At 45.3% G+C, this 142,170-nt stretch overlaps 9 protein-coding genes and 2 long non-coding RNA genes across 15 annotated transcripts in view; 5 read left to right on the top strand and 6 right to left on the bottom strand.

Moving 5' to 3' along the window:
* Positions 1-31,475, bottom strand: part of prex2 (phosphatidylinositol-3,4,5-trisphosphate-dependent Rac exchange factor 2) — a 117,212-nt gene extending 85,737 nt beyond the window's left edge. The window contains exons 1-6 of the mRNA XM_030348986.1: positions 30,880-31,475; positions 12,712-12,783; positions 11,671-11,793; positions 9,802-9,906; positions 6,991-7,092; positions 5,526-5,687 (exon numbers count right to left, since the gene is read on the bottom strand). Of these exons, the coding sequence (XP_030204846.1) occupies positions 5,526-5,687; positions 6,991-7,092; positions 9,802-9,906; positions 11,671-11,793; positions 12,712-12,783; positions 30,880-31,017 (702 nt within the window). The 5' untranslated portion in view covers positions 31,018-31,475. The remainder of the gene's footprint in view (positions 1-5,525; positions 5,688-6,990; positions 7,093-9,801; positions 9,907-11,670; positions 11,794-12,711; positions 12,784-30,879) is intronic.
* A 7,658-nt stretch (positions 31,476-39,133) lies between these two features.
* On the top strand, positions 39,134-56,280 carry cpa6 (carboxypeptidase A6). Its single transcript, XM_030349501.1, has 11 exons — positions 39,134-39,556; positions 42,863-42,938; positions 48,837-48,961; positions 50,182-50,296; positions 51,385-51,486; positions 51,886-51,990; positions 53,082-53,192; positions 53,830-53,920; positions 54,421-54,623; positions 54,834-54,918; positions 55,032-56,280. Exons 1-11 carry the CDS (start codon positions 39,438-39,440, stop codon positions 55,244-55,246), a joined length of 1,347 nt encoding a protein of 448 aa, XP_030205361.1. The 5' UTR covers positions 39,134-39,437; the 3' UTR covers positions 55,247-56,280.
* chrnd (cholinergic receptor, nicotinic, delta (muscle)) lies at positions 56,263-63,853 on the bottom strand. Its single transcript, XM_030349500.1, has 12 exons — positions 63,633-63,853; positions 63,061-63,206; positions 62,308-62,352; positions 62,077-62,186; positions 61,320-61,475; positions 60,872-60,981; positions 60,293-60,493; positions 59,654-59,765; positions 59,074-59,188; positions 58,641-58,851; positions 58,285-58,400; positions 56,263-57,665 (listed from the first exon to the last, which is right to left on the bottom strand). The coding sequence occupies exons 1-12, from the start codon at positions 63,688-63,690 to the stop codon at positions 57,483-57,485; spliced, it is 1,563 nt and encodes a 520-aa protein (XP_030205360.1). The 5' UTR covers positions 63,691-63,853; the 3' UTR covers positions 56,263-57,482.
* A 214-nt stretch (positions 63,854-64,067) lies between these two features.
* On the bottom strand, positions 64,068-76,059 carry cip2a (cellular inhibitor of PP2A). 2 transcript variants are annotated; one of them, XM_030349285.1, is made up of 22 exons: positions 75,887-76,059; positions 75,244-75,346; positions 74,991-75,138; positions 74,671-74,783; positions 74,439-74,533; positions 74,207-74,303; positions 73,941-74,063; positions 73,132-73,277; positions 72,633-72,708; positions 72,035-72,280; positions 71,374-71,536; positions 70,723-70,870; positions 70,405-70,504; positions 69,599-69,717; positions 68,733-68,910; positions 68,278-68,352; positions 67,867-67,977; positions 67,200-67,396; positions 66,639-66,752; positions 66,033-66,115; positions 65,402-65,541; positions 64,068-64,437 (listed from the first exon to the last, which is right to left on the bottom strand). In XM_030349285.1, exons 2-22 carry the CDS (start codon positions 75,343-75,345, stop codon positions 64,297-64,299), a joined length of 2,715 nt encoding a protein of 904 aa, XP_030205145.1. In that variant the 5' UTR covers position 75,346; positions 75,887-76,059; the 3' UTR covers positions 64,068-64,296. The 2 variants fall into 2 exon arrangements, with proteins under 2 accessions (XP_030205145.1, XP_030205146.1); XM_030349286.1 differs by having other exon boundaries at positions 68,278-68,346; positions 75,887-76,054.
* A 764-nt stretch (positions 76,060-76,823) lies between these two features.
* On the bottom strand, positions 76,824-79,247 carry si:ch73-264p11.1 (SH2 domain-containing protein 1B). Its single transcript, XM_030349287.1, has 4 exons — positions 78,895-79,247; positions 78,527-78,587; positions 78,126-78,306; positions 76,824-77,832 (listed from the first exon to the last, which is right to left on the bottom strand). The coding sequence occupies exons 1-4, from the start codon at positions 79,035-79,037 to the stop codon at positions 77,798-77,800; spliced, it is 420 nt and encodes a 139-aa protein (XP_030205147.1). The 5' UTR covers positions 79,038-79,247; the 3' UTR covers positions 76,824-77,797.
* Positions 79,248-92,538: 13,291 nt separating this feature from the next.
* lipib (lipase, member Ib) lies at positions 92,539-103,724 on the top strand. Its single transcript, XM_030348920.1, has 10 exons — positions 92,539-92,694; positions 94,932-95,326; positions 97,446-97,554; positions 97,890-97,991; positions 98,484-98,573; positions 98,915-99,082; positions 99,410-99,499; positions 100,655-100,763; positions 101,405-101,578; positions 102,585-103,724. Exons 1-10 carry the CDS (start codon positions 92,643-92,645, stop codon positions 102,667-102,669), a joined length of 1,374 nt encoding a protein of 457 aa, XP_030204780.1. The 5' UTR covers positions 92,539-92,642; the 3' UTR covers positions 102,670-103,724.
* Positions 103,725-103,839: 115 nt separating this feature from the next.
* zgc:112982 (BCLAF1 and THRAP3 family member 3) lies at positions 103,840-113,629 on the bottom strand. The gene is made up of 11 exons (XM_030348919.1): positions 113,348-113,629; positions 112,837-112,880; positions 111,962-112,618; positions 109,982-111,232; positions 107,119-107,288; positions 106,889-107,018; positions 106,310-106,367; positions 105,686-105,822; positions 105,225-105,342; positions 104,911-105,029; positions 103,840-104,545 (listed from the first exon to the last, which is right to left on the bottom strand). Exons 2-10 carry the CDS (start codon positions 112,869-112,871, stop codon positions 104,934-104,936), a joined length of 2,652 nt encoding a protein of 883 aa, XP_030204779.1. The 5' UTR covers positions 112,872-112,880; positions 113,348-113,629; the 3' UTR covers positions 103,840-104,545; positions 104,911-104,933.
* A 3,547-nt stretch (positions 113,630-117,176) lies between these two features.
* LOC115537466 (uncharacterized) lies at positions 117,177-117,757 on the top strand. The gene is made up of 2 exons (XR_003974806.1): positions 117,177-117,505; positions 117,639-117,757. It is a non-coding gene; the product is annotated as an uncharacterized LOC115537466 (long non-coding RNA).
* A 2,500-nt stretch (positions 117,758-120,257) lies between these two features.
* LOC115536836 (uncharacterized) lies at positions 120,258-121,414 on the bottom strand. The gene is made up of 5 exons (XR_003974721.1): positions 121,367-121,414; positions 121,061-121,154; positions 120,829-120,967; positions 120,468-120,648; positions 120,258-120,346 (listed from the first exon to the last, which is right to left on the bottom strand). It is a non-coding gene; the product is annotated as an uncharacterized LOC115536836 (long non-coding RNA).
* Positions 121,415-122,309: 895 nt separating this feature from the next.
* On the top strand, positions 122,310-127,334 carry LOC115536835 (uncharacterized). The gene is made up of 4 exons (XM_030348254.1): positions 122,310-123,019; positions 123,171-123,230; positions 124,719-124,793; positions 124,890-127,334. The coding sequence occupies exon 4, from the start codon at positions 125,246-125,248 to the stop codon at positions 126,218-126,220; it is 975 nt and encodes a 324-aa protein (XP_030204114.1). The 5' UTR covers positions 122,310-123,019; positions 123,171-123,230; positions 124,719-124,793; positions 124,890-125,245; the 3' UTR covers positions 126,221-127,334.
* A 3,913-nt stretch (positions 127,335-131,247) lies between these two features.
* Positions 131,248-137,164, top strand: LOC115537299 (sialoadhesin-like). Of its 4 annotated transcripts, none has more exons than XM_030349111.1 (11): positions 131,248-131,758; positions 132,105-132,251; positions 132,392-132,477; positions 132,826-133,206; positions 133,343-133,558; positions 133,694-133,960; positions 134,112-134,366; positions 134,461-134,554; positions 134,630-134,690; positions 135,884-136,119; positions 136,199-137,164. In XM_030349111.1, exons 3-11 carry the CDS (start codon positions 132,423-132,425, stop codon positions 136,302-136,304), a joined length of 1,671 nt encoding a protein of 556 aa, XP_030204971.1. In that variant the 5' UTR covers positions 131,248-131,758; positions 132,105-132,251; positions 132,392-132,422; the 3' UTR covers positions 136,305-137,164. The 4 variants fall into 4 exon arrangements, with proteins under 4 accessions (XP_030204971.1, XP_030204969.1, XP_030204972.1 ...); XM_030349109.1 differs by having other exon boundaries at positions 132,370-132,477; XM_030349112.1 differs by having other exon boundaries at positions 131,530-131,758; positions 132,370-132,477; positions 136,213-137,164.
* The last annotated feature ends 5,006 nt before the right edge of the window (positions 137,165-142,170 follow it).

Here is a 142,170-nt window from a genome sequence, read left to right as displayed (position 1 = left end):
TGCACAATACATTGCATCTATAATGCACATACATTACGAAATAATTCATTCTTAAGTGTCTGCTGAATATCTGATGTAGGGATAGCTTATGAAGAGTGAGGGGAACAACTCGAACTAGCAGTTGTTTCTCACATGAAAACCTAGCTCTGAGCCTTGTACTGATTCAGTGAGAATAAAGTGAAACCAAGCCACATAATTGTGCTTCAGCCACTGACTGACTGATGATGTACGGCCTCTAAGCAGAGGAGGAGGAGGGAGAGCAGAGGGGGGTGGGGGTTAGATTCCCACTCCTTCCTGTTCCCTCTCTTATGGGTCTACAACAACACAACAGACTTCCTCACCGCAGATTACCGAGCGACTTTAAAATAGGCCGCCATAGACTCTCGGCTATAGAAAACATTTCCTGTCCAGCCAAACTCTTGTGCTGCATTGTTGTGGGTCTGGGAGCGCAACAGGCCCTGCTGGAGGCGATAAACCTCACAGATCGGTGTTCTCACTTTGCCCACCATTGGGAATTTCATGTGTGGCCGGGTTTTAAGCATCTGGGCTAAAAAATAAGACGGGCAAAGGCCGCAAAACTAAAACGTCCAGAGTGCTTTCACCTGGTGCACCCGACGCCATGGCGGGCAAAACCCCTCCCTCTCTTCACTCTTTCCATCGCTCTTTCTTTATGCTCCCTCTTCACCCTTTTTGATCGTCACTCACTTTTCTCCCCTCCTGCCTCGCCCTCCCGCTGCTCTCTCCCAGGTTCCTGTTACTAGGCAGTCACCAGCCAGTGGCCAGATGGTAAAGTGCTCCGCGGCGGGTGAGTGTGTGCGCGGGGCCAGACGTGGCGAAGGCCAGCCTGCCCTGCTCACGTCCAGGGAGGGGAAGCCAGGTCCCCCAGGTCCGGACCTGCTGACCTGCGTTTCCTTTTTCTGCAGGAGCAGGCCTGACTCTAGCCCTGGACGTGTTGGGGGAACGCTGAGCAGAAACACACCGGGCCGCTTGAACCCGTTCGGTCACTGGGCTCCCTCGCGTTCATAAAACGTTTACAGTACACATTTTCTCCTTTACCCTTTTTTTCTCTTTCGGTTGCCTCGGCCTGGACTGCCGAAAAACTGCTTAACTGCAGCTTTGGCTTGTTGTCACGTCTGCGCTTTAGCACCTTGCCTCAACACTTTGTTGGCTGTCCAACATAAGAGGCTTCTTTATGCTAGCATGGCAGCCATTTTAAAAGAAGTAAACAGAGAGAGGAAAAGCAGGCCTATTGTCAGTAAGCTTAAGCAAACTGCTGAACCGAAGGAGACAACACAATCCAAAAGAGAGACCCTGCAGAGTGTAAAATAACAATAACTAAAACTCTAAACTATTGCTTAGACTTCTTGGAGGTTTTTCTTGGAGGGAAATTAATATAATCCTGTGGTACCCCTTAACGACTGAACACAGACACGTGGAAAGATAACCCTGTGACGGGCAAACGCAGCCGCCGCAGAAAAGTAGAAAAGAAAACACAAGCTAAACACGCTGGCAGCTGTCACCATGGCGACCGCGACGGGCCGATCGCCCTGTCTCTCTCCCACACACGGACAACCTGCCAGGACGCCTAGGGGCCACACAGCTGTGGACAGGGTCAGTGCTAACGAGCATTCAGCCCATGGCCGTGGAAGACTAATGGGAAAAAACACACAATTATTACCTTCATCCACCCCTCCTCCTCAGACACCCACACAGGAACACCTCCTCCCTGGAGCTCCATCTCCCCCCCCCCCCCCCCCCCCTCTCTCTCCCTCTCACACTTTTTTCTCACCCTCTACTTTCCCTTTCCCATGTCAGAGAGAGGGATAGAGAGGGAGAGAAGGACAGATGGTTCAAGAGAGAGTGACAGAGAGACAGAGAGTGTGCGAGAGAGAGAAAGCAAGAGAGAGACAGTATGATAGAGTGCTATAGACCGAGAGCCAGAGTGAGAGTCTGAGAGAGACTGAGGGAGACAGAATGAGAGAGCGAGTGAGAGCGAGAGAGCGAGAGAGAAAGACAGAGAGTGTGCGAGAGAGAGAGCATTAGAGGAGAGAGAGTGCTACAGTAAGTAAGAGCGAGAGCAATAGTACGAGCGAGAGTCTGAGAGAGACTGAGGGAGACACAGAGAGTGAGAGAGCAGAAGTCTGGCAGAGGGCTGTGGTGGAGAGCTGTCCCGCTCCAGAATGAGCTAATGTTTTATAATCGATGAAAAGTGGCGATGGCAGCCACGGAGCACGTTGAGTGAGGCCCGGCTGCCGAGAAAATGTCAGAGCACCCCACCCATGGCCGGGCCCCAACGACGGCTGACCTCACTATACTTAGCCCGCCGAGCGTTGCTGTGTTTTTGCGTGTAGCGCTGCCAAAACGCACATGTGTAGCTAACTCGGATGTCGCGGGTAAACGCGTGTATCCACTGGATACACACGCGTGTGCTTAACATGTACGAGAACCCCCTTGTGGAACAGAAACTTGGTTCCAAAAACGATATTTCCTCCTTCTCAATTCTACCTTGAGATGTTTCTGGCATGGGGACGCCCCAGGCGAGCCCAGAACACTGTGTGCCGTTCCATGACACCAGTTGTTAAAGCATGTTATGTTCTGGTTTTCCCCCTGACAGGCTTGATTGATGCCGTTGGCCACAAAAAGAAATATTTAGGTTCCCCATCCCACTAAATGGGTGTAACACTGTGAAAGGATTTAGCTTCTAAATTGAATGTGTGTAGGGATAAAGGTTCCCTCGGAAGACTAGCACGCTAAAATTAAGCGGTGCAAATTCAATTTCTGTGGCCGAATCACGATGTATTTATACATGAAAACCAGAGCGTTATACTTGGCCGTGTCTGCGCTTTTGTAAAATCCACAGACATGTTACGTAAAATAAACCTTCACACAAAAAGGAAATGTGTGTGTGTGTATATATCTGGCTAGCCAGATCGAATCGTGTCTACAGCCAATACCACCGCCATCCAGACCTTCTCACCAAAACAACTGCAATCACGTTCCTGGTTTCAGATCCAGAAGCCTTCGGGCCCTCTTGGCATGACGCCAGGTCAATTGCATCGGCATCCCAAGACCTCCTCTGTTTACAATGACTCACTTTGTATTCCCTATCACTGCCGCCACCACCACCACCACAAGTCCCTACTGACCCCCAAGCAGAATAACAATAAGCCAGGACATTTCCAACCCCAAACCCTCCTAGTGAACTAAAATACAGATTAGAGCGGACACCAAAGAGAGCGTGAGACGTCGCCATTAGCCATCTGGGTAGAAGGGATCCCACCAGGGTGCGAAACATCGCTCCCATGGAGGATTCCAGAAAGAGTCAAAAACAAAAGTCTTGCCAGAGATAAAGAAACGGCTGTAGTGTTGTCCGTGTCAGTTAATAAGTAATGCCTGGTGAGATTTAGTGGCCACAGCTCAGCAGTAAGCGACATTGGTTCCATGCATACCTCGCAGACATACTCTGACTTACTATAGCCGCTTTAAAGAGCAGCTAGACAGCAAGGATCCAACTAAGGAATGCAGCAATTATTCGGATTTGGCTTAAGTTGGTGCCAAGAGATGTACCATTCTAACAATGGTAACATTACCTAGCACACATGTTAGCCCACTAAGCAACGATTGCTTGGAAGACCTAACAGACAGTTTAGGTCTCAAAGTAAGACCTTAACTATAAAAGTCCCACAGTAATCCTTAAAGAAAGTCTTCTATCAAAGACCCATTGAAAGTAGTTTCAAAACATTCCGGGGAGAGAGACAGCCACTGTAACAACGCCAATTCAAGTGAGGTCAATTCACTCATTCAAAGGGCTTCACAGGCCACAATTTACCCCCCAAACCCTAAAGGCGCCGCCCCACTAGGAGACAAACCCCCCATAATGAGTCTGGGAGGTGGGGAGGAAGGGGGGGGGGGGGATCAGGGCTGAAGTGGGCCCTGCATGTCGTCTAGTGTGGGGGGTCTCAAGACACGCGATTCAACCACCCCTCGTTGACTCCAGGGGCAAGAGATTTCTCAATTCGGTTGGATATTATGGAGCCCGACCGCATAGCGATGGGGGAACTGAGGCTGAAATCTGGGAGGCGGCCTGTTCCTCGTAGCAGATGACTCAGATATCATGCATCAGACGTAAACCCATTCAGTTTTCTTCCTTGTCATTTGAAATGGGAAACGGCTGCTGGCAACTACTCCTTTTGTCTAAACCAGCAAAAAGAGCTGAAACAATGCTTGAATTGTTTGTTTCAGTAGGAACGACTGCGTCGCTTCTTAGAGAGGTGTCGATAAATCCATATTGCATTTGCATCACTCTAATTCTCTGTTTTTACTGTGACTTTTGAGGAAAAAACCCTAAGGTCTTTGGAACAGCGTGTGTCTACACGCTGTTCAGCGTGTGTCTATAAATCCCTGATGAAAGGAACATACACTAAAATACACAACTGAGATTTAGGATGGACCCAAGGCCAGGCAAGACGCGTCGTCAGGACCAGTACACACTGCACGCCTGCTCCTGGATCAGTGCTTGGTGCCGTCCTACTCACAATGCACCAGCCATGCAGTGTGTACTGCCGAAGTATGCTCTCTCTCTCTCTCTCTCTCTCTCTCTCTCTCTCTCTCTCTCTCTCTCTCTCTCTCTCTCTCTCTCTCTCTCTCTCTCTCTCTCCCCCCCTCTTCCTCTCCCTGTGTGTGTGTGTGTGTGTGTGTGTGTGTGTGTGTGTGTGTGTGTGTGTGTGTGTGTGTGTGTGTGTGCGTGCGTGCGTGCGTGCGTGCGTGCGTGCGTGCGTGCGTGCGTGCGTGCGTGCGTGCGTGCGTGCGTGCGTGCGGGCGGGCGGGCGTGTGTGTGTGCACGTGCGTGCGTGCGTGCGTGTGTGTGTGTGTGTGTGTGTTCTTGCGTGGGTGGTTGTTTTCCTGCACGTTCTGTTGTGGTGTGATTTTGTGTCACACCACAAAAGTTTTGTCTAACTGCGCTGACTTTGTCAACATACTTCCATGCCTAGGTGTGTGTGCCATTCTAACTACTGACTGCCTAGTGGGTAAGAGGTTGCCTTGTGGGTAGGAGACTCTAGCCATCTAAAGGGCAAGAAAGAACTCCCCAAACTTGGAGGAGGATCCCAGAAGAGGGATCCCTCTTCCAGGAACGGCAGTACAATAGGTGACCTTGCGAGGCAGCTGGACTCGCAAGAAAAACGGCCGTGTGACAATCCGTCTCGCCAGGCTTCAAGTTGACACACAGGTGGTCAAACCGTGGTGGTTCGGACCAATCAACGCCCTCTGAGGGACTGCGTGATCTACATAATACGTGATGGACGACTTTAGACAGATGGTTCATCCAATCAACTGCCTAGTATTTTTTTGTGCCCGACCTCCCAAAACAGTTTCCAAGGACGACTTCCCAGCTGGCTCTGTGTATCAAACCCATCTGCTGCGTCGGGTTTTTGAAATCTGTGCCTCCTAGGTCGAAATTGTTAACAGAGACCAGGCTTAGTGAGATGGATGTGTGGACACATGTCTCCTTCCCGGTAGAGACCCACCTCCCAGCCCTCGATGTGGGACTGCCACTCCTCCAACACCTCCAGCTTCTCCATCTGCCTCTTGGCCTCGTTGATGTTGGAGCACACGGCCTTCATCACCTGCAGGGCCTCCAGCACCAGCCCGTGGTCGTTGTGCTTCTTAGGCGTTCTCTTTAGAAGTTCCTGGAGGTCAGCAGCCACAGGTACAAAGGTCACCATCGTACATAGACACTCAGATATTCATATAGAAACACATAGACGATTTTACATACAAACGCATACCAGACAGATTCACATAGACACACACATACACAATCAGTCATAGATATAAACACATTCACATACAGACATAGATGTAAACAGATTCACATAGACACACAAGTACATAATCACATTCATACATAGACACACATAAACAATCACACCTCAATCATTCTCACAAGTGTAAACAGCAAAATAATGTGAACAAATAAAGACTGACACGCACAAAAAAAAAATTTATACAAAAAACTGATAGACTTATATAGATTCACATAGACAACACATAACAACACAAATAACCCATACACAATCATAGTCATGCATACACAAAGTCACAATCAGAAATATCCATAACCAAACCAACAGATTCACACTGACACCAAAAAACGAGTGTGCACGTGCACCCGTGTGCACGTGTGAACCAGCCACGACTTCGGGACAGAGATCAAGCCCCCTGCACACATGCGAGTTATAAAAATCACAGCATTTTAAATAATCAGCTGCATCTGCTGTTCCCTTATTCCGCGAAATAAATCTCCAGTTCAAACGGTCCGTCTCATTCACATCCTCATCACCGTCCACTGCTGTCAGAGCTCCAGGAATCCTTGGCTACCACATGACTGGAGCTCATCTTACAGTCCACACCCTGCCTAGTTTATAAATGTCCGGCTTTGTAGCGGCAGATTAAGTAATATCATAAAATAAGGGTCTCATCTGGGCTTAATAAAGTGGATCTTTATGTTCCATTCACAGAGACGTACATCTGTGGCAGTCCTAGAATTGAGTGGCACAGATGTGCATCCATGTCTCCGGAACCAAGACTAACCAGGCCTAACCAGGCCTAACCAGGACTAACCAGGCTTAACCAGGCCTAACCAGGACTAACCAGGCCTAACCAGGCCTAACCAGGAATAACCAGGACTAACCAGGACTAACCAGGCCTAACCAGGCCTAACCAGGCCTAACCAGGCCTAATCAGGTCTATCCAGGACTAACCAGGACTAACCAGGCCCCACCAGGCATCACCATGCCTAACCATGCCTCACCAGGCATCACCAGGACTCATCGCGCCTCACCATGCTAACCAGGCCTCACCATGCCTCACCAGGCATGCCTTATATCAGTTTCAACCAATCATGTTGCTGGAGGCGGGGTTCTGTAAGTGCGTAAATGGAGAATACTATCTTGGCCTCCAGGGTCAGGGGGGGGGCGAGGCTGTACCCACCCTGAGCAGCAGCGGGTACTTGCAGATCCTCTGGATGGGGGCCACCAGGTAGCCCTCCAGTGGCACCTCTGTGTTCTTCCGGCCTCCCAGCAGCATGCAGTTCTGGAGGGGGGGGGGGGGGGGGGGGGAGAGAGGATAGAGGGTGAGAAGTGGAGGTGAGAGGGCATGTAAAGAGGGCGAGGAGAGAGGAGGGGAGAGGGTAAGGAGAGGGGAGGGGGAGCGGGTGAGGAGAGGGGAGGGGGAGAGGGGGAGGAGAGGGGAAGGGTGAGGAGAGGGGAGGGGGAGCGGGTGAGGAGAGGGGAGGGGGAGCGGGTGAGGAGAGGGGAAGTGGAGAGGAGGAGAGGGGAGGACACGAGCGGCAGTGGGGAGAGGAGAAGTGAGGACAGGAGAGGGAAGGAAACGGCTACACACTAAAACCATCAGCCAGGGATCGTCTGACGGGTGAACCTAGTGACCAGCACCCACGGGTGTGAGGGAGAGCGGGAGGTCAGGAGGACGACCCCAGAGGGTTCCCCTCGCCTCCCCCCCCCCCCCCCCCTCCTCGTCACAACACATCCGAGGTCAGCTGCGTAATTACAGCGTTAAAGAGCGGAGCGGGCCGAGCCCCGACAGGGGTCCGCGGTGGGGGGGGGGCTGGTGTTACCCGAGACGTGTTCCTCAGCGGTCAGAGCGCGGCGGGGGCCGTCGGGGGACCGGGGGGGGCTGACCGAGGCCAGGGTGTGGGTTGCGGTGTAACGCGAGACGCCTGTGCGTCCTGACGGGGGCCGGGTCCCGACCAGGTCAGGCTGTAAACGTCTCATTAGATCACATCCAGCGGACATCTTTTACTCATCTGCTCGCCCGAGTTCAAAGGCACGCGGCGACGCCGCAACGCAACCAGGACAATGTGTGTGTGTGTGTGTGTTTGTGCGTGCGTGCGTGTGTGTATTGTGTAAGTGTGTGTGTGTGTGTGTGTGTGTGTGTGTGTGTGTGTGTGTGTGTGTGTGTGTGATGCGGAAAGTTTCATCGTAAAATAAATATTTTTACAACAGAGTGTGTGTGTAAGCGGTTTTAGTGTGTGTGAGGTTGTAGTGTGTGTGTGTGTGTGTGTGTGTGTGTGTGTGTGTGTGTGTGTGGTTTTAGTGTGTGTGTGTGTGTGTGTGTGTGTGCATGTGTGTGTGTGTGCATGTGTTTTTTTGTGTGTGTGTTGTGTGACTATGTTTGTGTGAGTGTGTGTGGTTGCAGGTTGTGTTTGTGTGTCTGTGTGTGTGTGTGTGTGTGGTGTGGTGTGTGTGGTGTGGTGTGTGTGTGTGTGTATGTGTGTGTGTGTGGTGTGGTGTGTGTGTGTATGTGTGTGTTTGTGTGCGCCCGCACATCCACAAAGCCAATGTGGCCGTACCCATATGTGTGTGCATCCCGTCTCACTTCATCAGCGATGCTGAAAGACTCGCGCAACGCCTTTTTATTCTTTTTTAACAAGTCTAGGAATAAAAGTGCGGTGTTCCTCTGGGGTTATTGAGCGCGTCGTTCCCCGGGGCGAGAGAACCCTGCGGTAGGTCTGGGCTCTCTCTGTTTTTACAGGGCTCCCCAGAGAGTCTGTGCAGCAACGCGGGGCGGGGGGTGAGGTTCCGGAGCCCGGTGGTTTCTGGGTAGCCGCTGGGTGTAGCGCTAAGCGGCGCGGCGGCGGCGGCAGCGGCGGCGGCGGCGGCACTGGGCAAACAGTGCCAACGGGGACGCGTTGAACGGAGAGATTGGCATGAGGGTCAGTGGGGAGGAGGGAGATGGAGAGCACCGGAGGGGAAACATGGAGAGAACCACATGCACACATTGCAGGGGATCACCCACACACACACAAACACATGCACACAGGCATGGACGTTTGTTGACAGAGTCAACTCAGTTAGACAATAGTGCGCACAAAAACACAAATGCAAGAAAACAACCACCCACGCAAGCACACACACACTCACGCACACAAACACACACAAACACATACACAGAGGGTAATTGCGTGAGTGAATGACTGAGTGAGCGAGTGAGTGAGTGAGTGAGTGAGTGAGAGAGGGAGCGAGAGAGAGAGAGCACAGTAAAATAAAGAAGAAAACAAAGTAAGACGCCCCACGCCCACAGCAGTAAGCAGATAGCCAGCTGCGGGGGCTTAGTCCTCGGTGGCGGCAGCGTGATGCTCCCCAGTGGACGTGTGTTGGGACAGGAAGAGGCCGCCTGCCTGAACCCAGCGCCAGGTCAGCCAACGCCTCCAGCTAGCCACAAGACGCACTGCAGCAAACACTGGGGCTCCTCTCACTGTCCAGCTGGGGGGCTGTTTTACGACGCATGCTGGTCCCTTCCCTGCACGTATGTGCCTTGTGTGTGGTTGTCTTGAGTGAGCGAGCGAGTGAGTGAGTGAGTGAGTGAGTGAGTGAGCGAGCGAGTGAGTGAGTGAGTGAGTGAGTGAGTGAGTGAGTGAGTGAGTGAGTGAGAGAGCGTGAGTGAGTGAGTGAGTGAGTGAGTGAGTGAGTGAGTGAGTGAGTGAGTGAGTGAGTGAGTGAGTGAGTGAGTGAGTGAGTGAGTGAGTGAGTGAGGTGAGTGAGTGAGTGTGTGTATGTGTGTGTGTGTGTGTGTGTGGGGGGGGGGTCGTAGTGTGTGTGTGTGTGTGTGTGTGTGTGTGTGTGTGTGTGTGTGTGTGCGTGCGTGCGAGTGTGTGCGTTTGTGTTTGCATTCGATGGATGAGTGGAAAGATGGAGGTGTTAGGCGGTAGGGTCGATGGGTGACTGTGATGAGTGAGTGGATGAGGTGCGTGTGACGGGAGGATGCTCGGCGCTCCAGCCTCACCAGCAGGCAGGTGCGCACGGAGCGGATCTTGTTGAGCTCCAGCAGCAGCCGCTGGGCCTTCTCGTGGTTCCCACAGTACTCGTCGTACACCTGGAAGCCACTCCTCTGCAGCACAGGGAGAGAGAGGGGGGAAGGGGGGGGGGGGGGGGGGGGGAGGTAAGCTGCTGGGGAGGCCGAGAGACACCCACTCAGAGAGAGAGAGAGAGAGAGAGAGAGAGAGAGAGAGAGAGAGAGAGAGAGAGAGAGGTGGGGGAACAGTAAGCTACTGGGGAGACCGAGAGGCACAGACTCAGAGCGATATGGGAAGAAAGAAAGAGAGAGAGAGATTGGAAAAGAAAGAGAGAGAGTGAGCGAAAGAGAGAGTTGGAAAAGAGAGAGCGAGAGAGTGAGCTGTGAAACCGTAGTGTCCGATAAAACGTTGTAAAGGTGATGAGAAAAGAGGGGGTGATCAAAAGTAAACATAAAACATAAAACGCTAGAATGACTGATATGACCTTAAGATAACAGGAACAGAGCCTGAAAAGAAAACACATCATATTTAATACATCATCTGGGACGCAGGAAGATAAAGGGGGGTTAATTACATCCTTCCATCCATGTGCCCCCAGATCACATGACACAGTAATGGATGCAGTGTTAGCAGTTGTTTGTTGACAATGGGTTTTAAGCTGTGCACCTGAAACAAGCAGGAAAAATAAGAACACTGGCGACCGCTATAGACAAAAAATTTCCATTACCAATTACCATTTTTTTTACATAGACTTCGCAATATCGCCCAATTTTGTTTTTAATTCGCTCTGCTCAACTCTCAGCGGGTTGGCATGGTTACGCATCAATGTCCACCTAAAATGCTGTTAAATTCAGGTGGATCGTTGGTCTCTCCTGATTGGTTCATGAATATCCAACCCCTACTGCAAAGAGGAGGAGAAGGATTCAGTCTGTACACTGGAGTCAGCCACCTTCGAAATCCGGTTACCGGTAATAAATGTGATGCCTATAAATGAGTGTACGAGAGAGCGAGAAAGAGAGAGAGTGTATGAGAAAGAGAGAAAGTGTATGAGAAAGAGAGAGAGTGTATGAGTTTACAAAATAGAGAGCGAAAGAGAATGAAAGAGAGAAAGATCCCTTTATTTCCCAAAACAAGGCAAGATCAAGTGCATGCAAAACGTGACGTAAATAGGCAATGCCAGATTATCCTCGGAATTACATAAAATGATCCACCACAGCCTCTTATCCTAAAACATGTTGTATTGTCTGTCAGCACGGTGAGATCACATCTCCACCACTGAGGCCATAAACTCTAATCGGCATGCCTTCAGTGGAATGCCGCTCTGAGATCCTGGACAGAGAGAGAGCTCAGAGCTGAGATTTATTGGACTGTGAAGCCTATAGTTCATGCCAGTTCACTCGCCAAGACCTGCATCAAAGAAATATGAGATATAACGGCAGAAAACACGGCACACATGTGCCGTGCACACCGCGCGAGTGGGTAATCCAGGGAGATAAATTCACAACATGTGGCACAACTCATCTCATTCTGGGTCGTGAGACAGAATGACACAAACACACACACAAACACACATACATTGTACAATTGTACAGACTTTTCGTTTTCTTAGAGGACCTCTCATAACCTAGGTGTATCGTCTCCATTTGTGGGTTTCTGATCTAAGATCCACATGATTGCATCTCAGCGTTAGTGGCGGTTTGTTTGCAGCGAATGCAAGTCGTACAATGATATGGATTTGCCGATTAAACGTTCACTTTCAGGCCACCATCTGATCCCTACGCGAGTCCAAAAAGTATGATGCAAGGCTCCTTTCTAGTGAGACTAGGGAGTTCAGGGAGTGAGCGACAATTTGGACTTACGAATTGCAGGAAGCAGCGTCCGACTTCGTGGTGCGCGTGGGGGTCTGGCTGCAGAAGGCCCTCCACCATGGACAGGAAGTCCCTGTGGACGGCCAGAATCTCCTCCGTGTTGGAGAACAGCACCTAGAGACGGACGGAGACACCCAGGGATGTAAAGATACGAGGCTCTTTATCACAACGCTGTCAGACCACCATTGCATCGCGCAGTATGATTATATTCGTCGGCCAGACTACAGCTGTTATGTTTTGATCGCGGATGACGCAGATTTTTCGGAAGGAGCAAAACCACAGGCTCATTTCTGCCCATTACCAATCTGTCCTGTTGTGACAACAAGATCCAATACACAGTTTGTATTGGCGTGGAACAACGTGAGTGATTAATCAAGCGATATCATCTTCATAATCTTATTCTAAATAATCTGAAGCTCTTTTACTGGATGACATGGCAGCTGTTTGGTGACATCACAGCCGCTCGCCAGACCTTTGGGCGACCTTTGTGCTGGTAGGGCTCAATGGTGCACGGCGTGTTCCCAAACAAACCCGCCGCACGAGGCAACGCATTCCAAAACAAGGGGATGGGCGACCCATAACCAGAGAATATGTGTTTACCTTCGAGAATAACCAAAGAGGCTGTGACCATTCCCTTCCCTGAGAGAAAGCCGCATTTATTGTCCTTCATCCTTCCGTCCGGAATCATTTATAAATAGATTATAGTCACAGCTGCTTCCTGGGACGCCCACCATTTTCTTTGCCTTTTCCAGTGTTCTTCTTCATTCTGAATTTGGCTATTTCGGTTTGAAAGAACGCCTCGCCTCCACTTCAGGGGCCAGATTTGCTCCACTCCCACTGTCGTTTCCGTCCCCGTCTTGCACTGTATTACACTCCCAAAACAGGGTTTTGTGTGCTTGCTTTTGGTGCGACTTATAAAGGGAATCAGTTTCCCTCTAGGAAAAAACTGAGCTCAATTTACGCTGAACGTTTCTCCACGGTCCAGATTACACCGTTGATAGCACAGATCATGTCAAAGAGAGCGAACCTCACCTTCACCGTCTCCTCTGTGATGTTCTTGTCGATTTTGGCGGCCGCATACTGGTGGAGCCGGTGCATAAACACCTGTGGGACAGATCAGGGAAAAGGCGGAGAAACAGTTAATACGTTAAGACATGGCAGAACCCCAAAGATCAAATTACATCCTGGCGTGCAACCGTTTTGTACCTTATTCGTAAAGGTTTAACGGGCCAACAAAACAACACAAAAAAAGGAAAAGCAGGCAGATCTGGGGTCTTTTTGTGCAGCTGCAACACCGGGCTGCCAGAACAAATTGCTAACCATCACAATGGACACCAGATACATGAGAAAGACAAGCCTCACACCAGAGCAGGGAGACGGGGAGAGAAAACATTGTAATTGGTGTGCAAGGTATTTCAAAGGCAATACTCCCGAGCCGGGGACAGGGAATTTGAGTGGATAACAGTGGGTTAACTGAGACGCTTTGGGAAATCTGGTGGCTTTCCCAAGACCCCTAAGAGACTGGGTCCCAGATTAGCCTAAACCTGGGAACATATCCTCCAGCAACGTTTTAGGGAGCTTTTCAAATCGTTTGTTGCGCTGCCATTTTTTTTGTGTGTGTGTGTTTTTTGGGGAGTACATTTGGAATACTTTCCGTCTGTTCTGAGCAAAGCGAAACGGTTGAATTATAGTGATGTACTCAAAGCCCTCCACATTGAGAATACATTTGATGAATGCCAAACAAAGCCCTGACTCTGACAATACAATAAAACTAGATGGATGCATTTCATAGCAGAATGAGCATCACATCACGCACCGCCCTAGCAGGGTGATTTCACTAATCACTCCACGCACATCACCAAAAAAATTGCCAACTAACATCAAATGTGAACTACCAGGTGTACTTCTGGAGATTTGTGGTACAATGCGTAATAGCTATAACAAGACAGTTTAATGTAACCAAAGCACCACAGTTAAAATGAGGTAAGCTCTACTTCTCCACTGTTCGATTGTATGAGTGTAATACAATACTGCAATTACATTCTGCTTGAAGACCTGGCCTGCAGTAGTAAGATAAGCGTGAGCACCTCAGAGGAAGTCGTGTGGGACGACAGGTCACTTCAAGCCCAGCGAGGAACAGACGACAGCGGGAGCCGACCAGGCAGCAACACCAGCCCCGCATAATTAACTGTCTGTCAGCGGGGATGACCTCGACACCACACAGAAATACACAACACACACACACACGCGAGCACACACTCCCTGTGTCAACACTGTGTCGCTAGAAGTACATTAACAGACGCACAAATAAGTACATTAACTAGAAGTACATTAACAGGCACACAAAAAACAAACAGAACACGTGCATGCAAATACGAAAATGTTTCAAACTAAGATACATTTAGAAGTACAGACATTGTAACTAGGGCGTCATACACAGACTCAGGAGTCATACACAACCAAGCACACGACAGACACACACAACACTAACTCCACATACTAGTAAAGCAGCCCAAACGAGCCCCCCCCCACAGCTAGCCGGCTAGTTAACGACTCTCACATCTGTGACCGTGCTCAACAACCCCGAAGCCCGCCCCTGAGGAACACACTTTGGACACACAATGACTGGACACACCGGTTACAGCCCCAGCAAGGGCCGTCTTGCCATCTGTTGCTTAGCGCTACCATACAACCGACCTGGCCAGGGAAGGCACACCACCAGCGGACCAGTGAATTAACACTTCCTCACCAAGACACTCACAACACAAGCTGTTGTTACTACTCTGTCGGTTTCAAGACAGAGGAAACTGATTTTCTTAGCCGATAGAAAAGAAAACGAAGGAACAGATGGAGAATGCGGCCCCAAGCGGGCCTGAAACATGGGGGACATCTCCGTTCTCCAGCTAATGACGATAGCAGGGTTGTGTGGAAGTCCGGGGAAAACGTGTTTACAAGGGAGATTTATTGTTATCACGTTCCAGGTCACATAGGGACTGACTTTGGCGACGGGGGAATTCGACTGTATAGCTAAACGTCCTGAACAGGGACCCCGAGGGGAAAAACAAGACTTAAATAATCAACCCCTTTGTGGGGCTTTCTCAGCCCCTGATTACTATTCTGTAACAGTCTTCACAACTCAACCCCTCACTACCATTTACATCTGATTAGCAAGTATAATGTGTACAAACAGTCAGCAGACCTCCAACACCTCTTCTGGAAAACACATGAACAAAATGTACAATTATCTACGAGCCCATAATGTAATCGTGAAATCCCCCCAAAATAAGTTTCTAGTTCCTGATTGGTGTCTTTTCACTGCAGATCTGCCAGTCAAGCTAATGCCTATAAAGATGTACAACGCCGGCCTGAGACCCATTAGACAGGCTTCCTGAGACCTGGGATTCAAGGTTCGAGGGCTGAGTGATGACAACACATGGAACACATGGTCCTCGCTGCCCAGCCCCCTCGCCCCCACTCCCCATTCCCGTTTAGCGTCTGTTCCCGGTTAGCAGCGGACTTCATTGCGAGCTAATGGTCCCACTGAAAGGCTACGACCTCTACTCATCTCTTACACTGGAGCGTGAAAAGACATCTTTGGGGGGGGAGGATGGAAGTCCCGGGGTGTGTTGGGGGCGGACCAGGGGTTTGATTCCAGGCAGGGCGATACCGGGTTTGATTGAGCTGAAGTCAATGGTAGTTGCGTTAGATAAGGGGTATGAACAATTTGTTTTGTTGGCCATTTATTCTCTTTGTTTGCCATTAAAAATCCAACTCTGTTGCGGTGATAGTAAGCTGGGAAATGTTATTTAACAGCATGCTGTTCTATCATTCTACATGTATTAGTTTCAACTAAATTGACCCATTCAGCACACACACACACATACAAAAACATGCATGCACCCACAAAAGAACACTCACACACACACACACACACACACACACACACACACACACACACACACACACACACACACAAACATACTACACTACACTCTAACACGATTCTCGAGAACAAAATCCTCCTGATTACACCCGATGGAAAAGAGTTTCAGAAAAAACTGTTACGTCTGGCTACTTAAGGCCCAGGTATAATCACTCCACTTGCCTCCGCCGTGCAGTGGGCAGAGGAACAGACATTAAAACCACATTACAGCGCTCATTATTTCACACAGCAGATGGCTGTGAAGAACGACGTGGTCAAACCTCGGCATGAGGCTCTACCTGTCATCCGTCAGCCAACGAGGGGCTCCCAAGCTGTTGGCTCCAATAACTCAGAGGTGAGCTGAAGACACCCAGACTCCACCGCTAATGCTAACTGTTTTTGTAGCTCATTTCAAACGAATGCTAATGGATGAAGCCAGCTGCTTGAAACAAACGACAACTAACCCCAACGTGTTAAGTGTGCTCAAACCGTTGGTAATGGTTGGATGTAACATGTTGAAGCAGCGTGGGACAACTCGGGCCAGTATTTGTTGGGTCAGTGGTGAAGCACCAGAGAGGTAAGCAAAAAAGTCCTGCATACACTCGATAACGATTTTAACTTTACTTGACTACCAGTACTTTGTTACATAAAAAAGGGGTACAGTTGATAGTGCCACCAAAGTGTCTACCCTGCATGTTGGTGTTCCACCTCGTTCAAATAACGGTTGGGCAGTTGGCAAGAGAGAAGCAACCTCTCCGTCAAGCATTCAGGGACACCGCAACAAAACCATCGGCTGTTGGCTCCAGTAGGCGCTTGGCGAACGCGAACTCTGCGTCCCTTTTGCGTTTCGAGTGTTTTCGAGGAACCCTTTGGCTCGTAGGGACGGGGAAGTCACAAACACAGGCTCCAAAGTGCTGCCGTTTCCATGCCGACCGAACCCTCTACTGTAGGAGCGCAAGCTGGGCCAAGTCTAGTTCCTGAGAGGCTGAGTTAGAGGACATCTTGTGAATGGACATTGTGTAACTCTGTTACACCCCCCCTTCCCCACCCTCCCCTCTCACTGCTGCCCAAAGCATCCTTCAACCAAAGCGTTGGAGCGAGCATGGGGGAAAGCGCTGCCTGTGGACAGCATCTTCATCTGTAGCACTGTGCGTGGTTGGAGGAACAACAGAACTCCTTTCAGAAACACGGGGGCCACAAGCTTCCTGAACAAGGGAACTGACGTTATGTAACGGGAGGACAATGAGGAGGAACCCCGGACACTGCCAGACAAAGACAGCAATCAGACAGAATGGCAGATGGATATTTGCCATTAATGAACTCTGCATGTTTTCTGCCTTTTGCTTTGTGTGATTGCTTTGTGTATGTGTGTGTGTGTGTGTGTGTGTGTGTGTGTGTGTGTGTGTGTGTGTGTGTGTGTGTGTGTGTGTGTGTGTGTGTGTGTGTGTGTGTGTGTGTGTGTGTGTTTTTATTTGACTGACGTGGCACGTGTTGCACAGTGTGCATGTGCATTTGTGAGGTTGTGTGTATGCTGTGTGTGTGTATAATCGTGTGTACGTGTGTTTGTGTGTCTGGCGTAGAACATGTGCAATCTAGTGTGAATTTGTGTGCATGTGTGTGTGCCTGTGTGCGCGCGCGCGTGTGTGTGTGTGTGTGTGTGTGTGTGTGTGTGTGTGTGTGTGTGTGTGTGTGTGTGTGTGTGTGTGTGTGTGTGTGTGTGTGTGTGTGTGTGTGTGTGCATGCCTTTGTGTGTGCGTGCGAGCGTGTGTGTAAGCACGTGTGAATTATTTGCTCACTCAAAATTTAAGTTGAAGATCGCACGCATACACACGCTCATGAAAAAGGGGAGAAACTGTAGCAAGTTATTAAAGCATGTTTCTCATCAAGCCCCGCAGCACACACGCAAACACGCATCGAGAAGAGCACATTGCGAAAAAACTGGGAACGTAACCCCCATGCAGAGAGAGAGGAAAATCACAACCAAACGCACCCTATCCAATAAAACGATGCAACAAATTGCTTCAATTAAAAAAACGCCCAAAAAGAAACCCAGCGAGAACAGGCATCGCACGGGAGTAGTTACGGGAGTTGTACTTGTTAGCATTAAGTACAAAGCCGTAGCCCCGCAGACATCTGCTCAACGCGTTGAAGTCCAAACCGCCGGGGGAGCGGTCATGGGCAGGGGGGTGTGTTTGATGTATTACATTGATGTATTCAACATTTGCGATGTGTCTTGGACTGATCGCTCGGGGCAGGGAGATCAATGTCCCCACCGAGCATCTGAAAGCAAGCGGAGCTGCTTTTAAATGTCAAGAACATGAAATAAAGCGAGTATCAGAGCGGTGGTTTTTGCTTGTCGTTGACTGAGGTCTTGCAGGTCGCACCGGTCCAACAGTGAGCTGAAGAGCACGGCCTTTTGGGGAGAAGCACACTGCTTTGTGGAATTAAGAAGACAGCTGCACACCAAAACAAACAATAACACAACAAATCTACTTTGAACAGAGTCCCTAACACGTCATGCTATCCGAGCTTCTCTCAGTGTCATCCACAAACAAAAAAATATAGTCACTTTTTACAGAAAGAGGGCGAGAGGCTGTTGAGGGCCAGAGTTTCAGACAGAAAACAACAGCCGTTGCAGCGATCTGTTTCAATCAGGGCGAACCAGTAGACTGTGAGGGTATAATTAACAGGAGAGCTTGTTAGTGTGTGACAAATATAAAAAAAAACACTGTGCTGCCGGAGACAGGAAGACAAATGTAGTGCATTTAAATGTGTGTGTGTGTGTGTGTGTGTGTGTGTGTGTGTGTGTGTGTGTGTGTGTGTGTGTGTGTGTGTGTGTGTGTGTGTGTGTGTGTGTGTGTGTGTGTCTGTGTGTGTCTGTGTGTGTGTGGGCCTGTGTGTGCGTGTGTGCATGTATGCATGTATGGATGCATGTATGGATGTATGTATGGTTGTGTGTGCGTATGTGTGTGTGTGTGTGTGTGTGTGTGTGTGTGTGTGTGTGTGTGTGTGTGTGTGTGTGTGTGTGTGTGTGTGTGTGTGTGTGTGTGTGTGTGTGGGTGTCTGTCTGTGCGTGTGTGTGTATGTGTGTGTCTGTCTGTGCGTGTGTGTATGTATGTGTTTGTGTGTGTCTGTCTCTCTGTGCTTATGTATGCATATGTTTATGTGTGTGTGTGTTAAAATGTGAGTGGAGAAAGAAAGAAAGAAAGAAAGAAAGAAAGAAAGAAAGAAAGAAAGAAAGAAAGAAAGAAAGAAAGAAAGAACGAACGAACGAACGAACAAACAAAAGAACGAAAGAAAGAATAGCAGTTCTGAGTGAGTGAGTGAGTGAGTGAGTGAGTGAGTGATTGAGTGAGTGAGAGAGCGAGAGCGAGAGCGAGAGTGAGAGAGAGAGAGAGAGAGAGAGAGAGGAACAGGACGTGCCCTGCCCGAGAAAGTTACGAAAAATGGGGGAAGGTTCATCAGGAGCGACAGAGAGAGTCAGGTCTAAAAAAAAAAATCGGGGCCAAGGATATGAGGCTTGAACCGTACTTCCTGTCAGGAGAAACTACAGGAAGTACAACGCAAAGAGGCTGAATATACTGTAAAGAGACAGGCATGCACAAATCTGCACGTCTACAAATCCTCACGTGGAGAAAAACAACAAATCACACAGTCACACACAGTCATGGACATACACACACACACATAAAAACAGAAACACACACATACCCGGTATCACACACACACACACACACACACACACATGCTCAGACACACACGCACATATGCACACACAGTGTCACAAACACACACGCACACACGTACACACAGTGTCACACACACACACACGCACTGACGCACAAAACCACAAATACAGTGTCACACACACACACACACACACACACATATACACACACATTCTCGCTAGCAGCAGTTGCCATTCCCAAAGGTGTGCTGCCCGGAGAGGGAAGCCAACACCGAGCCAGGCGGAGGAACATCCGCAGACCCTAAGAAGAGCCTCTTTGTAGCGTCGCACCCTGCTGTCTTTAACACGTCCTGCCCGGTGACACCCACCAGACCCCGGGACTGATCGCAGAGCTGCACATGGCTGCCAGGGCCTGGGGGTCCGCTGTCTGGGGTCCCAGAGTCACTCCCATCCCCCCTTCCCCTTTTTCCAGAGCTCGGGGGGGAAAAAGATGTGTGCAGGAAGCAGACACTATAAATACGTAGGACGTCATTAGCGTTCATCTCGGGAGCGGGAAGAGGGTGTGTGCTCGTTTTGGGGGACTTTTGGATCGCATTAGAAGACACACAAGAGTTTATTGCACAGAGGGGCTTGCAACTTATACTGTGAAACATATGTAGTGGACATTATTAGTACTGAAGACGTACTATTTTCCCTTCCTCTCCACTTAATATTTTGAGACATTCAAGAAATTATGTTTGCATTATTATTTATTGTTATTATTGCGCCTATTCTCAGACCTGATGTGTGTCAAAATAAGTATTGTAGGAGAAGAAAAACCAAACTCTAAATTGTCCAGAAATCTTGAGGAATCCTTAAAAAACAAACAACAATTAATATAAATTCTGTTTCTCCAAACGACCCGAATACCTCGAATCACTGCGCAAACCGAAACAAATTGTCTAACGGTAATCGAATAGCCTATTAGATTGTACAACTCCAGCCATCATAGCGCCATAAACGGCATGCGTCTCCAACGTATTAGCGCAGCTATTCGGCTTGTGAAATTGGGTATTAAACAGCGTGACTGGCCTGGAGGAAATAGACATTGGCCTATAAAACCGAACATCAGCTCTTTTATTCTCTCCGCACGATGCGAGAGACAGGGAGGGAGAGAGAGCGAGAGCGAGAGCGAGAGAAAAGAGAGATAGAGAGAGCATGCGAGAGAGTGAGAGAGCGAGAGAGGGAGAGAGAGCGAGTGCGAGAGAGCGAAAGTGAGAGAGAAAGCGAGATTGTGAGAGAAAAAGACAGTACACAGCGATAGCGTGCCTTTCCCCCTGGCTGCGCCCTACACCAGCGCACGCCGGTGGAGTGCAACACGACTAATCAGAAGTGTCAGAGTCTTGATTTGGGGCCCTCCTGTGACCATGACTGTCACACGCTCCGGAGGACGGCTCCTTTGATTACCGCGCCCCGTGTCCCCCCCACCAGAACCCCCAGCCTGAGCAGTGGCAGCGCTCTGGGCAGGGCGAGGACGGGCCAGGGGCCACATGCTGGCCCCTGGCCCCCCTCCTCTCTATGGGATGACAGGGCCAGACACCGTCAATGGACGCCCAGGGGCTATGCCGAGTCTTGTCGTTTTGCCTCATCGTTTCTATAGCGACCGTCCTCCGGTTTTTATTGAAGGGGTTTCAATTGGAGCGATGGGACTGTAAACAAACTTCTTTGAGGAAAATGTTTGGCACCATATTTTTTGGAGCTTTCACCAATTGCAAAGGTAGTGCAGTTGTTTTTCAAAGCCCCCCGCGGACAACTCTGCCCCACTAAAATGCTGGTGCTGTAAGGACCGCCAGGAAAGGAGGGAGAAGGACTCCAAAGACCTCAGCGTCTGCAGAAGGCCGCTGATACAGGAGCCTTTGACCACACTTTGGCATACATTTGGAGGAAACGCTTTTTATTATTAAGCTGTACTACACACATACATATTTATATATATTCATGTTTTCTTTCAAAGACCGTACTCTTTTCAAGTTTGAGGCCATTCAATATTAGGAAACTCTGGTCGGAGTCGCTCATGCTCGCTCCGACGGTAAATTGAAAAGCAGAACCCCATAATCCACCAATTGTCAGCGGGTGGCTGTAGCGCGCTCCACGATGACAGAGCGGGACGCTTGCGGTCTCACAGATGGACCTTGTATTGCGGGGAGCGGTTCCAATGTTTACCCGTTCAAATCAAAAGGATCGTTCATGTCATGGTGCCAAGCTACGACTGCTGTGAAATGCTGGTGTGAGTGCTGCTGTTAGTCAGGTCATAACACTGGTCATTACTGTAGATATATTCTGCCTTTCAAATAACTCTCAGGGAAGAGCAAGGAGGGAGGGAAGGAAGGAAGGATGGAAGGATGGAAGGAAGGAAGGAAGGAAGGAAGGAAGGAAGGAAGGAAGGAAGGAAGGAAGGAAGGAAGGAAGGAAAGAAAGAAAGAAAGAAAGAAAGAAAGAAAGAAAGAAAGAAAGAAAGAAAGAAAGAAAGAAAGAAGGAAAAAACGAAAGAAAGAAAGAAAGAAAGAAAGAAAGAAAGAAAGAAAGAAAGAAAGAAAGAAAGAAAGAAAGAAAGAAAGACGGACCGACAGACGGACAGACAGACCGACAGACGGACAGACGGACAGACAGACCGACAGACGGACAGACGGACAGACGGACAGACGGTGAGAAAGACGGTGCATCTGTTGAGGAACAGAGGCAGGCCTGTGTCTGTGAAGCCATCAGGGCCTCTGTCTGCAGCACATCTCCGCCAAGCGTCTGATTCAGTTTGAGTTTGTGGAGTGCGGCAGAGTTTCCCCTTCATGTCTGCCTGTCACAGGGACCGCCGCATGGGACGCGGACGGCATGGAAAGTGTGAATATCAACCGGAGATTGGGACAGTAGTGTGTCTGGATGCTTTCAAAGGACAATTCATAAGCTGAAAGCTTATAACACAAAGGCAGCTGTGATATGGAGACTTTGAGATAATGTCTCTGAACTATGAAGTCTGTCATTTGGCCCTTTAGAGAAAAAAATACACAATCTGCTAAGCAACAGATGGGAGAACTAACTTTATGATTTGTTGGAACTTAGCGATTATTTATCTGGAACTCTACAGTGGCTAATTAAATAATAAATTGATTAATTAAAATAATGATGCTCACTTAAAAAATCTGCTATATCACTGCAGAACCAGACCTAATGATCTGGGCACTGCCTGTCTGCCTGCATGCCTGCCTGTCTGTCTGTCTTTGTGTGTGTGTTAATGCACACATGTATGTTTGTGTGCGTGTCGTGTGTGTGCATGTGTGAGTATGTGCGTGTTATTGCATGCATGCATGTTTGTGTGTGTGTGTGTGTGTGTGTGTGTGTGTGTGTGTGTGTGTGTGTGTGTGTGTGTGTGTGTGTGTGTGTGTGTGTGTGTGTGTGTGTGTGTGTGTGTGTGTGTGTGTGTGTGTGTGTGTCTGTTTGTCGTGTGTGTGTGTGTGTGTGTGTGCGTGTGTGAATCAGTGCTGGCATCGGAGCCTACCAGCCACAACACTGGGACCCTTGTGAGGATGCATTATTCAGACTGCTTCCCAAATTCCCAACAAGTGTGCACCGCTGGCCCACTCGTATGACATGTTACCGGGCAGCTGGCGCTGCCCTACGCCATAAGCCGGCCTTCTCTTCTGGCCAGGGGCTCCACACAGCTTCACCACTGCCTCAATAGATTCAATTAAATGTATGGGCTAACATAAGCTTTGTGTTTAGCCAATTAGTGTCTGTGTTGGGAAGTTGATACACAGGATTTACTCGGGATATATGTGTGTGTGTGTGTGTGTGTGTGTGTGTGTGTGTGTGTGTGTGTGTGTGTGTGTGTGTGTGTGTGTGTGTGTGTGTGTGTGTGTGTGTGTGTCAGTGTGTGTGTGTTTTGAAGCAGGACGTGCAGTACAATGTAAAGTCTGGGAGGTCCAGGAAGGAAGGAAATCCTGCACACAAAATGGCCACGCCGAGACGAAAAGAAAGGAACTCTGTTTGATTGTAAAGGCTACGAAATGGACTTCAGCGAACATTGTACACTGAGCATTGGGTAAACCTGTGGCCACATCTTGAGCACAAAATAAACAGTATTTTAAGTCTGTTGACAAGCTTTTTCGGAAACAATCTCTGAAACACTTGAACTAATCTTCGTACAAATGTCTCTTAATACCATTAAGATATTCCATCATAGTCCAAAAAGGGTATGCAATTCAATCAATTTGAGGTCTGCATGGAATGTGTCTCACTCTAAGAGGGTTCTCCCAATCAATGAAACTACTTTGGCATTCTGCTAAATAGTGAGGGGGCTGAAGGAAATTCTCATTCAGTCTTTGTAATTGAAATGGGACTCACAGAGGCAGATCACGCTGAAAGCTCATTGGAAAGGGATTCTAATGCGACAAACTAATCCAACTCAATCTGGCGCATTACACACGCGCTTAAACAGAATCACACAGCGCACCTTTCCTCGCACACTCATGCATTAAGCACATGCCCTGACATACACATGCACGCACACAACCGCACAGAAGAGCCCACCGAAACAGACACACAATCAGCCACGCGAATACAAACACCACCATCGCATGTGTAGGATGTGGACACACTCAACAGCTAGGCCACTGAATTAGGTGTCACAAAAACGACAACGGCAATTACATCCTCGTGAACAGGGTAGTATAAAAAGAAGTCTGTCTGCCGGTCGGAGTGTGTAATTAAAACACCAGCGAGAAATCCCTTCAGAGTTCACTTACTTAGGAACAGAGAAGACCTCTTTAGTCTTAAACACAGAGAGAGAGAGAGAGAGAGAGAGAGAGAGAGAGAGAGAGAGAGAGAGAGAGAGAGAGAGAGAGAGAGAGAGAGAGAGAGAGAGAGAGGGAGAGAGAGAGAGAGCTTTAATCTTTAGCGAGAGAGGGCTCTCTTCAGCCTTAAACAGAGAGAGAGCTCAGCTTCATTTCAACCAATTAAAAAGCCAATATGAGATTCTCCCGTTCTTCTAATTCTTCCTCATTTAACCTTTTGCACAGTTTCCTTCTGTCAAGTTGACACCATTTGTATCTCTCTCCCACATGTTCACACTCTGAAATCTACACCCACGATATGGATGGAAAGCCAATATATATTAGAGAGTGACCGGGATGAAACTGTGTTGATAAAGACTGCTCTAGAAAACCTCCAATCAGATACTCTCACTGTGTTCAGGTTAACGAGAAACAGGAGAAAAAGAAAAAGGTTAAATGAGCTATGGTCATTATCCTTTCTGCTTCATCAGTGTGGGAGAGTGTTGGTCTTTGAGGGGAGGGTGGAGGGGAGATGGGGGTGGGGGTTGGGGTGGTGTTGCATGGGTTGGGTTTGCTAAACTTGTTGGCAGCAAGGCGTTGAGAGTAATGGACAGAACATATGCAGCTACCTTAGGGAGGCAGGGGAGGAAATAAAAACAAAGAGAGAGGGAGGAGGGTGGGGGAGGGTGAAGGGGAGAAAGGGGGAGAGAGGCAGAGAAGAAATAAGGGGGTGGGGGGATAGACAGTGGTTCAAGCGCAACAACAACAAAAACAACAACATCATCAAAAGTGATTCAGCGGGTGCTTTTGTCCAAAATGTCCGACCAAATAATATGTGAGAGCTGTGCGGATGTGATTGGGTAGAGAGCTGCAGGGGAGAGAGGGAGCGTTAGATACAGTAGGTTGATGTGTTAGGGGCCATCTCAGTTCAGAGACCGAGAGGGTAATAGCAACCATGCCAGCAGAGGGTCGTGGGCTGGGGAGCCTGCAGCGTTCAATGCCGGCCTGTTGGAGGCAGCTGGGAGGGTTTGATTCATGGTCCCATTATCTCCAGCCATGTAGCCTGTGCACTGCAGACGCATGGGTCTGAAACTAAAAGGCATATTGTATAAGTGCATGTGGGAAAGGAGGCAGGCCCCCATGCACTGACTAATACTGTCCTGGGAAGGTTTCAGCAGTTGTAGGTCAGTATATAGGCTTTGTGTGTTGCTTGCTGTTGTTGTTGCTGTTGTTGTGGTGGGAGCCTGTGCAGTGTGTGTGTGTGCGTTCGTGCGTGCGTGCGTACGTGCGTGCGTGCGTGCGTGCGTGCGTGCGTGTGTATGTGTGTGATATTGCATGCGTATATGAATGAATCTGTTCACTCAACTGTCTGGTGTGTGTGTGTGCGCGCATTTGTGTGTGTTTGTGTGTGTGTGTGTGTGTGTGTGTGTGTGTGTGTGTGTGTGTGTGTGTGTGTGTGTGTGTGTGTGTGTGTGTGTGTGTGTGTGCGTGTGTGTGTGGGCATGTGCTTCTGCGCATGCATGTGCGTGTATGCATACATGTGTTTGCTCAGTCGCGTCGATCGTGTCTGTGTGAGTGTGGTGTGTGTGTGCATGCGTGTGTGAGTGAAAGTGTTCGCTCAGCTGTGTGTGTGTGTGTGTGTGTGTGTTTGCGTGCGTGCACCAGGACACGGCCCATGGTGAGCCCCTTACGGTTGTGTGTTTCCATCTGAACTGCGGCGGTCTTGAGATTACTAGACAGGAAAGGGAAGAGGACGGGACCCTTCAGGTCATCAACCCCCCCGCCCCCCCCCCCCACACACACACACACACACACACACACACACACTGAGGATACGGTCTACCCTCCCCTCTCCCCCAAGCCCCCAGCCTATGCAAACTCACCCCCTTCTGAGACCACCACCGGTAATGTATCAGAGGAAAAAGCAACCACACACACACACACACACATTTACACAAGAGACCTTAGCCTCAATGTAAACAATCACAAAACGATGACCAATTAAACACTGATACACACATCACAGAAACACACACACACACACACACACACACACACACACACGCACGCACACAGGGTTCTGACCAACCCCATGGGTTTTAGAGCAACTCTATTTTCGCTGCATTTAGCACAATTCCTCTGCTCTCTTTCCATCACCCTCATTTGACAGCTCCGAGGGATTTACTGCGACCACCAACACGTAAAGTCTCAGACGTGCTTCTGTACCAGCAGGTCTGTGGATATGAGCATGTTAAAGCCTCACAGACACGCACATGGGCTGGGTAGCATGTGACTAACATTTACTCCACACATAAAGTCATTTACTGGCAGGGAATTTTCCCTTTCAGACATTGCAATTCTCCTAGAGGTTCGAAACGGGTAGAACAACTTAGGGATACCCAGGGAGCTACTTCTAAAAGTATTTTTAAGGACCATTTTAAGGAGCATTAGTTTTCAGGAGTTTGTCTCGAAACCGAACATCTCTGGGTTCAAACACTGAATGTCTGTCATCTACTGGTAGGCTGAACCTGCTAAAATGCTGTACCGTGAGCTACTCCTTAATGACACATATCCAACTCACTGAGGATAAAAGAGTCTGCGACATGACTAAATAGTAATAGATTCTGCGTTTACCCAGAATAATACCCACCTCTGTGTCGCTAGGCAATGCAAATTACATGAATACTAGGTTACATTTACATGACTGTATGCTTCGTGAACACTACGGAATCATTACCATGTGATCCATGCAAATGATCCATACACGATATATTCATACATATGAATGTGTCAAAATAATTGATAAGAAACCAAAAACACAAGACAGCATGTGGAGGCAAGAACTAAATCGATATGCTATTTAATCCAGTGGGGTGGTAGACGGGGGATTTCGGACGCGAGGTCGGGTGTGATTTCACCGCGGGTTCAGGAAAGGAAAGTATCTGAGGGAACACTTGAGGCTCAGAGGAACCCTGGATCAAATATTAGCCAGAGCCATTTCTCCCCTCCAGAATCAGGCCATGGAAGGATTTTACCATCCCTCCCCTGGGCGCTTATCTCACACCTCGTTCTCTAAACCCTGCACTCGTTCCATCGGCGGTGTTGATGATGATAATGGCCGAGTCTCAGCGATGCTTTGCAGGTCGACACCGCAGGGAGATGAGATGGAGGAAGAAAAAGCCTCATGTGAAAAGTGTTCAGAGTATCTTGAGATTTGTTCCTCTCCGCGAGACATTTCTAAGAGTGAGTGTCATTTTGTTGGCCCGTGGCGGGCCAAGATAAACACCAGTGTCCGTCGGAGCCTTCTATCTCTGGCTGTAGTGGGCCATTATGTAAGATGGGCCTTGGAAATCTCGGCGACATTATCCCTGCAAGGTTTCCCTCTGCCTGACAAACCCCTGAAGAGGCACCGACTTAAACATCTCAGTGGCACCTGAAGAAAGTTCTGGGTAACTTTTCCCATCACTTTTACACCCAACTTTAAAACCCGGAGGGATATGCAGTGACATTTGCACAAAAAAAAAGGTATTTCCGACAAATCCTGTGCAGAGGTTATGTGAAACACCGGAAAGTACGGGGAGTATTCCAAAGGCCAACGGTGGCACCAATGATTGTGTTCCCTGTTTAGGGCTCTGTTTTGTTATGTTTCCCGCTACCTTAGAGGTGCGGTACGCGCCGTCCAATGAGGAGCGCTCTGAGCTCGGGTCCCGCAGATCAGCGGCAGAGATCTGCACTCCGGAGTTCACCTCCGGGGCCTCATTGTTCCCCAGCATTTCCTAAACCTCAGAGGAATTCCTCCTCCAGGAAATATTGGTTTACAAGAGACAGCACCGGGCCTATTCCCGAGTCCCACGTAGCAGGACCTCCACCCCCGCCGACAGCAGCAGCAGCACCACCTCCTCAACCCCCTTGGCTCCTTATCTGCAACCCCCTCCACCGCTGCAGCCGCCTTGCCCCCCGGTTGATAACCCCCGACCACCACCGCCATTCTGGCCATATCTCGTCTCCACCTCCTGCGGTTGTGCCCCCCCGTCCCGTCGCTATCCACCCGCCCCCCTTAGCAGGGGGCCAGGAGTTGTGGGGAGGCAGTTACAGCCTTCAAAAAATCCTCTAGGCCCATAGACACATACGCAGAGTAGCAGGAACCCACACACACACACACACACACACACACACACACTCACACACACACACACACAGTACGAGACAAGAAGCTCTTTGAGATCCGGAGTGGAACCCAGAAGACCTGCGGGCTTTGAAGGACGACCTCTCCACGACCTCTCGGCTGGAGAGCAGCTGAGGGCCGACTGAAGTGAGAGAGGTGGGATGAACAGGCGGAGGTGATGAGGACTTAAGAGTGTGTGTGTGTGTGTGTGTGTGTGTGTGTGTGTGTGTGTGTGTGTGTGTGTGTGTGTGTGTGTGTGTGTGTGTGTGTGTGTGTGTGTGTGTGTGTCTTTATGAGCAATAGAGAGAGAGCGAGAGAGAGAGCGAGAGAGCGAGAGAGAGAGAGAGAGAGAGAGAGAGAGAGAGAGAGAGAGAAAGCACAGCCCATGAATGGTTATTATATGTGCCTGTTTGATCAGATGAAAGCGATCGCTGTGACCTTTCGCACCGAGTGGGACTTTCTCTGGGGGCCTTTGATCTTACAGCGCGTCCCCCACTACGATGTTGGCCAGGACCTTCCAGATAATGACCGTTAGACGTCTGCCCGTCTGCCTGTCTGTCTCTCTGTCTGCCTCTGTTGTGTCTGTCTACGACCCGCGCTCTCTGCCAGCCTCTCCCTTTGTCCCTGGCTGCGGCTGTCCTACATCGGTGGCACGCAGCTAAATCCACAAACAATCTCTCCTTTGCTGTCCCCCAGATTCTAATCTGATGCTTCATCCAGCCCGGCCCGTGCACACATAGCCAGGCCCAGGGCAGACTAGCCTCTTTAAAGACCAATGCATTCTCACAATGAACCCCCTCTATTCCCCGCACCGCAAGGGTGCTCCTGCTGGGGGCTGGTGGTGTATGTGGGGGGGGGGGGTTTAGGCTATGAAACCCAACCGGGACAGAGGATCTCAGGCCCAGAAGAAGAAGAAGAAGATGAAGAAGAAGAAGATGAAGCCCCCGACCCCTGGTGCTGGACCTGCCGTGCCTCCATTCCATTGGAACCATCTGTGAAGCCATGGTGGTGTGTGTGAGGGAGAGAGAGTGTGTGTGTGTGTGTGTGTGTGTGTGTGTGTGTGTGTGTGTGTGTGTGTGTGTGTGTGTGTGTGTGTGTGTGTGTGTGTGTGTGTGTGTGTGTGTGTGTGTGTGTGTCTGAGAGGGAGAGAAAGAGAGAGTTTTTGTGTGTGTGTATGTGCGAGAGAGAGAGAGAGAGAGAGAGAGATAGAGGGAGAATGTATGTGTGTGTGTGTGTGTGTGTGTGTGTGTGTGTGTGTGTGTGTGTGTGTGTGTGTGTGTGTGTGTGTGTGTGTGTGTGTGTGTGTGTGTGTGTGTGTGTCAGTGTGTGCGTGTGTTTGGGTGTGTGTGTGTGTGTGTGTGCACGTGCGTGGATAAGGGGGTACAAGGGGAGAGGAATGCGGTACACATACATATGTGGTCCAGGAAATAGCTTTCTAAATGACACAAAACACAGCCAGTCCCCCCCCCCCCCCCCCCCCCAAGCCCCCCCTTCTACTGCAGCATTCCCACAACAGAACAGAAGAACCACTATCTTCTTCAAGGGGACATAGAAAAAAAAAAATACACACGCACAGGCTGATAGGTGATTCAAGGACTATATATATATATATATATATATATATATATATATATACATGTGTGTGTGTGACCATCAACTTGTCACTGATAAAATATATATAAAAAACATTTGATAACACATCCTGTGAACTGCTTGCGTCCTAATGTAGGAGTTTCATAACATGTTCAATGTTTCCATGTCGAAATGGAGTTGTTAGTTTGTTATCGCTAAGTGCCCCTCTTCGCTATCACGACATCTGTTGAAGGCCTATTATATTTATAATAACATTTGGGAGAGGGAGAAAACTGCATGATAGTGGCTGCACCGCTGACATGACATGGCTATACTGCAGTGTATAACCAAAGCTGTGGATAACCCAGAGCAGCCCCCCAGCGAATCAGTTATGGATATCTCTCCGCAGCTGTGCGCCAACTCGAATGGTTTTTATTTAAAGTCCACCTGTGCCATCTCTGGCAGCGATCTGCCTTTCGGGCACCTTGATTCACAGCTGGTGAAGGGACCCCATTGGGCGCCCCCCTTATGTGTGTAAGAAACGAGTTATTCTAAGCTGCAGGATTTTGGCGTCTCTGTTCATCGGGGCACTTACATCAATACGATCTGGTTGTATTTGTGTGTAACGTATACACAGACATACGGTTGATGCATGACACGGGTGAAATAGAAGGCAAGACATCCATTCATCAGTCAGCTATCCTATCTCCTCAAGGCCATTTAAATTTCACACTTTTATTTGAAATATCAATTGCACTTTGCTGTAGTAGCCTGTAGTTCAGTGTGGTTTGTGTTTAGTATGTTAAACTCATCGCAGGGACTCGAACCTGCAGCAGCAGCCTCCTGTTAGGTTGGCATTGTTGTGCAGCACAGTGGAGCAGGTCTCGGGAAGCTCTTTATGCTCTGTGCATACTAAGTAGGCGAGTGGATGTTTTTTTTTTGTTTTGATGCTGCTGCCATTCCTGCAGAGGAGCGACGTGATGCTTAAGGTTTTTTTTCCCTCTAGGCAAAAGTATTAAAAATATATAAATAAAATACATGTTGCACTCACCGATAAGAACTCAAGCGTCCCGACATAGTCCCGTTCGGTCTGCAGGAGTTCATTCAAAACACAAACTCGCAATCGGAGCTGTTTCTCCAAGTCTTTCCCGCTTTCAGCCCTGTGTTCACTTTTGTTTTCTTCCGTCATGTTAAAGCGAGGGATGAACAAAAAATGGGGAAATGTGTCCTGCGGCACTTCTAACTTTCTACAAAGCGATCATCAGAGTTAAAATGACAAGTAGTGTCAGGTTATAGCGGCATGGTTGAAAATGAATGAGAGCAGCGGTCACTGCTGTAATCTACTGCAGTTCAAATCCACGAGAAACTCCTGGAACACTGGAGGAAAAGGGAAAAGTTGAATGAAAACTCCAAAAGTAGCTACAGGTTACACGACAAGGGGTGTGATGGTGTTTCACACGACTGAGAGTCCTCCTGTAAAACAACGGTTTTCTGGACACCAGTCAGAAATCTAGATCCACATGACTCCCAAATCCCTCATCCTAATCCTGCCTCCTTCCAGCCTACAATGGGGAGAGGGAGAGGGGCAGGGGGAGCCAAGTGTGGGGAGAGCCGTGCAGTGGTAGGCGACCACCACCTCTGTCCAATCTGAACCAAACGGGGAATGTTTATAGCCTTAGTAAATTCATCCCCTTGCTACAGGCATCCATTAGCTCAACAGATAGTACAGTTGACAAACTAAAAAATGGACAGACAGTAAAAGTCACCAAGATAAGTCAATTAAAGTCAATTTATCCAAGCCTGTTATTTGACACGTTGAGAAAACTATTCAGACACGCTGGTGCTACTACAACTCCCAACATGCTGGCACAGGGAGGGCTGGTCCTGTTTGGCTGATCGCAAAGGTTAATCATCAAGAAAAAAAAAGAGGTTTATATTCATTAGTGGGTCGTAGCCTACTCATGCTCACCCTAATGGCCCAGGCTACATAATTGAACACGTCGTTATTGCTTAAACGTATCCGAATGCAACATCAGCCGGTTAACTTTAGCATCTCTAATTAACGCAATTATAATTCAATTCAATTACAATTACGATTTGTTATCACAAACATGTGGGGCACATGGACCTTGCATTAGCCCCTGGCTTTTTAGTTCATTTAAAATGCATTAAATTGCTCACACGCACACGCACGCGCACGCGCACACACACACACACACACACACACACACACACACACACATAAGCGAATAAACACACACACACACACACACACACACACACACACACACACACACACACACACACACACACACACACACACACACACACACACTTCTTTGAACTAAGTTGCTGTTTTGTGATCAAACCAAACACATGAATTGTTGGCATAGCGTTGTTTAAATCAACAATTAAAATGTACCCGAGAGCAAGCATGCAAATAGCTGCTGTTACTTCGGAGAGGTGAGAGGAATACGTATACATTGGGAAGTGCAACCTTGTTATGTACTATACTCTAGTGGCTATCATTGGTACTGCGTAGCTTTGGTTTATTTGCTCATGGTTAAACACTGTGGTGTGTATTGTATACCGCCAGGGGGCACTGTTACTGCATTACTGCAGTGGATGAAGGGCGGTGCCCTTGTTTCATTTTTTTACTTATTGAAAAAACTACTTGTACACAAAATCCTCGTTCTTTCGCCAACCGATGACGTGTTAAAGTGATGCAAAACGTCAGTTGTGACACTTGAACCTATTGTAAGTTAGAACTTATTTGACAAAGTTTCACAAAATTGTTTCTTTCCCGCTACGCCAATATGAGTCTCAATGTGTTGAATCGGTGGACTGTCCTAGTAGAGGTCTCTTCCATGCGCGGAACGGGGAGGGGGCTTTCGGGACTGAAGCCCCGGATCATTTTTAAGCTTTTGAATTTCATTGCCATCTACTGGAAAGGACATGCAACAGCATGGATAATACTTTGCTACAAAATTATCTGCCTATTGTTGGCTAAGCACAGTGGGCACACCACTTCTAAATTACAAAAAAGCAAACAAACATCAAACAATCCATCTCTGCAATCCTACTTTCCATCTACTGAAAGTTAAATTTCAAGTCTTAATTTTGCTATTGTAGTTTTAAAAAAAGTAGTTATTGTTTCTTTCCATTAAATAGTATTAACTTGAGCAGGCCCTGCAAATGTAGGCTATGAACTAGAAGGGATTTGCGATTTGCCAGTGTCCAGCAGGTCAACCTAAAATGGACTAGAATGCAGGAAATCGCATCTTTGTGTACCGGAAGTACACAAAGTCTGGCTCCGCCACTGGTCTCTTCAACTGCCCATATATTATAATATCTATTTTATATGTAATATCTTTTTCTCAGACTTATTCATAGTTCAGTTCAGTGTTGCTGAAAAAAATGTGATTAAGATAAGCCATCCTTAGTGAAGGGGATGTTTTGATAACATTGTCTTATATAATATAATATATAGGCTGGAATCAAAATTAAAAAATTGCCTGATATGTAGCCTTTACTGAAGAGAACAGATGTTTATCATCTGTGTGTATGTTTATGCGTTTGTGTGTATGTGTGTGTGTGTGCGTGCGTGCGTGCGTGTGTGTGTGTGTGCAGTCATATGTTAAAGTCAATTTAGATTTATCTTTATTCATTAAGAGAGAGGGCGAAGCATTGAGATCGTATAGGCAAGATTAGGAGGTTTCAGTTACAATTTATGAGCTTTCTTTCCCATTACCTATTTACAATAAACTAAATTAATGGTAAGTAATGCAGGGTTTTTACCTCTGGTTTGGATAGGGCTCTGGAGCGTTATTTCTGTGCTTATTTTATGTGGGCTCTATAAATTGTACTTCTTGACTGTAATGTTTGAAATGCTGATGACTAATCGGCATGAAGTAGTTAATCTTCACAAAACCTCAGCCCAGTGAGATTTATCACATAGTTCTACACAGTGTCACTCTCTCCATGCTATTATTTGGGCGTGGCCCATCCCTCTCCTGCTAGGGGTTCACACGCACCAAGAGACCAAACTACACAATGTGGCGCATAGGGCCCCGGTTAACGAGCGGTGCCCGCCTGGCAGTTACAGAGACAACGATCCAAAATGGCCCCCGATCCGCTTGCCTTTTATCTTCCCTTCTTCCCGTTCCAAGTCCGCTCGGGTCCACCCAGGCGTGTCGCCGTCGCCGACCCATCGCCTGTCTCCCCGCAGATGAAGAGCGAGCGAGCCGCAGATGTGGGAGAGAAAGCCCTGTGTGACTCATGTTTCAGTGTGATCCTCCTTTTGTTTTCTGTTTGCGTTCGTTTCATCTCAGAGCGATCCTTATCCGCACCCAGGGTCTGGCGTTGTCAAAGATGTTGGAGATTAAGGCCCCCGCCAAGCAATCAGGGTAATCTATCAACAATTAGAATCAGACGATCAACAGCCATCGAGGGAGAGAGACAGCGAGAGAGGGAGAGAGAGAGAGAGAGAGAGAGAGAGAGAGAGAGAGAGAGAGAGAGAGAGAGAGAGAAAAAAAAAAGCCATAGTAGGCTTATCTGGAGCAGTAGAGAACGTTTTGAATGACTTCTACATTTCCACTCGATTGGCTCGTGACTCATGTCTTCGCCTGCGATCGGTGACCCCGGTGACCCGACCTGTCGACCCTCTCCCCCCGGCCCCCCTCCTCCACGGAGGGTTTATGGCAGCTTACAGACTGCTGCCCCTCCCCTCCACTGTCACCCTGAGGGTGGGGGTCAGACCAGACTATAGAGGTCAAGTAGGACGTTTGGGAACACAACGAGCTGCAGTGACCGACGCATAGACACACACACACACATGCACACGCACACAGATCAATCACATGCAAACACATCAACGCTCGCTCTCTACCACACATACACACTACCCAAAACACACACATACACACTACTTTCACCATTACCACACACACACACATACACACTACTTTCACCAGTACCACACACACACACGTCATACACCAGTACCACACACACAGACACGCACACACACATCATACGCCAGTACCACACACACCCACACACATATGTCATACACCAGTACCACACACACACACACACACACACACACACACTCAAACACACATCTGACACCAGTACCACACACACACACACACACACACACACACAAACACACACACAAACATACACCACTAACGCAGACAGACATAAACACATCATACACCAGTACCACACACACACACAGACACACACACACACACACACACACACGTCATACACTAGTACCCAAACACCGTACCTAAACCAACCCCCAAAAAGTATATCAAAGAGCCCATTCATGCTCCTGACTCCGGCTGCCCTGAGGGAGAGGGGGAACGCAGAGTTGTGTTCCAACACATATGTCTGTCCAATTAGATATACATATATACTGTGTATAGATATATTTATAAATAATATGCTGCTGCTCTACATTCAACACTATCACCTCTGTGAGACAGATATGTCCTCTATCTATCTCTATCTACCTATCCCAAAAACCGCCGGCATAACCCCCCACCCCCCCCCCCCCCCCCCCCCCCCCCCCCCCCCCCCCCCGCACCCTACCACCCAAGCCAGTGCCATGCCCTCATGCAGGTCTGCGCACCCGGTTGGTGTATGTGTCTGTGGTTGTGGCGTGTGCGTGTACATATGTGCATGCATGTGTTTGTGCATGTGTGTGTGTGTGTGTGTGTGTGTGTGCATATGTGTGTGTGTGTGTGTGTGTGTGTGTGTGTGTGTGTGTGTGTGTGTGTGTGTGTGTGTGTGTGTGTGTGTGTGTGTGTGGTGTGTGCGTGCGTGCGTGTGTGCTTAAAACAAACACATGGCCGAACCACCGTGCCCTCTGCCAGAGCGACGGCGGCGACTGTCCTCGCCATGGCCGACCGACCCCACGTAAGAGGGCTCGGAGCGCGCCATTTTACCCTCCCCGCAAACCCCCCGAACATGGTGTAGTCCTCCAGAGCGAGGCGCTGTATGAATATGCTACTGTGTTCCGCTGTCAGGGTACTCATAAACACTTCAGGGCCCGGCGGTATTTTATTGCTCTTAGAAAAACGTAAAAGGGCTTAGTGAACGTCAAGGAGCTCTTATCTGAGTGTGTACATGAAGTCCAGCTGAGGCTGTGTTCAAAAACAGGGGAAGGGACGAGCCTGACAACGGTGTGCACTCGTTCTGAGATAATTACAGCGGCGGCGGTAATGGTCCAGGGTCGAATTAAGGATTGCTTACGAAGTATGCAATTACATCTATATGTTTGTATAAAGCCAAAATGTGTGCAAAATGAGCTGATGTGGTCTTGAAGAGTGAACAGGAGTCTAGGAACTTCATCAGAGGAGCTCAACGCAGCTCCATGTATACTCAGGCAGAGCCTCAGCTCCATGCATAGTCAGGCAGAGCCTCAGCTCCATGTATGTTCAGGCAGAGCCTCAGCTCCATGTTCAGGCAGACACTGAGTTCCATGTATGTTCAGGCAGAGCCTCAGCTCCATGTATGTTCAGGCACTTTTTTGAGTGCACTTTGCGCAAAAACGGAGAGTGTGCCAAAACGCAGTGCACTGGAAGTACCTCGGTGGCGCACTCAAAATGATCTAAAATTTGAGTGTGGACAGATGGACACTTTCCACCCTCAACGGCCGCCATCTTGTCTACGTAGCGGAGGGGGCGGGAACTTCAAATGTTTTTGAGTTGATTAGTACTATACAGTGATAACATAAATACAGATAAAATCGATAGAAATTGATTGATGGTAATTGAAATCGATAGCTATTAAAATGATAGGCGAATTATGGAAATGATCAAGCAGAAAGAAAAAAATACCACAGAAGAAGAACAGTCAAACTGCAAACAAATTTCCGGTAGGTGCGCGAAGGCTGTTTTGACATTGCACTGTAGAAATGAGAGCACTGCGCCTATAAGTGTACTATAGGGATAATGAAGTGCACTCAATATAAGTGCACTTATGTAAGTGTGCGATTTCAGACACAGCATAGGTTCTTATCTTATCTCAAAAGTAGCTTTTAACTTTTACCATGAGAAGGAACACCACTTTGATTAAGTTACCACCTTGAGAAGGAACACTACCTTGAGATGGAACACCACCTTGAGAAGGAACACTACCTTGAGATGGAACACCACCTTGAGAAGGAACACTACCTTGAGTAAGACCACCTTGAGTAAGACACTACCTTGAGTAAGACCACCTTGAGTAGGAACTCCACCGTGAGTAGGAACACTACCTTGAGTAGGAACATCACCTTGAGATTGAACACCTCTTTGAGTAAGACACCCCCTTGAGTAGGAACACAATATTGAGATGGAGCACCACCTTGAGAAGGAACCACACCTTGAGTAGGAACACTACCTTGATAATGAATACCACCTTGATTAAGAAAACTACCTTGAGTAGGAACATCACCTTGATAAAGAACACCACCTTGTAGTTGTTTTTGTACCTGTACTAACATTTTAACCATAACATACAAAACATAAAAGTAGCCCTGGCTACCTATCATTCACTTCAAAACATCTGCATTCACGCCTTCAGCGGCACACTTGCTACAAGCGCCCATGAGCCGACAGCACACCTGTGTTATTATCATAAATCCTGTCAGATGTCAACTTTCCTAGTAGTCGAGGAAAAAGTGCTGCACTTCCAAAAGTTTATGGCTGTCGGTAATGGTTTGGATTCTACGGAAACATTCCTGTGAATTAGCATTTGGAGACGTGGGCACTGTAAGTAGGGGGGGAGAGTGTGTGTAGGGAGGTGTGCGTGTGTGTGGAGGTAGGTGTGCGACTGTGCGTGCGTGTGTGTGTGTGTGTGTGTGTGTGTGTGTATGTACACTGTAATTGGACGTTAAACAGGTGGTGTGCATGTTGACATTGGCGGGAGGCATGTGAAAAATGTGCCGGTGCCGCGCAATCACAAAGGCCGAGTGCCGGAGAGCGGCCCACTTCAGATGTTTGAACACGCTGTCAGATGATTAGAGAAGCCAGGATCACACGGAGGCAGGCGTGCTAACAGCCCGAGAGGAATAAAACACACACTCACACATGGATCCCAGGGTATTGACAGAGCCATGTGCTGGCTGGTTATATAACACCACCACTCTGGCTACTACTGCATAAAACCCAGCCATGGTCAACATTGCATGAGATGGCCCTCTGATTGGCTGGGAACCGCACACAGCTGCTGGACGCAGGCCCTGTCCACGCCGAGGGGCGTCGGTGGTGGTGTGCTGGAATTCACCGAACCCCAACCTGTCCGACCTGAACCGGAATGCATGCGGAGGCTGCGTCCGTCTCATAACAGCCGATGACCGTAATGGTCTGAAACAATGTCAGGTCAAGCTCCCTAAACCTCACATCCGAGGAAGATGAAGAAGATAATTGAACAGGGAGAGCATCACAACGATGATTAAATCCCGAAAATGTTATTTGGAGGGAGGTTAGGTTAAGTGTTTACCCCTAGTCCTGGGATGAATGCATGTGACTGAAGATGATGTACTAACCTGCAATATACTGAGTGACCGTCTTTAGTGAAATTACAGAGCCGGAGGGTTGGATAAAATGAGTACTAAGACCTAAGCAACATAACAAGTCAATAAACACACAACAACAGCAGCAGACATATAAACGCTGAAAATAACCTGTAAGGTTATTCAAGTTTTTTTCGGTTATGACAAATCAAATAGGCAACTCATGCACTGGAGTGTTATTTTTCATACATATAGATTAGATATAATTCGCATCACATTTGACGTTTATTACGTATTTATAGGCGAGTAACAGGCATAATGATATATTTATTATATGCATGCACGTTAACGTTAAAGAAGCTAAAGATGAATTTATATTTAACAGTTAATAAATTGTTTGTGTTTGTTGTACTGTGTTGTACTGTGGATACATTTTTCATCCGGCTACTCATGACCAAGTGTGTCAGACATTCAAACGGGGCAAACAAACTTTGTGGGGGGGCAAGAACGACGAGCCGTAAAGATCCTCGTGTGGACCCAAAGCCTTGAGATCAGCACACACACGGACACACACACACACACACACACACACACACACACACACACACACACACACACAGGCGCACACCTCCCAACGTCACACACAGACACACGCACACACGCGCGCGCGCACGCACGCACACGCACAACAGTAGCTGCGGAGGTTCCTGTTGTTACACACCCCCTCGCTGACACTCCGGTCACGTGGCGCAGATCCTCCGCGCTTTAAAAAGGGGGCGTGCCCCGTTGCGATTGCCGCCTCGGCTTCAAAGGGTAAATGCTGCCCTTGTGTCAGTCCGCCGACTTCTGCCACCTTTTTGCACCTTCTTGCCATCGGCAACAAGAGAAGTGTTGGGGGGCTGAGAGACCGCCGGAGCCGACGGGACTTTGTTTGTAGACTAATGGCGCCGGGGGACTACCTTCTTGATTTGAAATGGTGTTTATTGATTCATGGTCCGGTTAAGCTTTTTTAAATACGTTTTTTTGAGGCGGGGGGTGCAGGGAGGGTTACCTACCTCGAAGCAGCGTTTTTCCCCCGCAGGTAGGCCGACTTGTGAAAGATGGGACTGGACTTTAGGGGGTGCGCTGTCCGCTGCTGGGTCTTACTGGCTGGTGTGATAATCTTCAGTGACATGCAAGTTCCAGTCGATGCTTATCTCTACAACAACCGTTACGTAGGGTGAGTAAAATAATAAAAAAAATCATTCATGTCTTGTGTAGACCGCCTGTGAAGTCTGCCATCTACACAGAAGCCTGCATGGAGTTCATAGTCAAGGATTTTTAACCCCCCCAGAAAGGCACAGAAAGAGGTTTGTCAAAGACAAGTTGCAAAAGGAGATAGTGTAGGCCTAATTATATGGGGGGACGGACGGACATAAACTGTATTAACTGCTATAGTGCTAACAAATGTGATACTTTTTTTTATAATAATTTATTTTGTTTGGCAAACATAATAACAGCCAGTTTGTTACAGCAGTGACTGCACCCAAGGTAGAGGTTTTGGTCCAAAGTTGTTGGGTCCTGCCTCAGAAGAATGTTATGGATCACTGATAATTGATAATCATTTTTTGAGGGGAAATTAGGAATGTTCTTACAGGAAAACAGGAAAACCCTCGTACCCCAAAAACCTCAGAAAACAGAACATCTGGAATGCCGGCTGTAGCTCATTCACGCCCTGTTCGACTGCTTCAGTTATTCATTTAGGATGCTTTCTTTGAGGTATCGCTATTTATATACATATTATAGAAGGAAATCAAGAACGGTATGTCTTTATTTTTTGTCTCTCCTTTAATCACAATCACAAAATGTATAATTAAATAAAGAGGTAAGCCTATTCAATGTGTATAATTAAAGCACCTCTCTGCTGAGGAAAATGGAAATTAATAAGTCTCTATTGAATGGAGTGGCCATGATGTTTGTACATATTATTAAGGCAAATCTGTAGTCCTACTCATAGATATTAAGGAAAATACTTCAACACACACACACACGAACACCAACCCACACAGCTTTGAGACAATCTTGACCAGTTGAATAATAGACTGATCGTTACGATCCATCCACTATCGCTAATCCTACGAATATAACTTATGCTACTAATGATACAATGTTCTTAGAGAGAGGAGGGAGGGACAGCCCTGGACTGAAAGTGGTGCATTGTAAAGAAGTAGGGCTAGGACTTTATAGAGCTTTTTTTTGGATGTGAATCATCCATTTGTCTTCTTATATGTTTGTTTCATTCATTAGAATGGTAGATGTTGTTTTATAAATGTAACGACTTTTATCAAAACTTCAAACAATGTAATACCGTTTCCTCAAAGCAGCCTAACTGTAGCATGAAGAGAAGGAGTGCTGGCTCTCAATCATCTGAGAATTTAATATGCTGCTGATAGGAAACACATTTCCCCATACATTATCCACAATAAAAAAAAGTGAATAATACAAACCTTATTTCTGTAAAAGTATGTAGCATGGGGGAGATTTAGATTTCCTAATTTTTGATTCCTGAGGCCGGCAGCGCTGTGAAAGCGGTTCAGCCCACGGCAGACACCAGATTCATTTGCCCTGTGTACACACATCTCAGTTTGATGGACCGGAGACATGGCATCGGAAATGATTGGAAGCACAGGGTGGCCGTCCTATTAGCTCCCATTGTCCTGCAGGCCCAGAGCGAGCTCTGCTACTCAAAACAATGGGGCTCTGTTCATCGGGATGGCTTTAAACGCCACAGCTGCTATGCTAAAGTTGCCTTTTTGTTTCAGCCTTTGGTTCAGAATTTTTGACCGAGAGTGATTATAAAATGTCATGTTGTAAGGGATAAGCAAAACCAAAGCAAATGGTTTGTGTGTAGGACCTTTAAACATAGGAAGCACGGTGGCAGCAGCCTTTTGACAGCTGCTTCTCATCCTAAGGAGCGGTGGTGGTAGGGGGTAGGGGAGGGTGAGGGGGCGAGGGGGTTGTTGGGCTACGCTAACTCTCCACGCTAACAGCTGAAGGACAGCTCGGGCCAAGAGCAGAGCTACGCTCTGAGACTCAGGGCTGAACGAGGAGACGGAGTGGGGGACTGTGGAGATATTGTCTGCAGAGAGAGTCTGTCATCCCTTAGCACGGCTCAGGGCTAGGAGGACTCTGGATTGCAACAGAGCTCGCTCTATTTGGCCCAGGAGTCAACCGCTGCTTAATTGCTACCATGGGGTCCGTGTGTAGATGGCCTGAGAGCTCATGGTGATGGTACAGGCCTCAATGCAAGGTCCCTCTTTGACACATGAGTGAACATGTTGGGGATTTTAGGAAGAAAATAATTGTCTTTATTAAGTTTAAAATCTTGTTAAAAGGAGTTTAAATTCTCTTCATAGAATAGCACATGACCAATGTCTTTAGAGATTTAAAATAACTTTCTTTGAGTGTTTTTAACAAATTATTTTAGCCTTGTGAAGCACTTAATCTAAGTTCAGTTTTAGTATTCCACTCTTTAGTTAGCAATAATATGTCTGAGTTCAAAGTCTTGTCACGATGTAGCCTGTTACCGTAGGAACAGGGTTTGGGTAACATCTGTGGCCCCCCCAGCGCAGGGGGAGCAGGAGGTTCCGGGGGCCCTTTTGTTCCTGGAGGCTCCCACTGCAGTGTGGCCCCGTGCCACCTGTGTTTATGGGGCCCCATCTTCCTGTGTCACATTGTAAAAAGTAAGTGAAGGACAAACATATATTTCTGAAGGGCAGGCCAAATAACGAGGCAAGAAGGAAATAAACAGAAATGGAAAGAACTACAGATGCAGACAGACAGTTGTCAAAGAAACACACCCATTAAAGTTGGCTATTAAGACAAATTCTTTTTTAAAGGGTATATAAAAAATGTAGCTACTATTGCAAGCACAGAAAAAGGCAGACAACACAAAGACGTAACCTATTAGTACATACTTGAACTGGAGTTTAGTGTGAGCCATCTTCGCGTTTAAGAAGGTAATTTAAACCAAATAATATCTTTCCCAAAAGATTAGTTTCAGCTTGCTTTTGACATTAGATCAAATCTAAAACATCTTTAACCTTCATCGAACATAACTGCACCTTTTAAAGGATGAATCAGAGGCGGGCCTGAACACCTGCGTCGGACCAGGTGTTGCTCCTGGAGCAGAATCCCAGAGCACAGGAATAGAAACCTGTATTTTAGGAAGGCTGGTTGGAGAGGAGGAGTGTGCCCCTGTTATCTGGTCTACTCTGCAGGACCAGACACACATTTATCTTAAACATCCGCCCTGACGTAAGTGTCGTCTTCCAGTCCGCTGAAGAGGCCGTCTGGATAACCTAGCTGTGCCCGTGAAGGGGGTGTTCTCACTCATTCTCAACACATGTGTGCAGTAGTTGATGGCTTCAAATACCACCACTAACCACTACTCTATCTTCCTCCCTATTCGTCATTATAAGTCTTTGTAATCCAAGCTACAGACGTGATGCTGTGTCTCTAATTGAGTTCTGCTCCTGTGTTTCAGTGACCAGGTGTTCCGAGTGACGCCCAGAGATGTGACAGAGGTCCAGGTGCTGAAGAGAATGCTGGGAAATATAAAGGTATAAAGGCGTTGCATTCCAAACCTCCTTCAGGATCTCAGCACCATGCACTCATGGACGCACCATTACACTTACAGACATGCACGTCATGCACAGAGACACACAGCGGCTCGCTCAGGGGGACTCAGGTAACATCTGAGAGTCATTACACATTAGACATTAGAGAGAGGGCTGAAGATACCAGAGGTGTAATAGTTTAAAAGTTGAAAACTGAACAGCGTGGAATGGAGTCCCTGAACCATGCGTAGAAGAGATGCCCTGATTGGTCAGAAATGAGCCGGGAGCGGTCTAAAATAATACACTCAAATAAAAGCTCTTAATACTAACCTACAGCACCTTAAAATAACCTCAACAGAATCAACAATAAAATAACACAAATAATCAATACTTTGTTGCTTTTCCACTTTGACATAATTTCTATTGCTAATTAGTATTGCTCGTTGCATAGTTAGATGTTAAATGTTACAATATTACAACAGGCTTTCTGAACAATAGCTGTCTTGGGTTGTTTTGTGTGGTTTTCTGTACAAACCCGGTCTCGTTGACTGATCGTCAAGTCACGGTAGAAAAGGAGGGTGCAGACGTCAGCCCTGCACCAGCCAGGCTCTCACTGCCCTTATTCACCCCAGCTTCATCTCCCGCTCACTGTCTGCCCTCAGGGCATTCCTCCTCATGTATCGCTGGGATATGTTGTCGCTCATTGTCTGTGTGCGTGTTTGAAAGAGTGTGTGGAAGATCGAAAAAAGAGCAGGGGAGAGAGAGAGAGAGAGAGAGAGAGAGAGAGAGAGAGAGAGAGAGAGAGAGAGAGAGGGAGAGAGAGAGAGAGAGAGAGAGAGAGAGAGAGAGAGAGAGAGAGAGAGAGAGAGAGAGAGAGAGAGAGAGAGAGAGAGAGAGAGAGAGAGAGAGAGAGAGAGAGAGAGAGAGAGAGAGAGAGAGAGACTCTGTATCTGTGTCTGGGTCCTCTAGTCCTCCAGCGGTTTTAAAGAGGACAGATAGCGGCCGGTCTGAGAGGAGGTGAGCAGTGGAGGTGACGATAGGGCTTGTTCATCCTGACGTCAATTCAATAGGCCGTCTCCATTTCAGCAGTATAGGCGCATAAGAATGTTTACAGTAGTCATGGTGTTTTAGTCATTGTTTAGTAACTAATCGTGGCAATATTTGTCATAATGGGCTGAAATTGTTGAAACTGCGATATTGTTTCTAATGAAATCAATGAGAGGAACGCAGGAAAACAACGTTTTGATTTGCCCTCGGATAGATTTACATCTATTTCAACAGTAAAGAATCACATGATGCATTCTGATGTTCAAACCATGTAGGGTTGTACATCATATACACACACACACAAACTGGCACACACACGCACACGCACACACACACACACACACACACACACACACACACACACACACACACACACACAGAACCAGGGACATGAGCAGTAACTCACTGTCTGAGGTGCTTTGTAGATAGGATCTGTCTGTAGCCTTTCTCCCAAAGTCCTCCACACAAAAATAAGAGGTAATGCAGGGGCATTTTAACCCTAACACAAGGGTTTATTTTTTTGCATCAATACAATGCGGTTTATTTCATGGAACATGAATATTGTGAATCCTATGGCAATATCTTGAAAAGCATTAAAAATAATATCTGTGATGGTATTAAGACTTAGGGGACTATCTGGGACGGTTTAAAAAGAGGAGAGCAGAACAAAGACTGAGGGCTGCAGGGGCGTGCAGCCGGACCCCCCCCCCCCCCCAAAGGGGCCATGAAGAACACTCTTGATTAGCTTCCCCGCTCATTAGGGAATAATTACCCATCAGCCCCGGGGAGTATAGGTGACCTGGCTGTGCTGCGCTTTCAGTTTCTAAACACACAGCGGGGGGATTGTTCCGGACTCTGTTGACCGTAACAGGGGTCATGTGATGTCGTCCGTCCGACAAGTTAGCTCATTTAATGAACAAGTGTTTTGGTTATTATCTCCAGTTCGGAAAGAGGCTTTTGGTGAGGAGCACGGTAGGGCTCTGTGATTGGTCGGCTGATCTAGGGAGTATTTGAGAGATAGGGATGGCTCCGCTGCTGCAGTAAGGGGTGTTTGACTATATATTTGCCATTGGCCTGCTTGCACTGTTAGTGGCGTGTGGCGGCATAAGTATGTGAGACTCAAGTTGTTTCAGGGTGTTTTGGGGAACTACAAACTAGCAGGGAGGGATAATAATGTGAAGTGATACAAATCCACCAGTGGCAGCATTGTACTTTGAAAGTTGGTGGGGCGGCATGTCTTGGACTACAAGGGCAGAAGGAAAGGGTGCAAAGCCAATTAGTCAAATCAGGCCTACTCTTGATTTGTAAAACTCAATAAAAAAATCTGGGCCTAGCATTGGGCCTATTTTTGCCCTCAATGACTGAAGCTATTGGTTGTAATTTGGCTATGTTTATTTTCAGCTACAATTGTTCGCAGAAAAATTAAGACATAGGGCCAAAAGTGATGCCATAAAAAATGCACCATGCTCTGATTCATTCACTAACATCCTTTCCACAATATCAAACAGAATGTCAGAGTAACAAACAATTAAAAGAACAACAAGAACATTAAGAACATTTCAAAACTATTTGCATGGGCTGTAAGCCTAAAATAGTTTGATGCAAATGTGGATGTTAATGGTTGATTCAGAATGTTGGTCATGGTGTTAAGCCAATAAAGATTGAGGGACTTAATTTATAGATCAAGACAATCCTCCTTGCGGGCTCCGCAGCTCGGTCGCGGGCTACGGAAACGCCAATATAACCGAACAGAGCCGCACTGTACCGCAACGAACAGTAGCGCACCGCTCGGTGGAAACGAGGCATACGACTGGGTGCGGGTTCATTGGTTCTCGTAGCCTCGACTTGAGGGGATAACCCCTCCCTCCAGGCTGCTCCAACGAAAGGGCTCCTGCTTATTGGTTCATAGCGTAGCCATGCGCTATGAACAGACGTAGGCGGGATCCAGATCCGTTAGCTAGTCACACCCACTCAGAGGAGGACTTTTCTCCTCTCTGTCATTGAACCCCATGTTGTTCACCGGGCGCCAACACTTTCAGGGAAATTAATGGGGGTCAATGGAGGCTGAGGGGGGAACGTCCTCCCTGAAGTAATTGTCAATAGACGATAGGGGGTGCTAATGTCCCTTTACCGAGAGAAACTAACATTACAAAGGCATTAAAGTAGTAATAATTAAGGGCATTAATTCATTAGTAGTCTGGGCAATCTACATTTTTTATTCTCAACAATGCTAAGGAGGATCTTCCTCCCTCTCCTCACTGGAGAAGCCTCCACTGATATCTATCTATCTATCTATCTATCTATCTATCTATCTATCTATCTATCTATCTATCTATCTATATATATATATATATATATATATATATATATAGATAGATAGATAGATATATACCCTTAGTATGACAAAGTTTTGCATTGAAGTCAAAAGGGTAGACAATGACTAACCAAGTTAGTCGACTAAATATATAAGTGAAACTTATATAACTTAACTTAAGTGAAACTGTTAAGTTAAATTAGAACTAACAAAAAACAAATACAAAAATTCTAAATTGTGATCGGTACAGTGGGCCGCATCCAGAAACCCGAAGATCCAAAGGAATCCTCTGTTCAAATAAGCGTTTCGTTTTTTCTGCTGGACCATCAACGTTGTTTCGCTGGCGATGCCAGCAGCTCACCAGCAGAAGGACAACACATCTCCATTTATAGCGGCGCTGTATACACAGCATTAAATCATCAGACAAAAGAAACACACACACTCACCAGCTACGGAATGCATCTCTGAGTCCCATAAACAGACCGATGACCTTTTAACTGAGCTCAGTGGGGGGAGAGATCGAGAGAATTAATTGTTAAACTTGTTAATTTTATATTAGCAATGTATTTGCACTTATTGGATGATCTTTTCTTTGTTAAGTGTTCATAAAGTGCTTCGGCATTTCATCGTTCATTTCAATGAAGCGAATTGAAAGAGAGAGAGAAAGAGAGAAAGATGGAGGGAGAGAGAGAGAGAGAGAGAGAGAGAGAGAGAGAGAGAGAGAGAGAGAGAGAGAGAGAGAGAGAGAGAGAGAGAGAGAGAGAGAGAGCATGAGAGAGAAAGAGAGAGAGAGAGGTCTCTTTCTAAGGGAGTCAGTTCCTTTGTTTATTTGATTCAACTCCATCACAGTTGTGCCTGCTGGGGAACAACGTTGAAACATTTAATTGCTCTTGTTGTACTTGGCTGTCATAAAAAAAAGGCGGCCGTTAAAATGCCACAGAGCACCGTTGACTATATTTTTAAAGGCACCAAACCACCTCTGCAAAGGATCTGTTATCCCGCCAACACTTAGGAAAGTTAAATACGTAAAGTCTGAGTTCTGTAAACCATTACAGCCAATTTACATATTAACAAGCATCTGTGCCAGCCTGCATCTCTCTCCCGCGCCTAATTCTTTAAATGAGAGCCAGCTGAAGACATTTGCACGTTCACTAGCAGAGCGGCAAAATGGAAACATGAACGTCCTCTAGTGACGACTTGTAGATCAGTATAACTACATGTCCTCTCTCTCTCTCTCTCTCTCTCTCTCTCAGTGTTAGGGCTACACACACACACACACACACACACACACACACACACACACACACACACACACACACACACACACACACACACACACACACACACACACACACACACACACACACACACACACGTTCCATTATATGGTTCTCATGAAACAAATCGTTAATTCTGGAGTCCTTCGTTATACCAGAACTTCTGGGGAAGACATAACAGTCTTGTCCGGAAACCAGAAACATGAAAGGGTGGAGTCAGGCCATGTTTCCTGTTAGATGTTCTACTGAAGACAAGCTCCTTAGTGTGAGTGGTGGAAGATTTCAGAAGGGGATTCTCTGTATTCCTACAGGGTCCCGTCTACACGGTGTGGGTTTGAAAGCTTTGAAACATCCTCTTTTTTATTTACAGTTTGCTACTGCTATTTTTTGTGCACTTTTAATAGGCAATTACACACTTACAGACCCCCGCCTCAAGCCACATGATTGGTTGAACGAAAATCTCCCAAATTCTAGATTTAAGATCATTATTAAGACAGTCAAAGCAGTCAAATCCCATCAACACAACTGTTTTCATGCTACACATTATGCACTTATCTCTACGGCCGCGTCTGCGTTGATTCATGGTGTAGCTCGATAACGATCTGGGCTTTTCTTTGCTTTGTTAGCTAAAGCTAATAGACTGTCCGCTGATAATAGACTGTCACCCTCCACCATCAGCTGACATTGGAGGGCCCCGACAGCTAGGGATAGCATTCCAGGCCAACAGGAAGAGGTCAGTGGTAGGGAGCGGAGGGGCAGAGGGTTGGCACTGGTGGTGGTGCGCTGGTGGTGGGGTGCCGCTGGGGGGGGGGGGGGGGGGGGGGGGGGGGGTTGTTGTGGCTCTCATTAACACTGCGGGGTCATCTGCATTCCCGACATTCAGCGTGGATGCACCGCGAGCTGCAGGAATGTTAATTATCCACTTCTCACAAGGGCTGCTCAGACACTTATCATCATTAGATGGGCCCTGCCGCGTAGGGTGTGGGTGTGTGTGTGTGTGTGTCTGTGTGTGTGTGTGTGTAAGAGAGAGAGTGTCTGGCTGGCTGTGTGTGTGTCCTTGCATGCACGTGAACATTTGCACAAAGGTTTTTGTGCATCCTTGGCAGGTACTTTGTGTACGTACATGCGTTTACACAAACACGTAATAAGGTGTGTGTATGTGTGTGTGTCTTTCCCTGCATGTAGTTTATTTACATGTGTTTATTTACATCAACACATAGTAAGGTGTGCGTGTGTGTGTGTGTGTGTGTGTGTGTGCCTCAGGTGGACCTGTGGCAGCCTAACAGTGCGTCACTGATCAGACATAACGCCACGGTGGACATGCACGTGAAACTCAACGACACCCAAGGGCTGCATGCACACCTGAAGCAGGAAGGAATCGCCTACAAGTAAGACTCATTTCGTCGCGCCAGAGAATAAATCAAGACACACATGCACGCAAAACCCCCCACAAACACCCCACATCTCCCTCATGGAAAAAGTTAGGGCAGGAGAAAGGTTTTTTGTTTACTAAAACGTCCTCCCAATTTGCGCAGCCTCCCTCCGTTAGAATCTCTGGTTACCAAAGCACGGCCTGCGGTCAGCCTCGGCTGATCGCAGGCCGCGGTTTGGTAACCAGAGATTCTAACGGAGGCCTCTGCGTGCGTAAAGATGTCTGATGCTTCATTAAGACTCTCTCTCGCTCCTCCCATCGGCCCGGAGACGCACAGAACCTTTCATCCTCTGTGCTGCAGTCCGTCTCCGTAATCCGTAGTGACACGGTGGAGGTTCTGTCAAAGGGCCCTTGCTGATGGACCATGCTTCCTCATTATCTTCCTCCTCGTCGTCTCGCACTGTCTCTCTCCGACAGAGGCAGACGGGGGTCTATCTGCGCCGATGGGCAGGGAACTTAGTGGAGAAATACGATTCACTGCTGTGTATGGGAGAAGCCGTAGTGCGGCGAAATGTTTGTTGGTGGTAAAGAAAAAGACAGACTGCAGAAAACAAATAAGTAATACTAGAACTAAGCTGTATTTCGGAAGATCCTGGGGTTGTGTAAAGTCTTGAAAGAGGGCGAGTTGGGTTGCATTTTCAAAAGACCAGGTTGCTTCAGTTGGATATTTTAGTAAATCTATCATCAAAATACGTTGACCTCAGAAATCTTGAGGCAGCTGGGATTCGATGCCAGTGTAAAAACAAAACACAACCGCTTCATGAAATCTATCCATTATGTTTGAAACTCCGTCTTCTCTCAGTTCTCTGTAGTGGAATTTGATTGGTTGAAAGTATGACGGCCGCACATTGCGTCCCTAACCTCTACATCCGACTATAATTTCCGTGAGATCTAAACAAATATCCTGGCTTTGCCACATAACTACATTTACTTAACCGCACTCAACATCGAAGTTGCTCTCTCATTTAGATAATGAATCACTCCTCAATGACAAAGAGCCATTTTGAGTCAGTTAAAAAAAAAACAGTTCCTCTGGTTAATGTTGTAGTCTAGAAGTATAGTATAGTAGTTATAGTAGTATAAAGTATGTACTGTAAAGGTTGATGATTGATATGAGGATGGAGTGGAAGTCTTGGGATTTGATCTGTCAGGTTTAACTCCTTCTATCCTCCCCAGTGTGTTCATCTCTAACCTGCAGAAGGAGATAGAGAAGCAGACAGGATACCGCTCGGCACGGCGCCGGAGATCAGAGTCCCACTACGACTATGAGGTGTACCACTCTCTGGAAGAGGTGTGTAGGATCTCTCTCTCTCTCTCTCTCTCTCTCTCTCTCTCTCTCTCTCTCTCTCTCCCTCTCTCCCTCTCTCTCTCTCTCTCTCTCTCTCTCTCTCGCCTCTTCTCACTCTGCCACTCCCTCTAGCAACACAGCCTCTCTCTCTCTCTCTCTCTCTCTCTCTCTCTCTCTCTCTCTCTCTCTCTCTCTCTCTCTCTCTCTCTCTCTCTCTCTCTCTCTCTCTCTCTCTCTCTCTCTCTCTCTCTCTCTCTCTCTCTCTCTCTCTCTCTCTCTCTCTCTCGTGATGGCCCTGCCACTCCATCGTTCCTCTTCTCATGAAAGCACTCATTCCATGCTGCCTGACTCCCTGTCCAGACATATGTACAATAAATCAATCCCACCCAATGGGAGAATTTAACCTTACGCTTAGAAGGATTATAATCATTATCTTGTCTTATATGCAATGTCAATGAGATAAGTGTGTAAAAAAACAGAGATTCTCTGGGGAGTCCCCTTAAGAGACTATTGCTTCTTAGAAAGATATTTCTTTGCTCTGTGCCAACAGAATGTACTAATACTCCTTAGTATACCTTAGAATTCCATAAATGAGGTCAAGACAAACTGACTGTTAGAAAACGTTTGAAAGGAATGGATAAGGAAGGGGAGGTTAGAGGATGAGGGGGACTGAGTGTTCTTTGATGGATAGCGAAGGCGAGGTCAAAGGATAAGGGGAACTGAATGACAGGTTTGCCACCAATACACGTCAAACCATGTTGTGCTTGAAGACCGTGAAGATAACGGAAACAACGGAAGTGGGTTGAAGTTGAACTCATGTATGGGAATCGTTTGATCACAGCCCGGGCTTGGGGCTTGTGGGAGGAATCACAGAGCGAGACAATAAAAACTGTTTGCCGAAGCCGGAAAGACAGCTTTTTCTGTACTTTATTACTTTATTATTTGTTCTACCTTTCACAACGTCACACGCCTAAGGGAAGACTGTTCAGTCCAGGATTTTTCATATTTTCCCACGTTTAAACCGGAAGAAAAGTAATGACTATCTATCATTGTAAAGACGATGAATTAAATATTGTTTGTGTGACCCGCAGATCCAGAGCTGGATGCTTGAGGTGAACAGAACCCACCCTGAGATAGTGGACATGTTCTCCATCGGGACGTCCTACGAAGGGAGACCCCTCTATGTGCTGCAGGTGTGAGGAGGAGGGTACACACACACACACACACACACACACACACACACACACACAAAGGACAACAAGTTACGATGTATCAAAAACTCGTTAAAAAAGTGAATGATTCAGAGGGTATTGAACTGGTGCCCCAGCCGTTCCAGATCAATGTCATGATGTAGAACGAAGCTAGTTGCATCAGGTGGCGCTAAGCTTCAATACCATGTTTGGCCACAGACGGCGCTGTCTCTGAAATGATTTAATTGATTAATGGTGCACAAAAACAAGAATAAATAACATAGTACATTCTTATATATTGTAGATATATATTTAATGAACTGATCAAAAGCAGATTATTAAGCAGAAAAAGGTGTATTTTAAAGTGAATGGTAAAGTGACAGTGTGCTGGTGTCCGGTCAGATAGGGAAGAGGAGCCGTCCTCAGAAGAAGGCCATGTGGATCGACTGCGGGGTCCACGCCCGGGAGTGGATCGGCCCCGCCTTCTGCCAGTGGTTCGTGAAGGAGGTGGGGCTGAGCGGCATGCTGACATTTGGCTTTGCTGTCGTGATCCTGCAACCCTGTCGGCCGGCCGTCGTCCAACAGACCTCCAGCTCACACCTCACTAACAGACATCTGCCTCTGCAGGGAGGGAACGTTAACACTTGCCTTGTTGGAGCGACAGCCTACAGTGAACTAGTTCAGCAGGCCCTCAACATCTGTTGTGCTCATCATGCCTGCTTATGGTGCTGCTTAATGGGACTTCTGCTCTCTCCCATGATGAGCTGAAACACAAAGAGGGCTGGACCAATGAGAAGAGAGTATTTTAGTCTAAACAAGTCTGTCTAGGAGCGGTTTTCCTGAAGACAAAACAAGTAACATGATGAAAGGCAACACACTAATTCAAACACTAACAGAAGAAAATACTTGGCCTTCTTTCATCAGTGACTCAATGAGGTCATACGCAGGATTGGATCTTGTCTTTTCATCCTACGGTCAGTAGTAAACCATGTCAAAGCTTTGTTAGGGAGATCAGGGGCTTTGGTGGTAAGATCTTCACCCAAGTCAACCGAAGAAGACTCTTGGCAGAAAGAACCTAACCACACAGAACAGATAACCTTGTGTTAGACCGAAGGACAAAACTATATATACATTATTCAACGTTATTAGACCATGTTAACGGATAAAGGGTGAAGAGAAACAAATTATTTTGGTGTGAGAGAAGTTGTGAGCAATGTAGAAATGGTAATGGCAACATTGTTGTAGTTTCCGGTGTTGACCACTAGAGGTCAGGGTAGTATTTCTGTTTCAGACAATTGAAAGGCCCTAGACAAGTCTGCTCACAGAGCGCATATTCACAGTATTAACTGAATATATTATCTTGCCATAAATAAGCTACAATAAATTAATATAGAACAGTGAACTCTTTTTAATATATTTTGTCTTTGTAAATATACATGAAGACATTTCATGTATATTTACATGAAATGTAAATATACATGAAGCTCACACTAAGGACCTTGTATTCAGTAGAACATCTGACAGGAAACATGGCCTGACTCCACCCTTTCATGTTTCTGGCCCTCAGAAATAAGTCATGACACTCTTGTTCTCCCTAGGCTATTAACTCCTACCAGCATGACTCTGTGATGAGGAGGCTGATGAACCAGCTCAACTTCTACATCATGCCTGTTCTCAACGTGGACGGATATCACTACAGCTGGACCACGGTATAGTCCCTCTATGTGCACACTGCACACTGGACACACACGTGCACACACACTTGTGTTGCACGTTAAATTGGATGTCTCCTTTTTGCAGCGGTATTTATACAAAACTTGGGAAGACATGTGTGTTTAATAAATAGGCTCCTCGTGGTTCAATACGCCATAAAGGAACACAAACTCAGCTTTCCAAGGTTTTGTTGACCTTGTTCGCCCTTGACTCACGGCATCATGTGTTGATTCAGTGTCGCAGTAGGATTAGTAAGCACTGCAACAAAGTTAACAATACAAACAAACAGTTGAAGTCACTCAATCAGCGGTAATTAATGGCACCTGTGTACCGTACGTTTTGCCTTATCATTATGTTATATAATGATATGTTTACAGATAACCATAGGGAGCAGCATTTCAAACGTAATCTATTGACAATGTATTTTCTTTATATAAAATAGATTTTATTACAACAAATAAGTAGATATTTACTTCAAGTGACCATATGAAAGTCTGTATGGACGATAAAGAAATCAAAACAATCTTGAATCTGAACCTGAATTCATTTTCTACGTCTATGTAGTCATGAACACATTGCAACAATACAGTTAAGTACCACGCAAAATAAGATTCCACTCTTTCTGACTCCTAGGATCGGTTCTGGAGGAAGACGCGGTCTAAGAACCACAAGTACCACTGCAGGGGCGTGGACGCCAACAGGAATTGGAAGGTGAAGTGGTGCGGTGAGTTCAGCCACATTCACTAGGAAGCTCTCTCTATCTCTCTGTCTCAAACTGTCTGGTGAGTTCAGCCACATTCACTAGGAAGCTCTCTCTATCTCTCTCTCTCTCTCTCTCTCAATCTGTCCGGTGAGTTCAGCGACATTCACTAGTAATCTGTCTCCATATCTCTGTCCGTCTGTTTTTATGTCAGCGAGTTGAAACAAGGTTTATGTTGTCCTAGTGAGTTCACTGACATTAACCAGTAACCTCTCTCAATACATACACCTTTGAATACAAGTAATAATAACAGCATAAAATGGGATAAAAAACAAAGACGTCAGATCAGCCTGTTTCTCTCTCTGTGTGTCAAATAAACGGCTGTGTAAGGAGACGACATTGAGCTTGTCAATCACATTCGGGCTGTGGTTGTATCACTTTGGTTCGGCACCATTCCATCCACCTGTGCTTCACTCCAGATCCTCTCCTCTCTCTCACCCCCACCCTGTTCCTCCCCCCACCAGAGGAGGGCGCTTCGTCCCACCCGTGCGACGACACTTACTGCGGGCCCTTCCCGGAGTCGGAGCCCGAGGTCCGGGCCGTGGCCAAGTTCCTGCGCAAGAACAAGAAGCGCTTCAAGGCGTACATCTCCATCCACGCCTACGCCCAGATGCTCCTCTACCCGTACTCCTACAAGTATGCCATGATCCCCAACTTTGGCTGTGTGGTAAGAAAAGTGTGGACGTTTCTTAGAATCCGTCGATTGTAGTGTTTGTTTCCAAAATTGTTCCAGACAGGAGTCATTGGTGCCTGACTGTCCTGTACTGTAGAGTGAAGAAAGGTTTTTCTATTAATACAGAACCAAGATATTCTGTATTTATAAAAAAAACTATATGGAAGTACATAAGTTGTCTGAATTGTATCTGTTATCCTCTAGGAGTCTGCGGCCCAGAACGCCGTGACTGCGTTGTACTCGGCCTATGGCGTGAGGTACAGATACGGCCCCGCCTCCACCACCCTATGTAAGCATCCAAATATGGTCATTGCCTTTAACCAACAATAGCAGCGATCGCCTCTGGCCGACTTTCAGAACATGTTTGAAATCGTTCTTGATGTTGTTGTTTTGTTCTTCGAGACGTGAGCTCGGGCAGCTCCATGGACTGGGCGTACCGGATCGGGATCCAGTACGCCTTCGCCTTCGAGCTGCGGGACACGGGCTACTACGGCTTCCTGCTGCCCGAGGCCCTGATCAACCCCACCTGCACCGAGACGCTGCGGGCCGTGAAGGCCATCGCCACCGGCCTGCTGAAGAAGTGCCAGGTCAACAGGGATGTGTTTCCTTACATATGACACGGACAGAAGGAGGCTGAAGACGGTGCCTTGCTGAGCGCCGCACACCCAGACGTCTCGCCGTTCTTCTTAAAGGGCTGGTGTTAAAGGGTTGGTGTTATGCCACCAGGTGTGAGTGGGGTTAGCCATTATAAGCTGCTTGGAAATTTGCCTTTTTTCTGCGTTTTAGTGACATCATAAGTGGGAACGTCCACCTAGATGTACGATGGCTAGATCAGTCTACCAGCAGACCCAGTGGACTGTACCGAATGTTGCTGATCTAGGTGGACACGCCCACTTGTGATGTCATTAAGGCGCAAAGGGCGATTTTCAAACGGCTTGTAATGGCTAATCACACTCACACCTGGTGGTATAATATCCCCCTTCAACACCGCCAGGCCTTAGAGTGATGGGAGGAACCAAGCTTTTCAGTTGGGGTCTTTTTTTCCCCCACACAGGACTAGGAAAATATCCAGCGGTTTGGGGGTGGTGTTCTGATAAGTGAGCAGTATGTCGATATGTACGAGTATGTTTTTATTTTTGGAATACTGAATGCCATACTTTTAATCAAATGTATTTTTTATTGAGCTGTTTACAATGCATGGTCACTCAAGAGCTTGAATGTGGAGTTGAAATAAAACCAAGAAAGGGGGATTAACGTCTTCCAAAAGACGCATGGCATTATTTATCATCTTATTACCCTAATGCCATGAGTTTACGTGCTGAATGGTTCGAGGTTGCATTGTTTCCTATGGTTCACGCTGAACATTGAAAACCTGTCAGCTAAATGACTTTCCAGGACTATTCTATGTCTGTCACTCGGGTGCTTACGCTGTGTAGCAGCGTAAGTGTTTATGTCTGGAAGACATAATGTGGGATTTTTTTATAAACGTTACACAATGTATGCCATATTATTATACTGGGCATTTTTTAAAGCCAAATTCAAATGTCTAATTTGTGTTTCATGTCAAGTGGTAAACCAAAAGTGTTAAATTGTGTGCAAAGTCAATTTAAGTTTAAAATGCTCCCAAATAAACCACATTTTATACCTTTAATCAAGAAGCCGAAATCACAATATATGACATTAAAACACTATACACCATTGGTAAATATATAAAACAACATTTAATTTCTTAAATTGTATAGCAGTGTGCCTGGTCGTTACTAACAGTACACTCTTAGGTTTAAATGCAGTGTTAAACCCTCCATCGACAATAAGCCAGTAACTTACGCAAGTATGCAAAATTGCTGCAAAGCTAAATAATGTTGCGTGGACAAGCAAAGTACATATTTCCAGGCATCGGTGGCCGATTAGAGTGGTCTGGTGCATGAGCGACGGTTCACATTGGAACTGAGGAGATGCCATGTTAGCACATTATTATTAGCACGCACACCCGTTCCCTGCGCTCATAAGGTCTGAAGGGTGTTTGGTGGGGGCGTGGTCAGTCAACCTTTCTTTGCAACCGATTGGCCGAGCTTCAGGCGGTCGGATCCCATTTGCCGTGTGACCAAAGTCAACACCATTAGCAAATGTTACATTTCACTGAAGTAAGAACAACTTAAGTTTAAGTAAAACAAATTCTAAAGCAGCATAACGACTGTTACATGAATTAACCCTTTGTAGAAATGTGTGAAACGGCACTGCCCGATTTCGTCAGGACCTACGCTAATTGCTGTGGTTCGCTGATTGGCCTACTCAGAGACCTGAGCCAAGCTTCCCGTGTGGGACTGGTCCGAGACTCATATCTGGAAGCTAACGCGAGGCAACCTCAAGAGATTAGGCTGACTTCCCAAGGGCAATTCTAGCTCTGCTCTACTGCGTTTTGAAAACATCGATGTCTTGACAGAAGACTTATTCGAAAAACAAAGTCCATAGAATGACCTCAGAGTGTTCCTTGCCTGGAGAAACGATGAGCTACCCTGCCTTATACACGGGGTGTTGAGGGGGAGACTCAGATACAGACTTCTTACTAAAAACGCCTTCATGCAAACGCAATCAAAACGACTAGAAAACTTCACGTACAAAACAGTTTGGACTAGTGGCACATGAACGGCACTGCAGGGCCTCGCTTGGCAGTTTACTGAAAGGACTGCAGTGCTGAGTCTGTGTGTGTGTGTGTGTGTGTGTGTGTGTGTGTGTGTGTGTGTGTGTGTGTGTGTGTGTGTGTGTGTGTGTGTGTGTGTGTGTGTGTGTGTGTGTGTGTGTGTGTGTGTGTGTGTGTGTGTGTGTGTGTGTGTGTGACGCCGAGCCCCTCCCTCACACCAGACGGGCGCTCTCCTCGCGGTAGTCATGGTGATCCCCGTCGAAAGGCAGGTGGGGCGGGTGGTTGAGGTAGCCCATGAGGAAGATGACGATGGTGCCCAGGGTCATCACAGGGGTCACCAGGAACAGACACAGGCGGTCCACCGTGCGCGCAATGCCACTCCAGTTGTCCTTCTCCTGTCGGGGGGGGGGGGGGGGGAGAGAGAGTATGGTAGAGAGTTTAGGAGAGGGAGAGAGGGATTGATAGATAGAAAGAAAGACCAAAAGGAGGCTGTATTGGCGCATCAAAAGTTTCATTTTTAAATGGAGACAATTACACAGAACACCATTACATAACCTTTTCATTAACATGTGAATTTGCGGTGATGTCCTTTGATAACACATTCTGACACTTGGTATTAGAGAAAAGGACAAAAAGAAAACCTCTGCATGAGTGTATATCTGGTCTATTACTCTTTTGGCCTTTAACCTCCGGTATATTATTTAGTGAGTGGTCATTCCTTTGTAGTTGAATCAAATGTTTGTCGATGTTTGGTAGTGGTTTGGTAGACGTTTGGCAAAGGTTTGGTTGTATTTTAATTAATCTAGTACCCAGCCGTCCTACTATGTTATAGAAGAACTTCCGATGCAGATAATCTTCTGAATAAGCCTCATTCTCACCAGTAGACTAAGCATTCAGAAGTGTTTTCTACAGAAATGCATTTCAACAGGGGCCAGTCAACATGTTTTTTCACAATTGACTACTTCTGGCCAATGTTTCATACAGGACGTCCGAATCTGTAGTGAAAGACAGCACCTCATTGTAGTTGTTCTTGTTGTGCATGTGTTTGATGATGTAGTTGGCTCCGTCCACCGCAGGCTTCATCTCCCCGTAGAGCTGGTCCGTTGCCTCCCCATCCACGGGAGGCTTCACTAAAGCACACACACACATTAAGAGGGCCTTTTCAGTCATGTGTTTATTCTTTCATTCATTTGTTTAGGTGTGTGTGTGTCTGAATGCATGCATGTGCATCTTCAGTATCCGTGTGTGTGTCTACAGTAGTGAGTGTGGGTGTATGTGTGTTTGTGTTTCTGTGCGTCTGTCTGTGTGTGTGTGTGTGTGTGTGTGTGTGTGTGTGTGTGTGTGTGTGTGTGTGTGTGTGTGCTGTGAACCTGCGCTGGGCGTGGCCCTCATGGTCAGCCCGTGGCGGGTGGACTGCTTCTCGAACATGAGCTCGCTGCGGGACTTCACGCAGTAGTACTCCTCCGCCATGGCGATGTAGCCCGCCGAGCTGGACCGCCGCGGCGACGCCCCGTCCCAGTTCACCTCCGGCTCAGCAGGGAGCGACATGCGCAGGAAGCGAGGCAGTCGCTGCAGGAAGAACTAGAGGAGGAAGGTCCAGCCCCATCATCATCATCATCTACAGGCATGGACATCTGGGGTGTGTGTGTGTTTGTGTGTGGGTGTGTGAGGGCTTGTTTGTGTGTCTGTGTCCGTGCGCGTGTGCTTGTGTGCTTGTGTGCTTGTGTGTGTGTGTGTGTGTGTGTGTGTGTGTGTGTGTGTGTGTGTGTGTGTGTGTGTGTGTGTGTGTGTGTGTGTGTGTACCTCTTTGGTCCACTCCGTCATGACGTGTGTACTCGGGGTTCTGAAGTGAAGGTTCAGCACCACCACACAGTTGAGCACCACCACCGTCACCAGCACCATGATGAACATCAGGTACCTGACACACACACACACACACACACACACAAAAGAGATAAACAACATGTAAAATGTGTAAAAGTATTGCAGACTTCTGAATAAGTCAGTTAAGAACATTAAAGGACAGATCGGGTCTGGGCAATCAAACAAAAACATCTTTATCTACACTCCTACGCTTCATTCAAAAATCTGTTACCAATCAAATCTGTCAAACATTTAGATCGAGGGCAACCGCCACGAAAGAAACAACAAACAATGCAATATAGCGCTTTAGTTTTTGGAATCAATTTGTCAGTACAGAGTTTGGGGATAACATAACAATGGAAGAAGAAAAACAAAAGCAATATATCGCTATTGTTTACAATTGTGGCAGGCATGCACACGCTAAATGCTCATGATTCACAAGAGGTTCATATTTGAGAAGCAGTGGAAGATTGAAGATGGAGTGGACTGGCAGAAGTGATGAAGAGGAAGGAAGGCCTACTTGACGATGAGCGGTATGGACATGGAGGTCTCCGGCAGGCGTTGAGAAATCAGCAGCAGGAACACAGACTGGGCCAGCAGCACGGAGATGGACAGGGTCATCTTCTCCCCACCTGCATACACACACACACGCACACGCACACACACACACGCACACACACACACACACACACACACACACACAGTCAGAATGATGCAGTGCCTCATTAGATACATGGCTACAGAGTGTATGCTCAAGAAGGCTCCAGAAGGATCAGAGAAATTACAAAAGATCAATCAAACAGTGAGTGTGTTTGTGTGTGGTGTTCCCACTGTGGTTTGTGTGTGTGTCTGCGCATTTGTGCGCGTGTATACATGTGTGCATTCAAACTGGTTGGTGCGTTTACACGTCCCAACTGCTATATCGTGCGGATCCTTGCACGTGAGTGAGTGTGTGTGTCTGTGTGTGTGCGTTCCAACTGCTTTGTGTCCGTGTCTGTATGTGTGTAACTGTGTGACTGCTTTGTGTGTGTGTGTGTGTGTGTGTGTGTGTATTTGTTTTCTGACTGCTTTGTGTGTGTGTGTCTGTGTGTGTGTGTGTGTGTGTGTGTGCGTGTGTTTGCGTGCATGTGTTTGCGCGTGTGTGTGTGTGTGTACTGACTGTCGGCGGGCAGGTAGTACACCATGCAGGCCAGGAAGGAGATGAGCACACAGGGGATGATGATGTTGATGATGTAGAAGAGGGGCTTGCGCTTGATGATGAGGTAGAAGGTGATGTCCTGGTGCTTGTTGCTCTCCATGGGGATGTGCTTGTACACGTTCTTCTTAGCCGGCCGGTGGATCACCTCCCACTCGCCGTTCTCTGTAAACACGTTGCACACACACACACACGGGCACAAACACACACACACACACACACACACACACACACACAGAATCATACAAAGAGACACGCACAGACAGACATACGTAAAGACACACATAAACACACAGAGGCATTGACACACACTCACAAACAAAAACACACACACGTAGGTCGGGAATGACACATTTAAAAATACACGCAAGGACACAGAGACACAGAAAGATGCATGGACACACAAAAAAAAAAAAGTGATAAAACAATCAACCACACAAAAATGTTGCTAAATATACCCAACGGATACTTTCATGACAACGTTTCTTAAGAATTCAAGCTAGTCATCCGATGACCGTGTGGAATCTCTCTAACAGCGGCTACCTGTCCAGCTGGCAGGGTCGATCACGATCCACTCCACGGTGTGCTTCTGCTCCTCGATGTAGTCCTCTTTCAGCAGCATGGTGATCTCCTTCGCGTTGTATGTCAGCGAGCTGCAAAGCATCATGGGAGGATAAACGGGACAGTGCCTCGACTCGCCACAAAAAAAACACTACGGTACCATGGACCCCCACTACGGTACCATGGACCCCCACTAGGGTACCATGGACCCCCACTACGTACCATGGACCCCCACTACGGTACCATGGACCCCCACTACGGTACCATGGACCACTACGGTACCATGTGGCCCCAACTACGGTACCATGGACCCCCACTACGGTACCATGGACCCCCACTACGGTACCATGTGGCCCCCACTACGGTACCATGGACCCCCACTACGGTACCATGGACCCCCACCGTGCGGCCCCTACTAACGGAGGCCTACCTGAACTTGAGGGTGCAGTTCTGCCAGTCAAAGGGGAAGAAGTTGACGTTGATGGAACAGGATGAGCGGAAGATGGCGGGCGGGAGCCAGTAGACGGACCCCGACGGCTCTACCAGCACGTTGCAGTAGTAGGCCACCTCGAACTGGGCGTCGTTACTGGGGGACGAGAGACAGGGGATTACGGGCTGGTGGTGGAGTACACACACACGGTTATATTGATCAGAATACTCTGTTTAAAGGGGAGGTAAATCCACCCCACCCCAGCGTTTCTCTGTTACTTTTGACTAAATGTATAACGTTGTTAAATGGGAGAATTCTCTGTAAAATGTGAAAAGTATTGTCCAGGGTTGCCATTTTCTATTGGCTGCAAACTCTGCATCAAACTCCCCCCCGATCTCGTATTTGCTCCTATGGAACCAAATGTGTCTGTTTTTTCTAAAACCTTTATGACTCATGACAGCTCGGATTACATTTTAGGAAACTTGCCAATGTAACTTAAAATTGTCTTCAATGTAAAGTAATGTGGTCTGAGGGAGAAAAGGCCAGTACTCGAGTAGAAGCTAGGACACTGCTACTTGGTTCGATCCCTAAACTACTAATCTACTCCTTAATGACCTGCATCTGAATTCACTGTAAACTGCTTCAGATTAAAGTGTTTACTACCTCTGCTGTAGATTATTAGCTCGAACCTGCGGTTTAAATTCCTTCCCAATCAGCAAGCAGCCCGGACTCTGATGAGTCTGGGACCGAATCTCACTTGTTTTCCAGAACAATCTCTGGCAGCCACACCATCTTGGACGGCAGACGGATGACTTGGATGTCATCAAACTCTGAGGTGTTCCACGAAAGCCTGTAGTCTGTCCATGTCTACAAACACACACACACACACGCACACGATAACTTCATATAACGTCTTTAGTTACAACTATATTCAAGTGCAGCTGAGAACAAAATGAAATCTATGCATATAACAGTGTATATAGCTTACATGTTCAAGCCAAACGTTGGTCAACAGCGTCTCATCCACTTCTTTCTACACGGAGAGGAAGAGGAGGGGGGAGGAAGAGACAGAGGGACTAAGTGTTCATTAAGAAGATGAATTTACACTTATACTCATATAATCCCCTGCCACGTCTTGAGGGAAACCCTAGTGTTCAACGGTGTTGTGTTTTACGTATAGATCAGTCATCTTAGTAACATGTTATGATAACCATAGGTGACAGTATAATGTGCTTATTGGGATAATAGTTTAAAATATCACATTACCTGCAGACTAATATTGCGTAGTCATTAATTATAGGCCTATCAGTAAATAAAACAACGTGTTTGCTTTTGCGTTTACGTTAATGCGCTTTGGTTTTTTTGCAAAGTGTTTTGTATCTGCAGTTCACCCGGCGTCTTGGTCGTCATAACCTATTAACTGTTGTTCAAATTCCTACAGTAGTCCCCAGCAGTAGAATACAGGGAAAGGTGCTTATTATCATTATTGAGTGCTTTTCAAGCACAAGACAAAATGCCTTCCAGAATAAACAATCAAACATGAACATACTATGTGGACAATAAGAAATAGCATACAGAAGGGGGGCAACATTAAAAAGTGTTTGTGGGTGGAGGCCGGGGGTAGTCAAAAACTGGTAAACACAGATTATAATAAAATTGTTATTATAAAACATGAATTAGTATAGCATTAGCAGATAAGTGCCAGCAACAGGTGTGGGTGTCGGCCAGGTGACCTGCTGACCAGAGAGATGAGGTTGGAGAGCGTCAGGGCGAAGTACACTTCCACGGGGTCCCGCTGGTTCTCCACGGGCCGCAGCTCCTTGTTGTACTTCTTCTCCTTCAGCAGGTGGTTGATGAGCCGCTCCTCCTCGTTCCGGCCCAAGCTGCCTGCGCGCGCGCACAGGAATGCAGCACAGCGGGCGCGTGAACAGCTGTCAATATGTATGACTTACAGACTCAAATTTGTTCCACATTATAAAACGAATTTGACTGTCGCATTGACCGTCGCTTTATACATGCTTCGGGAACGAACAGCTCAATATCGTTATTCGCATGTTTCAGTTTTAAATCGTGGGCCTATGTGTGAATTCACCCGCCTATGTGACTAAGTGGATGTTATTTTTTGTATTCTCAAGCACAAACAAAAGCTAACAGAGTACAGGTAAAGTACGGCGCAGCATCTCATTAGCATTGCAGTTTGAGGAAAAAAAGTGACAACAAATGTACGGTTATCGCGATAGCCTAATCTGTTCACATTCCAATAAGCCAAAAGGTCAAAATCCAAACTTCAGTTATTAAAAGTTAAACTCTTACCGCAAATAACGAGTGATATTATAAACAGATGACACGGTCCAAACATGTTGACGGCCATAACCGAGCCGTGTTATTAGGGGGAAGAACCGAGAATCCCGGTTATGACTTTGGGGGTGCTCCTGCTGTCGGAGGTCTCTGCGCACGGGCCGGGCTCGCCCCCGCTGACGGACCTCGACAGGTGACGAGAGTGAAGCGCCGAGGAAAATAGACCGAGAGCGTTCATGACGCTGTGTGTGGTGTGTAGTGTACCCCGGCTGTTGAGAGCGACCCCATGGTGGGGGCAGGGGAGAGACAGGTTCCGGAGCTCCGAGAGTTGGTTGTTCAAGTCTCAAAATAACACACAATGCAATCATGGCGCGCGCACACCCACACCGACACCCACACCATGTAAACTTCAAAACAAATTTCCATTATGCTAAAGCAACACAAAACCAATGGAGCTAAATCATTTATTAATCAAATAAACAAACATTTAAAAGGACATCACCGCTGAAACATTACATTGAAACAAAGTGGTAAATTAAGTATTCCACATATATAGTAGGCAGTCTATAGTAGAGTCATAATAAATAGAGGGCTTATACCTAAAAAGGTCAATTTCAATCTTTAAAATTTTAAAATGTATCCATGTTATTAAAAATCTGCATGGCAGAGTTTGAGGCTCTCAGAGCGACAGGTCGTTCTTGGTCTTGCCGCTGCTCAGGCTGTGGATCATGGCGATCATGGCCGAGTGCTTGTTCAACTCGTCCTCCTTCTGCTTCAGCTTGACCGCCACCTGGTCCTTCTGCAGCTCCAGAGAGGAGGCCTGACGAGGGGATTAGGGGTTAGCAAAGACCCAGGCTCCAATATGGGGCCTTGATGCAAACTTGGGTGACTTCTAAACAGCATGTCATCGACTATTCATCCCTTTAGTGTAGGGCTGCACAATTGTGTCAAAGTGGTGATTTGGATTATTAATGTGTTTGAAATATTGTAGATTAAATTAATATCAAGTGGCTCCTACTGTACATCAAAATGATGATATGCAGGTGATGATATAACAATTTGTAATTAGATTTTAGTGTATAGGGTGCACAAAATCAGATTTATTTGTTTTACAATGAGTAAATAAAAAGTTAAATGAACTAATTGCAATTTTTCTAAATAGGTTCATTGCAGAGACCAAAAACACAATTTAAATAGTCAATTAATTGTCAAGCCCTACTTTAGTGGGTGTTTTGATTGCAACAGTGCACGTTAAAATATGTGGAGCATCAGGAACAACTAAGCCATTGTTTGGATAAACATAACATGTCTAACTCCCCGCTTAAATCATTCCTCTTGTTTTATGGTAGTCCCTGCTTTGGGCAAGAGAGAAATCCCATCCAAGAGGCGAAGTGCTGTATCCTTTGGAGGCTACACATGTCTGCATAGTTTACAAAGAGAGTCAGTCTTCAAATCAACATTGCCTGACTGTTGACCTGATTTACAGACGTGTCAAGTAATCTGCTGCGGACACCTAAGCAAACATGAATGCTAAACCCCTCACTGCGCAAGAAGGACTTGATGAAATCTACAATATTGTAAACCTGTCACACCATTTTTCGTAAGAGGTACTCGTAGCGCAAGAGGTACTCTGAGCGCAAGATGCCTAATCCTGACCTGCTCCTTAATGACACCATGAAGCCACTTTGGATAAAACAACTCCATCATAAAATAGAAAACCTTGCCTTTTCAGCATTCATCTCATCACCTGCTACTTTGCCCTTTGACTCTGTGTGTCCACTCACCCTGATGTTGGCGTCCTTCCTGGCCTGCTCCGTCTTGTTGAGCTCCTTCCTGAGCATGTCCACCGTCTCCTCCAGCTCCCTCCGCTCCCGCTCCTTCTCCTTCGCCTGCACCTCCCCCGCCTTCAACTGCTCCCGCAGGGCTGGAAACACACACACACACACACACCGTGGGGAGAGAGTTAGGGCCGCTTCACCCCACTGAGGCCTACACGTTTGGCCACGAACGGCGAAGATCCACGTGGCTACTTGTTAAATCGGCGCCCCTTTGGCCGGTCGATGGCCGGACGAGTAAACCTCTCTGAGCTCAGCACCCGAGTCCCCATGTGGATCTATGCAGAGCTGTGTGCACTGAGCTTACCTCATCAAGTCGTTCAGACCAGTATATACCGTAACGACCTTAGAACAGCGGTCCGCCAAGTGTTAATTAAGTTAATTAAGTCTTCAAATTAAGTATCTTTTAACATTTTTTACATGAGCCTTTTAGGACATCCCAAATAATCATAGCGGAGTATTGGTTAAGATATTGCGTCAACATATCATTTTAGGGGCTGGGGGTCTCTGGCCTAGATGGTATGTTGCAGGTGGGAATGACATCTCGTAGGGGGAGACATCGTAACGTTTTATATCGTACCCGTGATGTCATCGCCACGCTGCTGAAGATCTGACTGGAGGGATTTGACCTTGGACTCTCTTTCCTCCAGCACCGACACCGTCCTGAGAGACAGATGATAGAGAGAGAGGGACAGACAGCGGACAGACAAAGACAGAGATGAACAAGAGAACGAAAGAGACAGAAAGATGAGAATGACAGAGAATGAGAGAAAAGGCGAGACAGAGACAAATAGGCAGAGGCAGAAATACGGAGAGGGGAAAAAAAAGGAGAAATGTTATGCAGAAAAAAGCTAAGAGGTAGACCACAAAAAGTATATGAAAGCTTAAATATGAATGGAAAAATTGTTCACCATCATTGAAAGTATTCGAGGTCTCAACCAGAAAGAGAATATTCATCATAATGCAAGTTCAGTTACTTTAGTATTCAACCCGTGTTTAACCACTCGGTCGACACACCTTTTAGACCGGACTGAGGACAATTTACACTGCATTGTTTTAAAAAATTGATTTACATTTGTTTAAGGCGTCGTGGTATATTTGTGATTGTGATATATTTGTGAGTGTGTGTGTGTGTGTGTGTGTGTGTGTGTGTGTGTGTGTGTGTGTGTGTGTGTGTGTGTCCCACTTGTCGTGCTGCAGGCGTAGGGCCTCGTGGCTCCTCCTCAGGGCATCCGTCTGCTTGGTGAGGGAGGCCTGAGACGTGTGCAGGTCCTTCAGCTGCTGCTCCGCCTCGCTGAACCTGCACAGCCAACAAGGACAGGGAGACATGAGATCATACGTCTCCTTTCATCTCATCTACGTGTTTGCGTGCAAGACGCGAGTGCACATTTGTAAGTAAGGAAATCTATTTTTTTTTATTCCACAAAACCTTTTAAACAATGGAAAATGAAAAAACGGATCATTCCGTGTACACAAGAAAGATCTGTGAGTGAGTGAGGGAGTGAGTGTGTGCGTGTGCATGCATGTTTGTGAGAGTGTGTGTGTGTGTGTGCATCAGTGCATGTAATTCATTTTTATTTAAATAGCACGTCTTTAAACAGTGTGTAACAGAATACAGGTCAACAGCAACAGTGGAGCATTACATATAAACATGGAAAACACTGAGTGAGTGAGTGTGTACGTGTGTGTGACTGCGTGTGTGCAGATGCGTGTGTGCGTGTGTGTGCGTGTGGTGTGTGCGTGCGACCTGCTGAGCAGCGTGTTGTAGGCGCCCTTCAGGGCCTGGTGCTCCAGGGAGTCCTGCTGCAGCCGGCCGTTGTGCTGCAGCAGCTCCTGGGTGTCGGCCCGGGAGCGCTCCACCTCCTGCACCTGGGAGCCCAGCTCCGCCTGCAGCTGCTCCCGCCGCCGCGCCGCCTCCTTCAGCAGCGAGCCCAGCTGGCGGGCCTGCGGGGGGAGGAGGGGTGAGGGGCCGGGCGCAGGCTCAATATTGGACTGGGACGCCAGCCCTCGGCCAGTGATTTGATAGGACGGGGATAATGTGTTGACGTTTCGTGCGTAATTGGGTGTTGATGGTTGATGGTTGATTTTTTTTCAATGGCATTAAAAACAAATAATTAAAATGGAGACGGAAATAAAGAAATAGAAGAGAAAATAACCAATGCACAAAAGAAAATCTATAATAAACAAATAGTAAGAGGAGGGAGAAAAGGCTTTGAAAGTCAAGTGAGATTCGTAATCATGTAAGATTATCGTCATGTAGATAAAACTCTAAAAGGGTTATTTTCATAATATGAATCAGGCCAATTAAAACACATTGTGCAAGAAAGGTGGCTCATATCGTTTCTGGATCAGAAGGTTTCATGCCCTCAAACAGAGCCCTGGGGTGTCTCTACAGGTCTGTGAGGGGGGGGTACCTCAGCCTCGGCCTGGGCCTTCTGCTGGCGGTTCTGGGCGATGAGGCGGTCGGCCTGGGACAGAGCCAGGGCCTTGGCCTCCAGCAGGTCCTGCAGACGGCTCTCCTTGGCCTGGGGACACACCAGGCACCAGCCGCCATTAGACAACAACAATGAGGACAGGGAGCTGTTGGCAAGACGCCATAAATACTAATAAAAACTGAATGTATAAAAATGGATATTTAAGTGTAGCAACGGTAAAATACAACAACGCCTAAAGCACACGGCTGAAGCCAAATAACTTTTTGGACTTTGAGCATCCACAATACAATTTTGTCCTATAGGGAAGCGAGTGCAAAAATACAGCCCTGCTAACTCTCATCATCATTGTATTATCACCTGTATTCCCGATGTTAATATAGAGTCACTCACCGCGAGGGCAGACAGCTTCTGCTCGTACACGTCGATGATCTCCGATACTCGCACGTCCTCGCCCGGTTCCTGCAGCTTCACACACACATACACACATTACATCCATACGCAACACAAGCCACGAGTGCTCTATTTAACTCATAAATCAAAAAGGAAATATTCCCCCCACTCGCACATGTATGAAACATATACAGGCCGAGCAGGGCTGTGCAATAACAGTTCATCTTTGAGTTGTGATATAAAAATGCAGACTTCAAAGCATCCCGTTTTGTAGCCTTAATTAACAGCAAATAACTAAACCTTATAAACTATAATCAAAATAATAAATCAGTAGAATAAAACAAATACTAAAAGGTTTTAGAAGGTAGATTTGGTCTGACATCACACCTAATATTAGCATACTTAACGTGATGAATCACAGCAGCTATTTAGGAAGGTCAGACACACACACACACCTCAAAGCCGTTCTGCATCTTCTCTATCAGGCTGTTGACACTCTTGGTGGAGCTGTTGGAGGAGTCGGAGAGGGTGAAGCTTCTGGTGGGCGGGACTTCCTCCACTGCCACGCGCTTGACAGACAGCTCCAGCTCCCTCTGACGGTAGGCGTTGTTGGCTGCGATGCTCTCCCCTAGACTAGAGTAGGAAGAACTGTGATTGGATATCCTGGATTGGATTTGACAATGCTAATTAAAACACTTGTAAGACGTGCCTGTTGGAGGCTCTAAAAATGGAAAGGACAAACATAAGGTCATATTAAGGGTTGAAAGCTCTCCCCTTTTCCAATAAACTGTCATAAAAAAATATAACTTAATGATGAGGAAGCCATGTTAAAAGGCCTTGTAAGCGAGTTGTCATTTCGGTCTACTTTCTCAGTTAGCACTCCCCTCCCATCTCGACGTCACCATAAATACAGGTCAAGCATGACTCCCATCTCATTTCTTCTCATTTAACCTTGTACCTATGTTACTGACCACACACTTTGAAATATAGAGCTATTTAACGCTTCTTAAAAAGGTATAGTGGGTAGAATTGAGTGGCTCGAACTTGGAATTGCTGAATAGGCAGATTATATTAAGTGGGTGTGCATTCTGTAATACGGGGGGGGGGGGGGGGGGGGGTCAGTTACCTGTTAGCTCAGCGCTAGTTGCTACTTAATTCTACAAACTGAAACTTATAAACATTTCAAATAAATATTGCTTACAGCGATATTTATGAGGAATAAACCGATAAACAGGAGAATAATATAACTGTGGACTTGGGGGTCGTTCAAGCGGAGAAAGCCATCCTCTGGTTTCATAGCGGCGGCTGTAATGGGACTCACATGAGGGAGGGGAAGTCTGGGAGGGGCGTGGCCTCCACCAGCAGCGCCAGTCCTGTCTGCACCGTGTCCCTGTGGTGGGACGTCAGCGCCACCGAGAACGGACTCACCATCCGCTGGTCCTGAACACACACACACACACACACACACACACACACACACACACACACACACACACACACACACACACACACACACACACACACACACACACACACACACACACACACACACACACACAGTAAGAGTGTAACGGGTCAATAACAATTAATTGGTTGGGTCAATTTAAATATTCCCAATATTTAAAGTGATGGACAACAGGATCCCAAAACCGTGAATATCAAAGAGGGATGTATCTAGTACAGATCTACAAAATATCTGGAAAATATCCAAGATACTCATGTCTGGGATATATACTATGTCCCAGATATACGTAGTAACCCGTCAATGGGCACCGTCATCGTACTGTGATTGGCCTTGCTCGGCAAGGTGAGTGTGACGTAATTGGTCACACGCTTGAAGAATAGCCAGGGAGGAAAATAGACCCCTGCCATTAAATCAGCCTGAAGGAACAGATGGAGATGAACTGACAGAAGATTTGCTTGCAACGGATTTCATAGAACATCATTAACTGATCCTTAATGCACATGTTCATAACCCTTAATAACATAAGAAGTAAATTAAAGATTACAGTTTCCGTTATGTTAACATTACTAAACAGTGTTGCGGTGTTTTAGCTGAAAGTCTGCCTGTCCTTTTAAACTGAAACAGATTGAATGCGTGTTCCTCTGTGGTGTTCGTGGGCGTACCTGCAGCATCCTGTAGAAGCTGGTCTCCATGTCCTTCACCTGGCCCCGGAGCTTACTCATCAGGTCTAGAGTCTTCAGCACCGCCTCCGCAAACACCTGGCTGAAAACACCACAACACACACACACACACACACACAGCTGGTTTAACACCACACACAGCTGGTTCAACACCAAACACACCTGGTTCAACACCACACACACACACACCTGGTTTAACACCAACCACCCACTCACACCACATTCATGTCTGTTTCAACATCACACACACGCATAATAAATCGTATTTCAATAAATCAAAACCTTGGTTGAACTACTCACACATGGTCACCATCGGAACCATGGGGCTGGCTTGTGAGTGGGCTGTTGTCCTGACAACAAGCCAGGAGGGACTCCACCTGCGAGAGACAGAGCTGTGCGCCCACCTGACGAGAGACCAGTGCCCTGGTCTGGTCTTCACCACACAGGAGTGGAGGCTAAGTCAAGGCTTCAAACACAAACCCTCTTTCTAACCTCTGTCTTCCTCCAAATGTAGATTAAACCTGTACATTTAGACGAATGTCACATAGAATTAAATATATAAATAAATAACAAAATTAGTAATAAAAAATAAGGTTGATAGAGACATTTTATATATATATATATATATATATATATATATATATATATAAAATAATATCCTAACTCTGGCAACTTTGTTACATTATGCATTTTCATGTCGTCCCCGATCAAGCCAACGAGGATCGGGGACTTCCTGTTTGGCATCAGGCCTAGAGAAAACCCCCAGATAGCCATCAGTGTTTATTCACACCATCAGACCTTCAGAGAAATGTGTGGTTTCGTGCGTCACGACCCAGACACTGCACGAGAGACGGAGTGAGACAAAATGAGACGCAAAGAGACACAGTGAGACGGGGTGAGACAGAGTGATACGGAGAGAGACGGGGGCGCCGGCGAAGGCGTGGAGGATATGGATGAGCAGGTGGGTGACGTGGGTGGTCCGGAGGCAGTGCCTCCGGAGCTGGGCGTCGCCCTGTGCCAAGCGGAGCCCCTTCAGCAGCTCCAGCAGCGCGGGCAGCAGCATCTCCACGAAGCTCAGCACGCACGGCGACACGCTGTCCCCCGCCAGCGCCTCCTACACACACACACACACACACACACAGATACAAACAGCCCGTGACAAACATTATCTGGCTAACTCAACTTCCGCTTCTCGAAAAATTTATCATATTCTATCGGATTCTTATTAAATTTATATTCACACACACACACACACACACACACACACACTTTAAGAAGCCTCAGAATAGAAACTCGTTAAAAGGGTTCTGAGTACTTATATGACTCATAACATTAACAGCGCTTCTCAAAAATCATTCTCAACCCATTGCAAAATGCACAATATAAATTAGATCTGATCATAGTACATAGTATACATAGTTTTGCAAGGGGTACCATTTAAATAAATGTCCTCTATATCAGCATAGCGCAATAAAGTAAGGCCGGCCCTATGATTCTCACTAAACTGTCCTCCCCCCTGAGAAGGTGAAAAGGCTAGGAAATATCTGAACGGGTCAAAGTGGTAACGGTCAGAGAAGCGCTGCACTGGTGTGTCCCAGCAGGGCCACCGTACCTCGAGGAGCTCGCTGAACAGCTGCAGGGCCTTCAGGGAGCACGACTCGGCCGACTCCAGGGGGCCGCTCAGCCACCTCAGCAGGCTCACACCGGGCTGCTCCGGCTTTGGGCCCCCGTCGCGCCCCGCCCCCGGGCGACGCCCGAGGCCGGCCCTGAGCCGGGGCCCCGCGGGCTGGAAGACCACGCCGCAGAGGAGCGCCCGCAGCCCGGAGACGCTGCACACCGCCAGCAGCAGCTCCAAGACCTAGAGAGAGACGCAGGCATGCAGGGTCACGTCCTTTTTCATGCATCAGCCACTGCGTCTTGTGTTTTTTTTTATTGAAAAAGAATCATGCAGAAGTAAACCGAAACTGGGATTGATCAAATGCAAGTCAGCCTCCACTTTGAGCACACAGCACTGTGATGGTTGAGTTTGAATTGAACCAGCAAAAGTCACCTACAGATTTGGATGAGGTGCGATGGTAATGCATGTGACTCCATTTTTATATCCTGTTTATCACACACACACACACACACACACACACACACACACACACACACACACACACACACACACACACACACACACACACACACACACACACACACACACACACCTTGGCTGCCGAGTCGGGCTCCTTTCCATGGAGAAGCCCCATCACCTGAGACACACAGGCTGAGAAATGCTCATACCTGCACAGAGCAAACATCCAATCATTATTGATTCTGTATACTGTAGATATGGAATACTATCCGGAGATATACTCCTTGGATTACCTCCCAGTCATTGTCTCAAATCCGGACAAGTACCATTTTATTTAACACATTTGAATTGTGTAGTTACCCTCTCCTTTACCCTTGATTCATTCGTGGCTATACTTTGAAGAGAGGCTTACTTTTGGAGATAGGAGATAAAGCATTGTACTTGGTAAAACAGGGCCCCAAAGGAAATAAGGCTTCCCTTTTCTGATCCACAATAACAAGAGAAGAGGATGTGAACTCTTGGCTTGAGAAGCATCCTAAAGATATATCTCTTTCAGTTATAGACCGTTCCTATAGCAACTGAAAGATTAAGTCAAACACAATGGTAAGTCTGTGCGAGTGACGTGGGCATACCTGGTCAGGTAATCTGCAATCTTGGGGCTCTTTAATAGGTCAACCAAGAGGTCAACAGAGTACTTCCGGGTCAGAGTGCCGTCACCATTGACGATGATGTTAAAGACAAGCTGGAATGTCTGGTGGATGTTTTTGGCATCAAACAGCTGAAAGATGAGAAGACGTGACCAAGATGAATTTGCATAATACGAACTCTATGACAGTGACAGATGCTCATTGGATATAAAATAAAACTGACAAATATGCAGAAAGTAATATGCAATAAAGTAATTTGAAATAGCACGCAGTGAACCACAAATATGCAGTAAAATGCTGTGATTATCTCAAACAATTTTGCTTAATATTCAACAAAGTTAAAGAATAGTTTTAATTTCTTCTTTAGAAAGTCAGCAGAAGTGTAGGGCTGTGATTGGATACTGAAGAATTTGATTGACAATACGCAGGAGTGCTAGTAATAGCAAGATTCCCAAAACATGTTATCCATATTATCAGTTGTAATACGGACTGCCTTGAACAGAACTATCATCTATCAACATTTCCTTACTACCACTGCCATTAACATCTCTCAAAGAAAATGTATTTACCTGTAAAACTGCACTGTAGCTAATCAGACTTGCTTTCATTCCAATTAGATTTCTATTTTGTACTTGCTGTAAATTGCTGTAAATTGGTTTATTGTTTTGACTCAGTGACCCATACGTGTCTAAAGAAGAAGAAATCGGGAATCTTATACAGCAAATACTGGTTGGTCTGGCTTAACACCCATTGCATCTAAAGCAGGGCAATGACCAGATGAGAATGTCCCCTACCTTCTCTCCCACTTTGTCGTTGAGCGTGAGGCCGGCCAGTATGGAAAGGGTGAACACCACCACTGTCAGACTGTTGTGAGCCAGGAAGTTCACCAGCGTGCGGTAGAACGCCTTCACGTTGTCCTGCAAGGAAGAGCGTGCCACCATTATACGACATAAATACACACTCTGGCATTCAGAACTAAATGTTGTGAATGTTTTTCTAATCCAACCCGCGCACTCCTCGACCGCAACCATATAGTGTGGTCAAGGCAGAGCAATCTTACCAGAGACTTTATGTGGCCCTGAATAGAGTGGTTGTATCGACACAGGTTAGCCATGAGGCCCAAGCACGGCATTGTGATGTCGTCATTATGAGACTGGCTGTGGGGATGAGAAGGGGGGGGGGGGGGGGGGAAGGAGGGACCATTTTAAATTTCTAAACGTAAAGATAAGCTTTCTTCATTAACGATTCTAACATGATTTTAAGGAAAAAAAAGATTTTTGAGTGTAACTTACATGTTGGTCATGAGAAAGGCTATGAGCTCGTGAATGTAGTTTGTGGAGTGGAATACGCGCGTGTTGTACGTAAGCTTCTGCAGAACCTGTAGACACTGAGAAACCCATGATACTCGATTATATACCACCCATGAAATACTAAGAACTTATACACATAGACAACCCATACATCAAACACCATGTAATTTATAACTGTAGGCAACCCATATATGTGCTCGACGTATTGACCTACCTGTAATACCAGCGGCTCGCCGGGTGTTGCGCTGTGCTGATGGATGACGGAGGCCAGCGTGCTGGTCAGGTTGTAGCTACTGTGGAGCATCTCTCGGCTGTCCTCGTCATGGGCTTTAACAGAGAGGCAGGTTGAAATCGTCACATGTTCAGGGTTTGAACCCCAATTCTACCTATTCTACGTCCTTGAGAAAAATGCCTTACCTATCTCCATGGTTTAAATGGTGCATGTCCCTTTTTGGAACAACATTGGCTAAATAACTCAATAGTAATAGAGACATAGAGACAGTGGGAGGAAGGATGCGGGCATGCGGCGCTAACCTAATTGGGCCAGCAGAGCGACGATGGTGCCTACGAGGACAGGACAGCTGTTTGGGTTTCCTGCGACCTCCACCAGACCACTCACACACTCACTGGGCAGCATCTTGCCAGACGACAGCAGCTGGTCACATTTTAAGCCGGACAACTCCTGAAGACACCCAGGGAGACAGAGAGAGACGAGAGCGGTTTAAACTCTGAAAGGAACAGTTATAAGACACAGAGAAACAAACTAAAGAAGTGGCGCAGCATTCACCTCCACTTGTTTCTGGAGCTTGGCAGTGGTCTGGGTGGACATGCAGTCTCGGTGCTGCTGGATGGCCAGGAGCAGCGACTTCAAGCACATAGTCATGTCCATCCTCGAGGCAAAACAGATGTCATCAAATCAAAAAAGTACTTTTATAGATAGATAGATAGATAGATAGATAGATAGATAGATAGATAGATAGATAGATAGATAGATAGATAGATAGATAGATAGATAGATAGATAGATAGATAGATAGATAGATAGATAGATAGACACTTTATTGATCCCTTGGGAATGCTCCTTCAGGGAAATTCAAAATTCCAGCAGCGGTAGTAGAGACAAGACACATAAACAAGCAAGAAAAACACAAGCTAAAATGCAACAAGACATTGTATAAATAAATACATAGAATACAAATCAGTACACTGTCATTCAAAACAGAGCACAGAAAATAAATATGCATAAAGTATTTGTCACGGGGCACTGCCCATATTTGTTGTGCTCTTTATACAACTATGCAATGCAAGTCGTACCTTACATTATCTCTGAATCGAACGTGAAGCTACGATAATGTTAATGCTAACATAAATGCTAGTTGACGTTATTCACCCTGTTTACCAGCTGGATTATGTCAAATTTCATAATATTACCTGTGTCAATGTTTAAGAAAACGTAAGTATTCAATATGGCAGTCTTGTAATAGTCCGTCAACGCTTTACGGCTTGTTTATCTTGCTATGCATTATTTGCCAGGGAACAAAAAAGCAGCAGCGGCTTCCTCCCGCTTTCAACTTCGAACAGAGGTGGACGGGTCCATGGTTCCCAGCAGGGGAGGTATAACGTATACCAATTGGCATAACGTACACAATTTGGTATATGTCGCCTAAAAGTGCAAGGTGAACGATAAATAATATATATTCTTTCAAACATATCAAGTGAGTTGCATTATTTATTCTTATTTACTCACATACTTACTGAAAATGATATATGCGCTCCCCCCCCTAAACACCATGTCTATTAGGACACGTGACCATGACTTAATCAGGCATCACAAAAGACTAACCAGGAGAGGGCAGCAGTGAGAGTTTTTGGAACACTTTGGAAACTATTGTGCAGCATACATTTGCAGACATATGCATGTATATATTGTATTGTTTATGTTTTTATTAATTTTAAATCATTCGATTTGTCTGTATTTTTGGATTCAAGAAATATTTTTTCGCCCATGGCCTGTTGCACTGCTCCTCTTTGTACAGTCAGATACACAACTAAACTATGCATAAGCAGCCTAACTTCTAACCTGATGCAATCATCCAATACAAAACAAACAATCTAATTGATATAACATTGCACATTATATAATTCAGTGTTGATTCCCTGATGGTAAATTAGAGAAGCAAATTCAAATCGTTGAGATTTAAAGTGAAATACAAGTCAAAACCTCCAAAACTCAAAAAGAGGAATATAAAATTCACGATTGGTTGTACTTCTTGCTTTTAGTCTTGGAACGCAATTCACCAAATGGGGTTTTCCAGATAAAATGCACTTTTAAAGAGTAGGCTAGACTAGAATAGAATGCAATATTATATATTATGTAAATGTAAATGTGCATTTATTTGTAACGTATATTTAAAAAACAAACAACAATAAAACAAGTAACAATCATACATTTGAGACGACGATAATAACAATAACTATAATAATGACATTAATAACAATGATAATGTTGGCTAGACGTTGCCACAATGCAATGAATCAATGTACAATCAGGATCAAAAGACTAAAAGATGTGATAAAGATGAGGTAAAAGAAAGGTTAGACTGAATTAAAGGCAATAGAGTAGAGATGAGTTTTAAGATTTGATTTAAAAATAGCTACAGAGGGTGATAATTTAATATGCAGTGGCAAGCTGTTTCAGGGCAACAGCAACAAATGCCCTATCTCCTCTACATTTGTGTTTATTTTATTTATTTTTATTATAAATTAGGTTCTTTATACAAAACCATTAATAATAAATGGAATAATATCAGACAAATAACAGATATATTATTATATACTTAGGCTATATAAAAAACAAACAACAGAGCACATGAAATTAAACAAGGGAGATGATTAATTATCAGCGCCACTAAACAGAGACAGAAAGAGAAACAGAAAGTTGCCTTTTAGTCCAGAGACTCAGGCATTAGGCATAAAGAGACGTAGGCCTATAGCGAAAAAAAAAAAAAAAATGTTTTACAAATATCTTATAAGAACTTAATTAGCTTTATAGAGATTGAAGTCGCAGTTCACATTCCAGAAAATGACCTACTGTCTTCTCATATCTATTCGGATGTCCCAGTCATCCTCTACAATATAGCAACCAATATTAATATAATATCAATGTTATGAAAACACAAAAACAAGTCATGGCTAAGTTAATTTCTTGAAATAAAAGGAGCCACAAGCAACTGATGCAGCATGGGAAGACAACCATTTACGTTATGCATCCTGAAACTCTAAAATGAAGAATTTTGCAGCTTCTGCATTTTGAGATATTTAAACCCTGTGTCGACAGTTCCTTCAGGGCAAGACGGTGACGTACGTAGCATAGGAATCTGTTTTCAAAACAAAGAGATCAACACAAAGGGAATTTCAAATTAGTATTATTTACAACGGATAAAACAAGTGGGCTTATTAAAGGGAAACATATTAAGGATGACACTTAAAACACTAATAACAAAACAATAACAATATAATGAACCAATGCACGGAGGGGTTATTCCGTTAGTACGCACAGGCTTAAACCAGTTAAACATAAGTGATTGCTGAAGTGAAATAGCAGCACAGGTTTTGAGTATCTTAAAGTATATAAAACCATTAATACATGTGCTGCAACCAAGATACATACTTTCATACACCGTTTCCATGGCCGACTCTAGGTCCTGGAGCACTTTGGGCTTGATGCGAGGGGGCGTCACTCTGCTGACGCTGAAGCGCAGGTGAGTGGCTAAGCCCTGGTCCTTCTTCCTATAGTGGACAATCAGCTCCTGCAGGTTGCTAAAGTAAACCTTCGGCACACCTTCGGCTGCCTGCAAAACGGGACAGAGAAAACCCGGGCAACCCGGCTTTAAGTGTATGGGTAGTGTATGGATTGCATCTATCATTGTGTGTGTGTGTGTGTGTGTGTGTGTGTGTGTGTGTGTGTGTGTGTGTGTGTGTGTGTGTGTGTGTGTGTGTGTGTGTGTGTGTGTGTGTCTGTGTGTGTGTGTGTGTGTGTGTGTGTGTGTGTGTGTGTGTGCACGGCCCTACTATTAGTGAGTAGCGTCGGCCAGAAGTCATCACTCTGTAGGTGTACACAATGTTCTGTTTACTGCAGATCAAACACACAATGGATCCTTTTAGATGGCAATTTAATCAAGAAATAAATCCAACACAGAATGTATTCAATTAAAATAATGTATACAATAATAATAAAAATATATATATTAAAATAAATAATAATATTTGCAATAAATAATAATAATAATGTAATTTGCATTTAAAATATTAGCATTATTAGCAATTGGCATCCCAATGAAACAAAACACACAATTATTACACCTAAGCATATGATGATATAATACATATAATGCAGTCCTGTATAGCCACGGGGACATGGCCTTGCAGGAGGTACTCACTAGACACACAGGCACAGCCCCCCATCCACCGTCTCGCTGTCCCGGAGCAGGAAGGCTCCCTCCTTGGCCTTCTTCCCCAGGAGCACCTCACACTCTTTCTTAGTGACCCCTCCGTGGTAGCACCGAGGCCACGCCACAGCCATGGTCTATGTCTCTCTCTCTGACACACACACACACGCACAAGCTCTCTCTCTACAAGCCGTCTTTATGGTCGGTCAGTGAGGTGGTTCTGCGGGTCAGCCGGTTGTTCCTCTTCCTATAGCGGACCGTTGTAGTCTCGAACAACGGTCTGATCCAATCGCATAACTGATGCTTTGTGAAACTCTTCGGACCCTCCTTCCTTTTCTTACAGGAAGCCGACTATTGAGATCGCTCAATCTGAGAGCGTGTAAAGCCAAGATACGGAACAGGAAACGATGGTTTGTGACTGTGTTTCTGGTGTGGCTTTGCCACCCTTTATGTCTGTGCGGCGCCTTAACGTCTAATATATATATCTTCAATGCATCATCAAATATCTATAGACCAAATGCCTACAGGGGGCTCCATTTTTGTTTCTGACCCCAAGCTTGGGTACCACTAATTTACAAGACATCTCAATTATGAGAGTAGCCTACATGACAAGTTATGACAGAGGTGAATACTAACACATTACTACTGGTGCATGCACTGTCAGCCCTGCAGGGTCGTTGCTAAGCAACGTGACGCGGAGGTCTGCAAGCGGAGGGTCAAACGGTGATCCTTCTGATCCGATCTTATTATTGGTCTACTATATGATCTATATCTATGTTTTTTCACAAGGGCTTACAATGCTGTTATAAGGAAAGCCAAAAAAAAGTGGGAGGGAGACCTTGTACTCAATTCTGAGTGGGACAGGGAGCCAGTGCAGTGATTTCAGGATGGGGGGGATGTGGTCATGCTTGCGCACCCTCATCAGGACCCTGGCAGCACTGTTTTGAATGTATTGGAGCCCCTGGATGCTCTTGCCAGGGATCCCAATGAGGAGTGCATTGCAGTAGTCCAACCTGGAGGAGACAAAGGCATGGACGAGCTTCTCTGCATCAGCCAGGGTGAGTGATTGGCGGAGTTTGGCGATGCTCCTGAGGTGGTATAATGCTGTCTTACAGAGGTGTTTGATGTGGGTGTCAAAATTAAGTTGTGGGTCCATTTTAACACCGAGGTTGGTGACGGATGTGGAAAGGGGGATGTTTTGGCCAGAGAAGGTGATATCGGTGATGGTGGCGGAGCGGAGCTGATGTGGCGTGCCAACAAGGATGGCTTCCGTTTTATGGCTGTTAAGTTGTAGGAAGTTGAGCTTCATCCACGCCTCTATCTCCCCCAGGCAGGTGGTCAGTGTGGATGTTGGCAGAGGGGCAGAAGAAATGGGGGTTGTCCTGATGTAGAGCTGTGTATCATCAGCATAGCAGTGGTAAGATAAGCCATGCCAGCTAATGACACTACCCAGGGGGAGCATGTACAGTGAGAACAGTGTGGGGCCCAACACCGAGCCCTGGGGGACACCGCAGGTGACGTTGTTGGTGTGTGATTTTGCTTTGCCCTGGGCGACGTGCTCAGTTCTGTCAGTGAGGTACGAGGTGAACCAGTTCTTACATTTCCTGATAGTCCAATGGTGTATTGCAGGCGGTGAAGGAGAATATTGTGGTCAACCGTATCAAAAGCAGCTGTTAAGTCTGCTCATCCAGGAGGATGAGGAGAGATGGGGAGCCGGTGTCTGTTGCCATCAGGAGGTCATTTGTGACCCTGACCAAGGCTGTTTCTGTACTGTGGCCATAGCGGAAACCAGACTGGAATTTTTCAAACAAGTGATGTTGTATGAGGTGATCCTGGAGTTGTGCTGCAACTGTTTTTTCCAGAACTTTTGACAGAAATGGGAGATTTGAGATGGGCCTTCAGTTGGAGAGGACTTCTGGATCAAGGGTAGGCCAGGAGGGAGTGGTTAATGATATTGGTGATGAGTGGAGAGACAGCAGAGATGTTGGCCTTCAGCAGAGCTGTAGGGTAGGGGTCTAGTGCACAGGTGGATGGCTTCATTTTCCTGATGACGTCCTCCACCTCTTCCTTTGTGATGCTGGAGAAGGAGCAGAGGGTCTGGACAGAGTCAATCGGTGGGTCAGCAGTTGGAAGGGGCAGGACAGTAGTGGTGGAGAGGTGTGAGCGGATGTTATTCACTTTTTGTTTAAAAAATTTGATGTGCATGTTGCACCTCTCCGTGGTGACATCAGATTGGGATGGTAAAGGGGGTTTGAGAAGGTGATTGATAGTTGAAAAGAGCTGTTTGGAGTTACCAGGGCTATTGTTGATTATTGTGGAATAGAACCTGGACCGTGCATTATTCAGGGCTTCAGCATATGCCCTCCTGTGTTCCCTGTATGCCTGTTTGTAAACGGTCAGACCAGAGGCCTTGAGTCGCCGCTCAAGGACACGCCTAGCCGCCTTCATTGTACGTAGCTCACTGGTGTACCAGGGTGTGGAGCACGAGAATGAGACTGACCTCGATGTTAAGGGGGCGTGGAGATCCAGGAGACTGCTCAGGGACTGGTTGTATAAGTCCACTGAGTCAGCAACAGAGAGGGAGTCAGTTGAGCCAGAGGAGAGATGTTGAAGGTCCAGGGCCAGGGCATCCATGTTGTGGATGCCCGTGTGGATCTGCCGCTTTGTGGATCTGCCGCTTTGGTTTGGTGTGGGAGGAAGGAAAAGGGAGCTCCATTGACACAACTCTGTGATCCGAGACGCCAGATCATAGACCTGTAGGTTGCTGATGGGGGCGGAGTTTGAGATGACCAGGTCAATTGTGTGCCCTCTGGAGTGTGTGGGGGCATCAACATGTTGTTGAAGGTTGAGGGAGTCTAGCAGCTGAAGAAAATCAGCAGCGGGCTGGCATGAGGGGGTGTCAACATGAATATTTAAATCACCCAGAATGATGGTATTGGCAGAGGTAGTACAGAGTGTTGTGAGGAGATCAGACATTTCCGGGATGAAAGCAGAGTTGGGTTTTGGGGGCCTGTATATGAGTAGAACAGTCATGGGATGGGGGGGCTTGCATGTGAATGCAAGACATTCACAGGAGGAAGTTGTAGGCAGCACCATGGGGGACAACTCCAGGTCCTGATTGTGGATGACAGCTAGGCCACCACCGCGTCCAGTTCTGCGGGCTGCCTCCAAGTAACTGTAGCCTGGGGGACAGGCTTCGTTTAGGGCAGAGTAAACCTCTGGCTGGTGCCAGGTTTCTGTTAGACACATGAAGTCAAGTCCTTTTTCCCTTATATGCTCTTCAATCAAGCTGGATTTATTATTGAAGGATTGAGTGTTGAAAAGTTCAAATTTGACCAGTGACTGTGGGGTTATTCTCTGTACAGGTCGCAGAGCCTTAAAATCCACTCCGCGCACGTTGGAATCCACTCCATGAAATCTATCCAGCCGGGAGTGCGGGGATCTCGCGATGTTGTGTCTTTTGCCCTCAGCCGTCTCAGCGAACCTGATGGATGTGATGAAGCCGGCAGGCTAGCCATAAATAAAGTTTCTCCCTGAGCCTCTGTGGATATATCGAGGTCTACGCAATAGTCCTAGCTGCTTAATGGTGGAAATACAGGGTGGGATGGAGCGATTGTTGTACTTCAGCAGCTGTGGGGCGAAGTACGTCAACATCGAACCAGCCAGAGTGATGTTAGCCTGTTAGTAGCTAGGTACGGACCCGAAGCATCTGGGGAAGAGCTGGGAGGCAGTGCAGAGAATCCACGAGACAGTAGAGACTGCTTAGCAGGTTGGACAGGGCATATTCCTCACCAGGATCACCGAAAAAAAACGCCAGCAGTGACCAGGAAAATGTCACATCGGCTATTTGTTTTTAGCCGTTGTTTTTAGCCGTTGCCAGGGACGCCAAAATAGCAAGTGAGCTACCCGGCTCTTCACAATAACACTGGAACAACTAAAGACAGTCCATAAGCTTGCATTTCGTCGCTGATGTAGCTTGCAGGGAACAAGTAGAGATTATATGTCCACAAAAAATCACTTTTTAAAAAAAAATTGGCCAAAATTGGCCCAAAAATTGCTTGGAGAAGCGGCGAACAGACAGCGCCAGCGTCCTCTCCGTTTGTTGTTTGTTGACAAAAGCGTAGGCCTACGTCAACGTCGCCGCTGATAGAGTTGCGAAGTCACTCCCTTTCCGGTAGAGCCCATGGAACCTATGAGATAAAACAATATGAAAGGGTTTAAATGGAGAGAAAGTCATTATTTTCTGGTCCCAGTCTTTATATGCCCCGGATTACACATATGTTGTTTGTGGATTTAAATGATACTTTTTCATGCAAAGAAAACTAAACATTTTCGCGAAGAAGTTTGTTAATGTTAGGTTTTTCCAAGGGGAGGATAAAAGCATCGAAAGAGGTGAAATCTATTATAAGTTGGGGTAGGAGCGTCGCTAGCAATTGAAAACATTCGGGGCTGTAGCCCAGAAGCTAGAGTCATTTTAAAAGGGTGGTTCGGGGGTTTCTCCCCCGAGAAAATTAGAAAATCGGGCTGATGAAATATGCAATTGTAACGTAGTTTGAGAAGGAAAGGAAAGACCAATCGTCATGTCTGACTGTGTGTGTGAGAGAGAGAGAGAGAGAGAGAGAGAGAGAGAGAGAGAGAGAGAGAGAGAGAGAGAGAGAGAGAGTGAGTGAGTGAGTGAGTGCGCTAATATTCAGATGTCAGTGTTGTTCAAAATCGAATTCTCCGTGATGCACTAACCGGAAATTACGATCACGACTGCCGCCGCGGCTCCTCCCCCGCAATAAAGAGTACTGCCGTGGAGTACGAAAAGTACGGAAGAGGATTAGGGCCACTCATAAAAAAGAAGAATAAAAGAATAAAGTCAGAATTTAATTATTTTTTTATGTGTGGCCCTAATCCTCTTCCGTAGAAAAGTGTATATGGAAGCATATATGTAGCAAAATTCAAATGGCAATGCAATTTGCAATTCAAATGGCAATGCAATTTGCAATTTGCAATTCAATAAGTCATTACATTATGCAATTGACAAATCCATTATGCAATTTAATAATGCAATTTGTAAATACGTTATTCAAAGTGTATTTTAATATGCAAAGTGATAATGGAATCCTCAATTTGTCACATTTTGTCAAATTTTTTGAGTTCCTTTATTCAAATTGAAAAGCTATAGTGTCCCCGTGATTGCAATGCACTTGGCAACGCTCCGTGTGTTGCGAAATTCAAATTACATTTCAATCCGCCAAACACTTTGCAAAAGATTTTGCAAAACGTTTTGCAAAAGATTATGCAAAACGCTTTGCAAAAGATTTTGCAAAACGTTTTGCGAAACGTATCAGCCAATTGTGTGGGGGCAGGAACTACATCACTTCCTCGTCAGACCAGCTGATCATCCATGACCTAGCGCTTGGCACTTTCCTTTCTATGCCTAGCATTGTGCCAGGTTTGACTGGGTAGACGTATATAGTAATAATGTGAAAATGGCGAAAAAGACAGTGGCAGAGCTGCTTTATTTTAAATTTCCTCCAATTAGCCTCCAAATACGATTGAGATGGGTATGTTTCTGACATTTTATTGAAAACAAATCAAAGAGGCATTGGAAGGACAGCTACGAGTCTTTTTTCCGATTTCCAACCATGGACCTATTCCAACAGCTGCCGTAGCCACCACGACAACAAGCGACGCATTCGGCTGATGGTCACCAGTTAACACTGTCACTAGTTGAACTGAAACACCGGTTTGCGCACCCTATCCGGTGTAGGCATGTTGGTCGCTCTTTCGTACCCTGCATCCTGCTGCTTCTCTGCAGCCGCCTCCCGCAGCAGCTCCGCGACCATCTTTTCCGCCATTTTCCTGTTATCACTATCAACCCAGTCAAACCTGGCACAATGCTAGGCATAGCAAAGAAAGTGTTAGGTCGTGGATGATCAGCTGGTCTGACGAGAATGTGACTAGTTCCAACCAAGACGCGATTGGCTGATTGTAAAAAAACATGTTTTGCAACACGTTTTGCGGATTGAAATGTAATTTGAATTTCGCAACACACGGAGCGTGGCGAAGTGCATTGAAATCACGGGGACGCTATAGCTTTTCAATTTGAATAAAGGAACTCAAAAAATCGGACAAATTTTATTGTTACAACTTTTGCAAATTTTATTGAGGATTTCAGTGTCACTTTGCATATTAAATGCATAATTTGAGTAGGTTGGTGTTTAAAGTAGGCCTATTGAAACGTACTCGAGGTTTAGTGAAGAAGGACCATAAAATAAGTAAAAAAGAGGAAGCAAAAGGAGAAGAGGTTAAAAATGTGTGACCCCAAAGTTGACAAATATCCCTATATATATAACATATATATAACATTTAGGCCTACGTGTAGACAGCCACTGCACAATAGGGGCTGCATGCAAAATGTAAAGAGTAACGTTACGATCGTTGTCCACTGAAATGCATTGGGGTAAAAAGCAAATACTTTATTTACGTATGAATGTAGCCGAGTGGAAAGGGAAAATTATTATTAATACTCGGTCAAATTACAAAGTTCCCCCTTTTTTTAATTACAGTTACTTACAACGTACAAGAACTCGCGTACAATACAAAACTGCATTCATTGATGTTGCAGCTTCAACCGTAGAGTTAATGTAACGTTGTGGTGATGCTTCCCATCCACCCTGCCCAAGCTCAAAGCCAAGCTGTCTCAGACGTGTTCGCCACGATGCTGACGACTGTCTCTGTCTTCTTCATCCTCGTCACCTTCCCCTTCACCGCTTGGATTTGCATCAAGGTACATACACAACATACACAGTATTTCTTTATTTATCTAGGCCAATTTATTTTTGCATTTACCTCCTGGATCTTTTTTTATATGGATTTTTTTATTATGTGCAATATTGCTCACTTTCTGTTTACTTTTATTTACTTATTTTGTTCACTTTGACTGTTTGTCCACTTTGTTGTTTATCAACTGTACTGCCTGTTGGCACTGGATACCTGAATTTCCCCAAGGGGATGAACAAAGTATCTACCTACCTACTTACTTACACATGCATGTAATCGAAAGTGTTGTCTAATCAATTGTATATGTCTATGTCTATGATACGAAAAGAGCGCATTTGGTCCAATACAATCTGTGGTCCAACAAACCTTGGCAGGTGGTGCAGGAGTATGAGAGGGCGGTGATCTTTCGACTGGGACGGGTCGTTAAAGGACAGGCCAAAGGACCGGGTATCTATATAATTTTTATTTCATATTCATAGTGACTTAAAGGGAAATTCAGCAGGCAAGCCGAATATATTCGAGGCAAGCCAAACTCATGGGGGCTCAAAGATCTGAAGTTGTATTGTCAGGTGGTGTTGTGATGAAGCTTGCCTCCACACTTCCAGAAGGCCAGAACGACAAGATCTATGCAGACAACTATCCCCTGTGTCCTATTGGTAGTGGAGCTCCTTCATCGTGGAGCTCATTACGGGGGAACAGCCAGAGGGGTACGCCTACCCAACTGCAACCTTGAGGACGAAAAGAGTTTGAAGAAAAAGGGGAGAGGAAGCTTTGACCTCAGAGTGGAGGGGAACCACCACACCTGTGCCGTCGAATGGTGAAAACATGCTTGTGATTTGGTGGACCAGACGATTCAACACTGGGACAAAGCCACCAGGACCTTTATTGAGGTTGAGGGACCTTACATTGTGGGTACCTACAACAAATAAATGGAAGTTGTGGATTTGTTGGGCTAATTTGCAGCCCAGTACAAGTTCCCAATGAAACCCATCTACATATTCTGGCGCACCCTTATCCTCGCATCTTCAAGCAGGACTGCAAAGCTCTCAAGATAGCTAGGAAAGACATACTGAACCGGAGATAGTTTCAGGGACCATTTGAACGTCTTCTTTCATCCTGGTGAGAAGTAATCCAATTTAGGTGAATACAACTCTCAGAACAACAAAGAGAGAGCGACCATCCTCAGCCAACAGGAGCCAAGCAGCAGCCACACAGAAGGGGACATCAAGGAGCCCTCTGAATGCTCTGGAGAGACGATCCTCAGCCCTGAGGCCATCTGTACACCCCTCACCGGATTTACGAAATTACCTATTCGCACACATGCCAGCGAAGAACAACAGAGGACATTGCAGATACTGCAGTCAGGGATCACGATAGCCTCTGCTTTTCTGAGGAAAGCAACTGTTTGTGGGGCCATTCAAAAATGTCCTATTTTCTTTATTAATAAAGGACTATTTTTGTGATTATTAATCATTTTAAACTGCATAAATAAGTAATCAACCCTGCTACTAACCCCGAGTTGTTCTGTTTATTCGTTAAGACCATGTGTGAATAAATACCTAAGTCTGCCAGCTACGGGCCACGTTGTTTCCTAAAAACATTTTGAACAATTTTGAATCAGAGCCCTCCTACAACAACATCTGAAAGAGAAAATAAAGTTAGCTTATTTATTCTGTACCTGGGTCTTAACCACAAGCAACCTGGGTGATCCTCCTGGGTTTGACATGTGAGTTGTTTCCTACAGGAGTGTTCTGGATCATTCCCTGGCTGGACGTCATCAGGAAGGTGGACATGAGAACGGTGCACTATGACATGCCTCCACAAGAGGCAAGTGTTGTAGCCATAAGATTTGGTTCAACGTAGTTTATCAATGCAAGGCCGGAAATAAGATAACGAATCGACTAGAAATACTGAACTTGACTTAAGGGCACCTAGCCTACTGAGGTCATTTCAGGGTCTCTATACTATCCTGCCTTCGCTCTTCTGTAAGAAGCACAGCATACTTCAAAGTGAGTTGATTATATTTCACCTGTTCGAGGCCTAATTGGCAGACAATCTTGTGTTATACTGCGGTTTGGGTTGGATCCCTGAGCATTCCTTTCCTGTGGTGTCTCCATGGAAACGGAAAATACGGTCAAAATACGTCCCGCACGCCTTACATTTGTGACCGAATGTTCCTTCGTTCATCACCGATTCACCTTCTCCTGCCAGGTGTTGGTGATGGACTGGGTGCCGCTGACGGTAGACGCGGTGCTGTTCTACCGGGTGAAGCGGGTGCTAGACGGCACCCTGGCTACCCACACCCTGGCCCTGACACCCGTTGAAACACCAGGATCTGAGCTCGTCTGCCATCGTGCTTTAGACGTAAGCCTACAGTCGGATTTGGGAGTCTACTCATTCACTTTGGGGGTCCGTCGCACACCAGTCTGACGAAAAGGTCAAACATCGGATAGTCTGAACGTAAAAATAAGAGTCACACAATGACTTGACAATGTATTGGCGTAGCATCAACTGAGTCAGTGATAACCACGTACATACTCAGTGCGTTTACATGCAGAGTCATTATTGGATAAAGAATCGAATAAGCAACCAGACTTTTAAAATGCATTTTAACACCTTTACCCGATCTACTTCGGAGCAAAATCGGTACGTGAACGGACAAGCAAGATCGTATAAGAACACAGATGGATAACTCGATCCTACTCCGATCTCTACCTGCATGTAAACCCGCATCGTATCTCGTATCGGATTTCGCATTCTGTGCATGAGGTTGGGGACGTGAGGCCGCAAGTAGAAGGAGACGGTAGTCGTTTTGTTGTCGCCATAGACATATAATCGTATTTCTTTATTTGTTTATGGTTGTCGCCGTCGGGAAACGAGAAACAACGATTTATTTGAAAAGGTGATGCAGAAGATGGAAGCCGGTGTCATGCCATTACCCCCTATAAGAAGTGTATCATCATCAACACACTACGCTTCGATTTCACCCATGGCTGAATTAAAAGTACATGTTTTCCTAAACGTGGCTCATCAACAAAGTTGTAGAGTAGTAACTTCGGGCACATCTGTCAAAATAAAAGTTTTTTTCTTTTCTTCTGACGTGTATACAATCTTTATTCATTCATTGCGCCGCGACCGAAATGACGGGGATATTCTCTGATATTATGAATCTTAAAGACTGCGTCGGGTTCTCCGACTCTCTGGTACTTTCACAAAAAAGACTAGTAGTGGGTGTTATCTCGGCCATGGTGGAGAAGGAATTGGGGGAAAGGAACATTGGCTTTGACTCTCTGAAGTCCAGATTGAAACGCTACATGGAGGAGAAAGCGATTGTTGCCGTGTGCAGGACAGCTGTCAGTTCACTTCGGGTCCATGTCTTTTCTCCGACACACACATTGTTCCGACCTCTCGGTCGTATGCAGGCTGGTCTGCTCCTGTTGCTCTGCCGCTGGAGGAGACTGCATACGACCGAGAGGTCGGAACAATGAATGGTCGGAGAACAGACATGGGCCCGAAGTGAACTGACAGCTGTCTACTGAAAACATCTTTCTCGAATACCGCCGCCTGAGTTTGTTGTTGCTGGGACGTAGAGGTCAACCGGAAGTGGCTCTATAACCACGTGTTGAAGGAGCTACAGCGCCACCTAGGGTAGCGGATTCAGCCATGCTCCGGCCATTATCCGATCTCTTAAAGGCCATGCACGTTCGGTTAATTGAAACGGTCCGTTCGAGTAGCAAAATCTGTGTAACCAAAATCGGCAAAACCGCCGTCTACGTAGATACACATTTAAACGCACCATTTATGTATCAAAAGAAAGTACTAGCGTTGTTTTCGCCGAGCGAAAGTATCCATGACTAATCGCGTTTAGTTTCTCACTGACATTTATTATTAGCATCTCTATCAGCTCACTGATCACAACAACACGCAATGCTTTCGTTCTGTTCATTTACAGCACTAAGTACGTAGCGTATAACTAACATTTTATTAAAACATCCTTATATTTATGTTGAGCTTAGTCAGGGTTCATCTTTAGTTACAATGGAGCCTAGGAAGGAAGATGCAACTTCAGATTAAAGCTGGTTACTACGGTTTAGTGAGAACTTTACACTTTTATAATCAGACTTATGTAGGGCGGGTGCAGAGGGCAGCTGGGCTGCACCAATGCACTTCGCTGACCGAAGTGTCCATCAAATTTAAGACAGAGATGTTATCAGCATTTAAACATGTATATTTTGCATACAATCTTTTTTTACTTTGCTTACTTTCAAATCCACTATGTGTATTTTGAACCTAATTTTTTACTAAATACACAAAGTCTTGATTATGTCCTCTGAAACAAATATGTTTTAGTATGTAAATAAATATATATTTTGCAGTGTGCTTATCATCACGAGTCTGCACATCAGACTCTGTTTTGGGCATGATATGTGCCTCTGAGAAATGTAGTGACACGGCATAACCATGGCTGCAGGGACAACATAGGTAAATGGTATTTACCTACCGGCCACAGCTTACCCGCATGACAACCAGGTGAGATGTAGACTAACCAACAGGTGAGGATGATAGTGGTTAGATAGGAATACTAAGATGTGTAGATATTCAGTCGGTTATTTATTCTTTATTTTAAAATCCCTCGTGCGAGAGCTCAACAGAACGCTCAGGTGATTCAGCCAATCAACAACTTGAGGCATGAGGGATGGGCGTGGCTTCTGAAGCTAAACCGCCGAGATTAGCTGGCTAGGACAGAGTGACCCTACCTGCCTTCTCTCCTGCCCGGCATGTCATGCCAGCTCAGCACATGGGACAACTAGGCAAATAGACGGTTTGACTCCCAGCCAAACGGTCCTGGGTGCGAACCCCCATGTGCTCTGGAGGTATCCTTGAGCAAGGCACCACTTCCTGCTCACAAACGATGTCTCTAAAAGTCCACTGAAAGTGAGTAATGACTGTAAGTGGATAATGACTAATAATGAATCTAATAATAAATATAGTAGAAAATTAGAACAATGAGATGAGAACAATGCCAACATGGGAATGCAACCAAAGATATAAGTAACAAATAATAATGATTATTATCCCCATTCAGGTGTGCATGTGAAGAGTAGCAGACACGTGGATTCAAGAGCAGATGTTATAGCAATGTGAATGTTGTTTTCTTTCTAATGGCATACAAGAAACACAACAACTATACCCAACTATAAAAAAATAAATATTCATGGGCAAAATAACAATATAGATTCCTGACAGGGTGAGAGGTTCAAATATGAATCAATAAGTCAACAAGCATAGCTATTGAGGTCAAAAGTGTGAGGTATGTCTTTGGGGATGACCACTTACCAAGCCATCTACCAATCACTGGAGCCCTGGGACACAATGCCAACTGCACACATGCCGTTATGCTGGCACACCAGACAGGAAATGAAAGAAGCCTTCCTCTGTGACCGCTATATATACTAAAGTGTCAACCACCCACACACCTTTCTTAAAGAGATATATCCTTATTTATTACACCTATAAACATACATAACTTTGCTTTTCTTTTGCAATTAACTCAAAACTTGAAATCAAAATTCTTTGTGCACGACCCATGTTGCTCTATTTTTCTTGAGCCTCTGCTTAAGGGACATGGGTAATAACAGTATAGCTGTAGGCATGAGTTTACTGCCCTCCGAGCACTTGGCTGTTACTGCCCTGTTCTCAGGCCGTAATGCCATGTATTTAACTCTCTATACTGTACCGTTCAATGCGGGCACATTCTGGGCAGGGCCATCTGAAGAACTATTAATACCCTTTGTGTGGCGTGGGTCGCCAACGTTGACAGAACGCGGTAACCTGCAATCATGAGTCCGCCGTCTCCGCCCAGCCAGCGTACCTCCTTCTTATACGGACGACTCTGTTACTCTTTGGTTCTGTTTTTATGAACTACTACTGTTTCAACTACACTACTGTTTAATTATCCTGTTTTTGGCTTGTGTCCTTCGTACTTGCAGAGGAAAGTCAAAAATGGTTGTAATGACCTTGAGACACCGGCCTCAAGGTCTTGAGACACTGGTCTTGATTTGCTGAAAAATAAGTGCACCAATATGGATAGAGAGATATTATTATTATTAGTATTGTCTTTATTGACCAATATTGGCCAAAGAGTGACGGTACAGTGATCGAAAGCAACATATTGACATCATATTCGTCACACTATTGAGGTTGCAAGACAGTGGCCTGGGTGTTTGACTCCCAGGTCAAAATTTGATCCCTAGTGTCCCAGCCTCTCCTTGGGTCACACCTGCTCGTCAATGACGTGTTTAGGAAAACATTGCAAGAGGGTTTTCTAAGTGAAGTAGCCTAAATAGTAAAGTCTAGCCCTGAGGATGAGGTCTGCCGCTGTACTCTCCAGCTGAGGGGGGTCTTTGCTGTGTTGCTAAGCAGTACTGGAGTGCAGGAGTGGGTGACTTTCTGGGTACATCTGAACCGGTTGTATCCAGTCTGTTATGCCACCAGCCTGGATGGTATATGTATTGGTTTAAATAGGCATATCACTTTATTTGCCCTTTTGATTATGTACACCTCACCAACATTCATAAAATACCTTTGTTGTAAACAACATCAACCACACACATTAAAGTGTGTAAGAGTGGATATTTGAGAATGTGAATAATAGCTATTATAGTCATACAGTTACCTTTTGCTTAGATTCTCTATAATATTATGTTTACCACACTATCCCTCACTCTCCGTCTCTAAGAGATCCTACTGCAAAGATCCATCTACCCACCCCCCCCTCTCTCTACCCCTCTCTCTCGCCCTCTCTCTCTCTCTCTCTCTCTCTCTCTCTCTCTCTCTCTCTCTCTCTCTCTGTCCCTCTCTGTTGAGTCTCAGATCCACTAGTCTCGTGTAGACTCCTCCACCCGCACAACTCCCCATAGTACAGCTCCCTCTCTCTCTCTCCCTCTCCCGCTCTCTTTCCTGGAGGTATGTTACACAGAGAATTTGTGTGTCTGGTGGGTCTGCTCCTGCTCTGTGAAGGTGAGAGAACCCTGAGGGGTCTTATGTCTCTTGACCATTTGTTGTTGCTTTCTTTATCTTGTACTACTTGCACTCATGTTGTTGCAATAGTTTAGTATCCGTGCAAGAACGTCATAGGTTGACATCCAGTCCCAAATAGCTCCTTCAGTGTCGTCAGATGAACAGAACAAGTGCAGAATGCTGTGTGCGGTCAGACTGGTTTAGAGTTGGATGCCTGGTTATCTAGACTTTACATGTAACATTACATGTAGTCGCGTGAGAAACAACAACCTACAAAGTGTTGGTATTCAAATATATAGGTATTGCGCTTTGCCGGAAATGTTTGTCGGAAAGTTTTTCTGAGGTTGATTTGGTCCATAAGGCATAATGTAAGACATCAGACAACACATGCACACCAAACTCTGAGTCATCAATCTCCAGCCATTCTGTGTGTGTGTGTGTGTGTGTGTGTGTGTGTGTGTGTGTGTGTGTGTGTGTGTGTGTGTGTGTGTGTGTGTGTGTGTGTGTGTGTGTGTGTGTGTGTGTGTGTGTGTGTGTGTGTCTGTCTGTGTCTGTGTCTGAGAGTGTCTGTGGTTTTCATGTGGTGTTTTAGAGTGTATGAAAGGTTGACTATAAACACGAGGACACTGCAACTGTGGGAAGACATACATGTTCAGAAGTCTGACATATTATTAAATTGAGAAACAAAATAATTGTGAAAATGTATACAGTCACTTCATGGATGAACTTTGTTGTGACCAATGACATGTAAACCTACTATTCAAGTTTGTGTGTGTGGATGTGTGTGTTGATGTCTAAGTGTTTTGAACGTGGTTTTGTTGTGTGTGTGTGTGTGTGTGTGTGTGTGTGGGGGGGGGGGGATTGAGGCAAGCTATACAAGTTGGCTCTAATCATCCTGTGATCAGGGATAAGGTGGTGTTTTTATAGCCGTGTGATCCAATTGAGAATTACGCAGCCCCTCTGTGTACCAACGACAGTGAAGCATGAGGAGCCCTGATGCTAAACACCGTCCACGCGTCCCGCCAGCGGATTAGCCAACGACATCCTTTGTCGGCATCATCTCAAGGCCAATGGCGCAGGTTAAGGCAGCCTTCCCATCTCAGACAACAGAAGCGTTGAGGTTTTACTTCCATGCAGCTGCTGGTGAATGTTAATAGTAACCGATGCCAGGTGAAGCATTAACTCGGCCTGTTAAGCCTTAAAGAGTTTAAGGACAGAGTTAACATACACTCAACTACGGAAGCGTTAGGAAGTTAATACAGTTGTTATGTCTTTAAAAGCTGTGCTCCACCCATCACACTATTTCTGGAAGGGGGGTTGTTTTTTTTACTGTTTACGGCCTGCTCAGCTTCTGGTCTAAGCAAGGCTATTCGTTTACATAACATCGGTAATAGGCCAGCAATTAGTCAGTAGGTAAGCCTAATGAATTTGTCAGAGCTTGAGAGATTAGATATATAGGCCTAAAGACCTTTAACCTCCACGTATTAATGCTTATTTTTCCCCAAGGTATTCATCATATAACCTTCAGAAAATCATTACAACTTAACTTCACTCAATGATATATCTGTTTATGACATTGGCTTTATTTACTATAGCCCTGCTAGAAAATATCTTATTTGTGCCCATGCATTAGGTTTGTGTGTTTTGTATTGCAATATGATACTTTTGTTGCAATTATGGACAATGCAATACGATTTTGATGTCCTGATTACAGGAACACGGTATGTGTGTTTTGGTCAGTATGGTCAGGAATCAGTTTACAACTAACTTACTTGTCCTGCTTAATTGGCATCACCTTTGCTTACTATAAGCAGAATATAAAATAACCCACAAGAATAGGCAGAATATAATAATCTCGACAGTAGAGTATATGTAGGAATAAAATATGTTAATCTCTCATGCCCTTTTTCTGTTGTGTTTTGTGTGTGCATGTCTGCGTGTGTGCATGCATGTGTATGTGTTTGTGTGTGTGCGCGATTGTCTACATGCGTGCTCTCGTGTATGTATGCATGTGCTTGTGTGTGTGTGTGTGTGTGTGTGTGTGTGTGTGTGTGTGTGTGTGTGTGCGCGTGTGTGTGTGTGTCTGCGTTCGTGCCCCTGTGTGTGTGTGTGTGTGTGTGTGTGTGTGTGTGTGTGTGTGTGTGTGTGTGTGTGTGCGCGTGTGTGTGTGTGTCTGCGTTCGTGCCCGTGTGCGTGTGTATGTCTGTGTGTGTGTGTGTGTGTGTGTGTGTGTGCAGGCCAGGGGCAGGGCAGCGCCGCCTCAGAGCCCTGCGATGACTTCACGGACCTGGACCTGACGCACTGCCTGCTGGGCACCTCGCTGTACGTCCGCCTGCTGCTGTACACGCGCTCCAACCCGCGCTGCGGCCGCGAGCTCAGCCACCAGCATCCGTCCTCCGAGCCGCTCTTCAACCTCAGCCGGCCCACCGCCTTCGTCATCCACGGCTACCGGCCCACCGGGGCGGCCCCCGTCTGGATCGACCTGCTGGTGCGCCTGCTGGCCGAGCAGGAGGACCTCAACGTCATCGTGGTGGACTGGAACCGCGGAGCCGCCAACCTCAACTACTTCATCGCCGTGGCCAACACGGGCCATGCCGCGCACAACCTCACCGCCTTCATTGTCAACATGCAGGTAGGCGTGTGTGTGTGTGTGTGTGTGTGTGTGTGTGTGTGTGTGTGTGTGTGTGTGTGTGTGTGTGTGTGTGTGTGTGTGTGTATTAATTGTGTGGATGAAGTAGATATAGGGATGTGTTTCTTTGTGTGAGAATACCACCTCCAAGCATCGATCAACACACTGGTGTTGATTGGATTAATAAGTATGATTAAGTATGATGGTCAAAGAAATACATGTGAAACAACGTATACTTTCAAAATATCAAGCAAAAGTTCTTGAATATGAATCGATCAATGCTTTTTACTGCTGTGAAAGCAGAGGATGTTAGTTACTTGAAGTCATATGAATGGTCACTGCATGGACGTAAACAGAGGCCTCTTCAACAGAAGGAAACACATTGTCGTATCTGAGGTTTTGTAGTAGTCGTATCCGTCTTCAGAACCACATTGTGACGGTTCATGTTTAACAGATGTGCGATTGTGTGTGTGTGTGTGAGCAGCAGGTTAAACAGATATCTGAGGTCAACAGTAAACAGTAACTACAGCATGAAGCTCGAAAGTCCGCCCCCTCTTCGGGAGACCCCCATGGATGGGACCTCTTGGCTAGGAAAATTAGAATGGGTTTCAATGGAGAGGCAATCATTATTTTTTGGTCCCAGTCCTTATATGCCCTGGATTACACATATGTTGTTTGTGGATTTAAATTATAATTGTTCACGCAAAGAAAACAAAAAAAATTTGCAGGAAGTTTGATAATGTTTTTTGTGAGGCCACTTTGTGAACTACAGCCCCTCGCTGCTCTCGACGTGAATGATATACGCAGATGCGGACAGAGTACACAGCTTCCTTACTAAAAGTACAGATACACCCCTGCTAAATTCTACTCAAGTACAAGTAAAGTACTACAGTCAGATGTCTACTTAAGTAGTAGTACTTGAGTATCAAGAGTACAAGAGTGAATTTTCTAAATATTGCATTACTACTGCCACAGTGCTTACATTTGTGTATAGAAACGTCCTACATGGAGTTATGAAAAATGTTAATTCCTTGGAAAATGTAAAAGGAATTGAAAGAAAAATCAAGTCATTTTCATCTTTTTACCATGTTGCTTTTTTTTTTTAACATTTCTCACTTGCCCACAAGGCAATAGCACAATAGTATACAGTATAACAGTATACTCAAGAACATAAAAACAAATGCTCAGCTTACTTAAATATGTAATATCAGAAAAGAAAATTCAGCTAACAATTGTATGGATATTCTCTGTTTTTTCATCAATCAAATCAACAATCGTCTCTCATCTAAATCTGACCATGGAGCTGACTTTGGCGGAAAGCGAAGGTGATTGCTGATAGGCTGAAGGCTGTCCTAATCAGTGGCGCCTGCACAATCCAATCACGTTTGAGAGGGAAACAACAAATTTAGGGTTTCTAAGATTTTTCTATTCTCCTTTTAATTTTTATTTTTTAGAAGAAGTAACGGGTACTCACGGTTATAGATAGAAATGTAGCGGAGTAAAGAGTTTAATATTTGCCCCTCAAATTTAATTGAGTAAAGTCATGAGTACTCCCCAAAAATGATATTCAAGTTAAGTACAGATCCCTCAAAATTGTACTTAAGTACTGTACGCAAGTAAATGTACTCCGTTACTGTCCGTTTCAGGATATACGTCACCACCACTCTGGTACAGATATGGAGATCTCTCTGCTCCACTTCACCGCTCTTTTTTAAGGGGAGGATAAAATAATCGAAAGAGGGGAAAACCCTTATAAGTCGGGACATGTGTCGATTTTCGGTTATGCCGATGGGGAGATTGTCGGTCCGCGCCAGTTGCAGGGAGCGTGACGGCACATAGGAGACATGCATTCTTTCTCATTGTGTTTTCTCTACAGCCCATAACTGAACAATTGCACAATTAACGGACAAACTCTTGACATGAAAAATTATCATTTAAATGCACAAACAACATATGTGTAATCCGGGGCATATGAAGACTGGGACCAGAAGATAATTACTTTCTCTCCATTGAAACCCATTCATATTTTACGATCTCAGAGGTCCTATGGGGCTCTACCAGAAGGGGCGGATTTATGAGCTGTATGAGGGTGCTAACATGACACGGTACTGTGCGTCCCCAGGAGGAGGGGGCTTCGCTGGACGCAGTGCACCTGATAGGGGTCAGCCTCGGCGCTCACCTCGCCGGATTCGTTGGAGCCAACCTCAAAGGAAAGATTGGACGAATCACAGGTGAGGGGGCCTGTCATGGAACCTACAAGGCTTGTACATCTTGACGTCACATCGCAATGAATGCCGCCATCTTGGAATCATAGGAGCATTGGATTGTTATATTTTGTTATATACTGTATAGCTATTTTTGTCAGTTAGTGTCTGTAGTAATGTTTTTTGGAAGATGTTTAGTAATGGATTCTAATGGCATTATAATTATGCGAGGACATTTTTGATTTTTTTTTCTGTCGAAGCCCTATTATCTCATAAATCATACTTTAGATATAATATAATAATGTAACTTTTAGAAAAATAGTGCGGAGAACGTCAGTCCTTTGTTGCCCCGCCCCACCTAGGCCTCGACCCGGCGGGACCCATGTTCACCAGCGCCACCGAGGCAGAGAGGCTGGACCCGTCGGACGCCATGTTCGTGGACGTCCTGCACACCGACATGGACTGTAAGAACCGCTGGAACCAGAACCAACCCTGCTGTCGCTCCCCTACTGAGCCCAGACCGTAACCCAACAGGACACAAGGCGTGCCTCCGCCCCTTCAGTCTCTGGGGGCCGGCCCCGGCTCTGTGCCGTCTCCCCCTCGGGAGCTCTGCTGTAACCCAGTAGAACTTACGGACCCCTGGATCAGATGAGGGTCGCAAGTTTGATTCCCTCTGATTAAGCAGAATCACTGTCTAATATTGATGAGCTCCGGAATATCTCTTAACTGATGTTAAATAATAGCGCAGGACACCAATAGCGCACCACACATCCAATGGAGAGAGAGAGAGAGAGAGAGAGAGAGAGAGAGAGAGAGAGAGAGAGAGAGAGAGAGAGAGAGAGAGAGAGAGAGAGAGAGAGAGAGAGAGAGAGAGAGAGAGAGAGAGAGAGAGAGAGAGAGAGAGATGTCTAAATGCAGGATTCTTTACAAACACTTTGCATGTCGTCTCTGTACAGCGTTTGGGCTCAACGGCGCGCACGGTCATATTGACTATTACGCAAATGGTGGAGCTGACCAGCCAGGCTGCCCTAAAACCATATTCTCAGGTAATCACACGCACACACAAACACACACACACAGACCAATATGCGCGCACATGCACGCACACACACGCAAACAAGCAGATGCGTGCACACACACACACACCCACTGACCCACACATACGCACACATGAAGACACACTCACGCACACACAAGCGCATGCGTACTCACACACACGCACGCACTCGCGCACGCACGGACTCACACGCGCACGCACGCACTCATACACGCACATCACACACACATGCACACACAAGCAGATGCGAGTACTCAAACACAGACACACATACAAAACTTAACCATGCAAAACTGTCGGTGAGTCATTTTCTTGCACCATCTCTTTCAGGAAAATCTTATTTTGTCTGTGACCACCAGCGCTCCGTGTTCCTCTTCCTGTGCAGTCTGAACCGCACGTGTTCTCTGACCGGCTACCCGTGCGCGTCCTACAGTGACTTCCTGGATGGGCGGTGCCTGCAGTGCGAGGCCTTTAAGCCCGCCCCCTGCCCTGTGCTCGGTGAGTGGAGGGGAGGAGGGGATTGGGGGGAACACATACACGTACACGCAGAAGTATATAAATAAACAGAGGGCGCTGAAGCCACACCCCTATCTGCTGCCAGATACAGCTCTTTATTTAAAAAAATACAAAATTCACACATGGAAAAAACTAAAACTTTTGCCTATGATCAACGATGGCATGCATCAGAAAATGTGGTCCCTCTGAAATATCAATAAAGGACCTCCACTCTGACCATCTTGTTGGATAGGGCAATTACCCCTGTGACCGTCTGTAGCCAACCTCCTCCGGATGTTACCATGCTGCCCGTGTGTCTCTCTGCTGCAGGATATGACGTCAGCAGGTGGAAGGATACGCTGTTGGGATTGGGTCAGACCAAGGCCTTCTTCAGCACCACCGCCACACTGCCCTACAGGAGTGAGTTCCTCCCGGAAAGCCCTCCTGATATTAAAGGGGGGATATTATGCCACCAGGTGGGAATGTGATTAGCTATGACAAGCCGTTTGGAAACAGGCCTTTTCCTGTGTTTTAATGACATGAGTGTAATGACATGAGTCTACCAGCCTACCCAGAGGACTGAAGCAACAGTCCACTGGGTAGGCTGGTAGACTCATCAATCCATCATCTCTAAAACACAGGAAAAGGCTGATTTTCAACCAGCTTGTAATGGCTGAGCACACTCACCACTGATGGCATAATATCACCCCTTTAAATGTTGTAAAGTTAAGTAGGTAACGCTTCACAATAAGGTTACATCCACTTACATTAGTTAATGCACTTATAAGCATTAACAGTTAATTGACAATTAACTAATGTGTTTAGTAACCTAGTAAACTAACCCCAACCCTTACCCTAAACCTAACCCCTATGCTAATGCTATATAATAATGATTATTCCCGCATTAATTTTAGTTTATTAATGATTAATATAGTACCCTTACTGTTAAGCGCTGTCTAGAAAGGGCTTAACCTGTGAGAAACACAACACGGTCAAATCCAAACTACATGTGACTCAGAGTGAAAGCAGCGTTTAAACCTTCTGACCGCAGTAGATCCATTTCACAGAGGTGTCATCCTCGTAACCATTGTGGTGTTGATCTTAACACTTATTATAAGTCTGCTAATTTCATGTACTGGCTACTTTATGAGTGCAGGGGGGGTGGACCAAAATTTACAGATAACACACCTTTGACCCTTTTCCCAAAGCTGTCATAGCAGGGCAAACACAGGTCTAGGCCCAAGCGCTAGTATTGGGTGGGTAAGCAGGGGTTTCCTTTGTGTGTTAAAGCACCATTGATGGCCAATGTGTGTTATCCTATTTTTGTTTGTTTGTTGTCCTGGCCCGGCACATAACATGAGCATACTTATATATATTATAGTTATATTACCAGCAAAACCCCCGTTTGTCATATGATGAATTTTATGCTTCATATTACCTATATATAGAGAATTGAAACGGAGAAGTGATTCTGAAGAACCTGTGATTGGATGAGGATGTGAGTGCTAGGGTAAGTCCATTTAGTAACTTAAGGGTGTAATGGGTGTAATGCCTAGTGTGTCCTGTGTGTGGCAGAGGCGAGCTACAGGGTGGACATGGTGACATGGAACCAGTACCTCCGCTGGGGGGCGGTGTACATCAGACTTTACAACGGCAGGAACTTCACAGAGACACGCATCGACCAGTGAGTGTGTCCCCCATGCACTATATATACATATATATATTACACTTTCATGACATTGGTATCGGCATATTCCATCTACGTTGTGTGACTAAGGACATTATTATACACATTATTGATTGTTTCAGGTTGCATCATTTGCTAGGTTCACAGACTTCTGAATATGCATGCCTTCCCAATAGTTGCATTATGAATCAGAATGTGGTATTGCCAGACTGTTTCCCTAACACACTGTCTTTGTGTATAACATTAATACACGCCGATAGCTGCACCTCTCAAAGCTCTCGCCTCTCAACTATCGCGACCTTTGACCCGTTTCCTGGTGCCGTTCTGCTCACGCCACCTATTTTGAGTCACTTCACGATGAGCTGGCCCCCTGTATCTCGACCCCCACACATCAATGCTCGGCCCAGCCTTGACCCAACTCTCTCCTCCCCCTCTCCTTCTCCTCCTCTCATTCCCCCCGTCACCTCCTTCTCTCTTCCCCCCCTTTCCTTCTCCTCTCCACCTCTGCTCCTCTCCTCCTCCTCCACTCACCCCCCCCCCCTCTCCTCCTCTCTCTCTCTTTCTCCTCTCCCCGTCTCTCCTGTCCTCCCTTCTCCCTCCCCTCTCCTCCCCTCCTCCCGCTCCTCCCCTCCTCTCAGCAAGCTGTTCCGCTTCGAGCAGTACACCACCACGCGGCTGCTGGCCCAGTTTGACGAGGACGTCCACCCCGTCCAGAAGGTCTCCATGCGCATCGCCATCGGCAACGTGATGGGCCCGCGTTACAAGATCAGACTGCTGCGCATACGGCTGATACCCCTGGACCGGCCCGAGAGGTGAGCTCTAGGCCTGACCCCACCCCCCCACCGAGGGCTATACGCATTACAGGCGCGTTCACTCCCCTGGTGATAACGAGGATAACGAGAGGGATGACTTCACACTTACGCGTGTTCCCGACAGAGACCGTTCATGTGCTTAGTAGTATCAGTTTCATGTTTGCATGCCTTTATTTCCTTGATGCCTTTCACCTACTATCCTTTTGCTTTTATTCATGAGAAGCACATACAGTATTGCCACTATATGGAAGGCAACACTCGCCCTTATCTAGAGCTGGTTTACCAGTACACAATTTTTAAAACTGTGCAAAGTCATGCCAATAGACGTTACATCACTCAATAGTAAAGTATGTGATATGATGGTTGATTCTTTTATATTGAGTAAAACGTTGTTCACGCGAACTTCCGACGTCGCGAAAATGTTTTCCCCATAATTTCCAGTGATGTGAAGGCACCATATATCACGATCACAGGATGACACGTGTGCAAGAGAGTAGAAACCATACATTAAAGACTGGATCTATGGCGCTTGATGTCCAACAGCAACTGATGACTTCATTATTGATACTCAACAATCTAATGTACTGGGTGTCAGGTCTGACCATCTCAAAGGCTCTCTCTCAGACACAGACACACACACACACTTAGACCTCGGATCGAGTCCAAATTTGACACACATGTTGGTGTTAACCTTAATGTCGTTCGATAAAAAATTCGGACAAATTCGCCATTAGGGGGCGCAATAAACGAGGAAATTGTATATTTTCTACAAAATTTCGCCGCGAAAACGCTACACTGACTTCTCGCTACTCCTACCACAGTCAAATCCTTTGTATCCACATGTTCAGGGTAGCGTTTTGAACACATGCTTCGCGTTGTGCCGGCGAAACGCACATTTCTTGTCGCGTTGTGCCGGCGAAATGCACACTTCTTGGACCCCTGCATAACTGCTTGCAGTTCTAGTTTAATTTAACTCCATTCCCTTGTCTTCGCATTTCTCTCCCAGGCCCGCCCTGTGTCGCTACGACATTATCATGGAGGAAAACATGGACGTGATGTTTCGACCCCTCCCATGCGACGCGCACCTCTGACACCTTTCAAACAGAGGCCCGTTCCTCCTGAAGCACACGGGCACTATCACCACCGCGCTATACTGTACAGAACCACAGAATAAAGACAACAATCCTACACAGTTGGCCCCTGGGAGCAAAACCAGAGACCCTGCAGGTTGCATGTAACAGGGTTAAAACCGGTGGTGGTGGAGGTGGTAAACATACAATCAAAGGAATATAACAGTGGTAAAGCCACTGTCTTGAGGGTTCAGGTGGGACAAGGGTCAAGACAGGTGATAGTGTGGGAAACTAGCTAAACCCCGCCTACAAGTCTTCACTGGGATCGACCAAAGTGAGCGTTGACCTGGTTTGATATATCTTGGTGATGATACCGCTTTATCTCCTTATCTGTCTGGGTGTCCCTGGAAAAGTTGGAAACTTGCAATATTGAGTTAATCTAGGACAGAAGAAACTGAAAAAAAATCAACGGATAGAATGTGGAGGCCATATATTAAATATTATTTTCCTTTTGAGACAGGGATTTTTGTAGCGTCTTTTTTTAATAATTTCAATGTAGTGGAAAAATCAAGTCCAAATACAGCTACCACCTCGCCTTATCCCAGTTTTCAACTTGCTCTTTTTTATCTGCTGACGAGAAACCGAACTGGTACTACTGACATGACTTTAGTTACTAGTACACAAAATGGCGGACAACTGCCATTTCATTCATAATTTTCAATAAGTTGAAATATATTTTTTATATACACCTTTTTCATATGGATCATGATTCAACATATGTTCTACCTGAATGAGTAAAATTGTTTACTCATTATCAGACTGCAATGCTGCATTGATGTTGCCTCAAGAATTTTCCATAGAGATGTTTCTTAATGTTAACAGTTTAATTCCGTATATATTAAACAATGGAGCAGCATTAAATCAATTGTTGAACATGATTTGTTTTTATAAAGACCAAGATTTGATCTTCAAAACATGTTTTATACAAAAATAAGCATGAAAAAGCAATTTATTTTGTTTAAAACAATGCTTTAAACCTCATCCTCAATGTAATAAATATGTGGAAGTGTCGAGAAGAATGTTCCATCATTTATGACTGTAGAATTCTTACTTGGCCCCTTCACAGAAGTTTGTTTCATGTTGCTACTTTCCAGTCAATCTGTCTAGGAATAGACAACATACCAGCCGTGCTGCATTAAGTCAACAAAACAACAATTTATTTTTTTAAACAAATTAAAAGTTTTATATATACACCAGGAAGATTCACTTAATCAGTCAAGCAATTTCTTATACAGAGAGCGTCAATTGATTTGTCCAAACGGCTTGTTAATTAACAAAAAATATATAAACCTTAATTCTGATCATACGGAACACTTAAACATCAAGCAATTAGAAGCACCCTCAAAAGCAGTATTTCAACACGAGGGGCGTGGCGTTGAATCATTTCTGAGGACAAAATGAGGAGGTTGAAATGAAGGACAGGTATTCAACTGAAATGGCACGCGACTATGTAGCACTGAATATATTTGGCTGTGCCCCGAACCAATCTGGCATGGCCACTCAAAAGGAAAGAAAGCAAGACACGACGAGTCAAACACAAAGACAAATGAAAAGTGAAGAATGAAAAACATAGTGAAATGTGTGCATCACACAGATCATAGGAAAACCATCAGATCAGCCCATGTTCATACTTACAGCAGCCACACTAACATCCTACATCGCTGACAGACTTTGACCTGGACGCCGTCTTCATGCTCTCAGAGAGTCTTCACAGTATTGTGTATTCAGAGCATTCCATCGGCATTAGTGAGCTTTAAAAAGAACCAGCCATTCCACGCCAATCAGCAGCGTTTTGGAAAAGAACCGAGCTGGCAGTTCTCCTGTCTGAAACGAGAGCCTAAAGAGGAGGAGCAGGGAGGGAGGAGAGGAGGAGGCGGGAGGAGCAAGAGAGATAAAGTACCACGGTTAAATATTGTCTGGGCTTTAGAAAGACAGATATACAGGTTAGACCCTATTATATGGACAGATGAATTGAGGGCTCGAGAGGATATCAGTCCACGCAGATATCAGAGAATGCAGACGGACAGACAGACTGACAGAGAGCTAGAAAATGGTTATGTGGAAACAAGAGAATGAAGTATAAGGAACGTACAAAAACCTATAAAGAAAATCTTAAAAATACTTTAACATATTCAAACTAGGATCCGATTGGGTCATAAATATTAATTTCAGCCCATAATTATACTGAAAGCCCACGCTTACCAGCTTTGCGGTTGCCATGGTTTCTACTGATGGGGCGGCCCAAGGCGGTTGCCGAGGTGACCGTTCCGGCCAGGGGGGTTGACGTTCTGCCTCCAAACACCCCGGCCTCTCCTCTGAAACTAGGGGAGGAGAAGGAGGATCGCCTGTAAGCTTCAAGTTCACTCAGCCGATGGTGAAACGTTGACATGGTGTTGGGAATTGGAGATCTCTCTGTGCACGTCTCTCTCCTCAAAACACACATTTCTGCCTTGCTGGAACATTTCGTACTGGGGTCAAAGATTAGCAAATCAATAACACAAGATAAGGTCTCTCACCCTGGGGTTCCTGGCGCCCTGCGGTTTATAGGACAGTCTCTCAGGCCAGCTGGGGAACCTCCCCGCCTCTTCCTGCTCTCCAAACCCGCCGTACTCTGCAAACATGGCCGCCGGCTCACTGGAAACAAAGGAAGAAAATCGGAATGTAGGCCCAATCCCATTTCTACCCCTTACCCCTTCCCCCTCCCCCTTGTTTTGAAGGGGTAAGGGGAAGGGGTAAGCCCAATCCCATTTCTACCCCTTACCCCTTCCCCTTCCCCATTCAAAACACGGGGGAGGGGTAAGGGAAGGGGGTAGAAATGGGATTGGGCGCGTAGTCTCAGGTTGTGAGAGAACAATAACACCAAATAACACCAAACAGCCTCCATCTTGTAACAGAAGCGCCATGACGGCACAGTCGCATCCTGCAGTTCATCTTGTACAACCAAACGAGGAGGCCTGAATGACAACACTGCCGTTACCTGGCGGGCCCCGGGGCCCCGAGGGGCCGGCTCCCTCCAGCGATGGTGATCTTCACGCCCTCCGTCCTCTCCTGCCGACGGCGCTCCAGGTTGTTCCTCAGGTCATCAGGGTCTCTCAGGGGCTCCGGGGGCTCTGGCTGTAGGGGCACCTCACACCGTCACCATCACCCTCGGCACTCACTGCTGGCCCAGGGACGCCATTCTATGTTCCTAGGATCTATGGTCCTTCAATATGTCTCCATCATTTGGCTGTTTACTGGTACCTTTATCCACCACTGTTTGGTGTCATTTAAAGGACAATGCCGGTCTGGGTGAATCGAAACACCGTAACCGTCTCTCCTGGATTCACTACAACCTCTGTTAACAATATAATGTGGAAATGACTTCCTGGTACTGATTCTGCCGGAGAGAATCTAGCGTGCAGGTAGGTCTGCCACGAATGGAAACAATGGCAATAAGCCCCTATCATCTTTGGAAATGGCAGGCGCATGCACGCTGAAGTCCGGGGATACCTCAAGTGCACACCAAAATCTATTTGTGAACATTGACTTTATAGCCTAGCGTACAGGGTGTTTCACTACAACCAAAAGGTTAGAGAGGAGAGGAGAGAAGAGCGGTTCATACCTGCACAGTAGACACAGGCTCGTGGACGGGGAAGTTGTTCATCGTCATGGAGAAGCGCCTGCGCAAAAGCAGTGGGGTTAGCAGCACATCCCACACACACTATTATATTTACCATCATTACAATCATTGAACGAAAACTTTGAGGGGTAAATTAGCAAACAACAGGGACAGTCTGGTGGTCAGTGTGCTTGACGTTTAACCGATCAGTTATGGGTTGGGTTCCAATTCCTGTCCCTGCAGTCTACCAGTAGTCACATACATTTATAATTGTATAGCCCTTAAACACAGTAACAGCCTTGACCCGAAAGGCCAAGAAATATCTCCTGGTAACGATCGCAGTGGTGGATCCCTCCTACTAGGGATAGTCAAGAAGGAAAACTTTAACGAGATGCCTAAGCACTACCCGTCACTCCACTTTATATTCGATGTAAATCGCGTCAGAATTCTTTTGGGGATAAATAACTAAAAATTGGTAAAATATTTTTCAGAGAATAGTGGACCAATACCCTGAAGTTGATGCCAACAGCCAGCTCCCATCAAACCCCTGCTTGTGTTTGATGGAGGAACAACCGGACCTACTTGTTGAGCGTGGGCCGCCGGTCCTCCGCCACCACCTCCTCCTCCTGCCCGGTGGACGATGAGGGACCACCATCTTGGGGCGCCGAGAACCGCTGGCTCAACGAGATGGTGTTCCCCCTGAAGTACTGCTCTGTAATACGCAGAATTAAACAGGAGGTGAGCGTCTCCCGCAAGCATTTATCACGTTTTCTGAAATGAATAAATAAAACGGTGAGTTCCTCCAGGCTGACCTTTGACCTGGTGCACCAACGTGATCACTTCCTGGGCAAACGTTCCCGAGATGGCCGCGTTCTCCCTGAAGGTTCCAGAATGCTCCATCATGGGCAGGAAGTCGAGCCGCTGGCGGCCCACGTTGACCAGGTCCAGAGACAGCTGTCGGTCGGACGAGTAGCATAGAGCACTGTGGGGGGAGAGAGAGATGGGCTTTAGCAAAAGGGGACAGAAGGGACTGCTATGAAAAGATTACAGAGCGACATAAATGACAGATTTTATTTGGATGGACGTTTAAATACTGTAAATCAACCAACCAACCAACCGTTGCTATCAATAAGAACGATAGAAATTAATATCGTCTTCATGTCATCCAAGACAGGCGGTACGATTTAACAATAATAAAGATAGTGATACTGAAATTTAACTTTAAATACAACAATTCAATACATTTCTTTACCTTACCAAACAAACTTACCTTGGAAGGCACGTTTTAGAGGCACAGAGTGACAAAAACAACATTCTACCTCAAACCCTCAAAATGTGATGTGCATTATACAGAACATAAACGTATAGCATGCTAATTGTGTTATGTGTGCATTAAATGTGAAAGAGACAGGAAGGGATGCAGTTGGTACGGGTGGGAGTGAAAGTTCAGTTTTTTCGTGCTGCTCTCCGTCTTTTACGAAATCATCTAGCAATTCGGCAACTGAATGCCTTCCTTGTCTTCATCTTTCTTTACCTCTTCCCAGACATTAAATCGACAGAAGTCCTCCGTTCACCAGAGCCCTTTGGCCTCATGTGTTTTACGAAGTGTGGTTCTCCGGTGCTTCATGGCTGCCGATTTGAGCGCAGCTTTTGTTGTTTCCAGGGAGATTTCGATCTGCAGTTGCTCTGTCCAGGTAACCACCACAGGTGTTCCAGATGAAGCCCCTGCCTTCTCCATCGTGCGATAAGGGGTGATGTTGCATTCCTTCCCATTTCTGGTCCAGTATGAGAGCTTTGAAGGGGAGGCGACTACTGTTTGGCTGCTCGCCCAACAGAAGTACCTCCTGTTGGGCGAGCAGCACCCGTGGGTCCTTCCACAGAGAAACATCAACCAAGACTAAATTCTGAGTATCAATCAAGAAGGATGACGTTTGAAATTCACCACTTTCACACAAATTCAGATGTTGCCGTTGCAACTGTCGGTTGGTTTACATCACTGATTTTTATCAGTGATGTAGGCGAGATGTATTCCCTTATTGTAATGTCGACAAAGCTGGAGGAATCTTGGTGGAATGGTACAAAAAATGTCCAATGTTGATTAAAGTACTTCATCCATCTTCCATCCCGTTAAGATTCCCGGGGAATGGATGTAGGTAGGAGGTTTCCTATTGCCCCTTCTGCCAAGTAACACATGGACGACGATACAATCCAGGTTCAACCCACAACATGGAGGGCTGAAATTGTCTTCTTAGTTTTATTCTCGTGGTGAACATGAGGCTTGTCACATCTTCTGCTGTCTGGAAAATTCTTCAGACAAAACACACAAAACATCTGAACCAGATGAGAACACTTAATACTGTGAAGTTCATATGGAGAAATTATTTTGTCCAGAAGACCTGCGCCTCCTCCAATCACACCATGCTTGTAGATGTCGAAATATAACCTTTATTGCGATCTTCTGAGTCATCAAAAGGATTTGTTAGCATCAATGTTCATTCTACTTCGTCATCTCAAACTTATTATCTGTTAGTTTGTTGGCCGCTTGATCCATAAACTCTTAAATGGGCAAATCTCTACGAAGCTTAATAGTGAGGTCAATGCTGACTTAAAAAAACAAATATATTTAAAAAGGAATTAAGAGGAAGTCACTGGTGTCTGGTGGGCGTGAGCTGGTTGGCTGATGGACGACCAATCAGTGTGAAGAATTGAAGTATCTCTTGCCTAAGATGTATCATCATATTTTGTAGGTGATGACGCCCAAAGCCTTCCATCCGCTCTCATCTGCACAGAAGATGTGACAGAAAACTCTCTTCCGGGTTGGTAACCTCTTGGTTTCTTCAATTTTTTGAAAAATACACTTTGGGAGGAAGCACAATGGTATCATTTCTTTTTCCTTTGCTTGTTGCAGATTTGTGCTCGGCGCTCCACCGTCCTCCAGAGTCACCTTTTATCAGTTCTCCAAACTTAGACTCATGAAGAGTCTAAGTTTATACCAGCGCCTCACGTTTTCTGTTACTGTTGATCCCTTCCACTCCGGTGAATCATTTCCGTTGTGATAGTGCAGTTATGCATCTTTGTCTACTAAATAAATGTAACGCTTCCATTCTTCTTTATAACAAATACTTGCTGATGAGATGGATGATCAATGAGCTCTGTGGGTCTGAATCGGTTTTCATGATGTTCCAACGTGTTCCAATGCACCTCAGATTTAAGACAAACACAGATGTTCATCCTTTTTAGGTTTTACAATATTCTGTCACCAAAAACTCCTCCCCGGTGGACAACATTATTTTTTATTTTATCGACCTTGAATAGTTTTCCATTTGAAGGCATGTTCTCCGTTGGTTCCTGTGTCTTTGAGTTATTGCACAATACAGCAAAGGGTGTAGTTGGGACTTGAAGCACTGAGGGGCCAGATCCAGAAGCATCAAAAGAGAGCACATCCATCATCCTTAAGGATCATTGCATTCTCTTATTGGATCTGGTGTCATAGAGGAGTTGCTGTCGCCATTGGTCTTCACACATTCGCTTAACCACGCACCTTCCTCCACTACATCCATTCAATCCGCTCTGCTGGCTGGTACTCTAGTCAATCGTCCTGGTCGATTTTAAATAGTTATTCTAGAGAAAACGTGAACTTTCACCCTTCACCCTCAAAGTTTGAGAATACTATACCTGTTTTTGCTCGCGGGACGGTTCATGTCCACTTTTATTGTCAGGGTCTCCTCCGACACCACCATCACCTCACTGGATTCCTGTTGATTCTTCCATCTGTGTTCCCGCTGACTAGGCCCGACAGGGTCCAGGGGTCCAGACATTTCTCCTGACATGCTGCTTCTCCCCATATGGGGTTTAAAATCCTTTCCCGACCGAGGGTTTTCCTGTCCTGGCTCTCCATGACTATTGTCCTCCCTTTGGTCCCGGAACGCCTGCCCTTGGCGTCTCTGGTTAAACTCTTTGTGGCCCAAAGGGAACGGTTTCCATCCCTGTCCCCGTCTGGGGAAGTCTTGATGTCCCCGTCTGGGGAAATCTTGATGTCCCCGTCTTGGGAAGTCTTGATGTCCCCGTCTTGGGAAGTCTTGATGTCCCTGTCTGGGGAAGTCTTGATGTCCCTGTCTGGGGAAGTCTGGACTATCCTTCCTGGGAAACTCTTGAAGTCCCTTCCTAGGGAAGTCTTGATGTCCCTGTCTGGGGAACTGTGGACTTCCTTGTCTGGGGGACTCTTGAAGTCCCTGTTTGTGGAATTCTTGAAGTCCCTTCCTGGGGAACTGTGGACTACCCTGTCTAGGAATCTCTGGGCGTCCCCGGATAAAGTCTGAGGGTTCAGACGGAAGCGCTGGGTGTTCCTGGTCAAATACATGACGTCCCTGGCGAAAGTCTGCGTGTTCCCGGGGAAAGTCTTGAAGTTCTTGGGGAAAGTCTTGACATCCACGGGGGAATTTCGGCGAGAGAGGGGCGTTTCGTATTGGGCTAGCAGCCAACTCTTCATCATGATAACCCCCTCTTCGGCCAACGTCAATCCTGCCCCTTGATGCTGGGGGGCCGCCTCTGAAGTGAGCATGGCCTTTCTGTTGAGAAAACTTCCCAGGTTGGTTGGCTCTGTTATTCCCCATGAGGCCTCTTCTCGATTCACGGCCTGGTTCTCTTCTCCCATCTTGAAAGGGTGTTTCTCTGCTCTCCTCCCAGGGCTCAGACCAGTTGTTCGAACTCCTATCGCGGTCCGGCGTGAACCCCATCTGTCGGGGCCGGCTGTGGCGTTCCACATCTTGATGGCCCCTGTCGGTCATATCCCAAGCCGGGGGTTCCCGGTTGTTTGCGATGCCGTGACCGTGTTCGACCACGAGGGGTGTCAATGCGCGGACATCCCCCAGCGCCTCTCTGTACCCATCTCTGGGTCGATCCCTAAGCTCCTCCTCTTTCCCGTACCTGTGTTGACATAAGAGCAGGTGAGATTGTTCAACAGGGATACACTGGACAGACATCGCTTTAGCAAGTGACTGCACTGACGCAACCTCCCGTGGTTTGGGAATATTGACCTATAAAGATCGTAAATTACAAAATTAATAATATATACGGAAACTATGTACCAATGAATTGAGGAATTACTATGAAAGTATTTACATATCGGCCATTTTGATTACGATATAATACTTGATTCATTGCTAACAATCAGAGTTAAATTAATGAACAAAGGTCAGTAAGCAGTCAAAGTATAACAAAATGCATAGAAAAAAATGATTCGATAAATCTGGTTAATCTGACTAAGATCCACAAACCCATTACTGGTCCTCAAATTGATATAGTCCAAATTTTACCTGCGTCAACCTATACTAAACCTACCACACCTTAAGTCAAATACCTTTACATTTACACTTAAACTAAATGTATAGGGATTAGATAAACTAAATGTAAAGGTGTTGGAAAAACTACCCACTACGGATTATTTGGTATCCGATACCAAAAACAAAGTCAATTCTGGTTATACATCTACACATGTCAATACTTAAATGTGTGTTATTAAGGCATGCAAAGAACAGAAAAAGAGGAGTCGAGGGATGTTTTCTCTTCTGGAACATAATAAAAGCAGGAACTCCTTGAACCATGGTCCTCTTGTTTTACATATTTCAGCAAGTTTGGCACGCAACAAAAATTTACCCAGGATGCACGTGGCCCTCCATGTCCCTCCTGTGTGGATTTGAAATGGGGCTTCTGTCCCGACAAGAGTCCTCTCTATGCCTCTCCATGTGTGAAGCGCTCTTATCCCTCCTTTCCTCTCCTCTTCCTTGCCTGTCAGGGGCCCTGTGGTCCGGGCTGTGGTCTAGGGGTCTCTCCTGGCTCCTATGCGGCCCATCTCTCCTCCGGCCCAAGGAGGGCTCTCGTGAACGGGACAGAGAAGATGGCAACCTCTCCCTGGCCATCCAGTCGGGCGAGTCGCGGGACCTACCCCCGGGATCGCCGTGGCCCCTGAAGTCTTCCCTCCCTCGGCCTGCCTTCACCCGGCCGTCGTGCCTTTGGTGGGGCTGTTTTGGTGACAGCCTCCTGCGCTCGCCGTGGCTTTGCTCATCTGGGAAGAGCAGCGGTGGAGGCGTCCTATGGCCCAGCTCGTCTGGACCCGAGAGACGCTGATTCCCACGGAAAGCTTTGCCGTCCTCCTTTTCGAAGCATCCCCAGCGATCTCCTGTGTCGTCTCTGGACCGCTGCCCTCTGCGATAGGACCGGTTGTCCAGGCGGGCCACCAGCTCCTGGGGATCAAAGTCCGGCTCATCCCACGGAAACTTCCGGGATGGGTCTTCATGCTGCCGGGGGTTTGATCTGGATGGGGATGTGACCACGAGAGGGCAAATTAGTATGCTTTTTAGCTTTAGTTTCAACATATCAGTTCAACCTTCTATTCACAGAGGGAAGTCACATCAACAAACTCCTTATTATTTTACCTTTGTATAAATCTATTCCACATTTCTACAGTATAGAAATTTAGAATGACTTAATAAAATGGTTATGAAATGTCTTGTAATTAACACTATGTTCACCTGTAATGTGGTGATTGGGATCTCGGATTTGACATTTCCTCCACCTTTAAAGAAATGAGATCAGGCAAAAAGTTACATTTTACAAGCTGTATAATGGATTAATGTGCGGTCATTTCTCAACCAAACTCAACATTAGTTACCACTTGTTCTTCAACCTAGCCCAACTTTTGCTACCATTAGCAACTAGAAGAGTGTGTGTGTGTGTGTGTGTGTGTGTGTGTGTGTGTGTGTGTGTGTGTGTGTGTGTGTGTGTGTGTGTGTGTGTGTGTGTGTGTGTGTGTGTGTGTGTGTGTGTGTGTCTACTCTTTCCTAGTGGTGGCTAATGTGATAGTAGCAATAGCTGTTGGGGATTACAGAGAGGCCACTACACCATCACGTTTTGCATTCATAAGGACGGTACCTGCTGTTATTTATGTCGGTACCACTACCGGGTAGCCCCATTGCTTTATGTGTACACTTTGTTGTGAAAAAAGTACCACTGATTAAGGCGATGCCCGCTGCTTTCACTTACCCGTCTCCAAGTTTCTGTACGTTGGCTAGCTCCTCAGCTAGCTTGAAGCACAAACGAAATACAGGCAATCACGCATGCACACTCACACAGGCACACACACACAAACGGCTAGGATATTCAAATAGTTAAGTAAATGATCCTCATCGAATAATACAGCGAAAAATTCGCATCGAGTAGAGTTTATTTTGATGTCCCATATATGTGATATCCTCTAATGGCACGTTGACGATGTTCTCCGTGGCCTCCTGTCCAGAGAACGGATGGCTAACCTGCTCCAACACTATTGGCTATTAGGACTAAAGAGGCGGGACCTTGTGGAGGCAACCTGTGTTGCGCTGTGAAAGTATCTTTCCGTTTGTTACAAGGGATTGATGATCATGCTTAATGTTATACATAGAACTTAATAAATGCTGTGTATATTTTATTAAAGGTTGTCTGTCTTATTTTACTGCTATACTGTGTTTGAACATTTACAACAGTTAATTTGATGGCTGTTGGACACAAAGAAGTAGGCTACAAAACTTATAGGCCTACATAAATAAATGATAATGTTGAATGTTTAAGAATCGTATGATCGTAAATTGTTGACTTGAATAATTGTATCATCTCAGTTAGACATGAAAATAACATTCTTATTAATTATGTATTTCATTTGAGCATTACTAATTAAAATAAACAAAATTCAGCACACACTCACACGCAAGCACTCCCGCACACACACAAAATACGCAAAATAATGCAATTTCCCATGATTTTCTTGAATTCTGTTAATCCTACTATAAAACACAAGGCGGAAGCACAGAAATAATGAACACATAAACAGTTTATTTCGCTTGTACAATGTTGGATCATGAAACCCCCTGAAAGAATATGTGTCTGCTCCCCGGAGCAGAGAAACCGTCCTCCAAACTAAAGAACGTGGAGGATAGTGGTGTTAGGTGATAAACTGCCTCCTCGAAACCTACATCCACCTCCTTCAGAGTAGGTTCATTTTTCGTTCATTAATTTTACTGCAGTGCTTTTCCTAAAATTGGATTGTGTTGATTTTTATGCACCCTCAACTATTTTTTTTTAGTGCTTTTTAACATCCCTTGATGTTCCCGGCTCCAGACCTGTGGTCTATTACCAACTAGGCCTACCTAAGACGACCTTAACTAGTGATGGGTCAGTCGAGACCGAATCAGTTCGAATAAACAAATCTTTAACAAGAACGAACTGAACTGATTCTTCTCTCGTTCGTCTCGTTCGTTCTCAGACTCGACTCGTCCCAGACCACTAGTCGCTGACTCGCTGTTCGTTCACTGACTGTGAGTGGTGCAGAGGGAAGATGCTTAGTGAGCGAGCGTACGATAATAAGATTCAATATCAGTGAAATGGTAAATGCTTGCTGCCTTTGTGCTTTCTGTGTCATGCCAGATTAATCAAACATTTGGATGTCTCGTCAATCTGTCTCGTTCTTTCATGGTTCGTTCTCCACCCGGGACCCCCACCATCATTGCTAAATCAAGTCTCTTATCTTGCTGATATTTTAAACATCCACTAATCAACTACACCCCCCCCATCCCGCTGTGTTTGGTTAAAGTTGTAATGTTGATTGATGACCGACTTCCACGATCGTTTGAGAATGAGAACGAGGGAGGAGCTGAACGAACGACGAACTGAATCAAGGAAAATAATCATTGAATCCATCACTAACCTTAACCTCCCTGCATACCTACAACCTGTTGTTACATTTATTCTCAGACGCTTTGGTAGATTTCTCGAATCATCCTCAACATTGCAAAAAACACTAAATGCATTTCTAAAAAACAATTCGTACAAATAGCAAAACACCATGGATTACCTGCAAAAGCCAGTCTCTTGCTCGAAATCCTAAGGTCACCTCTCTCAAAAGTAAATTTCTGCGTCAATGAATAGTCAGTGCCATCACAATGACACGTCCTTGTGTCATTGTGTGCGGATAAGACAGTCAAATCACTTAGTCATGTTGTCAATATAACACTGTACTCTGGAGGGATGCTCTGATGTAAAATATGGCTGAAGTTTTGAAGACAATTATTGTAAATTGTAAGTTACACCTTATTGTAAGTAGTAGATGGATTGCAAGAAACTGGACAAGATTCACATTTACGCTTTGACTGTTTGTACTGTAATTTGCTACTGTAACAGACCATGTCATTCTAGAACTATGAACATAGGACAATCTCCTTAGGGTAAACTGTGCATAAACGTGTAGGAATTACAGTGCAGTCTTCCTACACCTCCTGATGTCCCTGTCTGTTGGGCCGCAAATTTCACTCACTCCTCTTCCTCTTCTCTCTGGCTGTTGACCCCGTCCAATTCCTTGTCCTCCCATTGTCAGACATTTTAACATTGCGTTGTGCTCCAGCTATATATATACTTGCCAGTTCATGGTTCAGGAGATGCACCTTTGAGCTATTTCAGTAAACTGGTTGATCGTTTGGTTGATCTAACACTTCATACATTTTCCTTCTTTAGAGAAAGTCAAGATTAACCTGGGAGCAATTTACCAATTCAGGACAGATTTAGAAAAAAAGTCTAATGGAAAATTATAGAAATATGCTTGATCTAATATTATGACAACTTGTTCAACCATATTGCATGTAAAGACTTATGCAATGAACTAATACCTAAATGCTATGGGGGCGAGACTATTCAATAGAGACCCATTCCAATACATTTTGATCAACATGACATAAGCAATTGATAATGTAGGAAAGAGCAGAGAAACTGCTTTTTTGATGTGCACAAGTGACACAATGATGTAAAGAGTGAACAGTTAGTTTTGTACATCTGAGAAATGTACCAAAGCGACTGAGAAAAACTGTAACTTGTTTGATGCACTGCCCATTAGCTACAATATCAATTCATGAAAAATGTATATTGATAAAAGTGTTTCCATTTGCCTGGATACATTAACCTTGTTGATAATATGAGAAACATGTAAAAGTATGTCTCAAAAGACATTTAGTATCTCTCACCAAGACCTTGGAACCCTAGCAGTGAGTGGTGTAAACAGTAACATATTCATAATGTCTGTCTGAGTCAAAGAACAAACCCAAATTGCTATAAGTTGTGTTTCACTAAACATATTCTGTGGGCAGTGAACTGTAGCTATTTAAATGACGTCCAGTTTTAGCAGATTTAAACTTAGTGACAGCAAGTCAGTGGAAATGTAGGGCGGAGGTTTTCAAAATGCCTTAGCTTACTGTCTGTTTTGTGTCATGCTACTGTACGTAGCTTACTGTCTGTTTTATGACATACTTCTTTGCTTTGTTTACTATCTGTTTCATGCTACTTTACTGAGCTTACCGTCTGTTTTATGTCATGCTGCTGCACGTCGCTTACTGTCTGTTTTACGGTTCAGCATGGCTGAAGTTGGTCAAGCCCTTCATCAACAGCCAACCAGGGGAGTTTTAATTTATCATTGAGCCTCATCATTCCTATTTGAGCGGCCTAGGCATTCACAATGGAAGAAGCTAACCAAATAAAGTATTATCCAGGGGGTAAGTTGAAGACTTGTTTAAGGCAGACAGTTTGAAGTGCCATTCACTATTTACTTGGCCAACGTAAAAAGAAGAAGTCTGGAATTGTAACCTGATTTGAATGTGTTTACAAGGCAAGAAATGAATACAAAAAAGGGAATGTTAAAGGGTATTTTAGTTTATTTGTTAACCTTTCACCCAAGAGAGCAAGCACACGACCGAACCATAACAGCAGATCAGTGTGGTGCTGAACATGCTGATCTGGTGGTAGGGACCGGTGGCAAGGCAAAACTCCTTGTTTTGCCTTGGGGCTGGTGTCCCTCCCTACATCTGGTTCAAGATTGGACAGAATGTACATCAGGGAGTGACCTACTGGGTCCAACCTCGGTTTGCAGGCAACTAGTCATGTGCTGTAGAAGGATACGATCTCCACTCTCCTTTAGTGTGTAAGTCTACTCTACAGTACACTGACATGATACCAGGTGTAATAGACCTTTTAGGGAAAATAACTACATGCATATGTATTATGAATGGACCAAACTGCTGGTGTTTTATATAATTAATGAAATGTAACTGTTAACAGACGCTCCAAAGACCCCCTCAGTGACCGTGAGTCTCTCTGGTGAAGGTCCCATCTCTATCAATGTCAAATGTGAGTTAAAAAACAATACACAATCAAATGAGCTTAACTGTGTCAACATTAATCCACTTGACTTTTGTTATTATTAATACTGTCATGAAAAAACAATTAAAAGCTGTATTCACCTGTTTCTTTGTGTCTTCAGATGGACCCATACACACATCTGTGTATTCAAGTCCCTCTGGTGGAATAGAGGAGGGCAGTTCAGTGACTCTGAGCTGCAGCAGTGATGCCAACCCAGCAGCTGAGTACACCTGGTTCAAGGAGCATGAAGACTTAGTGGAAGAATTAGGACAGAAATACACCATCACTAATTTCACATCTGATCTTGGAGGAAACTATTACTGCCATGCTCATAATGCAATTGGACGCCACAATTCCCCCCTTTTTATTCATTAACGGTAACAGTATAAAATAAACACCTTTCACACAGTCACAGACCCACAGTTAAACATTGACCTGCAGTTGGCTATCAGTGTTTGAAATCGTATTACTATGTTTCAGTGACATCATCATCATCATCATGGACAACAACAGTAGCAGTGAGAACAATTGTTGTATTACTGGCTACCTTACTCATCGTCTTACTCTGGATGAGGTGAGATATTAGCTCTCTCCCTCTCATTTTCCATTCCTTAACTTCTCCTTTTACTTCTTCATCTCTCTGTTCTCTTCTCCACAAGAAAGAGGGCCTCCAGAAAAGTGTGTGGACAAGGAGGAAGGCCAGATACCGTGGAGGAGGTGAGACACAGGAAGCCATGTATTACTAACCTTTCCTGTACTAAGACACAGTGGAAAGGCCAAAACACAAGACCACACAAGACACTTTTGAGAGAGTTTTTTTCTGAGTAATTGTCCTTCTCTGTTTCTATATACCTGTAATCAGGAGAGACTGTAAATCACAATGTCTGTATCTTCATGAAGAACAGTGTGAAGTTAGACCCTCTGCCTAACTTAGAACATTCTGAACTGGAGATAACTTCTGTTGACATTTAACTGCTTGAAACAAAGCCCATTTTATGAAATATAACAAAATACAGTAGCGTAGGCCGCCCCTATTCAGCTCTTCACAGCTCACGCAGGAGGCACATTTATTGCTTAAAATAATATTATTTATTGTTAATTGCTGTCAGCTGTACAAAGGGGTGGCACTATAACTGACACACGCACACACACGCACGCGCGCGCAACCCGGTCCCAAACCCTCGAGGGAGAGGTGGTGGATGACGTATACCGCCGATATCCACCAGTCGGAGCCAAAGAGCGTCCATTGCGTCACTCTAATCGGCGCAATGGAGAACACCTGCGGTGGAGGACGAGGAAGACCAGGTACCAGGCACGGCGCCAGAATTCCAGTTGTGGATGGGCCAGAACAATTGTGGGTGCTCCTTAAATCAAAAACGTTATCAAATCCCTGTTTAACCTATTACAAATGACTGACTAATATACTGTTATATTATTCGTGCATATCGAGATTTGCTCGATATGCAAATGTTCTTTAAATATTTTGTTGCATTGTAAAAAAAATGTCGGTGCATAGGATGGACCTATCCGCGATCTCTCCTTAGGCCCTTTTACACTGCCAAGCCGGTTCGATCGCGGCTTGGCACCCAAGGAACGTTCTTCTGCGTCTTTCTCGTAGTTGTACCATCTTTCAACGTCTTTGTTAAATGCAACTGCATCACCTTCTCTCCCATGATGGTCAGCAGCTTGCGAATATCACCGTCTCTCCAGTGAGAACGTCTCATATCGCTGCGTTATTGTCTCTGTTGTAGAGACAACGCATCAACACCTCTACCCAAGACCCCCCCCCCCCCCCCCCCCTAATTGACCCCGTCCAATTCCTTGTCCTTCCATTGTCAGACATGACAATTCCGTTGTGGTCTAATTGAAATTAGTTAGGACATCAAAAAGAAACCGCCAGTGTGTGTAGGCTAAGGGAGTGTAAAAGCGTCTCTTGGTTATATACGAAGAGCGCTTTTGAATCTCCATTACGCGCCATATCTGGCTGTGCTTTAGCGCGTCACTCTATCCCACATGAAAAAATTCTATAGTTTACTATAGTAAATAAACTATAGTATAGCCTATATATACTATAGTAAATATTGTAGTGTTTTTGACCTTACTATAGTAGTTTTACTACAGTAAACTATAGTATACTACAGAAAATTCTCTAGTTTACTATAGTAAATAAACTACAGTACACCCTACATATACTATAGTAAATATTGTACTGTTTTTGAACCTTTCTATAGTAGTTTTACTACAGTAAACTATAGTATACTACAGAAAACTGCAGTTTTATTACTACAGTATACCACATATATACTACTACAGTAAACTATAGTATACTACAGAAAACTGCAGTTCTATTACTACAGTATACTACATTATATACTACTACAGTTTATTACATAAACTACAATCTACTGAAGCAAATTACAGAACTTTTATTATACTTTTATTTTGCTATAGAATACTACAATAACGATACCATAGTACTATATATACTGCATTACAATAACTGCATTATGCAGCATTTTGTTTTTCTTTTAACTATGTCATTGTACCTTACCTAGTGGATATTTTCAACTGCATCATTTTTGTTGTTGCCATTTTTAACCATAGTGCTGTAACAATAATTCACTGCACATAAATTAGGCTTACAACCACCATTAACACAGTGTTTTCTACAGACTGCTAAAATACAAAAAAAATAGAACAAAAGTTTAACTTTCTTTAAACAGTTGATAATTTATTGTTTCTGAAATTTGGCAGCATTGTTCAGCTTTTGTTGTATAAATGCTTTTATGTTCGTATCAGTTACGCAGGTGAACTTCAACTTTGCAGCATCTGTGGGAATACACACACACACACACACACACACACACACACACAAACACATACACGAAAGATGAGCATGAGAATGAGGGTATCACTCAACCAACATCTTTTCTCATTTCTATATACCTACTTGTTATTTCAACAAGGTCCTGTTTGGCTAGGCCAGGTTTTCCTTCTGTGCAGCTGCTGGATGACTGGCCAGTCACTGAATGGCCTGCCATATATTCCCTGGTATACATCCCATGTAGATCATTTATGAACTTCTTGGGGCTTTGGAAGGAGCAGCGCTCCACAAGTCCTTTTGGAATGACCTTTAATGCAAGTAGATAACATTACCACAAATCTACTTCAACATACAGCAGACTAGTGTCTTACCTCAATGATATATATGCATTTAGATTAACCGAGTGTACGGCTGATGCATTTAGAAAAACAGTGCAACTGAAACTAAGTAACTTAACCTATACAAATAAAGTCAAACCGATTCTTACAGAGTGGCCCAGGGCCTCTGTGCTGGTGATAGGGTTGGTTCTGGTCTTTGTCTTGGTCTTGGTGTTGGTATTGGTGTTGTCGTTGGTCTTGGTGCTGAGCGAAGAAACTCCTCCATCTTCTGCAAAACGTCTGGCAGCACTGAGCAAAGGATTCATAATAGCCTTTTAGCTAACATGTAAAACAGAAAAACCCTTGTGTAAAAAAAAACAAAGTTTTAAACAATTGCATTACATTTCAATGTTGCTATTTTTGCCTTGAGAGAATCATTTTCCCTCTGCAGCCTGTGGTTGTTCTCCCTCAACAGCTCACAAGATGGGTGATGGCACTGAAAAAAAAAATTCCATTAAAAAAACAAAACTGACTCACATACACCTGGGCAAATACAGAAGCCAGTTAGAGGATACAAAGCTTACAGCTGATAGATTACAGGAATATATTGCTGTATGATCTATCCCTATACTGTACTGTAGGAAATAAAAACTTTAATTGTAGGTAGAACATTAAGTGCAGACAGTTTATTGCATTAGTGGATCTTACTTCATTCCTGGTTTCATTAATTGAGTTCAGCTGACATGATCCTATGACAAAAAGAAGATGTACATACATAGAGTTAAGGGTTACATCAAGACTGTACAACAGAGAAGGGGGGATGAGCCTGAGCGAGTAGACAATGCAGGCAGAACAGGAGATGAATGCTCAAATCTAATCTTGTTAATATGCTTAATAAGTTGACAGAAAGCAAAAAGTCAAAATGATCTGACAGGCCAGGCAAAGCAGGCCAGTTGGCGACCCCATGGTGTACAATATGACAGACAACATTAGGCTTCATCACATTACAATAATTCACTGATGTTAAGAAGCACTTTCATACGGTGAATATTTGTACATCACTGCACCAATACCTTGCTTTTCCAGTTCCATTAAGACCTGTGTTCTTCTTACATTGACTTAACTGAGGATCCTTTAAATCATAATGAAGTTTAGTTTTTCAACGATTTTAATTTAACTCATCCACAAGGCCTATAGATGACATTTCTGTGATAAAACTTTAGGTACCTACCAGCGATACTACGTCGTCGTCGTCGTCAGAATATCGACCATTCTTCAGTTTCTTCCTTTTCCCCTTCCCTTTCTCCTCCGGGCTTGACAGTTTGTCTCCACCATCAAGATAATGCCTCCGCTTGCAAACCAACTCCTCTCTGTTGTCTGAAAACGTCAAAATTATGACGTTTTCATAATGTGTGTTCAAAATGCTAGTATTATTTTGGGCAAAATAAAGTTTCTCTCTATAACTCCAGGCCGCGCACCCCACACAACCCCCACACTTCCCGCGCCTCACATTATAGGCCGCGAGCTAGGGGGCCTTATCGTGCCTTACCGTTGCGAGCTTAACAATTAACAACGTTTTTGAAACGAAAACGTTTACCGTGATATTTGAAATATTATCATATGTATGTAGTTATGCACATATTTTATGTAAACATAGTCAAAGAATAAAAATACTTGTGTTACTTACCACTGACATACATAGATATAATCCGTCCTGGACATGACACAATCCTTCCCTTGTTTGGCCAATTAACTTTATACGTTACAAAAGGATCTTTTAAATTTACATCCCCTACCACCCATGATATTTCGCCTATGTCCACAGCCCCTTCATCCGGAAAGTCAAATAGTGCATATTTTGCCATTTTCTTTATTTTTCCGTAGCAAACTCACGACTAAAACTCACGACTCGACTGTCAAATATTCTCACGCGCTGCGAATGCGTAGCATATGTTTACAACCGCATTCGCGGCGCGTGAGACGCTCGCGGGTTTACAGTTGTCTTTTTCAGTTGTTCAGTTGTTGTTTTCAGTTTACATTTGATTGCATTGACAGTCGTCTAACTGCAAAATGTCACGAAATTATAAACGATATTTGTCCGATTTTTCTATACCTGTGCCAAAAACTACAAGATGGTACAGAAGTCAATTGAGAACAGAGGAACGGCCAGCAAGATCGACCGAGGAGGTAAGAAAAACTGGAATAAGAGCGCCTCCTTGCGACACTTTGTCGAAGTAATTCCCTACAGCTAGGCTAACCTCTATTTGTCCACTTGGCTTCCAGATTGATTCAAGGCCTTCATTTGAAGCTGAATTCTCTGATGACGGAGACCTTGATGATCAAATGAATACACTGTCTATGGTGTGTACACACTAAACACAAAGTTAATTAAGAGAATGGATGTTAAGAAATTATAACTGTACAATTGTCATTTAAGTTTAAGCTGCCACAAACAGCTACTTTCTATTTGCTGTGGCTATCCTAATCTCATTGGTAAATTTGGCTTTTCCAGATCGACTCTTCAGATAAAGCTGAATTCCCCTGTGATGATCCACCAGACCATGTTGAGCAAGTGTGTACGCACACAAAACGCATACACACCTAGTTGAAATAGGGAGAACGGAGTGGCATATAAGACTTTATGACAGAATTCTGCATTGATGATTGAGTAGCCTACTTTATAAGAAATGTTAATTGTGTGTCCAACCTTTTACTAAAATTAGAAATATAACATATTTGTATATAATACAATATAGGCCTATCGTAATCAGCATTCGAGTTGAGGGGGGATGGCATCCCCCTTTGGAATTAAAATGATCAAAATCATCAATCTGTTATTTTATCAATTAATGTGGAAATATTACCGCTATTTCATTATAGCGGTTTCCTATTTCAATTTGGCGCAACGTAGGGTTGCCGCGGTGTGGACATTTCACATCGAGTAATGCACTTGTGTTACACCGGTATTACCGAGTATAAACCTATAAACTTTGAAACTATAGGTCAACCGCCATCTTCTCCGTCAACTCTCCTCTCACACTCAGTGACAGCGTCTGGCAGCGCGCCAATTCTCGGTGACAGCATCTTAGAACGTTCTATATATAATAGCATGATATAATTTTATAGATAATATCACGGCCAAAAGCTCTGTGCGCCTCCGGATGGCCGTAGCGCGGAGAGCTCTCGTAGGGATTGGGCATCGCAGGGTTTGTTTACCGGCGTTGCTATGGTTACCGGTCTTGTGTGTTCCAACGGTTTATTAGGTAGCCTATCTATTATTATATCTATCTATTATTAAAAAATATATATTTTCTTAACTATAATCATATTATTAATTTCCACTGATTTTTTTTTTATTACTGGAAAAAATAAATAAAAATAACTGTTGCCGGTGTGTCCTCAACACCGCTAACATCAGTAATACCGTATACCGCGGCAACCCTAGTGCAACGATATACTTTTCCCAGGGACAGATTTGACAGCGATACTGCCTTCTCGGGCAGTATGCTATTGCCCAAGCACGCAGGCGTACTTGCGCAATAGTGCCTTCACGAGCTCTCATTCCACACCGTACGAGACAGACAATGATAGCGTGACATGTCTCTGCATCTCAGACATCGCTTCCGCAGGCAACTCTGTCCCGTTTTCTCCCTTTCATTCCAACCCGTGTTTAACGCTAGTCTCCCTTCTCTGCCGAATGAATTTTTGAAGAATAAGAATCAGTTTTTAATATCCTTAAATGTGATGTATGCCTCCGAATCGTGTGATGCGTCCAATCAGCTGCGTTTTTGGGGATAAAATGAGAGCGATGACATGACAATAGTTATCTCTCTTATTTTATCCCCAAAAATATATAATAATATAATAATAATTATTATTATTATCACACCGTTGGTCTCCCACCATATGCTGTCATCATCACAAATGATCTGTCCCTAAAAGTTAATATCCACCATCCCCCCTGGCTTTTTTTTACAACTCGACCACTTATCGTAATAAAACTGTGGGTCTGGGTCTGAACATGCACAGAACTTTGACACTCGTTTTAAATTTAACACAGCCCGACTTGACACCAGAGGATGGAACAAATGAAACAGAATCCGCTGAAATGGATGACGATGAGCAGTGTTTCCCAGTGAGTATTTTTGTGATTGGAGATTTTATTCTGTGTGATGAACTAACGACAATAAAATCATGAGTTACGAAATGCAATGCATTGTTTCTGTCTGAGTCTCTTTGCACAGAACATCTTCAACGATCCTGAAATCCAAGAGCAACCCATCTACTCTGGTGCATCAATTAACCGTGGACAGCTACTGTGCCTCATTCTAGCCTTCATCTTGAAGCACAGCATTAGTGGCAGTGGATTAAAAGATTTGTTGGATCTTTTAAATATTGTAGCACCTGGATGTTCCCACAAGTAAATACTACTTTGACAAATCCTTCTTTAATTTGGCAAAACAATTCGAAATTCATCATTACTGTAAAATTTGCTCGCAATATATAGGTAAGTTGTTTACCCCTTGCTGCAGTGACGGAAATGTTGATGAAAGAGTAAACAAAAATGAAGGGTATTATTTTCTCGTAATGCCCTTACGGCAACAACTGAAGGAGCTCTTCCAAAACACTACTTTCTACAAGTTCTTAAACAACAACAAAACAAATATGGGCATGGGGGACATTTACAGTGGAAGTATGTACACCTCAAAACTTAAAACCTTTGTCGATACCCTTGACAACATTTCACTTAAATTTAATATTGATGGGGCTTCAGTTTTTAAATCATCCAATTACTCAATTTGGCCAATTATCTGCACAGTCAATGAACTTCCATCTACTATCCGTGGAAAGTATGCTCTCCTACATTCCCTTTGGTTTAGTTCTAAACCCGAAATGCCAACACTGTTAAGGCCATTTGTCAAGGAATTACAAGAGCTATTCACAGAAGGGTTTTCTTGGCATGACAACACTGGTCATAAACACACCACAAAAGTTGCCCCAGGTGTCTGCATATGTGATGCGCCAGCCCGTGCCATGGTACAGGACATGAAACAATTTAACGGCAGATATGGGTGGGGGTTTTGTCTGCCTATGGGAGAAATAGAACCAAAGGGAAAAGGGTTTACACATGTATATCCTCACTCTACTGAGTATCCTCAACTAAGAACACATGATCAGACTACCCATCAGGCATCTGCTGCAATACAATCAGACACAGATGTTAATGGGGTTAAGGGACCTAGTCAACTGCTGCTACCTCCTAATTTCGACATTATCAAACATTTTGTCCCAGAATATATGCATAGTGTTTGCCTTGGTGTAACAAAACAATTTGTCAGTATTTGGTGTGATTCAAAAAACTCTGCTTTGCCATTCTATTTACAACCGAAAATAATCCAACAGATTGACAGTTCTCTCCTCACCATACACCCACCACATGAAGTCAAAAGATGTCCAAGGTCATTGTCCGAGAGACACTATTGGAAGGCATCTGAATGGAGGGCATTTCTTTTCTTTTATTCCCCCATTCTTTTGAACAGTTTTACCCCCGGTTTATTATAATCACTGGCTATTACTTGTCTTCTCCATCTACACACTCCTCCAGGATCATATCCAAAAAGCTGATATTTTGCATGCTTCCTCTTGTCTTAAGCGTTTTGTTGTCGAGGTACAAGAGCTTTATGGAAAATGTTATGTATCTTATAATGTTCACTGCTTAACCCATCTTAGCAACGCAGTTGACATGTGGGGTCCGCTGTGGGCCAACTCTTCATTTGTTTATGAAGACACAATTGGCACTCTTCTTGAAATGTTCAATGGTACACAGGCAGTCCCTGAACAAATTTTAAGAGATTTTTTAACACAAAAACACTAATGCACCACACTGAATTATTCAACAATGCCAGTGATGATGTCTGTGATCTTTTCAACAAACTTGTTAACAAAGACAATGCAGTGTTAAAATCATACAAAGTAGGTAGTGGTGCTCGGGTTGTCGGGAATTACACAATAAGAGTAATTACAGTGGGGGAGTCCATTCTCTTTGGAAATTATATAGAGGCCAGTGTCAAAGAATTCAAGAGATGTTTCATCCACCACACTTTATACACCACTGAAATGTATGCAGCAAATTTTAAACGCAATAATTCTTGTGTGGCTCTAAAAAAGGGGAGCATGGTAGCATTAAATCCATACTACTTTGTAAGCTCAATTGTGGTTGCTTATCAGCATGCAAGTGTGAAGAGGTGTACCTACACATTTTTTGATTAAAAAAGGATTCCAGACAATTAAGAATCTATGATGATTTTGCTAAGGTGAATACTGCTAAGCAAATTGTGAAGTTCAGAAAGACCCATGAAATACTTCTTTGCAAACCTAATGATATTTTGTGCAAATGCTTTTGCTACGTACACGATGAGTCAATTATTCTTATCAAGAGGCCTGTATTAGAAAATGTTTAAAGTTAGTAAGGCTTCATTTGTACTCACTTTCATTTTTATTATATTCTGGCTCTTGTAGCCTATGCATGTTGTGCATTATGTTTTATATTTATGTGTGGTTTATGTTTCTACAATAAAATCTTCACATAATACAAATATTTGGCTTATGTTTCACATATTCATTTTAGGACAAATTACAGAATAATGAAAATATATATTAAAAAAAGTATATTATAGTTAACTATAGTAATCTATACTGTACTACACTTTGTAGTGACTTACTATAGTATTTACCATATTACACTACAATGTCTGGAAAATTACTATAGTGAATCCCACACTATATTGTAGTGTATTATAGTAATCTATAGTATACTACTCTGTAGTAACTTACTATAGTATTTACCATTGTACACTACAATGTCTGGAAAATTACTATAGTAAATCCCACACTATATTGTAGTATAGTATAGTAATCTATAGTATACTACACTGTGTAGTAACTTACTATAGTATTTACCATAGTACACCACAATGTCTGGAAAATTACTATAGTAAATCCCACACTATATTGTAGTATAGTATAGTTATCTATAGTATACTACACTGTGTAGTAACTTACTATAGTATTTACCATAGTACACTACAATGTCTGGAAAATTACTATAGTAAATCCCACACTATATTGTAGTATAGTATGGTAATCTATAGTATACTACACTGTGTAGTAACTTACTATAGTATTTACCATAGTACACTACAATGTCTGGAAAATTACTATGGTAAATCCCACACTATATTGTAGTATAGTATAGTAATCTATAGTATACTACACAGTGTAGTAACTTACTATAGTATTTACCATTATAGTACACTACAATGTCTGGAAAATTACTATAGTAAATCCCACACTATATTGTGGTATATTATAGTATACTATAGTAATATATAGTATACTGTAGTAAATGCTGTAGTAAACTATAGTATTTTTTCCCCTTAAGATTTAAAGTGATGTCAAAGTGGTCAGAAATCTAATATTTTCCACATAGTTTAGTTATGCTCGTATAACATGAGGCAGACTATTTCATAATTCTGTTGAATTGTTTTAAGTTTTCAACAATATTTCGATATCAGTAGCAACAGACTGATCTTGGCTTATTATACATAGAAGATGTATTTAAATGTAGCTTAGGCTACTACGAGATAATAATTAATACTATACCGCGATTTCACGGTCATCCACGAAGATAACAGCCCTTTAATGCAAATCGGATCAAGCATCAATATCAACAAAGTTTCCTGCATTGCAAAAATAAAGCATTTCAGAAGCCTTTATAAATACCTAATAATAATAATGATTAAAATATATTAACCTTTATTTTTATTTTTTGGAAGAAAAGTTTTGGGTGGGCCTGTTGAACAGTGGGTTGTCCTAGGTCCGTCAGGCCCACCCATAACGCCGTGCCTGCCAGGTACCCTTTAAAAGGCCGTTTGATGTGCTCGTAGGGGAGAGAACTGGGAGTCCGAGCGGAGGAGGGAACCTCCAGGACCCGATACGGACGGAAAGACTCGTGGATCGAGCGGACCTTCCCCATTGGCCCAGAGGGAACCCGCACGCCCGGACGACGCGCGCCGACACGGAACACACCGCTGGAACAGCGCTACCGACGGGAACGACCACGCATTCGTTTGAGATTCATTATATCTTTTGGAGGCGCACACAGCTTTTGGCCATGATAATATTTATTATATGATATAGATATCTATGTATTATATGATATTATTTAGATATAGAGCTCCAGGACTGTAACGCAAGTGTTGTACACTCCTTTGTTATTTGGATAACCGTTCTGCTGTTGGTGTTATCGCGCATAACACGTCAGACTCTCTGACGTGTTTGGTGTTTCCACAACGAGACTCGTAGTGGGGGTTATCTCAGCTTTACTTGAGATTGATGTGGAAGTGGAAGAACCAGAGACGTCGGAGAACCCGATGCAGTCATTTGAGAAACATAATATCGTCTGGAGGCGCACACAGCTTTTGGCCGTGATAATATCTATCATATGATATATATAACTATGTATATTATGATATTATTCAGATTCAGAGCACCAGGACTCCGGTGTGTTCTAGAGTATTTACAGAACATGGCCAAAGGCTGTGTGCGCCTCGCCATTGCGATACATCCACTGTAAATAGAGCGAATAGTACCGTGGCAGCAAACTGCTCAGGGCCACACCCCCACCCTCCTCCTTGACCCGCCTCTCATCTCCTTATTTGTATTACAGCTGCGGACACCGAAACGGCGCGTTTGGGGAAATCTCAATGTGCGACTGGCTCGGAGTGGCTGTAATTCTGCACCACGGCTGAATTTCGTGAATGTCTTCAAATACTGTGATAGGGGCCCACTAATATCTATATCAAAGCATCCATAAAGTAGCATGCCTTGGGACCTTTAAGTTTTACTAGCAGGCAGCTAGAAAGATATAGCCATTTTGTAATGTCATGACGTCTGGTGCTAACTAGCCTATGCGTGATGGGTTATTATTTATCATGTAGCATAACAACGGCTTAGTATTAATTTAATATAATACTGTTATAATATAACAGCAGTAGCCTGCTGTTGCAATATAAGCCTACCATACACTTTATTTATCCTTTACCTTAATAACCAAGGCCTCATAATTTGAAAGTGTAGCCCATCGTCTGCTCTTGCTTTGGGTTGTCTCTGTTCGTTTTAGCAACGATAACGGAGGTAAGAATGGGGAATCTTCTTGTGTGTTTAAACGTTTGTGCTCACCTTTCTTAGAAAATAAGTTAGTCAGAACCTGACTTCTAGGCAAGACTTCAATCTATTTAACTGTGGCTTTGACATATTGCCACATGATCTCCATCCAGATTAAAAAGTTCACAGTAAGCAAGGTGCGATTCGTGGTAAAATCGGCTGTGTGGACTGAACTATTTTGCGCTTTTTGAAAGGGGTGTTCACAGAGGACTCGCAGCAGTCTTTACTTTTAACAAATATACACTACCAATGTATTAAACTAATAATCTAAGCTTGCATTTAGATCGATATTCATCATGAAATTTAGTTATGTTATTAAACTATTTGAAAAACAATGAAAAAACAATAAAAGAAAAGGAAAATGTAAACTATCCATAAGGGCCCCCCCCCACCAAAGCTTTTGCCCCAGTCCGTCGGCCCTGCACACACGCACGCCCACACCCACACCCACAGACACACACACACACACACACACAGCATACACACCACATTAGGCATAACAACTGTGTACCAACAACCTGTTTGAAAAAGGTTAGGCTAAATAAAAATATGATTCAAAGCTGGCCAGCATGTTGATAACTGAACTCCCATAAGCCTAATGTGAAGGGTGCGCCTCCCTCTGCGAACACAGTCCTGCTATGTCTGGATCATCAAGGCCTTTTTATACTGCCAAGCCGGTTCGGTCGCGGCTTTGCACGCCCGGCAATTTCACTGCCTTGCATGTGTAAAACCGAGGGTGTAAAATCCCCCGTAGTCACGGAGCGGGCTTTCTTGGTTCACTGGAGAAGGACCTCTTTACGATAATTTACATACAACAAATGTTTTTATTATTTTATGATTAAGAGACTCGCGTGCAAGAATTAACTATTTCCAAGTGCAAAAACGCCAACATATTCTTTATTTTGCTGACAACTTGTTTTTTATCCAGAGGATAAAAAACGTCTTTCTCGCGTAGATCACACCATCTTTCACCGTTTTCGTTGAATGCGACTGCATCTTCTTCTCTCACATGATTAAGAGTTTTCGGATTACAATGAAACCGCCAATTTGTGTAGGGTCCGGAAGGGTACATAGCTAGTAAGCTAGCTCAAAGCGATGATTTACTTCCGGCAGTGTAAATGCGCAGACCATGGAAAAAGACGTGCATTAGACGGGCATATTGGGCAGTATAAAAACGTCTATGTCAGCTTCAGTCTCAGGTGTGGCTTAGCATCAATTCTGCTTCCTTGTTTCATTTTTATGATGATGTAATAAACCTAGAATGTCAGGTCAGATTGTTGCAGCTAGAGGAATATGATCTACAACCCAGGAAGCACCACAAATATATAAATATACATAATACATATTTTAATATTAAATTAATTCAATATTAAACCAATGCATTTCAATCTGGAGATTTTTTCGACTTCAGAAGGGGGGGCAGGCAGGGCAGCGCAGTGCAGTGCACGCTCTAGTTATGGATTGGTCTAAACAACAATCTGATTTATCCGATTTTTGCAGCAGACCCCCTCAAAAACTGAAACTAACCACATCCCTTAAACCAAGTCTCACACCAGAATGTAGTATAACTATGTTGGTCCACAGCGGAAAACACATCACAATAACTGCTCTAAACATCCTGAGTGTGTACGAGTGTGTATTTATTGACTATTTCTATTTCTGATTGAAATGCTCATTGCAAGCATCCTATGTCTACTGTGCCCCAGGGAAGCATGGATTTGGGGCTGCTATTCTGTTTAAATGTCTCATGATCTAAATGGCCTGTGTGTTAAAAATATATTTTTTATATATAAAAAATACGTTTTTCTCTTGTTCCACTGCTCTGTATCTAGAGTGGTGATCTACCACATCCGGGAGACAGCAACCCTATGAGAAGTAAGAGTCACAAGTAACCAGACTAGACTAATGGGAAAATATGAAACACTACAGTGTGTGTGTGTGTGTGTGTGTGTGTGTGTGTGTGTGTGTGTGTGTGTGTGTGTGTGTGTGTGTGTGTGTGTGTGTGTGTGTGTGTGTGTGTGTGTATGTGCATGTTTACCTGCCTGTCTGCATATGTGTGATTAGGGAGAAGAAGGACGAATGATTAATAAAAATGTAATTAAGTAGCAGAAGATAAAACACGGAGGCACTTTAACCATTCATTATTGTCACAACTTCAGCAAGGCATTAGTTTTTCATTTGTCTGTGTCCTGTTTTGCCACACTAACTCATGTCATTTCAGACTCTTCTCTTGTCGTGCCACTTTGTGAAACCTGACAATTATTATCACACCTTGCTGCAAGTCAAGGTGTGAAGAGGAAGGAAGTCTTTCAATGCTGCTGATGCCACTTCACTGCATGAACTGGCAGTCTGGACCCACAGACTAGAAGTGAGACCAGCTTCCTCCTCTAGAGTAACTTTGAACTGTTATTTATATTGTTGATTAATGTTAAATACATAGCGATTTCCTTATGTATTCACCTTTTAATTGTGTTTTTGACCTGCAGGTGTGTTTTATTATTTCCGCAGAACAACAGAGTGAGAGAGGAGAGGACTTACCATGTCTTTAAGATCAGCAGCAAGAGGATTTCTAGCTTTCCTTCTGTCAGTACCAGGTTAGGTCATTTAAAATGTGATCATTTAGTTGAACTGTTTCAATAACATTACTATAACATTATTAAACCTGAACTAACGTCAAAGGGTTAGTTAAGTTACTTTTAAAGTTTTTGAAAAAGGATAAATGTCAAAAGCTACAGTTTTCCCCCATTTATTATATAAATGATGATGACATGACGTATCAATCTTCTGCTGCAATGTTGGAATTATTGTTCAGTGTAATGGTACACACTGCATGCCATCTCCTGCCCTCTCTCCTCCATCTCTTTATGTATCTTCTGGTCTGTTCATCAGGTGAACCTCTGTTTCTTGTTAATTCTCAATGAGATGCGTTTGTTTTTTCACAGTGCTTCAGGGTATTGATGAATGGACGGTTACTTACTCACCTAGTAATGTCTGCGCTTTAAGAAAATCGACGGTTGACCTCAGTTGCACTCATGAATACCCTGACAACGTACAGTACCGCCCTAACACAGTCCATACACTGTGGTTTACTAAAGTATCCAACGATCAGCCTGTTGATCTGCGAGGGGATGCAGACTATACAGGTCGTGTTGGATACAGCTGTGGAGAGGTCAGATGTACTGGGTCCAGATGTCATGGAACATGTACCCTGAGAATCAAAGACCTGAGAGAGAGTGACTCTGATGTCTACAAGTTTAGGTTCACAACAAACCAACCACGTGGGGAATATACTGGGGACCCTGGAGTGACATTATCTGTAACAGGTAAACTATGGTTGGTGTGTGTGTGTGTGTGTGTGTGTGTGTGTGTGTGTGTGTGTGTGTGTGTGTGTGTGTGTGTGTGTGTGTGTGTGATCCTAAATATTTAGAATAATTGTGATTCATTTGATCTAACTCCCAGATCTCCAGGTGAAGGTGTCCTTTCCTGACCCTCCCGATCCTACCAGGGCAGAGCTGGAGTGTCACAGTAGGTGTGGTCTAGCTGGTGACCCTCCCTACATCTGGTTCAGAAATGGACAGAATCTAAGACATGGAGAGAAGAACTTGGTCCAACCTCGGTCTGGAGGCAGCTACTCATGTGCTGTTGAAGGACACAATCTCAGCTCTCCTTTAGTGTGTAAGTATGCTCCACAGTACACTGACATGATACCAGATGTAATATACCTTTTAGGGAAAATAACTGTGTATATGTACTATGAATGGACCAAACAGCTGGTGTTTTATATAATTAATAAAATGTAACTGTTAACAGACGCTCCAAAGACCCCCTCAGTGACCGTGAGTCCATCTGGTGAAATAAAGGAGGGCAGTTCAGTGAATCTGAGCTGCAGCAGTGATGCCAACCCAGCAGCTGACTACACCTGGTTCAAGGTCAATATAGATCATTTCTCCAGAGACATGAACCACGGACAACCGCTCGTCTTTGGACACATCCTGTCTACAGACTCTGGACAATATCGTTGTGACGCACAAAATAAGCTAGGGAAAGAATCAGTCTCCATCTCTATCAATGTCCAATGTGAGTTCAACACAATACACAATCAAATGAGCTTAACTGTGCCAACATTAATAATCAACCCAAACGTCTAAACTTCTCAGATTTGTTATTATTAATACTGTCATGAAAAAAAATGTTGAGGCTGTTTTTACCTGTTTCTATGTGTCTCCAGATGGACCCAAACACACATCTGTGTTATCAAGTCCCTCTGGTGGAATAGAGGAGGGCAGTTCAGTGACTCTGAGCTGCAGCAGTGATGCCAACCCAGCAGCTAACTACACCTGGTTCAGGGAACATGAAGTCCCAGTGAAAGAATCAGGACAGAACTACACCATCACTCATATCACATCTGAGCATGGAGGAAACTATTACTGCCAAGCTCATAATGAAATCGGACGTCACAATTCCCCCTTTTTATTCATTAAAGGTAATAGTTCATTTAAAATAACACACCTTACACACAGTTACTCATTGGCCTGCAGTTGGCTATCAGTGTTTGAAATCGTATTACTATGTTCCAGTGACATCATCATCACATACAGCAATGGAAGCTGTAACAACCAGTGTTATGTTACTGGCCACCATACTTCTCCTTCTCGTCTTCCTCTCATTGAGGTGAGACATTCTCTCTCCTTTTCTTGTTTTCCATTAACTTCTCCTGCTGCTTAATCTCTCTGTTCTCTTCTCCAGAAGAAAGAGGGCCTCAAGAAAGGCATGTGGACAGGAAGGAAGGCCAGATACTGTGGAGGAGGTGAGACACAGCAAGCCATTTATTATTAACCCATCATTGACTTAGACACACAGTGGAAATAGAAACCACAACACAAAACCAAACATATAATATATAGTTGTTTCCTTAGTAAGTGTCCTTTGTTGCTCTAGCTCTGTAGCTAGGAGAGACGAAGAATGTGACGTTAAACCCTCAGCCTGATTTTGAAAATTCAAAAGACTGTTATAGAGTCTGTTACAGACCTCCCAAACAGAAGGAGTGTTCTTAAGTGTTCTTTTAAAATTCGGGACTGGACTGAAGAGTTACCAAAAGATTGATTAATTCACACAATAAGTTAGCAGGATTGGTCAGGTGTGCTAAATTGGTGACAGTGTAGATCGGCTAGTTTTAATGAACATTGTTCCCATGCCTGACAAACTAAACACTAGAAGGATTAGGATTTATAGCAGTCAGAAAAATTAAACAGTGAGATTTGAGGACCGAAAACGATGGAAAGGGATGAAGCAGATAAAGATAGAATTTAGGCTAAGTGAAACATCAATAGAGTGGTTTAATCCTTGTGGGATCCCCAGGGGTCGATTCTTGGCCCTGTTTTATATTTGATATATGTCAATGATAGATATGTTGCGACATACTTTCAGCATTAATCTCCCGGATGTTTAATGTTTTGAAACCTGAAATAAAACAAAACCACACCAGTGCCTCATGATCATCAGTATTGTTTGTATGCTTTCTCTGCGGCAGTGTTGCCATGGCACCTGGCTGACACTATGTTATGGTGGGGTCACCTGGGAATACATACTTCAGTTTAATCCATTATCAGTCTGGGATTTAAGAATGACTAATTGACAAGGTTAACTTTGCTTCAAGAGTGAGATCTAGGGTGAGATCTAAAAGATAAACTGGGATCTTGGGAAACATCTGCCAGTGAGAAGAATGATGATTTTTGAATGGCAGTAATGATTTCTAATTAAATTTTAAAGAAGCAAATTAATTAATGTTATGGAACGGTTTTAGGAGCTCAACAGATAGAGGAAACCTTGCAGAAAGCACTTGAAGTGAGGCCTACAACAGCCTGCATGGTAGGACCAATAGTCACCACCAAGGGTCTCTAGATTAACAAGATACCCATGACCTTCAGGACTGTGTTCTGGACTGTTCAGGAATTGTTTAGTGCTTTCTAAACGTCCTCTTCTGTCCTCACTCCCCGATAGCCACTTCCTGTTCCTGTGTATGAAAACGCCTCAGCTCTGACCAATCAAATGGTTCCTACACTTGGAGAACGAAATGAAGAGAAGGATGACGCCCTTCACTGTGCCAGCATCCACGCCTCTCGCTCAGAGAACCAGGAAGTTCCTCGCTGGTTGACTGGTTCTCGTGTCCAATCAGACCAGACAGATACATCCTTTTACTCTGTGCTCAACATTAAGAGACTCAACGCTGTCCCTGGGTAAGCTTCTTTGTTCAGAAATATAATCTAAGTTTTTGGACTTCATCAACCCAATGGATGTTTCACAGGCTGAGTGAAGTTCTGTCTTTTCAGAGAAAGTGACCAGACAGAAACCTCAGAAGTTTACAGCAACGTCAAAGAATAACCTGGAGATTGAACCAGTGGCAGCAGCACGATTTAAATAGTAGTGAAGAGGAGGTTTTGGGAATATCTAGTGCTGGCTTTAGACCAGGGGTCGGCAACCCTAGGCACGCATGCCAACACTGGCACGTGGCAGCATAATCATTGGCACACTTAAGAAAATGTCACAGCACAATGTGGCAGCATAATCATTACTACCGGGTTTTTTTGCACTTTTTTGTTTAAATGAGATACTGAAAGCAGTGTTCTGAAATGGGATCAATTAATAGTATGTAGCCTAAACCTATGTTGTGAGTAATAGAGAAGAAAATATTTAAAATATTGTGGCAAGTGGCCTGTATGCATCGCCTTCACATGGTTTTGCAAAGCTGTACATGTCTTAAAGATATGAGGATGGTTCCAACATTCTCATATATTCTCGGTTTCTCACATTGGAAATATGTTTTTGAATGAGTTTCTGGAAGTTGTGTGTTAAGATGGGACATATGTAATTATAATTTGTAATCCAATGTTGCAAATATAACAGCAAAAAAATCATTATACAATTCCAGGTCTTCTGGAAATGTTTTTGGTCGCTGTGTCATAATTCAGCTTAATATATAATATATTTTTGCTTAAGGCACACATTAACGAGAAAATGTCAAACTGGCACTGCATGTTGAAAACTTTGCTGACCCCGGCTTTAGACCAATGGGAGTGTCGGTGAGAACACAGGGTTGTCCAGTCAGAGTTCCAAGTTTTATGGGCTTTATTGTCCAAAGGTGTGAGCAGGACTGTGTTGTAGGCTAATGTTATGCAAGCCGACAGCTCCCCCTAGTGGGCTTGTGTGTGTATGGACTCGGGCAGTCAACACGTGCCAGTCTTGTTATGTGACAACGCGTTCAATACATGCTTAAGAGACTCAGCTTGACTCTGTGTATTCTTCCATGCACATACACTTGCAACATGGTGTCAGAAGTGGTTTTGGAACCCAGAGAACATCCTAAGTTGCCTGTAAATGTTACAGAGTGCGTTTATTGGGTTTGCTAGACGTAGTTAGAAGTTTCAGTTAGCCTGTTAGCGTTAGCGCCGCGTGGGGAAGATGGCTTCAAACATTCCGCCACCGGAGCCCATGAAGATGACTGGGGATCTTCACTGCCACTGGGCTAGCTTTCGTTCAGAGTTTGAGGATTATCTGCTTGCAACCGGGATCGACAAGGCAGAGAAGCCGGTGCAGGCAGCAACGCTCAGGAGGCTGATGGGGAAGGATTGCCACCATGTTTACAAGCACAATCTGGGACTCACGGAGGAAGAGCAGAAAGACGCAGGTGCGATACTCGACAAACTGGGGCAATACTTCACACCCAGCAAAAATGTGATCTTTGAGAGGTATGTTTTTGGAAACCTTAAACAAGAGGATGGGGAGTCAGTGGATGCTTTTGTCACAAGACTGAGAGAGAAAGCTGCCACATGTGAATATGGAGCTTTAAGAGATGAGCTCATAAGGGACAGGCTTGTTCTGGGAATAACTGATGAGGGCGCCAGACGACGCATGCTAAGAGAAAAGGACCTTAAGTTGGAGGGGGCTATTGACATTGTCCGTGCAGTGGAGGTGTTGGACAATAAGTTAAAATCCATGTCACTTAGCAGCTCTGTGCCTGGGGAGAGCATCAATGTAGCATATGGACAGCGACCAGGACGGAGACCTACCGGCAGGCCATCCGAGTCCGCCAGCACATCAGCACAGCCACAGAGAGGCACAGGTGGATGCAAGTACTGTGGCACACCACACAGACGGGGGCGAGACCTGTGCCCCGCATTTGGAAAGACATGTCGCTTGTGCGGCACTGCTAATCACTTTGCCAAAGTTTGCATGAAAGGAGGCCAGCAAGCACGTCAGTTGAACGCTGTGGATGACCCGTCGCTGGGGGACCCGGAGGACTACGGCCGCGATGAGAGAGATGTGTACACGGCGGAGAGCTTGGGGGCTGTGAACACTCAGAGGAAAAAGTGGTTTGTAAACCTGCCACTCCACAGAGGGGTCCAGAGGTGCCAGCTTGACTCTGGAGCCACCTGCAACGTGATGAGCATGGAAGACAAGATGAGACTGGCACCTAAAGCTCCTCTTCAGAAAAGTCTTGCCAGACTGAGGCTTTACAACAGTGAGTGGATGAGCTCAATTGGCGTGTACAGCACACAGTGTGTCATCAGGGGCAAGACACACAGACTGGATTTTGAGGTTGTGTGTACCAGCCAGAAGCCTTTGCTTTCAGGGGAGACGTGTGAAAGACTGGGCCTGATGCGTTTCACCATTCCCGAAGAGCTGAACAAAGTGGAGCACTGCAAGGCAGGTGAGCTGACTAGAGACTGTCTTATCAACACTTACAATGACGTGTTCACCAGCCCAGTCGAGTCACTGCCGGGTGATATTCACTTCGTGTTGGACAGCACTGTTGTGCCCGTACAGTGCGCACCAAGGAATGTCCCGGTGGCCCTCAAGGCGGCTGTTAAGGCGCAGCTGGACCAGTACGAAAAGGATGGACACTTAACCACAGTCACTGAGCCCACAGACTGGATAAGCAATCTAGTCATAGTGAAGAAGCCAGACAAATTGAGGCTTTGCATCGACCCTAAGCCCCTTAACCGAGCCCTGAAGAGGTCCCATTACCTCATGCCCACTTTAGATGACGTGCTGTACAAGCTGCCAAAGGCGCGCGTCTTCACCCTGGTGGATGCGCGCGACGCATTCCTGCAGTGTCGCTTGGATGAGGAGAGCAGCCTGATGACAACGTTCTGGACGCCGTGGGGTAGAAAGCGTTGGCTGAAGCTCCCTTTCGGTGTGTCAGTCGCACCGGAGCTATATCAGAGGAAACAACATGAGCTGCTGGCCGGTTTGAAAGGGATTGAGCCTATAGCGGATGACATCCTTGTGGTCGGCTGTGGGGACACAGAGGAGGAGGCTGTACAAGACCACGACGCAAACCTCATTGCTCTCATGGAAAGATGCAGGGAAGTGAAGCTGAGGCTGAGCATCAAAAAGCTGCAGTTTCGTGTGAGGGAGGTCCGCTTCCACGGCCACGTACTGTCGGCGGAGGGCCTCAAAGCTGACCCCGAGAAGGTCAGGGCGGTCCTCGACATGCCAAACCCCACGGATGCAAAGGGCGTTCAGCGGTGTGTCGGCTTCGTCAACTACTTATCGAGGTTCATGCCCCGCTTATCAGAGGTGTGTGAACCGCTGAGAAGGTTGCTGGACAAAGAGGTGCCGTGGCACTGGTTGCCCAAACATGATGCTGCTATGACGGAGATCAAGACGCTGGTCACGGCGGTGCCAGTACTACGTTATTACGATGTCAGCAAGCCAGTCACCATACAGAGTGACTCCAGTCAGACCGGGTTGGGCTGCTGCCTGCTTCAAGGGGGGCAGCCGGTCGCGTTCGCCTCCCGAGCGCTAAACCAGACGGAGCAAAACTATGCACAGATTGAGAAGGAGTGCTTGAGCATCGTATTCGCTTGTCAACGCTTCCACTACTACCTATATGGGAGGGGTGATGTGACTGCAGAGACCGACCACCGCCCGCTAGTGTCAATCTTCTCTAAGCCCCTTCTCAGTGCACCAAAGCGCCTGCAGAGCATGCTCCTTACACTTCAGAACTACTGCCTCACAGTGGTGTACAAGCCAGGCCCTGAAATGTACATAAGTGACACGCTCAGCAGGGCTCCCACCCCACCACAGAGAATGGACATTCAGTACAGACGTGAAATGGTCTGCAGTATGCAGCAGGAGCAGTGTGACACAGCAGCCATTCAGCAAGCAGACTACCTCAACGTCACTTGCCAACGCCTTGCACAGATACGGAAACACACAGAGGAGGATGTGTGCCTTCAAACACTGAAGTCAGTCGTGCTGGGCGGATGGCCAGAACACAAAGAGGAGAGCCCCATGGCCATCAGAGATTACTGGGCCATCAGAGATGAGATAAGCGCACAGGACGGTGTGCTTTTTAGGAGCCAGCGAGTCATCATTCCGAAATCTATGCGCCCAGAGATGCTGAGACGGATCCACTACAACCACGTGGGGGGTGAGGCTTGTTTCAGACAGGCCCGCGATACTCTCTACTGGCCAAACATGCAGGGAGAAATCAAAGACTATGTACAACAGTGTTCTGTGTGTAACGAGTATGCACACGAGCAACAGAAGGAGACTATGATGTCACACCCGCTCCCCACACGTCCCTGGCAGCTGGTGAGCATGGACCTTTTCAGCTACGCAAGGCAGGATTTCCTGCTCATGGTCGATCACTATTCTGACTTCTGGGAGATCGATCTACTTCCAGACCTGTCTGCTGGTACGGCCATCAGAAGGTGCAAAGCGCAGTTTGCAAGGTACGGCATCCCTGACCGGGTCATTTCAGACTGTGGAGGTCAATTTGACTGTGGAGAGTTTCGGGTGTTTGCGAGGGAGTGGAGCTTCGAACATGTCATGTCCTCCCCGAGACACCCAAAGGCTAATGGCAAGGCAGAGTCTGCAGTGAAGATTGCGAAGAGCCTATGCAGAAAAGCAGACCGTGCCGACGAGGACCCCTGGAAGGCCTTTCTGCACTGGAGGAACACGCCCACTGAGGGCATGCACAGCAGCCCAGCACAGCGACTGATGTCACGGAGGCTGAGAACTCTTCTCCCTGTGGCCGACCAGCTGCTAGAGCCTCAGGTCACCACTGGGGTCACAGACAGGCTGAGAGTGAAGCGTCAAGCAACGAAGCTGACTTACGACAGATCTGCGAGGGATCTGCCGGAGTTGAACGTCGGCCAGCCCATCAGGATGAAACCACTCCCGGGTGACAGGACGGGCCGATGGAGGAGAGGTGTATGCTTACAGCAGGTGGGACCGCGGTCCTATCTCGTCAACGTAGAGGGAACCGCGTATCGTCGCAACAGGATCGATCTCCGACCAGCAGAGGTTGACCCCCCACAGCCAGCAGCTCACGAAGGACGGCCACCTGAGCAGCCTGTGGACGCGGGTGCAGCTGACGGGGGCCATGCAGGCGGGGCCAATGCAGAGGAAGTCGTCAGCAGCCCTGCGACGTCTCCAAGGTTATCAGCCCTGAGGTCACCGCCATCTCCCTCACGGGCTGTGTCCACACCATGCCGTGCGTTACAGGGCCGGGCCTGCTCCCGGAGCGGGAGGCATATTAAGCCTCCGGACAGACTTGACCTTTAGGTCATACACTGAGCTGAGACTGACACACACACACATATGCGGGACAGTGGTTTATTGTTATTGTTAAAAAATTGTTAAAAAAAAAAAAAAAAGATGGTTACTTCGAATGTTCTTATTCGGTTGTTTTGTGCATGCTTTGATACTGCTATTTTGTGGTTATAGTTCTGCAAAGGTCCTGGTTCATATTGACTTACTGTCTCGTCTTTATACACTATTTCTATTGCACTATTTTGACATGTGGATATGAGCACTAATGTTCTAATGACTGATTCTATCCAGGTTATTGTTTTGTATTTTGTTATACTAAAGAAAGGGAGATGTTGTAGGCTAATGTTATGCAAGCCGACAGCTCCCCCTAGTGGGCTTGTGTGTGTATGGACTCGGGCAGTCAACACGTGCCAGTCTTGTTATGTGACAACGCGTTCAATACATGCTTAAGAGACTCAGCTTGACTCTGTGTATTCTTCCATGCACATACACTTGCAACAGACTGTATGCATGCGTGTTGGTGGGTATGATGCTAACGTGTAACTAGGTATAATGGGTAGGTAGTTAGGTTGGATATATGTGTGTTAAGGTAAGTTGTGTGCGTGGCAAAGCCTGATTTCCACCGGGGACGTAAGCGCTGCGGTCACCGCTGCTGATCGCTGCCACTTAGATTACCCGTTGTTGGATACATTGCATTTTCCGGTCATTTGTCGTCCTCATATCTG

This window comes from Gadus morhua, chromosome 23, assembly GCF_902167405.1.
Source record: "Gadus morhua chromosome 23, gadMor3.0, whole genome shotgun sequence".
Classification (NCBI taxonomy): Eukaryota; Metazoa; Chordata; class Actinopteri; order Gadiformes; family Gadidae; genus Gadus; species Gadus morhua.
The sequence above is the reverse complement of the archived record's forward strand: the minus strand, read 5'-3'. Positions and strand labels throughout refer to the sequence as shown.

Coding starts and splice junctions, on each gene's coding strand:
- cpa6 (XM_030349501.1), top strand. CDS start 39,438: ATGGGACTGGACTTTAGGGGGTGCGCTGTCCGCTGCTGGGTCTTACTG. Junction 51,487..51,885: donor GACCCCTCTATGTGCTGCAG/GTGTGAGGAGGA, acceptor GTGTCCGGTCAG/ATAGGGAAGAGGAGCCGTCC. Junction 53,921..54,420: donor TTGGAAGGTGAAGTGGTGCG/GTGAGTTCAGCC, acceptor TCCCCCCACCAG/AGGAGGGCGCTTCGTCCCAC.
- chrnd (XM_030349500.1), bottom strand. CDS start 63,690: ATGGCCGTCAACATGTTTGGACCGTGTCATCTGTTTATAATATCACTC. Junction 59,766..60,292: donor GTACTACCTGCCCGCCGACA/GTCAGTACACAC, acceptor GTGTGTATGCAG/GTGGGGAGAAGATGACCCTG. Junction 58,401..58,640: donor GAGGGCCACGCCCAGCGCAG/GTTCACAGCACA, acceptor TGTGTGCTTTAG/TGAAGCCTCCCGTGGATGGG.
- cip2a (XM_030349285.1), bottom strand. CDS start 75,345: ATGGACATGACTATGTGCTTGAAGTCGCTGCTCCTGGCCATCCAGCAG. Junction 68,353..68,732: donor AGATGCAGAACGGCTTTGAG/GTGTGTGTGTGT, acceptor GTGTGTGTGAAG/CTGCAGGAACCGGGCGAGGA. Junction 67,978..68,277: donor AGAAGCTGTCTGCCCTCGCG/GTGAGTGACTCT, acceptor GTGTGTCCCCAG/GCCAAGGAGAGCCGTCTGCA.
- si:ch73-264p11.1 (XM_030349287.1), bottom strand. CDS start 79,037: ATGGCTGTGGCGTGGCCTCGGTGCTACCACGGAGGGGTCACTAAGAAA. Junction 78,307..78,526: donor GCCGACGCTACTCACTAATA/GTAGGGCCGTGC, acceptor CCCGTTTTGCAG/GCAGCCGAAGGTGTGCCGAA. Junction 77,833..78,125: donor CATGGAAACGGTGTATGAAA/GTATGTATCTTG, acceptor TTTTGAAAACAG/ATTCCTATGCTACGTACGTC.
- lipib (XM_030348920.1), top strand. CDS start 92,643: ATGTTACACAGAGAATTTGTGTGTCTGGTGGGTCTGCTCCTGCTCTGT. Junction 92,695..94,931: donor TCTGCTCCTGCTCTGTGAAG/GTGAGAGAACCC, acceptor GTGTGTGTGCAG/GCCAGGGGCAGGGCAGCGCC. Junction 99,083..99,409: donor CGCCCCCTGCCCTGTGCTCG/GTGAGTGGAGGG, acceptor TCTCTGCTGCAG/GATATGACGTCAGCAGGTGG.
- zgc:112982 (XM_030348919.1), bottom strand. CDS start 112,871: ATGTCAAATCCGAGATCCCAATCACCACATTACAG. Junction 111,233..111,961: donor GAGGGCCACGTGCATCCTGG/GTAAATTTTTGT, acceptor ATGTCAACACAG/GTACGGGAAAGAGGAGGAGC. Junction 105,823..106,309: donor AGCCTGTGTCTACTGTGCAG/GTATGAACCGCT, acceptor GTGCCCCTACAG/CCAGAGCCCCCGGAGCCCCT.
- LOC115536835 (XM_030348254.1), top strand. CDS start 125,246: ATGCCCTTACGGCAACAACTGAAGGAGCTCTTCCAAAACACTACTTTC.
- LOC115537299 (XM_030349111.1), top strand. CDS start 132,423: ATGTCTTTAAGATCAGCAGCAAGAGGATTTCTAGCTTTCCTTCTGTCA. Junction 133,559..133,693: donor TCTCAGCTCTCCTTTAGTGT/GTAAGTATGCTC, acceptor AACTGTTAACAG/ACGCTCCAAAGACCCCCTCA. Junction 136,120..136,198: donor AGACTCAACGCTGTCCCTGG/GTAAGCTTCTTT, acceptor GGCTGAGTGAAG/TTCTGTCTTTTCAGAGAAAG.